At 38.1% G+C, this 121896-nt stretch overlaps 1 protein-coding gene across 9 annotated transcripts; it reads left to right on the forward strand.

The window, feature by feature from the left end:
* Positions 1–2646: 2646 nt before the first annotated feature.
* ATP2C1 (ATPase secretory pathway Ca2+ transporting 1) lies at positions 2647–119094 on the forward strand. 9 transcript variants are annotated; one of them, XM_033412229.2, is made up of 28 exons: positions 17921–18060; positions 18321–18502; positions 55215–55325; positions 56775–56891; positions 59698–59787; positions 61784–61819; positions 65037–65098; positions 65658–65766; positions 76926–77081; positions 77812–77880; positions 78865–78940; positions 81764–81830; positions 86114–86238; positions 87365–87462; positions 90559–90654; positions 90744–90833; positions 92644–92748; positions 97441–97597; positions 100579–100749; positions 101848–101945; positions 110578–110628; positions 111571–111737; positions 113033–113101; positions 113725–113841; positions 114652–114799; positions 115330–115425; positions 116902–117043; positions 118312–119094. In XM_033412229.2, the coding sequence occupies exons 2-28, from the start codon at positions 18497–18499 to the stop codon at positions 118440–118442; spliced, it is 2760 nt and encodes a 919-aa protein (XP_033268120.1). In that variant the 5' UTR covers positions 17921–18060; positions 18321–18496; the 3' UTR covers positions 118443–119094. The 9 variants fall into 9 exon arrangements, with proteins under 9 accessions (XP_012393570.1, XP_049566138.1, XP_033268122.1 ...); XM_033412230.2 differs by having other exon boundaries at positions 17957–18060; positions 18435–18502; XM_012538117.3 differs by lacking the exon at positions 17921–18060 and adding an exon at positions 18088–18211.
* Positions 119095–121896: the final 2802 nt, after the last annotated feature.

A 121896-nucleotide genomic window follows, 5' to 3' on the forward strand; every position in this document is an offset into this window, starting at 1 on the left:
GGGGCAGGATAAACCTCTTATTGCCTGAGGCAGCTACACTGAGCTCTTCTTGTCCTTGCAGACACACACTGCAGATACCAGTACTCTGGCCGACTGCCTTTTGCCAAGGCAGCTGAGTCACAGTGGCAATCAACACGGCGCCCCTCCAGGTGGAGGTGCAGAGGTGGCCACACTGTGAAGACAAAGGGATGATGACACTCGCCTGAGAAACCGGGTGTATAAAATCCCATATCATATTTGTGTTCAATATTGAGATAAATGGACCGCTGCAACCTATGTCAAACAGAAACTGAGATTACAGCAGTTTTCCAAATTTGGGAAGCAGAAAACCTACGTCTACGGATACAAACTCTTCAAGATCACTAGAATCATTTCATAAAGGAATCTTTAAGAGGTAAATAATGAGTATTAGCCTTATTTATAGAGAATCCAGGAGAGGAAGTTGCATGATTTTTTGTGAAGGTGCACCTGGCCTCTAACCTAATCATGTTGGTCTGTAAATTCCCATCATCAACATTTGTATTTTCTTTTAACAGGCCATATCCACACCTTTCCTTCTTCAGGTTAATCCATAGAGGGGTCCTCAGGAATCCATTTCTGGATGATGGCTGAGAGGCTGTGCATTGTACTGATCCAGAACCGAGACTCTGGGGTAGGGCTGTTTGTTTGGAATCCCTTCTCTGCTTTGTAGCTGTGTGACCTTGGCAAGTTGTTTACCCTCTCTGAGCCTCAGTTGCCCCAGAGGGTGCTATAGGATTACATGAGATAATACATGTAAGGAATCTAGCACAGTGCCTGGCGCAAAGGCCCAGTAAATATTAGACACGATTTGTATTTATTACCAACTAAACCCCTAAGGGAATTTTAGCTGCATTTGTTTTACCAATTTTTTTTTTTTATGCTTTTTATGCTAGTCAGGATAGAGTTTTGGGTTTAGGTTTTTTTTCCTCCCTCGTCATCTCTTTTCATCACTCTCCTCAACCCAGGAAAAGGTGACTGTGAAACAACGACTTGAAATGAGGTCTGCTTTGTGCTGCTCCACTGGGAAGAGGCTTTGATCACCAGCTGTGCTGTGAGGGTGTGGCTCTGCCCATGATAAGAGGCGGCTCTGAAGTTTTAGATATTTTCAAAAAGGGAATCAAAAGGGCAGCTTGTGGCTTCCTGGAGCATGTGTATAAATGGATCTCTGCCTGTTCCCAATGCCCTGAGGGCCACCCCTCTTCCCAGGCCAGAACTGGCAGGGAGGGCACAACACGTGCCCTTAGCATTCTGGTGGCTTGAAAGCACAGTGCTTCTCTGGGACCCTCATTAGAGCTGGCTGTCCTCAGCCTACGGAGGAGCAGGGCTGCCAGAGCCTCTGTCAGTCAGCATGTGGCTGTGTGCCTGGAGAGGGGGCAGGAGAGCAGGGCCTCCTCTGAGGAGCCGGCCCCAGCAGCATTATGCAGAGGACTTCTCGGAATTTCCAGCCTGGCCCTGATGAGACTGGAAGATCACCTTGCAAGTGGGCTGAGGCCAGCCTGACAGATGGCCTGGGCTACTCACAGCACAGCCCATGCTAGCTGATCAAGTGTGTTCCCTGAAGGCAAGTGGCCCAGCCAGGGTGTCAGGGAAGCTGTCCAGGGGGATGGCGCAGGCTGCAACATTGGTTCCCCAAGCTCTGCTTGTCCGCTACACCCAAGTCTGCAGTGCTACCTCTGAAGGGGAAAAGACCAGCTCTCTTTTTCCACTTGAAAGCAAATCTCTGGGCCTCATGATTTTTGGCTGATGTACACCTGGACTCTACATGACAGCCCCTCACAGAAGTGGCCAAATGTTTCATCAAATAAACCAGCTACTGCAAAGTTAAAAAGGGTAATAAAATAGCAAAGCCTACTTGGGGACTTTGTTCAGAAACCCTGTGACTTCTATGGAGTATTAAGAAAATATTGAACTTTCAAATTTTATGATTTCATGTCCTCTAAGACCACAGACCTCTTATCATGTTCTGTTTTTTAAAGCATGAATCCCTTTTATAACAGTTAGAAAGTACATGTATAACATTTTTTCTTCCTTAAACTCAGAATAAAGCCTGGGGAAATTTAATATTCCTGGATTCAGCCTGTGACTTTGCGATAAGGATTCTTGGAGAGAAGCCTTTTAACTCAGAACAGAATCTGTTTGCAGCTATTGTTCAATTGACGTAAAGTATCTGGTTACTGGGCATGTTGCATAATGCATGACAGTGTAAACCTACCGTTTTAAGTGCTGACATTGAACTCCTTGGTAACAATGAAGAGTGAAGTAATTTGTTAATTTTTTTTAGAAATCCCCTGAAACAATGGTTCTCAAGGCTGAATGATTCAACACTTTAGAGCTGAGATGCTGCTGAGGGTTGTCTGTGTGTGCTCATGCTGATAAGAATTCTGAAAGGAAACAGGAAAGAAATACATGTCATGTCCTCTTTAAGAGCTAGAAAAGCTGTCAGAAGAATTAAGATTAAACCTCATGAGAGTCTGTGGGTGTGGAAAGTCACCAGCTACCTAATATTAACATAGCTTGCAACAGAATGCTGTTGCTAGAAATAGGACAGTCGCACCACTACCACTAAGCAATTTGCATTCGGCAGACCAGCCCCTGGATTCCTCCTGGCTCCTGCTGCCCTCTGGGCATTGCATTTCTGGATGCTTTTAGGACGGCGTTGGGACGCGGCTGTCTGCTTTCACCAAGAACTCTACCCAAAAGAGGAAGCAGCGCGGAGAAGGTCTGCTTTGTTTGCAGCAAAGTGGTCAAGCTACAAGCAAATCTCTAGGCATCTGAGGAATTGTGCAGCTTCTAGATTTCATGTGGTTTCTGACAGGGAGGGGCAAATAAGGCTCTTCGTGCTTTCCTCACCATGGATAATCTGTTGCCTCAGTCAAGATTCTCTTATTTCAAAAAATATCCCCTCCACGCAATTAGAAAATATTTATCGATGCTGAGAAACCAAAAAGACGAAGAACAGGTACCATTTTGTTTACATTACCTTTAAGGTTAATGGGGGTTGGATTCTGGGTGTTGCCTTTATGTCTCTTGGTGATTTATTTTCTGCTAGTTTACCTGTTTGTAGGCACAAGTCGGCACTTGCTTTCAGCTGTTCAGATTTGGCAAAGGAGCAAGCCGGCATGTGGGGGATTTATTTGAACTTGGAACATTTGGATCCTGAGATTAAGCTCAAGTTCAGTTAAAAAAAAAAACAAACAAAAAAAATCAAAACAACAACCTCTTGCTTTCCTTTCCTCTGAATAGCTGGACTAAACTATCAGAGTTAAATTGTGTAGATTCCTTGAAAATTTTCTCAGGCATCAAATACAAATTTTTAAACTATTAATATCTCGACAAAGAATAATAGCAGGCCCTAGAAATACACTTGTCTTTTTGTATATATTTATGGCTATGTTAATATCACCAGGATTTGCCAAACAAAAAAACATTGTGTAGACTGTAAGTATGATAGCCTTAAACAGATCACTAATGAGCTGGGAAGATCTTTCAGAAGTAATTAGTCACTTTTTTCGTGGAAATTAGGGGATGGAGCACTGCTGATTTTAGTCTTTTTAGCCAATCAAAAGTTAGAATTTCTAGTAGTAGACTAGCAAGGGGGAGTTTAAATATTAAAAAACCTGCTAAAATGTTTGATCACTTCTTTTTAAAAACCATGCATTCATTTTATTGTTTTGAGATTTATATCATTCTATCCCTTACAATCTATGAAAAAAGCATTTCTAAAAACTGCTTTTCTGAATTGTACCAAATTGTAAGAAGAAGTAGCAGTATCTGATTCACTTAAATCTGGTGGTTCACTTAGGAAAAAGGATGGCTGTGGTAAAGGACAAATGTGTAGCCACATCGAAGACCCAAAGAGTCATAAATTGCGTGTGTATCATGCTTGTAACTAGAACTGCAAAACCGCATGGGAGACAGTAGCAGTGTCCTGTATTTGAACAAGATGCCCTACTTAATAAAACACTTCCAAGATGTGCAAGCAAAGGTCGGCAGACAGAAAATCCTCTAATGACAGGTTTCCCAAAAAGTTGATGCATAATTTGGAAAATGAGAATTATTATTACTGTTTGAGGGGAAACTGCTCTTAGTGCTTTAATAATTTTACAAGTGATGGAAATTCAGACTGTGCTCACTAAGGGAGCTAGGCTGGTCCAGATTATCTCTTATTTAGGCAAGGTGTCGAGATTACAAGGAGATCTCCTGGTTTCCAAGTCTTAGCGCGTGCTTGCTTTTGAGGTGGAAAGCCAGAGACCCAGGTGCTTGTTCTGGATTGGCCACGCTGGCACAGACTCCTTCAGGCCTCATGATGGGGGGAGGGGAGGGAGTAACAGGGAGGGGGAAGAGGCTAAAATGATGGGGCTGGAACTGTGGAATGTGGATTAAGTGATTTTCCCCCCTTTTCTCAGTATTGTAAATTTTCAGAGATGTGGCTACATTGCTTGTACAGTTTATTTTTATTTTTATTTTTTTTGCGGTACGCAGGCCTCTCAACCGTTGTGGCCTCTCCCGTTGCGGAGCACAGGCTCCGGATGCGCTGGCTCAGCGGCCATGGCTCACGGGCCCTGCCGCTCTGCGGCATGTGGGATCTTACCGGACCGGGGCACGAACCCGTGTCCCCTGCATCGGCAGGCGGACTCTCAACCACTGCGCCACCAGGGAAGCCCAAGTTTATTTTTTAAGCGTTACAAAATTCATACCAAAGACTATTAGAGTTTAACGGGATCCTCAGACTTGGACTGAATGGGTGGTCCCCTCCCCAGTTGACAACCATTTGGGATGATCTGGAACAGCTATGAGCATTGTGCTGATATCTTAACTTGCTATATAAACTAATGGACAAAATAAGAAAAATAACATATTCAATTCCTTTCTGAAACCAGTTAACAGCTCTGCAGCATAACGTCTCACAGAATTAGAGAAATGAGGTCAGAGTCAATCATGGCTAACCTTGTTGGAAAGTTAGAAAGGAGGTTAGTAATGCCTATAGTTTTAGGACCTGCACTGGCTGTCTCTAATCCTTACATTCCCGTGGGATGGATCCTCATTACAAAGGTATGGGAAGGCAGACTTTGAGACTGTAAGAGGCCTTGCCCAAGGCCACCCAGCCAGAAAGTACTGAAGGCAAATTTGAACTCCCGTCTGCCTGGCTTTAAACTGGACCCATTTTACCATGCTTGTCTCTTAACAATCTAGTGACAGCAACAGAGCTTATACTGCCCTGCTATGGCTTCATCAACTTAAATCTCTTCTGCCATGTGTCCCAGAGATGAGGGATCAGAAAGTACAAGATGACTAATTAATAGACAAGAACTTGGGATGATCTGGTGCCTTGCTCTCTCTTGAATAGAAAACTTCTTTCTGAACAAGAAATAAGATCTAAGACCTGACCTGGCCTGTCTTGCCTATTTAACGGTAAATCTGCTCAGAAGGAGGAGAGTGGCCTTGGGGGCCAGAGGGCACGTACAATAGCTATATATAAAGATATATTTTTGGAATTAGATCTTTGAACTAGTATAAGGTCATCTTCCAACAAAATTAATACACATAATTTTTTTTACTATCTCTCCATATTCTTATCTGAAAATGCAATCATGTTACCATTGATGTCCTTGTATATAAATATGGACACAAATGTTGACCTAGCCAGGACTGAATACTGCCCTAACAGAGCTCTGCTTTGTCATCTTGTTTTGTGAAATTCCTTTGATGATTAAGCAAGTTTTTTCGTATATATTGTGTGTGGAGCATTTTTATAGATGATGAAGATGTAAAAATGGATCAGGTGTAGTGTAACCCCTCTGTGATGCTTACAGTCTTATTAATTAGTAGAAAGAGCTGTACTCAAGTGTTTATAATATGAGGCAAAAACCATGCACTGCAGTCATAGTAGGTATTTCTGGCTCAAGACCTGTCCTGATAGTTTAAAATGAGGAGAGTGGTCTTTGGGGGTCAGGGGTTATGTTTAGTAGCTATACTTTAATTAAGGATTAGAACCAGATTTTGTTTTGGAGGCTGTTCTGAAGTTTCCCTTCAATGGCTTAAGAAGAGTTTTCCAGTTCAAACAGGATCAAGTTTTATTTCTTGCTTTGTTTCTTAATGAATGCTAACCTCAGTACTGGGTTGTTAAATACGTATTTGGATTTAATTTGAACCTTAGAAACTTAATTCTTCATTTTGGCTCTTATACCTGCTCTGAATAACAATATAAAAGTTAAGGACTTCCCTTACACACACCCAAAAAGCTATGTTGAGATTTGGAATACTGCATAGGGTGTTGGGTTGCTGATGCAGGCTTTCTTCTCTAGGTAAAATGATAGAAATTTACTACAGCTTGGTTTAAGAAATGTTGAGTTTTTAGCTCCTTAAAGTAAGTGTGTTGTTTATATCTTGAGAGTATACCAAAGTTATCCATTTTTAAAAGCCTCTAAAAAAAGTCATGAAATGCTCAAATGACATCTCAGGGGAAAACTAGAGGCATTTGCCCCATGTGCTTGGGTAGACAAAAAGCTTTATTTCTTTAGAAGCAGAAGGAAAATGATGATCCTTGTATAATTTAAGAGAGGGCAGAGATTCTACCCCATTTCTGTGGAGGAATTTGCATGATTATATATAGGTAACATTGACAGTTAAATTGCTGTGGTAACACAAAGCTGAAGCTTAATATTTGTGACTATTAAATATGATACAAAAGTTGAACTATTTTATCACGGTAAATGCAACAGTCTCCTCTATCTGAAGGGAGAAATTAAAAAAAAAAAAAGCTGTTTATTCACCAAAAAAGTCTCCAACAGTTTTCTTCATGACTGAGTCTGTTCGGGATGCTGTAACAAAAAATCATAGACTGGGTGGCTTATAAACAACAGAAATTTATTTCTCACAGTTCTGGAGGCTGAAAGCCCAAGATCAAGGTGCCGGCAGATTTGATGCCTGGTGAGACCCACTTCCCAGTTTCAGATGCTGACTTCCAGGCTGTGTCCTCACATGGCAGAAGGGGAGGAGGGAGCTCTTTGGCTTCTCATTTACAAGGTCACTAATGCCATTCATGAGGGCTCTGTCCTCATGACCTGTCACCTACCAAAGGCCCCTCTCCTAATACCATCACACCAGGGGTTAGGATTTCAACATAAGAACTTGGGGGACACAAACATTCAGTCTGCAGCACTCCATAGCCTGTAAATGTCCAAGGATTGTAACTGGTGGCTTTCGTGAAGATGAATGGCTTTCATGGCACCCACTCTTCATACTCATCCCCTCTCCCAAACCTCTTCTCTATCTGAGAAAATGCACCACCGTCCATCCTGTTACTCGGGCAGAGAGCTCAAGTCGTCTTTGGCACTTTCTGCTCCCTCGGTCAATATCTAATTTATCAGCAAATCCTTTCCATTTTATCCCCAAATATGCCTCCAGTCATTCAGTCTACTTCTCCCTCTTGCCACCCTAGCCCAATAGGCCATCTCCCTTCTTGTCTGAAGTACTGTGATAGCCTTCTCGTTGGTCTCTCTCCAGCCACTGCTGTCCTGTCTAATGGGTTCTTCACACTGCAGCTGGTGGTGGGGTGGTGTGGGGTGGGCGGGGGTCTTCTAGAGACAAACCTGACCATGAAGCTCCCCAGACCCATGCTTCTGATCTTTCACTGGCTTCTACTTGTTTTTAGGATAAAGACAGAGTTCCCCATCACAGAGCGCTGTGCAGTGTGCAGTCCAGCCCGATGTGCTCTCCTGCTGCACACTTGCCTGGCCTCCCTCTGTTCTCTGCACTCCAAATACAGTACCCTTCTCCTCTCCCTGCTTCCCTGCCGCATCCTGGTCAGGGCCTTTGTCCCACTGACCCCTCACTATCCTCCCCTCATTAATACCTACTCTTCCTTCTGATCTTAATTCAGTATGAGGTCCCTGAGGGCAGCCTTTTCTGACTTTCCCACCTTGGTCCTGTCTCTCAGTAGTACTTTGGAGGCACCTTATGCCTCTCTGTTGCTGTACTTATCCCAGTAGCAATTGTGCACCTATTTGTGGGACTATTTGATTCCCAGAATGTCCTGGAGGATAAGCAAAGTACCTGTTGGATGGAAGGCACTGAGAACAAGTTTGTGGAGTTAGCTCTCAGGGGCCGGGTGCTCTGGGTGGCAGTGGTGAGGGGACTAGGGGGTAATGAATGCTATTCTGAGACAGAGGTGTTTGAAGGAATCCTGAATGTTAGGCTCTGTGAGGAAGAAATTTAAGGGGTGATTTTTTTGTGTATGCATTTGTTTTTTGAGTGTTTCACAAGACACACAGGGCTAATTTGTAGAGAAAAATGGAGGTGCATTTGGGAGGTTCCAGAGGAAATAACCATAACTAATGGGCTGAACTGCAGGGGGAGGTTGTGATCCAATAATAAGGATGGACTTTCTAAAAAGGAGAGGTAAAGAGATGGGCCACCTTTTGCAGAGGGCGGGGTATGTGACCCTCCTCAGGGGATGTTGTAATGACAGTTTCTGCATTTTGAAAGAGAAGACTGGATGACTCACAAGACCCCTTTCAGCCCCAAGATTCTGGTGCAGTAAGCAATAGAAAGATGGACGATTCAGACACCTTAGGGAAAAGAGCGGGCACAGACGCAGCAGCTAGAGTTCACTTGTTTTATTCAGTTAGTGGTAAATACTCACAATCTGAGCATGTTGCTCTAGAATCTAAGGCCAAAGAAGACAGAATCAAATGTCTTTGGAGATTCAGGTAGCGTGTAATCCTCCATCAAGGAAGGGAAATATAGCTACATCCAGAAAACACCTCAGGTGAAAAGCTTATGCACCAATGACTAGCTTTTCTGCACCTGATCCACAACTGAACTACTTGTACCCATAGTTTTATAGGTTTTATAACCCTCTCCAGTATAAAGGTAAATAACTTAGTATACTTATGCAGTCATTGATGAACAGGTACACGGAGAAATTTCAGGTTATTTAAGTGGCATCTTAATCACTTTTTTTTCCTTAATATAAAAAACCTCTTTTACTTTCTTTTTTCCTGCATTTAGTGCTGACAACTAGTTGCTTATTACGGTCCCTTTTGAAGGTATCCCCCGCTTCTTGTCCATATTGTCACAGCTGTGAACTGTTAGACACGCCTGGGAGACACCTGGACCCTGAGTTAACTTCTGAGCTACCTCTAATCTTGTTATCTGCTTCTAAACTTTCCTAATCTACTGTGCTCAGATGTCTTTGAAACACAGGATGAATTGGATGAACATCAAAACCTTTGTCTTTGAAATAATTAACTACCTTAACTCAAATGTAAAACCTTTTTTTGTGAACCACGGCGTAGCTTTTCATGCATATTTCTAAATTTGCTATCCTATCCTATTTCTTACACAGTTTGTCTGTAATATTTTATTTGCTAACTTTTGTTCAGAATGGAAGATGACATATTTTCTCACCTCGTACAAATAGTTTCACGTCTTAACAGAAAAAGGAATGAACTTCCCACATATGTTGTGCTGCTCATAATTTGCTGTGAAGAGAGCAGGAAAGATGCTGGAATTATCTCTTTCCTATTCATCCTAAAGGCAGCATATTAGTAAGGTTATTTCAAGTAATACAACTTGGATTATATATTCAAGAATAAGGAATTTAAAATTTTTACTAAATGTCTTATATGTGCCAGGCACTTGGCAATGTCCTTTATATACATTGTCATTTAATCTTCATAATAACCTTACAAAATTGGTGGTATTATCTCCACTTCATGGATGAGAAAACTGAGGTTTCAAGATGTAAGGTAACTTGGTACATAGCTTATACATGATGGCAGTAAGATTTTAGCTCTAGGTTTGCCTGTCTGACTCTACAGCCTGATTCATTGCCTCATACTGAGATACCTCCCATAGGCAGGGTCCCTTTCTCCCCTTCTTTCCCTTGCCTCCTCCCTTCTTTTCCTCCCTTTTTCCTTGGTGTGTTCTCTCATTAATTAAGGAAAGGGGGTTTTAAAAATAAAACCACCATAACTACTGTGCAGGAAAGACACCTTAAATCCTTTTAGGTGGAGATCCACGTTTTTTTTTTTTTTTTTTTTTGAGATCCACGTTTTTGAAAGGTTTGAAGGTTATTCAATTTGGGGAAACTTCTTTTAAGAAAAAGAATACAAAATTATAAATATTAAATTGGATACAAAGTGAAGACTTAGAATGAAATCACAACAAATTACAAATTTGGGTGACAAATACAATAAATATCACAAAATCTAAAAAAAAATAAGCATTTTTACTAATTCAAGGATGCATCCTAAGGTGTCTTCTTCCTACATTTTTGGACTTCAGAGTCTTTAATCATCACTTTATGTGAAAATGACTTTCTAATATTTTCTAAAGCGATAATTGAAAGATAATTCAGATACTCCTAGAATAGTAAATTTATACTTGGTTTTTATTAGAGTCTAGAAGCTAGTCTAGAAGCTAGTCTAGAAGCTAGTCTAGAAGTCTAGTCTATAGACTAGCTTCTAGCTGTTTCTCCTTTACCAGCCATACACTTCAGGTGCTGGGCGCCACTGGACACATTTATATAAAGATTTTAGGCCTTGTGATTTAGTACAGTAGGTAGTGGGAATATTCCTGGATGTCCTTTCTCTACCAGGACAGCTAGCATTGACCTAACCATACACAGACATGACTACAAATCACCTTTATATATCACTAAATACAAATAAAATCTAAATATATCCCCATCTCAACTTCCTTTAAGCCAGATCCAGAATTTTGCTCTTGGCTGTTCCAGTGCTACATGATAGGAGAAGTGTGAAGGGGGAAAAGTCAGCAAAAAGAGTACTCTATAATCAATCAAGTTAAAATATCTTTTGCAAATGTTACCAAACGATGAGACCATTGCTAGAGTCCCTTTTAGGACCTTAAAAGGGGCATCTGCAAGTGAGGGGCCCTGAAACTTAATTTTCCTTGGTTTCCAAGAAAATCCAGCTCTGGAAGAATGGTATAACAAACAAACAAAAAACAAACAAAAAGGTGTTTTGCTACAATATGCAAGAGTCCATGCCATAGAGCGGCTTCCAAAGTAATGAATGAGATCCTGTTCTGAGCAGCTTGAGCTCCCAAACCCACTGAATGAAGCAGAGGATATTCTTTCAGTGTATTTTGTTCTATAGTAAATAGTACCATGGAGATGAAGATGTTCTGGTACTGCTAAAACTCAAAGGCCCGGGCTTCCCTGGTGGCGCAGTGGTTGAGAGTCTGCCTGCCGATGCAGGGGACACAGGTTCGTGCCCTGGTCCGGGAAGATCCCATATGCTGCGGAGCGGCTGGGCCCATGAGCCATGGCTGCTGAGCCTGCGCGTCCGGAGCCTGTGCTCCGCAACAGCAGAGGCCACAACAGTGAGAGGCCAGCGTACCGCAAAAAACAAACAAACAAAAAAACCCTCAGAGGTCCCCCACCCCCATTCCCATTTATATTTACAAAAGACATTATTTGTAATGGGATTATTTGCAAATACAATAGATCTCAAAACTCCTATATTGGTCTAATTAATATTAAATACACCATTTACTATCCTTCCAAGCAGGCCAGTTAACACACAGAGAGAAAGAGCATGTTAATGCTGTTAAAGACTACACAGTAGAAAAATTATAGCAGCACTAAAGACTTTAAGATTTCATTGAGATGTAATCAAGCTTTTGTAAACTCATCTGTTATTAGCAATTATAACATAAGTTACTATAACTTGTCTCTGGATAAAATCACCTTTATGTTGGATTTCTTTACTGAATTATTCTCACTGGTAATGTATTTGAATATCCAGATTTCTTGTGTACATTTTCCTTTTAGTGGAAACTTTTGATTCATCTTACTCTTCTTCCTTTGTTCTATGAGTAACTGTCCTTATAATTGTGTCCTGTACCATTTACCCTACTATAATATTTACCACTAAACTGGACTATGGCCTATATGTACATCTCAAAATAAGTAAAGCATATTATAGAAGTATTTTGGTCTTATATAATGAGTGCATAATCAAATTGTTTAAAGTGATTGATTAGTGTAAAATCCTATTTCCCTAATGTTGAAATACTACCCGCTGCCCGACATATAATTTTTTTTTTTTTTTTTTTTTTTTTTGCGGTACGCGATCCTCTCACTGTTGCGGCCTCTCCCATTGCGGAGCACAGGCTCCGGACGCACACGCTCAGTGGCCATGGCTCACTGGCCTAGCCGCTCCTAGCCGCTCCTAGCCGCTTCGCGGCATGTGGGATCTTCCCGGACTGGGGCACGAACCCGTGTCCCCTGCATCGGCAGGCAGACTCTCAACCACTGTGCCACCAGGGAAGCCCCCAACATACAATTTTTGTATAACGCACTTAAAATTTTTTTTTATGCCCTCTGAAATGTTACACAGCTTGTTTTGTTTTTGAGGGATGAAACTTTCTCTGAGGAATACACTGTTTCAAGAGAATGGCAGTTTTTATTTATGAAGCTTTTTTCCCCTCTTATTTCATCTAACTGGTGCTGCTAAAGCCTGATATACCTGGTCAAAGAAGCATTGTTCCAAAGGTCCTGAGCTGATATAGGAAAACAAAGGCTGACTTCATAGCTGGGAACATAACCATAGCTCCACTGCCACTGCACTGCACTTCTGTTCTCTTCTCTTCCAGCATGTCTATGTGGATGTGATGCTCTGAGCCACTTAAGAGGGGAGAAGTATGATCTCTTTATGGTCTTAATGCCCTTTCCCTGGGTCTTTTAAAATAACTGGTCTTAAGCCAACAGGTGATTACTCAAAGTTCAAAGCCCTTTATGATTTAAGAACGCTGGAGGAGGTTTAAAATTCTGATATACGCTCTCAATCAGTCTTCAGAATTGAGGACTATAAGCACAATCAAAATATTTTTACATGAAAGTTTTATGTTTCTTGTAAATCAGCACTTAAAGTTTAGCACCTGAGGTACGAAACTACAGAATGCAGGGCCCTACACGCAGAGTTGCTAATTCAGTAGGTCTGAGGTGGAGCCCCAAATCTGCATTTCTAAAAAGTACTAAGGTGGCAGGGATCATAGTTTGAGAACTACTGATGTAGATCATTTGATGACGTATATTTTCAAAATCAAAGCTTACAGGGTTTGCTGTACCTTCTCAAGAATAGCGCATGTGCCCTTCAGAAGATGGAGAGTCGTTGCTAAAGCCAGGGGGATAGTGATGATGACTTACAGCTTCACAGGTCCTTATTGACCATTTCCTGCCCACAGCTGCCCCAGCCCTAGTAGCATGACAGAATGCTTAGTAATGCAAGAAATCATTAAAGTGTCTTTGCTATAAGAATATAACTGAAAATGTTATCTTTTTAGTTCTTTTGTAGCTGTTTACTGATTAAACTGATGCAGCAACTGATAATTTTGTTGATTTAAATTATGGAATATAAAAAAGGTATAATAGTTGTTATGTCCTCCCTACTATCTAAAGCCATTATGAGGTCTTAACATTAAGACCTAAGTCGTCTTGTCTAAGAATTAAGAGTAGATGCCGTGGGAGGGAGGGAGACGCAAGAGGGAAGACATATGGGAACATATGTTTATGTATGACTGATTCACTTTGTTATAAAGCAGAAACTAACACACCATTGTAAAGCAATTATACCCCAATAAAGATGTTAAAAAAAAAAAAACTGTAAAAAAAAAAGAGATGTAAAAAAAAAAAAAAAAAAAAAAGAGTAGATGCCGTGGTCCCTAAGGAAATAACTCAAGACTGTGCTGGGAATTACAGTTTTTTGACTTTGTCAGACATTGATATGCATGCTATAAAAATCCAAAGTACAAGCTCAGCTGAAATTTCCTACTTGCATAGAAGCAGCCACCTCAACATTGTTATCTTTTAATTTCAAATGGTTACCTGAGTTCAAAATCCAAGTCTGAAATTTCATCTGTTCTGGGCAGTGCTCAATATTTAACACTTCTTGCAATGACTAGTACTTATTCCCGTTCAGATCAAGTTGTCCTAGCTAACCCTTTGGAGATGTGAGTTCATTTTTAAACCTTTGAAAATCCCTTAATTTTTCTTTGCTTTAAAGGAAAGTAGCAGCTCATGTTTTAGTTTGATCATAGAAAGCAAGAAGCAAAGTAAAGTTGGGATTACGTTTATTCATTCAACAACAGATTTTTTTTTTATGATGACCATTTTCTAGATTACACATTTATTCAATAGGTCTTATATATTTACTATAGACAAAATATTTTGGGACCAGAGATGAATTATGCCAATTTGGAAACTGGACAGAATAGCTTTTAAATGGGTTAATTTTTTTTTTTTTTTTTTTTTTTTTTTTTGCGGTATGTGGGCCTCTCACTGTTGTGGCCTCTCCCGTTGCGGAGCACAGGGTCCGGATGCGCAGGCTCAGTGGCCATGGCTCACGGTCCCAGCCGCTCCACAGCATGCGGGATCCTCCCGGACCGGGCACGAACCCGCGTACCCTGCATCGGCAGGTGGACTCTCAACCACTACGCCACCAGGGAAGCCCTAAATGGGTTCATTTTTATCTCAAATCTTGGGGTATATGTAATATGGAATAGTCTATGTCTATTTTCCATGGAAATAATGAAGTGCAGAGTTGGCTCTTGGACATGAACTCACACTCACTTTTCATCCTTCCCTTTCTTACCCTCACTCACCTGCACTCCTGACCTGCCCTCATCTCCAACCCAGAAGATTGGTAGTACTACATACCAAAGATCCTAAATATCACTGCATGCTCAGAACCCTTGAATGGGGAAACTGAGTCATACTTGGAATCAACTTCTTTAAAAATAAAAAGAATATACTTTAAATTTCCTGTTTTTTTCTGCTCATTTTTGAGCCCATTTTATTTTTATTCTTGCTTCCAGTTTTTACTCTTCCAATACTGCTAAGACATAGAACCAAGAAGATGTATAGCAGTTCTGGCAGGTGGTTGTTATGACACTCATTTCATAGGACACTTCTTGCAATAAGACTGTATTTCCCCAGACTTGACCTGTAGCAGGTCCCTTATAAGAAGAAAAATACTTCTGTTGTTCTGTTGGAGTAGGTTGACTTACAAAATGAAGAATTGTCTTTACATGCTCTTAGAATATTCCACTTAAAATATGACTTCTTAAAGAATATTCCACTTAAAATATGACAACTTTTTTTTTCTAGCAGCTATGTAAAATTCCTTAATTATTAACCTTTGGTACTTAAAACAATGTTAAAGGAGTCTTTAAGACATTGAGGAAAGATTTAAAATAACCTTTTCTAAGTCAATTTTTAAATCCTAAAGGCCACATATATCTTTATCATCCAGGTTTCTAAAAATGCCAGCTATCAAATTTGATATTAAGACAGGATGCCTCACAACCTTTGTGTAATAAGGCACAGTATAAATAAAATTAGAACATCACGTCTGTCCTTCCTCAATCTTCCCTATTTGTAATATTTCCCTAAGCAGAGATGCCTGACAAATTTCCCCTCTATTGCTCACATGTGTCCACTTTTTGCATCAGATCTATTTAATTTTGCAGGTTAAATATTCAGAACAAAATGGGAGTAAAGATTTTTAGAGCATTGATTTCTAAAGAATTGAGAGGAAACTTGAACATAATACATTTCGTTGCCATCAATCTCATTCTACCTCATAACAGTCCATACTTTTGCTTATTTCTCCGTATGATAATCTTAAACTTTTATAGAGCTTATAATTCACCACCTGTCTTCATTTTATCAGATCCTCACAACGATCTTTTGAGGGAGAAAGGGTAGTTGTTATGCCCAGATCTATATATATTCTCATAATATATATGTATGTATATATGTGAATGTGTGTACACACATATGTTTGTATGTGTATGTAATGCAGTGTACCTATATTTTAGTCCTCCTTCCCCGAGATGAGGAAGTGGAGATTGCTACACAAAAGTTTCATGGTGGGTCAGCTGGTCAGAGAAGGAAATGCTGGAAGAAGGAAGATTTCTGAAGCTTGTGGCCCTCACTGCTCTGGCTTGAATATTGTTAATAAATGCTGCCTTTCATATACACAGGAAGTCAAAGTTGGTGCTACTGATATTGGCTAGCTTGGTACAGGCATAGAACAGACCACTCTGCAGAGATATGTTGATGAAGCTTAGGGATCAGCTAAGTGGTTGAAAGCTATACTTTACGGGTTTTTGCTGTTCCAGTGCCTTGGAATTTGTGAGATGATGCATGAAGTAACAATTCTTCTGAACAAAGCTGGTGTTATCCAGTTTCTTTTTTGACTTGGCAATAGGAATAATGGCTTTCACAATTTAGGCAACCAAAGAGTAAAATTCCAGTGTAAGTTACTTTAGATGTAAGCAATGGAGTGATAAATCTTGGGGGGTGGGTAATTAGGAATTCAGTGTCAGTGCAGGAGTACTGCAGTTCACAACAGATAATTCTGAAAAGTTGCCGAAGATAAAATGTTTGAGCTCATTAAAGCAATCCAATAGAAAATCATCCTCTATTTTGTAAGATCATATGTTAATAACAAATAACGTCTATGTCTATACATTTCCTACTTTAGAGGCTTGCTTGTGTTTTTAATGTGATGCTGTGGTGGTGTCAAGGTCCAGTAAGTATAGTAATAATCATTACAAATTGATTACAGCACTGGGCAAGAGATAGCACATTCACTGTTGCACGAATCATAGCCTTATGTGTATCACCACTAAGTGGACAAAAATCATTAGGCATGCAAGCCAAAGGTGGTCATATACATAGTAACTCCGAGACTCGAAATGTTTCATCTTGATTTTTATGGTTTCACTTCTGAAATTTAAAAGTGACCTTGCCGAATAAAATCTCAATGTTTCTTCAATCAAGAAACCTGCCCAGGATTTTTGATCCTAGACTAGTTCCACTTAACCTGGGCCAAACAGAACAGGTAACCCGGTCCGTTTGTTATCCTGTCCCCTGAGTTCTTTGCAGGATGCGCTGGAACTCAGCAGGTGTAGACCTGCCCTCTAGTGGATCTGGGTGCGCGACGACTTAGGTTCAACGTCTGCTGTATCTGGCTTGACAAGGATTATTAAACTCAGTGGTCTATCAAAAGTGACCTGTTGGGGGCCTGGGTTAGGTGCTGAGCAAGTGAAAAATTCAAGAGGCAAAAGAGAACCTGCGGCTGAAGGTAATGCCCGTTCTTCAGCTTCCATCTGGGGACGCGAGGCTTTTAATTGTTCCAGCCCCTCTGGTTGCACACTTGAACGGATGCAAAGCCCTCCCCTGAGCTCTCCTTGCTCTTGGAGAGCTCTTGGAGAGCTCTTGGCTCTCCTTGCACGCGGGCGCTGAGGCAAACCCCCACCGGGATGGAACTTTGGGAAGTGGTCCCGCGGGGCCCCGCCCCGAGGTCAGCGCCTAGCAACCGTGACTGGCTTGCAAGTGAGGCAGCGGGGTCCCCGCGTCACCTGCCCAGATTGTGACGGCCGCCCAGCGGGAGCGGCTTCCCGCTGCATCGTCGGGTCGCTCAGACACCTCGTGGGCCCAGAACATGGCTGCGCCTGCCCGTTCGGTCCGGGCTAGCGGCTGCTTCCTGAGGACGCGCGGCCGGCGCGGGGAAGCTGGCAGCTCTCCCACGTTTGCGCCCGGCGGGAGCGTAGAAACGCCGGGCACGTCTCCGGGGTGGCCAAGGGGCCGCCGCAGGGCAGTTGGGGCCGGGACTGGCGCCCCCAGCCGAAGCCCCTCGGGGCGGGCGGTCGGGCTCTGCTCATTTCCGCCGTCCGTGCCCGGGCGTGCAAGTGCGCCTGCGCGCGCGCCCCTCGCGGCGGAAGTGGTGGCGACAAAGCTCGGTCCGCCTGGCCCCGGGAGTGCGGGGCGGGCCCGGGGTGCGGGGCGCGCCGGGGCGGCGGGCGGTGGGGAGGGCGGAGCCCAGGAGGTGGAGGCGGGAGCAGACTAGCACTGCCGCACCGAGCCGCCGGGCCGCCCGAGGCCAGTCCCCTCACCTGCTGCCCATCCCGCCCCGCCCGCCTTCCCGGTTGCCGCCCCCACGCCGGGAGAGGCGCCCGTTCGGCGCCGCCGCTTGGCGAGGCGCTCCCGCGAGAGCGCGGGTGAGTCCCCCGCAGTCCAGAAAAGGGGTCTGGGGCTTTGCGGGGCGCCCGGATTACCTCTTGTCCCCCGTTTCTAGAAACTTCCAGGTCCTGGGGGCGTCCGGGGTACCCGGCTGGGGGCGTCTCCGGGGCGCTGCCCCGCCCCGCCGGCGTGAGTGGGGGGATGCGGGCAGCCAGGGGGCGGGCGCGGGGCCTGGGGGGCGGTGGGCGGCCGTCCCTTCCCGCACCCGTCAGCGCCGCTTCTCCGGTTTCTCTTGCAGATGCTGCTGTTAGGGGTGGTGGGCGCAGCCGCGGGTCGCGTGGCCGGGAGCGGGGGTGACGGCCTGGGATTCCGGGGGCCTCTCTTCTTGTCCTCCTCTCCTCTCTCTTCCCAGTGTGGCCGTGGCTGACACTAAAGACTTTGTAGCCATCAACCCAAGTGCAGTTTCGATGGAAGATGAAGGTAAAGGCCCCCGGCAGGCGGGTTGCAGCGCGGAGTTGAGGGTGTGGTGGTTGGCTTTTAAGTTGTCTGTCTTTCGCCACCTTTTTAATTCTCTGATTTTATTTTTTCCTTTGATTGTGAAGTGTCCAAGGAATTGCTTTCCTAGGATATCTGGCTTTTATTTTGGTAACATAGGGCGTTTCGGAAATTAAGGTTCTGTAGGGTGACTGAGCTTGATTCTGCTTTTCCGAGGAACCTGCTTCTTTAGCTTAGGGGATGGAAAGGAAGTTTTCATTTCAGATGGCATCTGCATGTTTCCATAGTCTCTGAGAGACGAATCACTCCAGGGGAAGTGGAAATGGGGAGGGAAGGCTCTGCATTGCATCCCTGTGTATTTGCATATCAAGCCTTGATTTGGTGTAACTGGATTCGTTTATAAGAAAGAAAACGATTTTTTATTAAATGCAGCTTTGGGGAAAAATTCTTTGCTTTTCAGTTCACAAAAGTCAATTCTGATTTTAACGAAATATTATGAGGTGATTTCTTAAAGTTCCTCCTCATTTCAAAACATGCTTTGGGAGGTTGACAGTGGAACCTGTTTGTCCACTGTATGCTGCAAATGCACTGGATTATCATTCACATGTTACTTGATTCCTTTGGCCTTATAAAATATTTAATACTTTTCATACACTGATTATTTTCTAAAAGCATTGAACAACTCTGAATCAATGTTTTCCTCTCCTGAAACAAGCACACTTATTCTTTGGACTGACTTCTGTGTGATAATCTTTTTTCATTTATTCCTTTTTTTTTTTTTTTTTGAGTGGGGCTGTAAGTTGCTATGAAAGATATTTACAAATTACATTTTGTTTTCATGTATCTTTGGTTTTTAAAATCTATATCTGGTACAAAGGAGCTGCAGTTGGGCTTGCTGGCTGCTTTCTAATTTGTTTTTCTGTTGTTGAAAATGTAAGCTTGATCTAAGTAGGACTAGTCATTTTAAAATAGACTTTTCTTATATGCAATAATCTATTTTGCTATCTGAGACATCTGGGATATGAGGGAAATATGATGAAAGGCATGATTATCTTCCTTAATTTTATTCTCGATGGATAATTTGTGGAAGACATTTTCTGAAATACTCATGTATATAACTGCAGCGGACTTTTACTGTCTAACTGGATCTTTAGAAACAGCATTCGAAAGCAATAATTTTTGTCTGGTGGTATGGAAAATCAGTTTTCTGAGGTTTTTTCCATTTTGTCTTTTAGTTTATAGATTGAAGGAAGGCAGATCCTTTCTGTACAAGAGACAAAGAATATTAAATGCATTCATATACCTGTTTCTTGGTAGTTGAATCTTAAATAACATGTTAAACTTGAGCTTCTGCTTTTAGAATGTTACCAGATTTAAGAGTGTAGCCTAAAGTCAGTGGATTGTTAGATGTTGCTTTTCTGTTTCTTGATCTCTTAGGAAAAGGAGCATGACTAATAAAGCTGGCTCTCATTGTCTGTTCAGGTGGTAGGGAGTGGTTGTGAGATGGGAGCATGGTGCACGCTTGTGTCTGAGTCTCTGTACTCTATGGCCAAATAATGATTTGGCCTCATAGTAAAAGATTATACAATTCTTAAAAACTAGTGGAGGTTTTCCGCCTATTAATGATCGAGGCCATTTTGGTCAGTTTCTCATTACCATAACACCTCTTTTTCTTTTCTTAAACATTTTTAAGAACTTGTATATAGCCTAGAAATTTTCAAAACCAATTGGCCATTTTGAAATACATAGATTACTGTCGCTTTCCTTTTTACAGTTAGTATTCTCTTTTATATGAGATATAGTAACATCTTAGGGGTGTGAAACAAAAACAGACTGGAATTATACCTTAACACCAAAAGTTGTGTGATTTTAAGCAAATTAACCTTTCTAAGCCTCTGTTTCCTCATCTATAAATCGGGATTGGTAATACTTGGCTTACATAGTTAGGAGGGTTAAATGAGAAACTGTAAATTCTCTTGGAAGAGAGGATGGCTAGCATTTAAGAGCATGCACTGTGGAACCAGGCAACTTGATTTGAATGCTGGATCCCCACCTACCATCATTTGGCCTTGCGCACATTAGTAAGCATTTTGTCCTTCAATTTCTTTATCTGTGAAATAAAGATATTGATAGAACCTACCTTATTAGTAGCATTTAGGTTGTTAGCATTTGGAATAGTATCTGGCATATATAGTAATGCTCAATAAATGTTAATTGTAAATAGCCTAGCCCAGTGTTTGCATACTAATATGCCACCTGCCATTAATGTTGTTATGACATTGAATGATTTTTTGGTTAATAAAATTATTTATTTATTTATTTATTTATTTATTTATTTATTTAGGGCTGCATTGGGTCTTTGTTGCTGCGCGCGGGCTTTTCTCTAGTTGCAGTGAGCGGGGGCTCCTCTTCGTTGCAGTGGCTTCTCTTCGTTGTGGTGGCTTCTCTTGTTGCGGAGCGCGGGCTCTTGGCGCACGGGCTTCAGTAGCTGAGGCTCCTGGGCTCTAGAGCGCAGGCTCAGTAGTTGTGGTGCACGGGCTTAGTTGCTCCGTGGCGTGTGGGATCTTCCCGGACCAGGGCTTGAAGCCGTGTCTCCTGCATTGGGAGGCAGATTCTTAACCACTGCGCCACCAGGGAAGCCCATGACATTGAATGTTGAAAGGGGGTACAGTAGTGGCCAAAATGCTGTGTGTGAAGTTTTCATTGTTAGGGAGTGGGTGGATTTAAGTGCAGAATTTTCTATAGTGTAAGGCTTTAAGCCCGCAGAGATGTTGGGGCTCTACCAACAAACCAGAGGACAGTGTAGAAAGAGACAGGCTTGGATTTGAATCCGAACAGGTAATTTTTTTCCTCTCGTAAATATCTCATGAGTTACTGTGTTTCTCAGCTTTTTTAGCTGCTGAGTTTTCCCATCTGGAAATGGGATAATGACCTCTTTTGGAGGGTGGGTGTGAGGAAAGAATGAAGCCTGGTATGTAATAAAGTGCCTGAGAAGGATGGTTGATACACAGTTAGCCTGCTGAGTGACTGAGTGATTGCTGCTGTTCCCCAGAAACAGAGACTCCTTCAGTTGGTGTGTAGGTAAGTTCCGCCTACCTCTAGGTGTGCATAGGATGGAATTGCTAGTGGCCCTGGGAGCGGGAGCCTGGAGGTCCTTAGGGAGTGTGACGTGTCTGCAACTTCATCCATGTGGCTCCTTTCAGCCACGGTGCTTAATTTCTTTTGGTACTTCAGTTTCAGTTCTTCTGGACCTTTCTCCCATGGCCCATTTAAACTTTCTTGGCAAACCTTGATCAGTTTTTAGCCTTAGCCTCCAGGATGCATCATGAATACTTAGAGTCAGTCACTAGAAGTATCTGAAGTATTAGTTTCCTGGAATTTCAGGGACTGGTTCTAGACTTCCATTCATGGGTTAGGATTTTATCCACATCCTTTGGAACTCCTTTTTGCATGTTTATCACAGATCTAAACAGATACCATTTAGGAATTGGAGATGCACAAGTAAATGGCTCTTCATCTGATGTTTTAAAAATTAATCATTTGTATGTTTAAAGGGATGGCTTATTAGAAAAGATATTTCTAGCTGGAGAAATTTGCAAATAATTTCTCCTTCCCAGTAATGGACTTTTTTCTTTGGAATAAATTTGGTCTGTTTCATAGAAAAAACACTATAAATTTAATGCACATGAAACTATTTAACATAGCCTTAAATATAGAAATATAATGATCTTCAAGATTTTAGGACATGCTTAATTTAAGGTTAGAGGCATGGCTAATCCATCTAGAATAAATTCCCCTGATCATTTTGGATAGCATTTGAAAATGATAGTACGTTTCTTTACACTTTACTTTTTATTTATTTATTTATTTATTTATTTATTTATTTATTTTGCGGTACGCGGGCCTCTCACTGTTGTGGCCTCTCCCGTTGCGGAGCACAGGCTCCGGACACGCAGGCTCAGCAGCCATGGCTCACGGGCCCAGCCGCTCTGGGGCATGTGGGATCTTCCCGGACCAGGGCACGAACCTGTGTCCCCTGCATCGGCAGGCGGACTCTCAACCATTGCGCCACCAGGCAAGCCCCTACACTTTACTTTTTAAAATAGTTTATTACTCAAGTTCAAATTGTTAGTCACTAGAAATATGTTAAGAAAAGATTGTGTTAGGATAGTTGGAGGAACTGTAAGGAAAAAGGGATGAGAAACCATATTAATTGTATTTCTTTAACTAAAAATAAGAAACCAGGTTATAAAAATATTTTATATCTTTAGGTGTGGAAAATATAATTTATAATGTTTGCAGTTTTGTTGATAAAATAATATTCTTAATCAGTATTTCTAGAAAAGAGTTGAAACTAAAAGATTATATGATAGCATTTGATAAACTGTAGTAATCTAACCCAGAGGAAGGATGCTCTAGAGAATATTTGTAAGTAGTAGTCTCCTGACAGTTGAGTCCTAAATACGTGATTTGTCTTAATGTTTTTATTATTCATTTAATGTCATTAGAACTCAACTCTGTTAACTGAAGCAGTATCAATCAGAATAGTCTCCTAGGGAACATTCCCCTTGGAGCTCAAGGCTGATTTTCTTTTGAGATCTTGGTTAACCGTAATCTGTTTATTAACAAGGTCAATTTTTGTTTTAAAGCTGGAAAGAACACCTTAGCTTGATGGTAAAGTTAGCTGGGAAAATTTTAAATTACACCATTGTTACATGTAACCTCTTAAAGATCTCTTTGTATGTTCAAAAGTTCCTCCCATGTTTACTTTGTTAAATAACAGGTTCTTTTTATAGTGATTTCAGGCATCAGTTGTGACAAGATTATTTTTACAGTTTTCATATGGGCAAGTGTTAATAAAAGGCGGTAAAGTAAAAACTGGTTGGATGAACTCTAGGTTAATGCCATCATTTCATACAGGAAAGGATTTCTCAGAAAAAAAAAATGTCAGGCCGTCAATGCAATTTCCTTTATATGGCTGGTATTTATATGCATTGGTTAATATGTCTTCCGTCTTCAAGGTTTTAAGTTAATATTGACAAAGGTATACATCTTAGAATTACAGTCATTCCTTAGTATCAGGGGATTGGTTCCAGGAACCCCACGGATATCAAAATCTGAGGATGCTCAAGTCCCTTATACAGAATGGTGTAGTAATTTACGTATGGCCTGTGCACATCCTCCCTTACACTTTAAATCATCTCTAGATTACTTATAATACCTAATACACTCTAAATGCTATATGAATAGTTGTAAAAACCAATGTAAATAGTTGCTAGCATGCAACAAATTCAAGTTTTGCTTTTTGAAACTTTCTGGAATTTTTTTTAGTGTTTTTGATCTGCAGTTGGTTGAATCTGCCACAAGAACCTGTGGATAAGGAGGGCCGAGTTACTCAAATTGTGTTCAGTTAGATTAGTTTAGACTAAGCTTATTGGATACATTTAGAAAAAAATTGAATGAAATGTTACAAGGCTATCATAGGTTATGGACAGAGAAAGACAGTAATAGCAGGGGTCAGAAACATCATTTTAAGATGGTTGTAACTGGGCATCTAATTCAACTTCAATCTCTTTCTTCCTGCATCAGATGTTAGAGAATGTGTGAATTGGAATTATGTCTTTAATATTCCTGTTAATGATAATTTCTTGGTAAAGGGAGGTCTTTTGCCTTGACTTTTGATCATTTCATCAAGTTACTGACCTAAACTTGTGTCTCCCAAGAGGAAATAACAGAAATTTAGCACAACACATTCTTTATTCTTTCAGAAAACTCTGAGACGTTGAAGGATCCTTGTAGAAATTATTTTCATTTATTTATTTAGTTACATAAAATGAATAACCTGATAAAGTTGGAATAGCAATAGGACCCTGATACTGAATATATTTGCTACCCTGTACTGGTGTTTGATTTCAGTTCTTTACAGGAAAACTCAGAAATAATAAGGCAGAAGTATTTAGGATGTTACCCATAATACTTTTCTTGATCATTATTTTTTTGAAACTGTGAAGTATAAATTAAGACTTTTGATTAGGTTGTGAATTTCAGATACTGGATTTAAAGTTATTTTGATTGTGATGTCTTAAAGTCAAAAAGGACAAAGCACTCCTAAGAACCATTAATATAATGAAGTTCTGTTCTCTGCCTAGGAGAGAGATCAACTTTATTTTTTAAAAAAATATTTATTTATTTATTTGGCTGCGCTGGGACTTAGTTGCTGCACGTGTGATCTTCATTGCTGTGTGCGGGATCTTTAGTTGTGGTGTGTGGGATTTTAGTTGCAGCATGCGGGATCTAATTCCCTGACCAGGGATTGAACCCGGACCCCCTGCATTGGGAGTGTGGAGTCTTAACCTCTGGACCACCAGGGAAGTCCTGAGAGATAAGTTTTAAAACAGATCCTGGATTTTTTTCTCATCTTAAAGCCTTTCATTTACAGTATAAATAAATTAACGTTTTTGTGCTGTGTATTATGTTATGAATGTGTTGTATATATATATAAATATATATGTTTGTATGCAGTTATTTCACTAGACTTTGTTTGACTATCTGTTTTAGAGTTTCCCTAGTGGAATGTTTGCTGTACCTACCTCTGGGTTTAAACATTGGGAGGGGCAGAAATGCTAGTTGGTTCATGCTTTCTTTGGGAATCTTACCTTACTTCCTTCTTGAGTGTCAGTTCTCCGTTCCCTTGAGCAGGCAAAAGTGGTGCATGGCACAAGTGCCAGAAATAGCATGCGAGCCACTTTTTAATGGCACGTGAACTGATCTCTCCTGTGTCCTTTTCTTAATGCTTGTCAGGGCTGCTCTTTACTGCAAGTTAACATCTGAGTGAAAGTGTCTGTGATGGGATGGGAAATTTCAGTTTCCTTTCCCACTCCAGAAAAGGAGGATGTGGTCTTTGCCGACTACTGTTTGATATCTGCCAGCCCCCTACCCTAGAGGTTGGTAGTTCAGTTATGATATCTTGATGTATACCCTTAATTCATTTGAGGGACCAAGAGAGGTGAATTTCTTCTGATTTCTACTGGTAGTAGAAAAAAGGCAGGGAGTTGGCCTTGTGTCTACATTAGAATGATGGGAATGGAGGATAGGGATGGATGAGAGAGACATTTTACTCCTAGGCAAAACAAGCAGAGCTTGGGCAGTATCTTGATAACAGGGAATGAAGGGGAGGGTTGAGTCAGAAGTGACTACAAACTGTTGAGCCAGTGCAGGTGGGTGAGTGGAGGTGCTGCTGACTGGCTGAAGGAGTGAGCTCACGTGGGCACTGGCCAGAGGGAGGGTGTGGGAGGTCACACTGTCTGTGTGTGGAGAGAGGTTTGTTTTAAAATCAAACACCACTTGGGCTAGAAGACCAGGGTTCAAAGCAAGCTCTCGAGGGCAAAGACCCTCAGTTGTCCCTAATTCAGTTTGAACAGGGTCTGGCACGTAGCCCTTGTCTGTTGAATGAAAATACTGCCTTCTTCACTGTAACTCAGGGGTTCTCAGCTGGGGACAGTTTTGCCCTCCGTGGGACATTTCCAATGTCTAGAGAGGTTTTTGTTAATCACAACTGTGGGAGGATGCTTCTGCCATCCAGTGGGTAGGGGCCAGTGATTCTGGTAAACATCCTGTGATTGACAAGACAGTCCCCTGTCCTCACCAAAACAAAGAATTACCTGGCCAAATGTCAGTGGTGCTGAGATTGAGAAACATTGTTCTAGCCAAAGGCAAGGAAGTTAGCTCCTCTAAGCGCTGATTTCCTCACTTATAAATAGATAATAATGACTCTACTTCAGGCTTTTTGGGATCAAATAGGGCAAGATGTGTAAGTGCCTGGCATGAAAAAGCTGCTCAGGAAATACTAATTTCCTTTACCTTGTTTGATGAATAGATTTAAGGAAGTTATTTTTGTCATTGGTCTTTTAAACAACTTCTAATTTCAAGGCTTCACGTATTTTTCTGAGACGAGTGGGATGCCTAGCAAAACTATAGTTGCATTTATTATCTTAATGCTTTTCTCATGGTTTTATCAATTTATATTTTTGACTCTACTTTGGCTTGGGGTTTGAGTATTTCATGATTTGTTTCTATCAGTAGGCAAAAATGTTAAAATCTGGATTAAAAGTTTTTACCTAATCATGTAGGTTAAATTCATTATTTTACTTGCTTTCAGAACTTTTACTATTTGAAAGCAGTATTACTGTTCTTTGAAATTAAGACTGAAGTGTTCTGAGTTACTTGTTTTGGAAAATGCCAGACCTCATATGTCTGTGATGTCCTTTACCTTTTTATCCATTTACAGAATTTCAGGTAGGCTCCTCTCAGAAGTCAGCACTTTCCTTCAGATAGGTGGCTTTCTTTTGCTTGTCAAGTACCTTTTTATTCTGTAAAGTGTGGACATTACCACTGTCTGTTCCACTCATGTTAGGGACAGGACACATGTATTTTCAATTCTAATACAAGAGACCGTTCCCTTGAAAATGCATTCTAATCATAGCCTCACTGTGTTTAATGTTTATTTACATGTACATAGTTGTGTGGCATTCTCATTTTTGAGGAGTCCTTTGCTGGTACTTTGAGGAGTCTTTCCTTTAGGAAAAAAATCAGTTCTGTCTCCCTATGCATTAATTTTCCCATATATCACATGAGATTAATAAAGTAAAGCTGATTTTGTGGCAGCAAAGAAATTCTCATTCAACTTAAATCTATAGGATTCAAAGTTGGTAGCTTTTGATGCCATTAAGTTGTATCTGACCACAAATTGCTGGAAAGGCTTGCACAGCTCCCTGTTGTACCTATAGCCCTCTAGGTCAGGTAAGTACAGGGTGTGAAGAAGGCCACAGTCATGTTTTTGATTTCATAAGGGGTTGGTTTGCCATAGCCTGTAAAATTAAGTCCATCAATAAACTGCTGCCTGAAATGAATGCCATTGGCATAGGAGGTAGTAGGAGAAGGAATTAAGGAATCTATCATTTGTTTGTATGGTTGAATTACTGGCTAGTCCATAGATTTCAAGGACAGTGATTCCTTTAACAGAGGAGGACCACAGTCTTTTAAATTCTGATATTACTGGTAAAATAATTGGTGCTAGCTGAAGGCTTTAAAAAACAGTAGTTGTATGTTTAATAATAAATGTAATTTTTCACTTGTAATAATTCATTTGTAATTAATATCTTCCTCTTGTGAGGAGGTACTTTGAAACTGCAAACATCCTGCATCTCATCATACTTTTTAAAAAAATATAAATAAATAAATTTATTTATTTATCTTTGGTTGCGTTGGGTCCTTGTTGCTGTGCGTGCGCTTTCTCTAGTTGCGGCGAGTGGGGCTACTCTTCGTTGTGTTGTGAGGGCTTCCCATCTTGGTGGCTTCTCTTGTCGCAGAGCACGGGCTCTAGGGCGCGTGGACTTCAGTAGTTGTGGCACGCGGGCTTCAGTAGCTATGGCTCGCGGGCTCTAGAGTGCAGGCTCAGTAGTTGTGGTGCACAGTTAGTGGCTTAGTTGCTCTGCGGCATGTGGGATCTTCCTGGACCAGGGGTCAAACCCGTGTCACCTGCAGTGGCAGGTGGATTCCTAACCACTGCACCACCAGGGAAGTCCCTCTATTGCCTTTAGCTCAAAATAATCCACATGCCAAAGTGGCACATCTTGGGGAGACCTGTTAGAACTCCTACACCCTCATTACTTCTATGTTTATTAATTGCAGTTCTACTGTTAAGGAAGAATTGTCCTTTTTCCTCCATTTACCAATGGTCCAACTATTTATTTACATGGATCTGTGGATATTTATTTTACCATGTGGGTTAAAATCCAGTGTTTTGTTGCTCAAATTGTTCCAGCTTTGGTTATTGAGAACACATTCAAATTTGCCTGCTGTGTCCTTTTTACAGCATACCCATCATTTTGTGGGTACTAATTCACTTTCTGGTACCACAGTGTGTTCCCCATGCGTCTCATGTTTTTCCTGTTTGCGCCAGCCATGGAATCAACCGTTTTTCCAAAGGAGGCAGATTCATTTTATTGGAGAGTGGTATCTAGAAACCAAGATTTGGGTGCCAGGCGTGCTCAGTACTGTTGGGGTGTTACTGTTTCTAAGTCTTCTCAGTAGACAGAGCTAGCAAATACATGTATAGTAATACACATTTGTAATTTACATAAAATATATTTTTATTTCGTTATCTATCCATCTACATGTAGATTAAAAACCATGAGTTCATACTGATGCTGCCAGTTCCAATCCCATACCTCAGGGTTCATTCCACTCCCCACCCCCCCAGCTTTTTCCCTTTCCTTTTACTTCCTTCTCCAGAGGTAAGAAATCTGTTCTCATCCACAGTGTATTTACTTATTTGTTCAATCTTTGTGCACACACACAAAAGTAGTTTCAGAATTGCTAACCTTTTCCCCTGTGAGAAACACATTAAAAAAAATTTTTTTTCTAGTAAGATGAAGTAATTACCTATACAGTTTTCATCATTTTTTTATGTGTTTTTGTTGTCTCAAATTAATTTACCCTTTTTATGTTGAGTTTGTTACCAAATTGAAGTTGCTATAGTTATTTTTTCTACTTTTTTTTCTCCCTTTAACCTTTTTGCTATAATAAAGTGTTTAAGAACCTGTTCTGATAAAGAGTTGCAATTTTCTGAGTCTGTCACCTTACTGGAAGTTCTATGTACTTCTGCCTTTTTGTTTCTGGTAGATGGCAGGTCTAGTGTTGATTAACTCCCTCAGCTTTTGTTTGTCTGGGAAAGTATTTGTCCTTCATATGTGAGTGATAAATTTGCTGGCTAGAGTACTCTTGAGTGACAGTTTTTATCTTTCAGTGTTTTGAGAATGTCATTCCATTCCCTCCTGGTTGTAGCGTTTCTGCTGAGAAATCTGCTGGTAGCCTGAGTGGGGTTCCTTTGTAGGTTACCTTTAAAATTCTTTCTTTGTCATTGATTTTTGACAATTTTAATATAATATGTCTTGGAGAAGGTCTTTTTGCATTGAGGTAATTAGGTGTTCTCTTAGCTTCATGGGCTTGTATATCTGGTTCCTTTCCCCAGGTTTGGGAATTTCTCAGTTATTATTTCTTTAAATAAACTCTGTTTTCTTCTCCTTCTCTTCTCCTGGGATACCTATTACCCTAATGTTGCCCTTCCTAAAAGAGTCTGATAGCTCTTGTAGAGTTTCCTCATTTTTAAAGTATCTTATTTCTTTCCTCTTCTAGTTGTATCATTTCTAGATTTCTGTTTTTGAGACAGAAATTCTCTCTTCTAGATGGTCTGCTCTTTTTCCAGTGCTTTATAATTCATTCTTCATCTTGTTTATTGAGTTCTTCGGCTCCAGAATATCTGTTTGGTTCCTTTTTAGAGTTTCAGTCTCTTTGGTAAAGTGTTCCTTCTGTTCGTTAATTTTATTCCTGAGCTCATTGAAGTGCTTTCCGTTTTCCTGTAGCTCATTGAGTTTCTTCATGACAGCTGTTTGGAATTCTCTACCAGATTGCAATATTCTGTGACTTTAATTTTGGTTTCTAGAGAATTGTCCTTTTCTTTTTTGTGGTACAGTGTTACTGTGGTTATTCACGGTGCTTGATGAGTTGTTCCTCTGCCAGTGCATTTGAAGTGGTGACCGCCTTTCTGCTGGATCCTGAGCACTTTCCATCCTCCACCACCTCTGTCGGAGGTGTGGCTTCAGTGCTGTCATTATTTCCTCTTGTGCCTCCAGAGTTGTTGGTACCTTGCTTCTGCTAGTGTCACTGGTGTTATGGTGTCGCTACCTGGTGGTGCGCCCCAATGGTGGGCTCGTCGCTTGCGTCCGGGATCCCCTGAGTTGCAGGCTCCGCTGCTGTGGGAGGGGAAAGGAAGTGGGTGGGGGGAGTTGAGGTTGCACAGATGCCTCTGCTGTGTCGGGTGTTGTAAGGTGTGAGAGCTCAGCTACTGCAGGTAGGGTGTGGGGCGTGGAGATATGGGTGCTTCAGTGGCTGGAGGGGTGTCATCTCAGGCCCCACAGCTGCTGCTGCCCAGTTAATCTGGGGACTGCTGAGGCCGGGAGGCTGGAATCGCATTCTGTGTACTGCCTCCCCTGCTATTACTGGCTTCTCTGGGGCTGAGGGCTCAGCTGCTGAGGTGGTAGGGTGGGCACTGCAGGCAGCACCTCCCCTGTGTGTTCCAGTCCACTCACCTTTATGTGTACTAATGTGTGGAATTCTCCGGCGTCCTGGTGTGTTGGGCAGAGGCACTTTTTGTTGCTTTGTGGCTGTTTTACTGGTTGTAGATTGAAAGGGAGAGACAAAGGGAGCTTTTCACTCTGCCATGTTGCTGATGACTGAGAAACACGTTTTTAAACTAGAGTACAGTATTTGTCTTCAGCTTTACAGTACAGTCTAAATCTGTTTTCCAAAGTTACTTAGGCTAGTTCTTTTCTTCCCGACCTACTTCTGTAAGGTTGTTACTCATTTGTAATAAAATTGTGTTTATTAACTGTTTGTATTCTCTTTTAGTTTCTTTCCACATCCTGTTTGATTTTTAATTTTTTAAATCTTTTGAAGTAAATGGTGATCATATCCCTCCTCCATATCTGTAATGAATATACCTTCATAAGAGGGCTGGATTTGATTAAAGTTAGGTAGAGCTGTATTGTGCTTTGGCTCATAGTAGTTTACTTGAAAGGAACTGTACTCTGGAGATCATTCTTTTGGGCTTGCTCATCTGGTTCCTTAGTTACAGCTCTCATTTCTACATCTGCATTTGGAAGGTTGTTCTATGTATGGTCCCATGACTATAAGTGCTTGAAATCAGTCCCCCAATTAATCTTCTTTATTCTGGATGCATAGTTTTAGACCCAAAGTCACCTACAGACTGAATACTAATTCTTTTATTCCTGGGGTAAATCATGACTTAAATTATTTTGTGGATCCTGTCCTTTACTGTTTTTCTTTTCTAAGATATAATTCATGTACTGTAAAATCTGCATTTTAAAGTACACAGTTCATTGTTTTTTAGTATATTCACAAGATTATGTATTCATCTAATTGCAGAACATTGCTGTTACCCCCGAAAGAAACCCCTTACCCATTAGCAATCACTTCCTGTTCTCTCCTTTCCCCAACCCTGGCAGCTACTAATCCACTTTTTGTTTCTGGATTTGCCTATTCTGAATATTTCATGTAAATGGATTCATACAATATGTGACCTTTTGTGTCTGACTCTTTTCATTTTAGCATGTTTCCAATATTCAGCCATGTTATAGCATATATCATTTCTTTTTTTTTTTTTTTGGTTAAATAATACTCTATTGTATGGATATGCCACATTTTGTTTATACATTTATCAGTTGATGGACATTTGGGTTGTTTCTACTTTTTTGGCTAATATGAATAATAATGCTGTGAACATTCGTGTACAGGTTTTTGTGTGAATATGTTTTCAGTTCTTTTGGGTGTATACTTGGGAGTGGAAGTGCTGGCTTATATGGTAATTCTATGTTTAATTTATCGAGGAACCCCTACAGAGGTTGTATCATTTTTTCATTCCCACCAGCAGTGTGTTGAGTGCTCTGATTAATTTCTCCACATCCTCTCCAACACTTGTTATTTTCTTTCTTTTTTAAAAAATTTGCCATTGCGTGGGGTATGAAATGGTATCATATTGTGGTTTTGATTTGTATTTCCCTAATGACTAATGGTATCAAGCATCCTTTCATGTGCTTTTTTTGCTATTTGCATATCTTTGGGGAAATGTTTATTTAAATCCTTTGCCCCTTTGATTTTGTTATTTGGTTTTTTATTGTTGAGTTGTAAAGATTCTCTTTGTATTCTGGATCCTGCGTAACAGTATGTACTATACCTGGACTTGCACAGGCATACAAACAGGTTTGTGCAGAGGTGTTTACTGCAGCACTTATAAGACCCTTATCAGACATAGGATTTGCAAATATTTCTCTCATTTTATGGGTTTTATTTTTGTTTGTTTTTGCTTTTACATCTCACAAATTCCTGTCTTTACTAATGTAATCTGGGGTCATAAAACTCAATTATTATGCTATATTTATTATATAAATGTTCTTTCTCAAGATTTGGCTTTGGATTTTTGCATTCAATTTAGTAACCATACTTACAACAATTATTTTCATTTAACTAAATATTTAATTGACTTTCAAGTTCCTGCCAATCTTTTTAGGGTGTGGTACAATTTCCTCCACTAGAGCACGCAAATGAGAATCACCGGAGAGTTTTTTGGTAAATTCACATTCCCTGGCTCTACATCCCACGTAGGAATTCTATGTGTCTAGGACAGCCTTTGCATGACTCCTCCTCTGGCTTCAGCCTTATTGTACCGAGAGTTGTAGCCAGAATGGCTGCAGGGGGAATTGTGGGAGAAAGGGTGGGGGAGGAGGTAAAGGGAGGGCTTTAGGAAAGGGCTTCCTGAGAGTAGGAAGAGTTCCTGGTTTTCCAGTAGGTCCGGGTGATGCGGAAAGCTTCTCTAGACTGCTGCCCCTGCCACCCTTATCTCCAATCTCCAGTTGAGCTATTTCTCTCATTTTAGATTGTCTTTTCACTTTCTTTCGTGTCTTGCAGCACAAACTTTTAAAATTTTGATGAAGTCCAATTTATCTATTTTTTTCTTTTGCTGTTTGTGCTTTAGATGTTATAGCTAAGAAACCACTGCCTGCTTCAAGGTGATAAAGATCTGTGTTTTCTTCTAGGAATTTTATAGTTTATAGCTTTCACTTGATTCATTTTGAGTTAATTTTCATATTTGGTGTTAGGTGAGGGTCCTACTTCATTCTTTTGCATGGAATATCCAATTATCCCTGCACTAAGAAGACTGTTTTTTTCTCCATTGAATTGTCTTGGCACCCTTGTTAAAAATCAATTGAGGGCTTCCCTGGTGGCGCAGTGGTTGAGAATCTGCCTGCCAATGCAGGGGACACAGGTTCAAGCCCTGGTCTGGGAGGATCCCACATGCCACGGAGCAACTAGCCCCGTGAGCCACAATTACTGAGCCTGCACGTCTGGAGCCTGTGCTCTGCAACAAGAGAGGCCGCGATAGTGAGAGGTCGGCGCACCGCGATGAAGAGTGGCCCCCGCCTGTCGCAACTAGAGAAAGCCCTGGCACAGAAATGAAGAGGCAACACAGCCGTAAATAAATAAATAAATAAAATTAAAAAAAAAATAAAAAAGGCAAAATTCCTTTAAAAAAAAAAAATCAATTGACCATGAATGTATGGATCTATTTCTAGACTCTCAATCCTGTTGCATTGACCTGTGTCTGTTTTGTGCCTGTACCACACTGTTTGGATTAGTGTAGCTTTTGTAGTAAGTTTTGAATGTAGGGATTATGAGTCTGCCAACTTTGTTCTTTTTTAAAGATTGTTTTGTCTATTCTGAGCCCCTTGTATTTCCACATCAGTCGGCTTGTCCATTTCTATAAAAAAGGCAGTTGGAATTTTCATAGGCATTGAGCTGACTTGCCCTTTAAGGATGTAATGTTCTTACATAGGTACAAACATAAGATCTTCTTGAACATTTGGGTATCATTTTATTCTAGGTAACTGTACAAAATGGCTTTAAAAGTTTGAGTTAGTAATATTTTATTCCTCCCTTCTTTGCCCTTTTCTCCAGAGAATAACTTACTTAGTGGTTAGCGGGCAGGGTTGGGGTGAGCTGTATCAATCATTCAACAAATGGTGGAGGGACAGTTAGCTAACTTCTGGTTAAAAAAAAAAAAAAGTAAAGCTGGAATGAGAAAGGCTTTTTATAAAAACTAAGCATGAGATGAAACCCCAAAACCATAATGCAAAACATTGATCATATAAAATTTTAAAAAGAAAGAAAAAAAAGTAAGTAGCTAAACTGTAAACCAATGATTAAAAACACTTGAAACAAATGACAAAAATCTACTTCATACAGAATGCTTTTTATATCTATAAGAAATAGCCAGTAACTTGTAGGGACAAATGGCCAAAGGACATGAACAAATGTTTCACTGAAAAAGGTTGCAGAGGCCAAAAGATACGAATAGGTCACCAACTTCAGTAATGAAGAAATGAAAATTAAAATAACATTTTCCATTCATCAGACTGGCAAAGATGAAAAAATGTGGTTATGCTTAATCTTGGCTGTATTGCAGGGAAAATAGAAGCTCCTGACAGATATTGGGAGTTCATTTGACACAATTCTTTTGAAGAGCATCTTAGTGATAGCTGTCAGAACAAAAAATAACACCCAACAATTCCACATTCAGGAATGTATCTTGTATCTGTACTTGAATAAGCATATAAAGAGATTTGTATAAAGATATAGTATATTTATAACATAAATATAATAGCATTTATAGTAGCAAAAATGGGAATAACCCCAATGTCTGTCATCAGGAGGACTAGTTAAACTGGAGCTGTACTGTATAATGAAATGCTTTGTGAGCCATTAAACAAAATTGGGGCAGATCAGTATGTGTGGTGAAATAGAAAGAGGTCCAAGATGTACTGAGTGAAAAAAGCAAGTTGTGGTTATGTGATTCCATTTGTAATGAAAGCAAAACAAACAGAACTCGTAACATATTGGCATAGAAATGTCTGGCAGTATACACAGAGTTAACAGTTAACTTCTGGGCAGTAGGACTCGGGAGATGCACTTGTTATTTTAAACCCTTTCTTATTACTTGACTCTAAAAAAGAATGAGCGGGTTTTTATTTTTTTTAAAAAATCATTAAAAATGACTTAGTAATATAATTAAGAACTTTTACTAGTTTAGGAGTAAAAGATTTGTCTTTTTCTCTCAAGTTGATTATTTTGTGTATGATCCCTGTTGGTCTGCAGAGGTAAATGGATTTTTTTTTGGTGTGTCATTTGTATTGCTTTACTGAAAATGGATTAGAATTAGCTCTTGGATACAAATATTTAATAGCATTTAGAACCTACTGTATCATTCCCAAATATTCTAAGTGTGGGAGAAAAATAGGATTTGCGATTGTGCTAGCTTTTATTTTGTCAAATGAGGAATATGTAAGTGTTGGTCTGCGTTGGAGCTTGATTGTGCCACTGTTCTTTGGGTCCATGTTCTGGAACTTAAAGTTCAGTGTGGAAGGTAGCTATTTCACAGTATCTTCCTTAACCGAGGTAGTAACCTCGGTTCATTGTCGGAAACCTTAGTACCACGGGCGATAGGAGGCAGTGGTATCTCCCTGCACTTTTCCAAATTGTCGAATTTTAGAGTTCGGGGGACCAACTTCCTACCCCATATAAAAATCACCAGTATTCTCTCCTAGAAAGTTTTTGGTGATTGGAAACTCTACACTTTTGTCTGTTGACACTAGTTCTTTCCTTAATTTCAGCAGAATGTTGTATTTCATTTAACAGCCTTAAAATATTTGAAGGTGCCTGTCATATCCTTTATTTATTTAGAAACTTTTAGTGAAGTTTAATTAATGGTCATGCACTGCCCTTCATAATTCTCTTCTCTAGGCCAAATATTCCTAACTTATTCCACCAGTTTTCTTAAGACCTCATTTCCATAGTATGTCATCATAGTGTGCCACACTTTGGGGCAGACCCTAATGTTGCTCTATACTGAATATAGAATCCTCAGGGTGTGGTTGGATTGGATAGTACTCTGGGGCTGTTACTCCCTTGGCTTAAAAGTTGTACTTCTCATAATGCAGTTTAAGATGTTATTTACCTTTTCAGCAGTATGGAGCCTTAGCATCTGGTGCTGTAGTAGTTGGTTTTTGAGTTTTAGTTTTTACATTTATCTCTAATAAAGTATATGTATGCTTTTGTAAATGTGAAGATAGTGGTATATGGTCTATACCCATTGGTTTAGCCTGATAAGCTTGTTTGAGTTATGAGGCAAGGTGGCTGCCCCTCTCTGGCTTTTGAGTTGATGTCGTCTTGGATAGGCATGTTATTTAGATATTTGAGTTGTTGATAGACTATTAAACAGATAGAGCCTAGTGGCACACCTAGTGGCACTGAGTTATTAATACTTTTGGCCCACCTAGCCGGAAATCTACCCAGGTTTAGCCCATGTGTTTTCTGTTTTTGGCACGTGACAGAATTTAAATCATGTTTTTGGCATCAGGAGACTGTACAATCTTAGTATTCTACCCTTGTGAGAAATTCTCAGATACACACTGCTTTTCATTTTTTTCTCTTTTCCACAATTAAAAAAAAATTATCTCTGTATCTGTTCAAGATTTTTTGGGTGTGTATTGGGAGGGGGAGGATGAGAAGCTTTTTTGCACCAAGGTTGTTTTCAGTTATAAAGAAGCTTTGTTCTTAGATTTTTAATTTTTTTAATTCACTTTTTACTTTATTTTATTTTTTTAAAGTTTTGGCTGCGTTGGGTCTTCGTTGCTGCCTGTGGGCATTCTCTAGTTGTGGCGAGCGGGGGGCTACTCTTCATTTCTGTTCTCGGGCTTCTCATTGTGGTGGCTTCTCTTGCGGAGCATGGGCTCTAGGCACGCGGGCTTCAGTAGTTGTGGCCCATGGGCCTAGTTGCTCCGTGGCATGTGGGATCTTCCCAGACCAGGGATCGAGCCCCTGTCCCTGCATTGGCAGGCTGATTCTTAACCACTGCGCCACCAGGGAAGTCCTAGATTTTTTTAAAAACAGCTTTATTGAGCTGTAAATTCAGATACAAATTCACCCACTTGAAATATACAAGTCGGGCTTCCCTGGTGGCACAGTGGTTGAGAATCCGCCTGCCAATGCAGGGGACACGGGTTCGATCCTTGGTTTGGGAAGCTCCCACATGCAGCAGAGCAACTAAGTCCCGTGCTCTACAACTACTGAGCCTGTGCTCTGGAGCCCGTGACCCACAACTACTGAGTCCACGTGTTGCAACTACTGGAGCCCGTGTGCCTAGAGCCTGTGCTCCGCGACAAGAGAAGCCACCACCATGAGAAGCCCGCGCACTGCAATGAAGAGTAGCCCCCATTCGCGGCAACTAGAGAAAGCCCGCGCGCAGCAATGAAGACCCAACACAGCCAAAAATAAATAAATAAAATAAATAAATGTATAAAAAGAAAATGTACAAGTCAATGGTTTTTGGTATTATTACATTATTTCTTTTAAATTGTAAGGTAAGTAATAACAAAATTTGCTATTTTAACCATTTTAAATGTGCAGTTCAGTGGCATTAAGTACATTCACAATGTTGTGCAGCCATCACCACTATTTCCAAAACTTTTTCATCACCCCAGCCTGAAACTCTGTACCCTTTAAATAGTAACTCCCTATTGCCCCCTCCTTCCAGCCCCTGGTAACTTCTACTTTTTGTCACTATTAATTTGTTTATTTTAGGTACATCATATAAGTGGAGTCATTTATTGTGACTGGCTTACCCCACTTAACATAACATTCTCAGTTTGTCTGTATTGTAACATAGTTCAGAACTTCCTTCCTTTTTAAGGCAGACTGATGAGGGACTTCTGTTATTTTCCTATTTGTTTTCTGTATGCCATATAGCTTTTCTGTCCCTTATTTCCTGCACTACTGCCTGTGTTTAGTTGATTTTTTTGTAGTGAAACATTGAAATTCCTATCTTACTGACTTTTGTATATATTTTTTAGCTATTTTCTTTGTGGTTATCGTGTTGCATAATTGTAAAGTTACAACACTGTAATTTGGATTTATACCAGTGTAATTTCAATAACATACAAACTCTGCTCCTCTACATCTCCACCCTCACTCCTTTCAGTTGTTGATGTACCCAAATTACATTTTTATACATCGTGTGTCCAAAAACCTAATGAAAAAATACGTTAGTGTCTTAAATCATGTAGAAAACAAAATGTGGAGTTACAAACCAAAGTTTCAACAATACTAGGTTTTATAATTTTCTGTGTATTTACCTTTACTGAAATCTTTATTTCTTCATATGACTTCAAGTTACTGTCAAGTGTCGTTTTATTTCAATCTGCAGGACTCTCTTTAGCATTTCTTGTAGGGCAAGTAATGAACTCCCTCAACTTTGGTTTATCTAGGAGTGTCTTAATTTCTTCCTCACTTTGAAGGACAGTTTTTCCAGATACAGGATTCTTAGTTTAGTTTTTTTCTTTAACACTTTAAATACATCAGTCTGCCTTCTTCTGGTCTCCATAGTTTGTGATGAGAAATCTGTTTATATTATTAATGATCCCTTGTATGTAATGAATCACTTCTGTCTTGCTGCTTTCAAGATTCTTTGTCTTATCTTTTGATTATAATGTGTCTTGGTGTGTGTCCCTTTGAGTTTATTCTACTTGGAGGTTGTTGAGCTTCTTGGATGTTTATATTGACGTGTTTCATCAAATTTGGGAAGTTTTTGACCATTATATCTTCAGATATTTTCTCTGCTCTTTCTGTCTTTTCCTTCTTATTGGTGTCCTACAGGTCCTTAATGCTCTGTTCACTTAGATCTTTTTTCTTTCTGTTCCTCAAATTCTAAATTTCCATTGTCATATCTTCAAGTTTGCTGGTTCCTTCTGCCAGTTCAAATCAGCTTTTGAGTCCCCTTAATGAATTTTTAATTTCAATTGTTGTACTTTTGAGCTCCAGGATTACCTTTTGGTTTCTTTCAATGTTTTGTATCGCCTTACCCTTACTACTACTAGTTCTTTTTCTGTTATATCTCTTCCAACTACTACTGTGATAACATTTATAAACTATTATACTGAATAAGGAATTTTAGGCTTTTTTTAAACTCGAAGCTTCAAAGTAATAAAAACACCATATTTCTTGTGGATCTTTTAAGGACAAATAATTCATCTTTTAACTTGCAAGTGCACTGCGAAAGTCTCGTAACTGGAAATTTTTGTCCTTTTTAATTTAGGGCTAAAGCCATTAGGTTTACAACTAAAAATTCATTCAAATTACTTTTTGAAGTTACTTTCTGCCACTTTGGGTTCAGTGGTATCATTTTGGAGTGTCTTTGTTTATACCTTAATAAAAGAATTGAAAATTGAAGCAAGGAATTAAAAACATACATGTGAGTTACTGATGAAGTTATAAAAGGTTTATGCAAGGAGATGCTGAGGAACTTAAGAGGATTTTGATTCTTCTTTTATTTTTCACCTTTCTTCTCCAGGGCATATTTTTAGCATGGGAACATGAATTTCAATAGAAGGAAGCCCAGTTATTCATAAACAAATGTAAAAACCATCTGAATATTCTGCAGCTATTTATAATACGGAGCAAATAGAGCATTGACATTTTAGTGAAAGCAGTTAGATCACTTAATCTTTCTTTGACTCATTAGTTACTTTGGATGACAAGAGGGTTTCCCCCCAGTATAGATCAGGAAAGAGAAAGTTTAAGTATGAACTTAAAGGGATTAATTAATTCTTAATTACAGGAGTGTCCAGTTTTTGTTTAGGGGCATAGTGTTAGTTGAAATGGTTAGGAAAGAAGTCTGTTAATTTTTCATTTATCCTTTTAACAGTTACTGAGAACCAGGTATGTGCCAGGCATGGCCAACACTGGTTTGTGTGGCCTGCAGTTCTTGAAGCCATTGAATTTACATTGTAGTGGAGGGATAAAGACATTTGGAGGAGCTGTAGGATACTAGGGGGTGAGTAATTTAGTTCAGTGTTATGAGGAGTTGTCACAAAAAGTCTCATGGAATGAATGGGGTCTGAAGCTTAGTGGGGTGTCAAGCATGCAGGCTGGACCTGGTTCCTCTTGTCTGTAGAGATATGCTGCAGGCATTTCAGGCAGGGGGACTAAGTGGTAGACTTCTTGGCCTAGGTGGGCCACTTACAGACATGTGGGTTTGGACTTTTTATTTAGCCATCTCTGAGGCTTTCTGAGTCAGTCCAAATTCAGTTGTCACTAAATGTATCAGTTATATATGTTACTAATAATAGAGGATACACCATTCTTGTATCCTCTGTTAGGCAGCATTATTAGGACATGTAAAGCAAACTAAATTGTGCTAATAGAATTCTTATGGTCTCCTATTGGGTAACATTCCTTTTAGAGATACTCATGGGTTGTGAGTGTTTAAAGTGAGGTAGGAACTATGATTTCCTTGGGGGTTGGGCTTAGAATGTGATTGTTTAATGGAGTTAGTCAAAACTTAGCTTGTATTATTATTATTATTTTGCTTTTCAAAACTACTGTACATTACTGCAGTACCAGTTTCTTTTGGCTTGGAAAAGAAATAGCTGATACCAGTGCAGAAATCAAGTTGTCTGCTACCAAACGTAAAATAGCTAGCTAGTGGGAAGCAGCCGCATAGCACGGGGAGATCAGCTCGGTGCTTTGTGACCGCCTAGAGGGGCGGGATAGGGAGGGTGGGAGGGAGACGCAGGAGGGAGGAGATATGGGAACATATGTGTGTGTGTGACTGATTCACTTTGTTATGAAGCAGAAACTAGCACACCATTGTAAATAAAGATGTAAAAACAAAGAAAGAAATCAAGTTGTCTGGCTAATGAAGTGGGAGACTGAATCTATGATGTCTTAGCTTTTCTGTGTAACTTGATCCCCCAGTTTTCTTTATCTTTTTATTATCCATATACAAAAGTGGTGTTTTCTTGCCTGCTCTTCTCGTTCATGTTGGGGATTGGTTTTTCAAAACATGGCTTTTGTTAGCGTGTACTGATTAGGAATTCATTCCCCTAATTGTGTCCTTGGAAGCAGCTACTGTCGTGGTTAGCAGAAGCAAAGTATTGAGTAGTGGATTTTACAAAACCAAAAAAACCTAACTAGGTAAGAGGGCTTTTTTTTTTTTCTTTGAGACAGCATATTAAAAATGTGAGCTCTTTTTTTGGATTGGTTCATTTTATGTAAGACTTTAGTCTCTGTTGGATTACAGATGGTTTACAACAGTATTCAACAGACAACTGCTGGGAATGAATGCCAGAGTCTATTTCTGAATCTTGCTTAAAGAGTTCTGTGTGCTGACAGGGAGAGCAGCTCAGTGCTTTGCGACCACCTAGAAGGGTGGGATAAGGAGGGTGGGAGGGAGACGCAAGATGGAGGGGATATGGGGATATACATATGCATATAGCTGATTCACTTTGTTATACAGCAGAAACTAAGACAACACTGTAAACCAATTATGCTCCAATAAAGATGTTAAAAAACAACAGAACTTTTATGGCGTGGGAAACAACTGCATATTTATAAGGCGTGCATGCATTATTTTACTGCTGAAATTTTTATTATGAATATGAAAAATATTTTTTAAAATAATGATCCAATGTTAAATCTTAAGAGAACTAAATAGCCTACCTAAGTGGTGAAAAAGCAGTGGAAAGGGGAGTGTATCTACCTACACCTTCTGAAAGAGCTTTGAATCCTTTATCCTGTTTTTTGTTTTTTCCTTTTTGCTTCTTTTTTGAGAAGGGTCTGAGAATTAGATAACTGAGATGGAAACAGGCGAGTATATGGCTCTAAGGTGAATTAGTTCTCAGTAGCAAGACAAAAGCTTGAGTCTTCTCACTTCCCTTTTGCTATCTAAAATCTATATATACCACATAGTTGGTTTTTTTTTCTTGAATTCACGTTCCTTTTAATTTTTTTAAATTAATTTTTATTGGAGTATAGTTGCTTTTATACCACATAGTTTTGAAGGCAAAAATTTTTGATTATTAAATGGACAGGGCCAGAAAAATATTTCTGTGTATATTGAACCCAGTTTGAACTTATAAACAGTGAATTATTTCTATAGTCTCTCTCCTACAACAGGATAACTTTGTTATATAGAATAGTACAACATATTCATTGTTGTTTATTTGTATTATGATTATGCCAAATACTAAAGATACTAAAGAAAAAAAAAGTTCTGTGTGCTGAAAATTAAAATGAAACACTTATTTTACTTGGACACTTAAAAAAAAGTCTACTAAAACTTGGGATCAGGTGGATGAAAGTTGGCAGGAGAATCTGTAAGATTGATTTGATTTTTTTTTTTAACGGCATTGTTGTAGGAAAAAAGCTACAAATATGCGTTATAAAGCACTTTTAAGAAGCACTTTTGTTCAAAGAAGTGTACATTTTGGAGGTTTTTTTTAAGTTGGAGGTAATATGGCTAATATAGGTAAACTTGAAAAGGGTCAGTGATCCTGTTCTTTACCGCTGTTACCTGGTTACCACTAATCTACTTCCTGCCTCTATGAATTTGCCTATTCTAGATATTTCACATAAGTGGACTCATACAGTATTTGTGCTTTTGTTTCTGGCTTATTTCACTTAGCATATTTTCAAGGTTTATCCATGTTGTATATGTATCAGAAGTTCATTTCTTTTTGTGGCTGAATAGTAATCCATTGTATGTATATACCTCATTTTGTTTATCTGTTTATCTGTGGATGGATACTTGGGTTGTTTCCACCTTTTGGCTGTTGTGAATAATATTGCGTTAGACATTGGTCTACAAATATCTGAGGCTCTGTTTTTAATTATATATTGGGTTTATACCTGAGAGTAGAAATGCTGGGTCATATGATTTTTCTATGTTTAGCTTTTTGAGGAACCATCAAACTGTTTTGCACAGTAACTGCACCATTTTCCAGTCCCATCAGCAATAAACAAGAGTTTCAGTTTCTCTGCATCCTCACCAGCACTTCTCATTTTCCTTTTTTTTTTTTAATTAAGGAAAAAATTCTGGCCATCATAGTATATATGAAGTAGTATGTCATTATGATTTTGATTTGCATTCCATTATGACTAATGATGTTGAACATCTTTTCATGTGCTTATTGGCCATTTATACATACACAAATGGAGAAATGTCTATTCAGGTCCTTTGACCATTTTCTAATGGGGTTTTTTGTATTTTTGTTGTTTAGTTTTAGGAGTTCTTTATATATTCTGGATATTAAACCCTTATTGATAAATAATCTATAATAACTTCCCCTATTCTATAGGTTGTCTTTTCATTTTTTTGATAATGTCTTGATACACAAAAGTTTTAAAATTTGATGAAGTCCAGTTTATCTATTTTTTCTCTTTTTGTTACTTGTGCTTTTGGTGTCTTATTTAAGAGTCCATTGTCAAGAATCCAAGGTCATGAAGATTGATCCTCTTTTTTTTTCTGAGAGTTTTATGGCTTTTAGTACTTACATTTAGGTAGCTGCTCCATTTTGATCTAATATTTGTATATTGTGTGAGGTAGATCATTGAATTCTGTGATTATGACCAAGACATACTGTTTTTTTTTTTTTTTCTTTAAAGATTCTGTATTGTTAAGTTTGGCAGTTACTTTCTAAGTTCTACCTCGTGTAATATTTAGTCATTATACCCTTAGTTATTGAGTACCAGATAGTTCATGGAACTGGGCATTTTAGCTCTTAAAATATGTTCTTAATATTGAGTCTTCAAGAATGACTCAAAATAGAAAGTAAGAGACAGGATTCATAAATTTTATTACATTAAAATGAAATTTTTTTTTGCATGGCAAAAAACATATAGTGAAGACAGTTGATAGATTAGAAGAAAATATCTGCAATATATCAAGATAAAGGGCTGAGATCTCTAATATATAAATAACTCTTAAAATTTGAGAGAATATATATATATAAAATTTGAGAGAATCTACTACAGTAACCTGATAGAAAAATGATCAAAATACATTAAGGATAATCACCCGCCCCAGCATATGAAAATGGCCCCTAACATATGAAATGTTTTTAAATTCATAATTCGAGAAATGCAAATTTAAGTGCACTGAGATACCATGTTTTAGCTGTCAGATTGACAAAAATTAAAGTATAACCGTCCATCCTATTGGCAGGGGTATGAGGAAACAGACACATATTATACATTCCTGATAAGGCAAACTGGTACAACTTTTTTTGAGAATTTGGCAATATGCAACAAAGCCCTACATATGCATTTGCCTTTTGAGCTATCAGTTTCAACTGTAGGAATTTTCCCTGAAGGTACAACTCCAAAGATATGAAATTCCATATGCAGGGTTATTTATGGGTCATTGTGTGCAATCTCCTTTGTAGGAGAGTGGCTGAATAAACTATGGTGTATGGAGAGAGAGAGAGAGAGTGTGTGTGTGTGTGTGTGTGTGTGTGTGTGTATAAAACAGTGGTATGCAGCTATAGGAAGAAAGAGGAAGATATCTGAACTGAACTCTGACTGATAAATTGATCTCCAGGATATACTGTTAAGTGAAAAAGAGAATATCTATACAGGTTATGTTACTCTAAGCAAAAGAAGAGGAAATAAGAAAATAAACACACATATGCTCATTTGAACAGAAGGAAACATAGGAAAGTTAAACTAGAAACAAGATTGGTTATATAAAGAGGGTGGGGTACAGAGAGATTGAAAGGATGGAGAGGGCTTGACACTTCTCTGATTTTACCTATTTTGAGTAGTTTTAACTGTTAGAACTAAATTAATGTTTTATATACTCAAATAAACACGATTAACAAGGATGGGGGAGAGTATGGGAAAAAATATGCCCCAAATCCCAAATGGAATAATACAAACAGAAACAAATGAACCTAACTATATTTCAAATGAATAACATAACCACACTGAAGGGTGGGCATGGGAAGAACTAACCTAAGTAATTTAGGAATACAGGGTTTTGACTATATAAGGCTGTTGACAAAAGAACTATAAACAAACTTGAGACTAAAGACAGAACTGTACACAAATACCGTACTCGAGTTAGATTTTTTTTTTACAGTGATATGGTTAGAACTCCAAAACTACTCTGTGTATTCTAGATTAGAGCAAATAAATATATATAATGGTGATAATGAAAGTCAGGTTTTTCACTGTAAGAGAAAAGTGTTCCAGATAAGGAAAGGGAAAATGCTGTAATGAACTTCTGTAGAGTTAGATTGGCATTGGCAGCTTCAGTATGGACTCATGGTTTTTAACATATTTACAGATAAATATAAAAATAGATATAGCTATGTGTTTGTGCATATATGTATATATTCCTTAACTCAGCCTGTGGTGAAGGCCTTAAAGCCATGACACTTCCGAATAATGTTTGTCAATGAAAGGAACTAAGGCTCCCTGGAGAAGGGGCTGATTCTAATGTAGGGGCAAGGAAGATGCAGAGATAAGCTTGAATATCTTTTGGTGCCAGAAAGTTAGGAAGTACTCAAAAATACCACAGACTAGGTGGCTTAACAGAAATTCATTTTCTCACAGTTCTGGAGACTGGAGGTCTAAAATCAAGGTGTTGGCAGGCTTAGTTTCTGGTGAGGCCTCCTGGCGGCAGGCAGCTGCCTTCTCACCTCGTGTGGCCCTTCCTCTGTGTGTGCCTGCTTCTGGTCTTCCTTTTCTTGCAAAGACACCAGTCCTCTTGGATTAGGGCCCCACTCTTACCACTTTACTTACCTTAATTACCTCCTTAAAGGCCCTGTCTCAAATATAGTCACATCGTCGGGGTTAGGGCTTCAACATATGAATTCTGGGGAGACAAATCTATAATAAATGTCAACTAAAAATTATTCACAACCTAAAAGTTGAGAGTTATGTTTTATTCAGTGGGAATTTTTAGGACTTCAAGCCCGGGAGGCAGCATCTCAAGTAACCCTTAGAGAACTGCTCCGAGGAGGCAGAGGGGGGATCCAGGATATATAGGAGTTTTGCAACAAAGGGCAGGTATTCTGAACATCAAAAGATTATTATTAATTAAAGAAAACCAGATATCCCAAATTAAGGAATTTAGCGCCTTTCTTTGTATGGGAAGATGTAAGAGTCTGGGCACACTGAAATCATTCCTTTGATACGTACCTCAGCTATCTGGGGCCAGTATCTTGTGCTTCCATATCCGGAGTTTCCTCAGGGCTCACCAGCTCACCGTAGGTTGGTGGCTGCAATCAATGATGACTGTGAAATCCTTTGTTTACTGATATGGCAGACAGTATTCCATTTCTCATAAACATCATATGCCTCTTGATAATGATGTTTTGAGGAGGATACAACATTACTTCTGTGGTGTTTCCCTTTCCCCCAAAATGCATCACTTGCATCCATTTAGAAAAATCAAACCGAAGTTGTAGTTTGTAGGAGATCACTATAGTACTCCCTGCTTGTACTTTTCCAAAGTGTCAAGGTCATGAAAGACAAAAAGAGTGAGGAACTGTTCCAGATTTAAGGAAAGAGATAAAACAGTTAAATGCAACTGTGATCTCAGATTGATTTTTTTCCCCCAAGTTTATTTATTCGAATCAAGATTGAAATACAGCCCACACGCCGTAATTGGGCCGTAAATATCTCTTAAATATCTCTTAGTCTAAAAATGTTCCTTCTTTTCTTTTCCTTGTAGTTTGTTTACAAAATCAGGTTGTTTGTTCTGTAGAATTTCCCACAGCCTGGAATTTGCTGAGTACATTCTTTTGAGGTAATTTAATGTGCTTCTTTATCTCCTGTATTTCTTGTAAATTGATGGATGGGTTAATAAGAGCACTGACTGTATGTTATCACTTCGGGAGTTTTTTAAAAAAGAACTATCCCTGGTACCCACCCATCCTTGGGACCATTCCTGTGGATTCTTATTTAATTGGTCTGGAGTTCTGGCTGTTGTAGGAATTTTTAAAAGCTCCCCAGGTGATTTTAACATACAGTTGGGGTTGAGAACCATTGTTCTAGACCTAGTTACCACTGGTCACGGTGCAGCTTTAATTTTTTTGCCAAGAATACTTCTAGAACCTGTATTCTTGATAAACACCTCACTTATTAATAAGACTTGCCCACAAGGAGACACTTGCCAGCTTCTGCTCTGCTCCATGCCAGCAGTCTGATCCTTGGAGAGCTTCATCAGGGACAGGCTGACTTTTCCTGCTTTCATGGCTGCTACATTTGCCAGTAAAATACAGTGTCTGGCAATTGGAAACCTTGATCTCAACACTTTCAAAGGTGAAATACATGGACTTGCCTAGTCCTTGTAGAAGATAGTAGTCTAAATTTGTGGATGATTACATACACTCTTTCTGATCAGTCCTGTCACCTTTTTGTATTTTCAGTGAAACATCGTTTAAGAGGCATAGGTATGTCTCAGGATAATACTATTCTATTGCTGTGTAATTGTCCATTAAGAAAAATCCCAGTATTTTCTTTTTTTCAAATAGTACTTCTGATGCTGGATATTGTTAAGAGCTTCGCAGAGGGTACCAAGATGACAAAAACCATGTCATACTCATGTGAAGATCTAGAGTGGGGGCGAGACAGATGCATAAATGTTATATCACTAGTGTTAACCTTAGGGGAAGGGAACCACATGCTAGGCACCATGCTACACACTTCTATAAATGGTGTTTCTTTTAGCTCTTGTTGAAATGAAAATAGGTAATATTTCAATTTCCCACTGAGAAAAAAAGACACAGAGAAGTTAGTAACTTGTTCTGGGACACAGAGATGGCAAGACATAAATTGGGATCTAGTCAAGTCTGACCTTGACCAGAGCAGTGGTCCCTGGACCAGCATCATCAACATTCCCTGAGAACTTGTTAGAAATGTAATTTCTGGACCTACCCAAGACCAGCTGATTCAGAAACTCAGGCTGGGGCCCAGTCACCTGTGTTTTAACAAGCCCTCCAGGTGATTCTGAGGTTCACTAGTAATCTCTCTGATTATTAGTGTCTTTCTGTTTACTTGCAAGTGAACCTTGGAAAATTTTTATTGTCAAGAGTTGACCTGAAACTAGTAAGTTTGAAAAATCACTATACTAGAGTGTTTCACCCCCTTCCCCAACACCCCCCCCCTTTAAAGCTGTAAAACTCTTTGTTTAAATACTATTTTTCCCCCAAAGCTAAAACATAGAATACATAAAAACAAAACTATTGTTTGAAGTTGGAGTGGGCATGGGACCTTGTCCTGTCTTCCCATTCTGAAGGGGATGTTTGGTTTGATACCTGCTGTACTCTACTGTTATCCCCCTCCCACCCCCACCCCCCGCCTGCTGAGTGTGGTGTGGTGTGGTGTGGTGTGGTGTGGATATAAACACTTATACAGGGTTACAGAAAAATACTGGCTGCCTTGTTCTCAACCAGAAGGTCAGTTAAAGAAACTAGGAGTCATTTGGTCAATACCTTTGGGACCAAAATTCACTAGTATTTCTAATGATAGTGTCATGGGCCTTTCTTACAATTATGACTTGCTCGTACCAAAAGTGCGAATTCTCCCTTCTACCTGGAGTGTGTTTTATGCACGTAAGCTTCTCTGTGTTAGTAATTACAACCACATCTAGGTGAGATTGTTTAGTGTCATTCGCTTTTAGCTTTAATCAACAAGCAATTGAGCAGGTCTTCTTGATTTCTGTAAATCACTGTGAACCTGCAGTTCTTGGAACTGCTGTCCTCAGTCTTGTTGGAACTGCTTTGTCACTGTTTTCTTCTGCCTGTGTATGCCTTCTTCACATTTTTATAATAGCATTGTATGGTTTGGCCTTTAGAGTTCCCAGGATAGCCCTGCTTTCCCATGCTATAGTTACTAAACTGTGGAGAGGTGCCTGGTTCGTTCAAGTTCACTGCCTGGCAGACTTGGTTTTCTTGGGCATTATAGGTCTTTCTGATTACTTGCAAGTGAAACTTGGAAAACTTACTGCCAAAGAGTTGACCTGAAAACTTTTAATAACTCTGTTTAATAACTCCCCAACTTTGCAGGGATGAAGTATTTTCAGTTTTCCCCCATGGCTTGACTTCTTTTGGGTAATTTGGGCTACCTTTGCTGACTTTCTTTTAAAAATCAGATTACTGCTCATGTGCTGAATGAAGTAACAGAATTTGTAAAATTAATTTTTCCCCAGGGAGAGTGTATAAACTTCTGGTGGTAGCTCATTTTAGAAGGTATTTACCTTTTAAAAATAAAATATTATAATGTTCATATTTAATCTAACTGTGCCTTTCAGCCCCATTCTCTAGGCCAGTGATTATCAACATTGGCTGCACATTAGACCTGCCCTGGGGAGCTTTTAAAAATAAATGTCTTGGCTTCACCCTAGACCTAATAATTCACACTGTATAGGATGGGGCCTGGACACTTGGATTAAAACAGAAACAGAAGACCCCTGTCTTAGTCTGCTCTGACTGCTATCATAGACTGAGTGGCTTAAACAACAGACATTTATTGCTCATTGTTCTGGAGCCTGGGGAGTCGAAGATCAGGGTGCTGGTGAGGGTCCTCTCCTGGCTTGCAGCTGGTCATCTTTTTGTTATGTCCTCACATGGTGGGAGCGGGGCAGGGTGGGGGTGGGGGGAGAGCCTGCCTGCCTGCCCCGCTCATGCACATGCAGGCTCTCTCTGGTGTTTGTTTTAAGGGCCCTGGTCCTATCATGAGGGTTCCACCCTTATAACCTAATTACCTCCCTTAGGCCCCATGTCTGAATACCATTACATTGGGGGGTTAGGATTTCAACTTATGAATAGAGAGGAACACAGTTCAAGTCTGTAGCAACCCCCATATAATTCTGATTTGTATGAGAATTGGAAACTGATGGATAATGGTGCTTAGACTCAAAAATATGAGTGAAACACCTGGGAATCCTGGTAAAATGGAAATATACGTTCAGTAGGTCTGTTATGGGGCCTATGTATATAGGACCCATATTTGACTGAATTATAACATACTAAAGATCTGAAAGTTTCTGCAGTTTTTAAATGCATCCAATTAAAGACTTTTAGCTTGTCTTACTGTCTGAGTAGATCTGACTCATTTAGTAGAGGTAGAGGTACATAATAAAACAGTTCTTTCATTTTAGCCAGATTGGCTTACTTACATACAAATTAAATTTCTATTGCTGTGACTTTTAGTAGTGTTCATCTCTTGTTTGGAATACTTCCTTGGCATATCTTAGCTATTCTCTGCTGTCCGTTCTTCATGGCTTAGCTCAGGGAAGTTTTCCCTGAAACCTGAATCTGTAGACAGTGAACTTCTAAATAACATGTGGAAGACATATTATCTCTTAAAATGGTTTATTTCAGGTGGTTAAGATGGTTACCTTCAAATTCTGTGAACTTACTTGTACTTTATAAGTCTCAAAATTGAAGCATTACTAAATCACTCAAAGATTGTTTTTAAGCTGAAATGTTTGCATAATAGCACAATAATACGTAATAGCTGCCAAACTTTTCCATAGTGGTTGCACCTTTTAACAGTTCACCAACAGCATATGAGCGTTCCAGTTTCTCTGCATTCTCTCCAACACGTCTTATTGGCAGTCTTTTTAAGTTTAGCTATCCTAGTGGGTGTGAGGTATTATCTCATTGTGGTTTTAATATGTATTTGCCTCATGACTAATGATGTTGAGGAGCTTCTCTTGTGCTTATTGCTCATTTGTATATCTTCTTTGTAGGAATGTATGTTCAAATCTTTTACTCATTTTTAATTGGGTTATTGGTCCTTTTTTCTTGTTGAATTGTAGGAGTTTATATATTGTAGATATAAGCCCCTTATCAGACAAATGACTTGCAGATATTTTTTTCCCATTCCGTGGGTTATCTTTTTAACTTTCTTCATGGTGTCCTTTGCAGCACAAAATTTTAAAATTTTGAGGATGTGCAATCTTTTTCTTTTGTTTCCTGTACTTTTGGCATTATGTCTAGGATGCCATAGTCAAAAAGATTTAAGCCCATGTCTTCTAAGAGTTTTATAGTTTCAGCTCTTACATTTAGGTTTTTGATCCATTTTGAATTAATATATATAAATTATATGGTGTGAGGGAGGGGTATAGCTTTAATCTTTTTTGTGTGGTTATCCAGTTGTCCCAGCACCATTTGTTGAAAAGAGTCTCCAAGTATTCTTTACCAGGGTGAATAGTGTTACTATTTAGCATATAAGACAAGTTAGAAATCTAGTTCATCATCATGTCCTGTCATTTTTACCTCTACTTCTACTATTTCTGCACCTCATCACCCTGTCCAAGCTACATTAGGCTGTTGTTTAGACTTATGTAATAGGTTCCAGACTGGTCATATTCTCACCACTTTTACTCTCCACTCCTTTTATTTTCCAACTTGTGGCCTTTATTTATTATTATTATTTTTCATACCACAGTTCAGGGTCTTCCTTTTGCTCTTAAGATCAATATAGAAATTCTACAGTATGGCCCATAGGACCCTGTAGGATCCCCACCCACTTCTTTAGCCTGTTTTTGCTTTGTATGTTGTGTTGATTTCTTCAATCCAGATATTTCTCAGAGGAGTGTTTCAATATGCTCCCTCCACCATAGCTACCAACGTGCCTGCATCCTACTTGTGTTACTCTGCCTTCCCATCTGTAACTGAATGAACTGTTATCTAAGGCCAGCCCTATTCGAAATTGGCCAGATTCCACCCCTCTCATTTAGTCCAGAACATCGCTTTATCAGTTGTCCTGTCTCTCTTCTGTGTTGTTAGTTATCATTCTAATCAACATACAAACATGATGTTATTTCTTCTATCTTAAAAAAAAAAAACCCAACTCTTGACCCTACATTTCATTCTGTCTATGATCCCATTTCCCTGCTCCTCTTTTGCATCAGAATGGGAATTACTTATACTTGGCTGTCTCTTAACTTCTCTCCTGCTGTTTCTGCTGAACCCACTCCTGATTTTTGGGTCCCACTATACTACACTGAGCTCATTTATTTATCTCCTTGTCACCAAGTCCTGTGGTCAGTTCTCAGTTCTTATCTTAATTTTTCAGTAACATTTGGCCCAGCCCATTACACTCTCCTTGAAATACTTGCTTCTGTCTTGGTTCTTCTTTTACCTCACTGGTTGCTCCTTCTTGGTCTTTTCTCTTGGTCACTGCTCATCTTGGATTTCTGTCTGTTGGGAGGATGCCCTAGGGTCAGCCTGCAGAGCTCTTCCCTTTCTTCTGTGCTGGTGTGTATGTTTATCCTCAGATTTAATACCATTTATATGCTCATGATGACATGTGCTTGCTTCAGCCTGGACCTCTCCTAGGTGCACATGTACCCACCTTCCTCCTGGACATTTCTACCTAGATGTCTAATAGCTGGTTCCCTTGCTTCTTTCAGGTCTCTGCCCAAATGTCACCTTACTGGAGAGGTCTTCCTTGTGGTGCCCACCAGCCCCCACCATATAAAATGAAGTAACTCCTCCTTTGCTTATCCTTCTTTTCTTAATTGTTTTCTAGAACATTTATCATGTATTATTTATGGTCTTTTGCTTCCTATTGGTATGTAGCTCCATGAGGATAGAGTTCTTACCTGTTTGGTCACTTTTGTGTCCCCAGTACCAAGAATAATAAGCATCGATTATGTGTCAAAGGACTGAGTGAGTGAGTGGATGAATGTTGGCCATCTTTAGTGCTTCACTCTCGCCGTGCTCCCCCTTCCTCACACGTTCAGTTCCTTCTGTTATTCCATCCCCTCCCTCAGGCAGCTTCTTGCCTCTCACTTCCATAAGCATCACTTCCTCATCAGACCTTTCCTGTCCTGATTGTAGTCTCTGATTGCAAGCGCCCTTAGCCGTGGACTCCTTCATAGTAGTGATCATATCAGTTTCCATTCATTTTTGCTATTCTTTGTTAATACCTGTCTTCTGTTTCCCTCCAGTTGCACTCCTTATTTTGCTCTCTGTTAAATTCTAAGGGCCTAGCACAGAGTCAGATTCTCAAGAAATGGCAGGTGTTTGTTAAAAGAGTAAATGAATGAACAAATTAAAATATTCTTATGATTTATATAACTAACGACCCATCTGAGTTGGTAAATTTCTGTAACATTTGCTTAAAAAGAAAATAGGATTAAAATTTAATGATTTCATAATTTTAAGTTGATATAGAGGCTAGTAAGCATAAATACAGTTAACATCACTGCTTTTGGCCAAGAATTTACTGGGCTGTGGCCTCCCTCTGTTGTGGAAACCGGTCCTTACCATGGCTGGCCATCCAGCCTCTGCCACCACCCACAGCATCTGGCACTCTTCATTCTAAGTCCTGAAGTTGGTCTGCTGTAAACTCACCCTTTGGGTTTGGGGTTGCCCTCTTGCCCTTCATATATGTAGAGAGTTATCTTATCCTTTATTAAATGAAATATAGTCTCACTTCCTTCTGTTGAGATTTTTGAGCTCTTTTGGGCCCATGTAATGCTCCTGAGGGATTTTATGTAAAGTGTGTTCCAACATAGACTCTATTTATATACCAACTACCAAAGGGTAACTTTTAAAAAAGACTTTTATTAGTAAGGCTCTTGAACTGGAGGTGGCAGTTTCCAATATATTAATGATATGTTTAATAGAAGTATGTCTAATAGAAGAATTACTAGCCTTAATAATTTATTGAGCTCATTATATTATTGAGTACGTGCGTATAAATATTAAATAGTTTTGGGAGAAAATAGCTATTTCAGTATTTATTACTAGTGGGTCAAATTATGTATTAATGGATGTAATCCTCAAACAACTTTAGGCACTATCCTCATATTATATATGAAGAAATTAATGTACGTGAATCTTAGAAATAAAAGATTTTCTTAATCTCATTGTCACTGCAGGCAGTGTAAACATATTTGATCCTTCTTAATGATTTCAGAAGATAAAATAACCATGTCAAGAAAGGTAATCTGTTTCCAATTTCCTCAGAATTTTTGGTCACTAGTATCTTCTCATTAAAAGAAAAATACTTTATGCTCTTTTCTTTAAAATACTTAAATATTTAACAATGCCTTTGTAATAGATGAGATTAGAAAATGTGTATATGATTGTTCCAGAACTTGGATGCATTGGGAAACACTTTTTTTTTTTCCATAGCTATTTACTGTTTTTTTTGGAGTAAGTACAAAGTTTTTTTTTTTTTTAAATGGATACAGGTCTCTATAATAATACTTTAATAATAATAGAAACTTAAATTATTATTTTTTTGACCTTATTTGTTGTCTTAAAGAAGTGCTGTCTCAAAAACAATTTTTAGGGAAATATTTTATCCTAAATATGTTGATTATCCAAGGTTGAAAACATTTCACCTGAAAGCTTAAAGATTTGTATCTTGGCAATAAGATGATCACTTCACTTTCAGTATTGTTTAAATCAGTGCATGTGTGGCAGCTGAAATGTTTTCTTCTCTAAAGTTTCAGCGTGGAGCTTTTTCTCCCTTTCTCATACTTTTTCAAAACTTCCTGTCTATAAAGATTCAAGTCTGGATTGGGGATTTATTTCTAGAAATGTGTTAAACACTTTTCTGTAGACATTTGCTTATGAAGCTGCATCAAGTAGGTGCCATGGTTACTATCATCTCTGTGACTCACTCTGCTTCTTCACAACCCCTTCACTCACCTGTGTGTCCTCTGCTTGTCTGGTTTCTCTGCTTTCTGTTTCCCCTCGTTTGAGAATGGGTTTGTAATTCTGATGTTCTGTCATGGTGCTTCGGTAGAGTAGCCTGGTGTCCTTTCTGGATAGTTAAGAAATGAGCTGGTCAACAGGAGTAGTTAAAATGGAGCAAGCTTAGCTGTTCCTTGTCCCTTGCATTAAACATAATGAGTTTAGAGGATTATGACTCCATGTAATCATTGGGATCTGCTAGACAAGACATCTGTTTTACTTTTTACTCATTACACTGGTGTAGAAATAGCATTTTTTTTTAATGTGAAAATTATTTTGTGTTCTAGCTAGCACTGGTGACTTAATTTTTGAAATGTGCTTTCTGGAATAGCACTTACTATAAAATTATCTTAATAGGACTGGATACTCATTATTAGTCTGAAAATATTTGTTTTCTAACTGTGAAAAAAGGTTTCTGGGAACGTTTGAATTTTCATTTATTCTAGACCGCATTAGAATTGTTTAGTATATTCAAATATTTTTCCTTTGGTTTTATTTCCTAGGTTGCACGTTTTCAAAAAATTCCTAATGCTGAAAATGAGACAATGATTCCTGTATTGACATCAAAAAAAGCAAGTGAATTACCAGTCAGTGAAGTTGCAAGCATTCTCCAAGTAAGTGCTTGGTGGGGAGGAAGGGAGTGGATAGTAGAATGAGTCACTTAGACCCTATAGATAAGTGCTATCTGGTAGAATTTTCTGTGATGACAGAAATATTCTGTTCTGCACTGTCCAGTGCAGTAGCCACTAGTTAAACATGACAGTTGAGGATTTAAAGTACAGATAGTTTAAGGGAGGAACTGAAATTAATTTAATTTAGTTTTTATTCATTGAAATTTAAATAGGTGCATGAGGCTAGTGGTTACCTGATTGGACAGTGCAACTCTAGATCATTAGTATTGCTAGGGACTATTTGTGCTTTGTGAGGATTAGTTGGATTAGGAAAATAATTTAATTATTAACATAAGTAGAGTTAGGAGTTTATCTTTTTTTATGTGTTTTCTAATGTAAAAGCTAAGTGCAAGTTCAGAACTGCAAATAAACTTTGCTTATGTAATTTAATCTCTTCCTAGTTTTAAAAATCACAATCTAATGAAACATGAGGAAAAGAATATTTAAAATTCTTCCTTCAGAATTTACATATTTTAAGAATGGCATTAAAAACATCGGTTATCCTTTTCTTGAGGTTTTTTTTGGGAGGCGAGTTGTATTTATACTCTGTTTTAAAACCACTTACTCTAAATATATTTGTGTCACAAGACTATTAGTGAACTCTGTTATAAAGCTTTTGGCCAGAGAAACTTAATTATTTTAGAGATGCAAATAATTTATTCTTTAATGATAGTTAAAATAATAAATCACGAGAGGCAGTGACTGAAGAATGTAGGTGGTGTTCATAGGGCATAAAATGTCCCAAGAACCAGTTAATGTTAACTTCATTATTTTGAGTAATTTAGGAACCACAGATTTTCTGCTTGGAATAAATATACAGTCCAAGAACAAAAGGTAACACCAATCTCAGAATTTTGATAGGCTCAGAGAGCAAGAAACATGCATGATCTTTTGGAGAAACTAATTTTAGAAAACAACAAGACAACAGTGAAAATGAAGAAAACTAGTTAAAATGTACTGGTATTTTGTTTTCTGTACATCCTGACTGGTTTGTGTTATTTCTGTTTCTGCAAAGAGAATCATAATTTTTTTGTTTGTTAAACTCTATCTTGTTGCTTACATTAAAATTTTTTTTATTGAGGTATAATTTATATAAAATACAGTGTACTCATATTAAATGTACAGTTTGCATTTTGACAGATGTAACCACCACCACAATTAAGATGTAGAAAATTTTCATCACTCCGAAAAGCTTCCACATGTTTTTTGCAGCTAATCCCTCCTACTGCTCTGGCCCCAGGCAACCACTGATATGCTTTCTGTCCCCATAGATTAGTTTTGACTGTCATAGAAGTTCCTGTAAGTGTGATCATACGTATGTACTTTTTTTGTGTTTTCTTTTTTTTTCCTCTGCTAATATTCTCAATGACTTTTATGGGTAAAATCTCATAGGCTGATCTTCAGAATGGTCTAAACAAATGTGAAGTAAGTCATCGGAGAGCTTTCCATGGCTGGAATGAGTTTGATATCAGTGAAGATGAGCCACTATGGAAGAAGTATATTTCTCAGGTGAGATATTTTTATTTTCTCCTGCTGTGTAACTTACATGTATTTTTGTAAATGTAGTTGTTTACTTTTGTGAAGTTATTTATGGAGAAAGGAAATAATTTTTTAAAATGTTTTTTACCTAAATTTTTTCATTTGTTAGAGTTTATTGTTACATTGGAATTTCTATGATTTTAGTGTACAAATCTTTAAGGACATATTACATGGAGGTGATACTATTAACAGTAGTTTCCTTTGCAGGTGTCTTAAATATTTTTTATTATAGAAATGCTAACTTTTTTAAAAGTAATATGGCTAGCTTAGAAAATTAGTAAAAGTTAGGTCATTTGACTGCCTGGGTACAAGTTCCACCTTTATTTCTTACTAGCTCTGTGCTCTTTATTATCCTCTGAGCCTTATCTATAAAATGGGGATAATAATCTTAGGAGATAGTAAGCTATCAGTAGATTATAGCTATTTTTAATTATATTTTATTAATGTCCTAATCTTTTCAGAAAGATTTACTTTAGGATTTTTCTTATCTTTATGACAAGTATATTAGTGAAAAGCTAAAAAACTCCTATGGGGCTTCCCTGGTGGCACAGTGGTTTAGAGTCCGCCTGCCGATGCAGGGGACACGGGTTCGTGCCCTGGTCCGGGAAGATCCCACATGCCGCGGAGTGGCTGGGCCCCTGAGCCATGGCCGCTGAGCCTGTGCGTCTGGAGCCTGTGCTCCGCAACCGGAAGAGGCCACAACAGTGAGAGGCCTGCGTACCAAAAAAAAAAAAAAAAAACCTCCTATGGCCAGTTTTCAAGTAGTAAGATTAGTTTGCCATACAAATAAATTCTTTTTTTTGGGGGGGGGTACGCGGGCCTATCACTGTTGTGGCCTCTTCCCGTTGCCGAGCACAGGCTCTGGACGCGCAGGCTCAGCGGCCATGGCTCACGGGCCCAGCCACTCCGCGGCATGTGGGATCTTCCCGGACCGGGGCACGAACCCGTGTCCCCTGCATCGGCAGGCGGACTCTCTAAACCACTGTGCCACCAGGGAAGCCCCAAATAAATTCTTTTTAGTGAAGAAACTTTCTAATGCCTTCTAAGCTACAGGTTCTTTTTTAAAAATATCATCGTTTAACTTTTCTAAAGGGCCTTGCTTGTTAATGAACCAAAATTTATCATTTTTAACTTATTTAAATGAATTTGTCTAAAGTAGAAAAGCTGAATTTTTAGAGAAGAACCTTGTATCTGTCTTGTTTTTATTGGAATATTTTTTATATGTATATTTGTATTCTCACATTTACCACATTTCCACATTACGTAAAACTTCAGAAGTTTACTCTGGATTTATAAATTACAGTGATTTGACTTATCATTAGGCAATATGATTTTTAATGTTTTGCTTTCTTGATCCTGTTTCAAAGCTAGAGTTACCTGCATCATGAGATTGCTGTGAGAATGAAATGAAATAGTGCCTGTAATGTAGTTAAGTGCAAGCAGTAATTAACAGTAAATATCAGTTGTTAATCATAAAGCACTGGACCACTCCTCACTCCTCTACAGAGAACACTGAATTTGTTGTTCTGCAAACATTTGGAGCCTGCCATCTATCAGGTGGTTTCCTTAGTACCACGGCACAGCTGGTTTAGGGTGAAATAAAATGATCATGGGCCTTGCTCTCAAAGTGTGGTGATAGCAGCTAATGTTTGAGGGGTTTGTAGTTTACACAGTGATTTAATATACATTCTTGGTTAATGCTTACCACAGTTTTTGGTACAAGGTAGGGAAGCACCCCCAGGGCTTAAAAAATTAAGGTCACACAAAATTGGAGCTGGATTCAGACCCAGGTACTCTGGCTCAGTTTGTGTGTAGTTTGTCAACCCTGAACCACATTGCAGTTGTACTTTTATTTTGCTGGATCAGTGATTTTCAATCCTCTGTGCATTAGAATCACTTGGGGAGTGCTTTAAAAATGCTGAAGCCTGGGCCCTGTGCCCAGAGATTCTGATTTGATTGCTCTGGTGTGAACCTGGGCATTTGTTGGAAACTCTTCACGTGATTCTGATGTGAAGCAGGGTTGCAACAGCTGTGCCAAGGAATGGAGCCATAAAGGGAGTGGGAGGTGGTGGCGTCTAACTTCACAGTTATGATATCCAGGGGCTGAGGCTCTCTGCTGGGATGGATTCTTCGCAAAGTTACTTTGCAACTTTGACGGCGATTGGCACCGTTTCATCAGAGGAAGGCACTCTGGCAGCAGAGCTCTGACGTTTAACTAGGATGTCCAACTAGAAGAATTTGGGGTGGCTCTGGTGCTTGGTCATTTAAGAGCTGCCTGATTGAGTTGGTGCTGTGGTTTGTTTCTTTAGATACTTTTGTCTCTGCTAGCTAGATGTCAGGAAAACCAGTGTTGGGGAAATCTTCAGCTTCTTCTGTGGTGAGGATCTTACTGTCTGCTCTTAGCTGCCCCGCCCCTCCCCTGGTGGGGGGTGGTTATTCCTGTGGTGGGTGGGTCAACCACAGAATTGTAATCTACACCCATTTACTTATAGTATAGGAATGCTGAGGAATGTTTGGAATTTATAATTTAGGTGTTCTACCCAGTGCTTAATGTAAACCTTTAGCTTCAAAGTTATTTTCCATTTATTCTAGCCTGGGTAGAAATTCAGAACAGCTTATAGTATACTAAAAATACATGTGTACTATAAGGAATTGGTAAATTCTTAGTTTTAAGTAATAATGCCCTGATAGTTGTTTTTTTTAGGCTTTTGCTGTGCTGGTGCACAACTGTCTTTCATACAAAACTGTTGAATTGCTGTTTTTTTTTCACTTTCAGTTTAAAAATCCCCTTATTATGCTGCTTCTGGCTTCTGCAGTCATCAGTGTTTTAATGCATCAGTTTGATGATGCTGTCAGTATCACTGTGGTAAGAAAAAATATATATTTTTAGAAATTGTTAATCATATAAATTAGGATTGGCTTTTATTTTAGAAAATGAATTGAGACATGCCTTAATGCTTCTTCAGGTTTTTTTGTTAAAATCCAAATTCTGGTTTTAGTTGCAGTGATCTCATGTAATGTTCAAGGGTCTGTGATTGGCACCCTAGAATTATTTAACAATCCGATAATTTCACAGATATGAAATATTTTATAATAATTTTCCAGTTAAATATTTATTTTACTTTCCAATTGAGAATACGTTTGAGTAATCGTGAACTGAAGCCTGACATTTAAAAAATTAAAAGTATTATTTAACAGTGTACTCTGTATTTTATTCTTTCCAGTTAGGTTATTCTGGCTTTCATCTTTTTTTTTTTCCTTGCCCTTCTGTTTCATTGTAGTATAAAAATTTATAGTAAGTATAAGCATTGATTAAAGCAAGTGTGTTAGGCTTAAGAACACAGTAGAAATGAACGTAGAGCTGTGATTCACCAGCTCTTGCTTGTGGACTCCCAGGAGTCTCTGAGATTCTTTTAAGGCAGCATATGAGGTCAAAACTACTTTCATAAAACTAAAAACATTGTCTTTTTGCTATAGACATTTGCATCAGTGGCGCAAAAGTGATGGCGGGTAAAACTGTTAGAGCTTCGGTTTGAATCAAAATAATGGCAACAAACTAGTAGTCATTGTTTTCTTTCACTGTTTGTTTCTCTTAGCAGTGTTTTTGATAAAACAGTAAAAATTAATTTTATTAAGTCTTGATCCTTAAATATATACCTTTTTAATGTTCTGTGTGATGAAATGGGAAGTACGCATTGAAGTATGATGGTTGTTTCAAGGAAAGGCTGTGTGCTGAGCTGAACTAGCCTTTTACTCGAAAGAATGACTGATAGACAAACTATGGTTATTAAGACTTGGATAACTGGCATACTTTTTTTGAAAGTGAGTGGCATGAGCCTATCACTACAAGAAAAACAACTGACAGAATTTGTTGCCAATGGTAAAATTCAAGCTTTCAGTGATAATTAGAATTTTGCAAAAATTTTATGCATTATTTTATGCTGGACAGCTTCCCAGTATTTAAGACCTTATTCTAATAAGATCAGTAGTGATTTTAGTGAATGTGATTTTTTTTTTAACTATTATGAAATGTGTCAACACTTGAAAGATTTGAATAACCAAGTGAATCAATCTTTTCTAAATGACCAGTGCATGATGATACAAAATGTTCGGTGACAAAAGAGCCATGAAACATGCAAAAGAGATCAGTAGATTTTAATATAACAGATTATGAAAAGTTCATTGATATAGTTTTAGGTTCTATATTGCAAATTACTTTTGAAGTAACAGTTGTCTAATTTTGGTATAGCTAAGAATAATATCCACAATCATCTGAAAAGGCTTTTAAAATACTCCTCCCTTTTTCAACAATATCTGAATGAGGCTGAATTTTGTTCATATACTTCAGCCTAATCAACATATCAATAGATTGAATGCAGAAGCAGATACGAGAATCTGGCTTTGTATTAAAGCAGACATTAAAGATAGAAAAATTGAAAACACTGCCACTTTTCCCACAATTTTTTGGGGGGAATATTTTTCATAAAAAATGTTGTATGTTAACATGTAATGGGCTTACTTTTTTTTAGATAATAAGTAGAAATTAAAACTGAGTGATTGAAAACGTATTTAATATGGTAAATATCAATAGCTGGAAGTCACATAAACAAAAGCTGGTCCTCTGTTTGTAAGAGCATAAAGGGATCCTGAGATCAAAGAGTTTGAGAAGCCTTCCTGGGGAGGCAGGTCCCTGTCACCTGTCCGTTTTTCCCCACAGGCCTCAAGGCGGAGTTGTGATTCCTTCCCTGGATGTTTTGTGCTTAGTGTCTGGTGTCTTGGGGCTGCAGATAGAGTCAGAAAAATAAGATATGATTAACAGTTATTACAATGTCTTATTTAAAAAGGTTGTTTGTTTTGTTTAGGCAATACTTATCGTCGTTACGGTCGCCTTTGTTCAGGTGAGTAAGTAGCCTATTTTGATGACATAAAAATGGTATTTTAGTTAATTGCTTAAAAAATCAAGGTGGCTTATGTTAGTTAAAATGTATAGTTAATGGGTATGTTGGTCAGAACAATTTATTCTTTGTTTTTGAAATAATTTCAAAAACAATAACTCTGCAAGGAAGTTTGTGGAACCAACTTGACTGCTTTGGTTTAGGCAGTGGCATGAAGAAATCTAGTTTTTTTTTTGATGATGTTAAAGATAACTGAAGCAGATGGAAGCAAAAAGTACAGTAATAGAAATAAAATCCAGCAGTAGGCTTTTAAATTTTTTCCAGTTAACAAATTGGGCCAGAGTTCAAATTCCTCATTCCTCAATGGAAGGGATGTTCTGATCTGGATTGAACTCCCTGTTCAGCATAGACATTGGAACAGTAAAGAAGATATATGAAAAGGAACCCCCTTTAAAAAATTAATGTGAATAATGTGGAGATAATGTCTGGATTTCTGTTGACCAGTATAGATATAAATAAAAACATGGGCTTAGTTTTATGTTTATTTAAATATCTGATAACTTCTTTAGGTTTTAGAACAGTGTTGGCAGGTGTCATTTGATTAGCTAAAAGTTTTAAAGCATGGTTAATAAGACTAGAAGAATTATTCTAGTTTAGGGAAAAATTTATATGGCATTTGAAATTCATGTTAATTTGAATCTTAAGACTATATTTTAAGTGGCTGTGGTTATTTCCACATCTATGATTTATTCCTTGGGTATTTCCTGTCATCATCCAGTTTTCCTGTGGTAATCTCTAATTTAGTAATTTGTTTTATAGTCACCCAGTGTAGAAAAGCCGGTTTTAATCAGGTTGTCTGCAGCAAGTTTGTGAGTTGCATTAGTACACCATCAGGGATCCTGTATCTAGGGAATACTTTTGCTTAGAACAGATAAAAGTTGCCTTAGGGCAGGTGGCGGGTTAGTTTAGTAGAGGTTATTCCAGGCTGAGCCTCATTGGACACAGCTATTCATTTGGTCATGTGGGTGGTACGCCGCACTGGACCAGTAACTGGAACCCTTTTGCATCTTTAATAATGCTACAGATGTATGGAGTGGCTTGCTTCAGAAGTATTCTTACAGTATTATCACTTTGTATGGAAGACATTAGTAGCTTGGTAATAGCCCCTACTCTCAGAAAAAAATCCCACAAAATTTCTATTTTAACGTACTCAGTGTGGACTTTTACACAAAGATAGTGTGTTACACACCTTAAATGTAGTGGCTGAAACCATCTGCCAGATATCTTTATGATAGGTTCATTTGATAGGTTCATTATTTATATGTGTTTTTACCTGTGTTTTAGGAGGAGAATGCTTTTTATTATTTACATCTGCCTTCCCTCCTTTCTAATCTCAATTTCCCATCCTCATTGTACACCCTTGCAGTCATAAAAATAGCTAATTGTTTCGTATAGTCATATATTGATGCCACCTTACAATAAATTTAAAATTTAACTTTTAGGTGTTCATTTGAGATGGCTGTCAAGTTTGTGTTGAAGGATCATTTTGATATAGAGGTATCTTTGTAGTTGTAGTTGAGTAAAGGCTAAGAAGTCTGAGGAGAGAGGTAAAGATTGGGCAGCTTCTATGTCATTTATTAGGATCTAGGAGTAGTGAGTGTTTTCTAGCCTTTTATGGAATTTTTGGTTAAAACTTCCAAATTCCTTAATATCCTTGGTATGATTGGGGGAGGGGTGTCTTTGTAATTTTTTTTTAAAATTGAAGTATAGTTGAGATGCAGTATTGTTTCAGGTGCAGTATACAGTGATTTGATATTTGCATGCATTATGAAATGATCACCATAAGCCTAGTAACCGTCTGTCCCCATACAGAATTATTGTAATGTTCCTTATGCTGTATATTACCCTGGGTGTCTTGTGATTTTTATATTTACAGATTTACCTTACTCTCACATTTGTTCCTCTTGCTTAATTAGTAAAGACAGATTTAGTTCTAAGTTATTCATATACAGCTTTGTGTTTTCTATTTGAAAACGTTTGTGATAGGTGTGCAGTTTTGATTAGTGCTAGCACTGCAGTCATTTCAAAACACCCCCCGACTTTCACTCCCACTACTCTCCCTACCCCTTCTTCTCCCTTTTTTTTTTTTTTTTTTTTTGAGGTACGTGGGCCTCTCACTGTTGTGGCCTCTCCTGTTGTGGAGCGCAGGCTCAGCGGCCACGGCTCACGGACCCAGCCGCTCCGCGGCATGTGGGATCTTCCCGGACCGGGGCACGAACCTGTGTCCCCTGCATCGGCAGGCGGACCCTCAACCACTGTGCCACCAGGGAAGCCCTCTTCTCCCTTTTTAACCTTAGATCAAAAGATTGGTGTACTTAGTGCAGACATGAGACAAAAATAGCAGTGATGTTGTGTGAAGCAAGACAGCCCACATTACTGAGGTGAAGGTTGTCTCTGACTCTCAGCTGTGATTGTATGGTTGGAGGAAGGCTGGAGCCTCACAGTTAGGGCCCCTGAGAATTTCCCCTTTCTAGGTAATTCAGTCATGGGAAAGGGTAGGGCAGCCACATCTCTCTCCTTGTTTAACTTACGTTCTTCCCACGAAGATTTGTTTCACAAACCTTGCCTTGGGCTTGAATCCTCAACACCAGTGTTGTTTGCAGTTAATTGTCTTTGACTTCCTTGGTCATTAAACACTAAAAGTAAAGTTATCTTAATTATGAGGCTCAATGATCTTAACTTTTAATGACTGAAAACTACTTTTTGGACACACTAATCAGTTTTCTTCACTTTCTTATAAGTAACTTGACCTTAGGTTTGCACACTGAATATTGAAATAGAAAATTGAGGGACTTCCCTGGTGGCCCAGTGGTTAAGACTCGCACTTGCAATGCAGGGGACGTGGGTTCGATCCCTGGTTGGGGAACTAAGATCCCACATACTGCACTGGTGTGCCAGCACCCCCCCCCCAAAAATATATATATATAAAAAATTGAGAATACTTAATTATCAAAAATTGGTTACTATATACTTAACATAAAGGACAAGCTTTTATGGGTAGGAATATAAATGCAAGTAAAGAAAAAGATAAAAATTGGGAGAAATGTTAAAATAATGATTGGGGTCAATATTTAGTTAAGTCTAACATAGTATATGTTCTTAAGAATGTACATATTTGCATTTCTTTATAAATATTTTTTCTTAATTTTTTTTTTAATAGGAATATCGTTCAGAAAAATCTCTTGAAGAACTGAATAAACTTATGCCACCAGAATGCCATTGGTATGATCCTTGTTTCTGATACGGATTTCTACTCTTAAAAGTAGAAATTAAATGTGACTATTACAGTGTACATTGTGGCCCAATATTTGTTTAAACATAAGGTAGAAACCATTAATCTGACATGAAAAATTCATGCCCTATTCAGTATAGCAAGTTGTACTATTAAAACTTTTGTTACTTCTAATTTTGAGATTCTTGAGACATGGATTTATTCAACAGATACTTTCTGTGTGTGACTATGTGCCAAGCACTGTTGTGGGTGCAGTGATGTATAATCAGACCCTGGTGATTGAGAAGGTTGCTACAGTTTTCGCATTTTACATTTGAGTACCTGGATAGCTTTTCCAGTGCTTTGTTTTTTTTTTAATTCATCTGAGCATCTTAATTATCAAGAGCACAAGAGTAAGTCTTTTCTTGGTTTCTGTATTTGACTTATCTCCTTAGAAGTGGTGATAATGCAATATATTTTCCCTCAAGCAAGCCTACTGGAAGGAATTTCTTCAAATAAGTAGCCTGGCTTGCTTTCTTCCTCTGTGGTGGTTTCTGTTTCATGTTACAGTGTGCGTGAAGGAAAATTGGAACATACACTTGCACGAGACTTGGTTCCAGGTGATACAGTTTGCCTTTCTGTTGGGGACAGAGTTCCTGCTGACTTGCGCTTGTTTGAGGTGAGTTTGATGTCTTAGTCTGTTTGAGCAGCTGTAACAAAATAACACATAAATGTATTTCTCACAGTCCCGGTGGCTGGAAGTCCAGGATCAAGGCACCAGCATGGTCGCATCCTGGGGAGGACCCTTTTTCTGGTTCATAGCTGGTGCCTTCTTGCTATGTCCTCACGTGGTAGAAGGGGCTAGAGAATATATCCAGACAAAACTCTTAATTCAAAAAGTTACATGCACCTCTATGTTCATAGTAGCACTATTTACAATAGCCAAGACATAGAAACAACCTAAATGTCCACTGACAGAGGAATGGCTAAAGAAGATGTGGTACATATATACAATGGAATATTACTCAGCCATAAGGAGAATGAAATAATGCCATTTGCAGCAATGGACCTAGAGATTATCATGCTAAGTGAGTAAGTCAGAAAGAAAAAGACAAGTATCATATGATATCACTTATATGTGGGATCTAAAATAGGACACAAATGAACTTATCTACAAAACAGAAACAGACTCACAGACATAGAGAAAAGGCTTGTGGTTGCCAAGGTGGGGGTGGGGGGTAGGGGAGGGATGGACTGGGAGTTTGGGGTTAGAAGACACAAACTATTATATATAGAATGGATAAACAACAGGGTCCTGTATAGCACAGAGAACTATATTCAGTATCCTGTAATAAACTATAATGGAAAACAATATGGAAAAATAATGTATATATATGTATAACTGAATCGCTTTGTTGTACAGCAGAAATTAACACAGCATTGTAAATCAACTATACTTCAATAAAAATAAAAAAATTAAAGAATAGTAACAGATGTATAAGTAATTTAATAAAGAAAGGAAACAACTTTTCTAATCTAAAAGAAGGCAAACAATAAGAAAGGAACAGAAATAGGAACATAGAATAAATAGATGGGTCAAATAGAGAACAAATAGTAGGAAGAGCTATAGAACCGCACTGTATTAGTGCTTATTTTAATTGTAAATGGATTAAATATTCACTTAAAACACTGAGATTATCAAAGTGATATAAAAAGCAAATGCAATTTAAAACAGTGACATATCTAAACATTTTTTTTTCCCTTAAAATATATCTGTTTTTCCCATAGAGTCTTTTGAGGTATCCATGTAGTAAATCAGCAGATCTTTATGGAAATGAGTGTTAGGCATTGTGGGAGACACAAAGATGGTGTGATAGAGCTCTTGCCCTCAGAGAGCAGACTGTTGGTATACACAAATCACCATAAGATAAGATAGAACTGCGTAAGTGAACGAGAACTACAAAGAATGGAGTAGAAAATTTAGAGAAGGGAGAGGTTACTTCTGATTTGAGTGAAATGAGCATGCCTCAGACAACATTGCTCTGGTGGTCATAAACGAAGGGTAGTACTGAACAAAGATGCAGCAGCAGCTGTATGTAGATCCCTGTGAGTGTTCTGGTATGTGATTAGAGCTGCACTATGTTAAAGATAGAAAACATATGGTAGAATCAGGGGGCCTTGGATATGAAGCTCCACTGCAGATTTTATTGGTTGGGATTTAGCTTTGAAGGTTATACCTAGCTGGCAATGATGTTACGTTTAATCCTGCCACCGTGTGTAGAATATGTTGAAGGGATGGAGTAAGGCACCTAGTATAAGAAGCCCTCATAGCCCATGAGAATGCCAGTCTCATCTGTTATTGGAATTGACATGTACAGAGCTGTCATTCTTTGAATACCTAGTGTGTCCCAAAACATGAGCATTCTCATGTGGAGGTTATGGAAAGCCTGAAGAACATTTGGAGTTATAAGTACAAGCTTCATTTAATCTTGAAATAAAGAAAGGTCTTTCTTCCAAATACTTAAAATTTATCCTTAGAAAGATATCAGATTGCTTTAATTGTTGAGTGCAAATAACACAATACAGCAAGTATTGGGAATGTTAATTTTACTTTATTACCTTCTTTCTCCCCTTAGTAGGTCTTTTTGTATCTTTTTTACTCACTTCTTGTCCCTTCCTCCTATCCCTAATATTTGGTTAATGATAAGACCTTGAATTATTCTTCCTTAGAGATGTAGTAGGCCTGTCACTTGATATAAATCATCTTCCCCTCCCCCAAAGAACCCTAACTTGAATCCATGAAGTTTTTGTCACCATTTGTTATGGAGTGCTTCTCTTCTAATTCAGAAGCAGACCTCCTCAGTGGGATAGTTAGAAGATGATTTTCCCATTGTTTGAACAATTTGAGCAGTATAACGGCACAGAAGCTTTAAAACACCATTTGACTTAGTAAAGTACTTAAGGGTTTCATTTAAACAAGGGTTAATTGAGAATTATCTCAGATAATTGAAATTAATTTCTCATATAGAAAAATACTTGTCAGAATATGGATTAGTACATATTTTATCCATTCAGCAAATATATATCGAAGACTTACTGTGAGTTTAATAAGAGGGATTTTTGACATTTTAAAGCTTGATGATGTAAAAATTAGAAGTGTATGCTTTGTGGAGTAATTGATTAGTTTTGATTGTTTTCCCCCTACTTGTTAACTTTTCAGACACTTCATCAGCACGTTTTATTTGGCAGTGCTGTGCTTAGGTTGATTTTGTTCCAGTTAATCCACTTTACATATATAGTTGAACATCTTTAATTTCTTCTGTCACTTCTCTCCCCTACCTGGTACCAGAGGCATGTTTTTGCAACTACTTTGATAGTAGATTGAGACAACATTCCTAAAAGAATTGAGCCTTTCCTGCCGCTTCTAGATTTAAATGTACTGACCGAAGACATAAGAAAGCTGATAAGGTGAAATTCTCTTTTGGACACAGGTTACTAACTTTTTGTAATTAAATTGGCTTATTGGAGTGTTGTTTGCTGAATTTGGTTGTGGTGAATGATTATGTAAGGCTAGCTGGTTATTTGATGTTCCTACATGAAACAAACTCTTTGTTAGAGTATAAAGGAAACAGAAGACTCCTCAGTTATCCTTGGGCTATTATTAATTTTTCACAGATAAAGCACATGGATTTCACTTTGGAAAAAGTAAGCGTAGGACTTTTGCAGTATAGTTCTTTTCGTGTGGACATGGCCCATGGCCAAGGTTGTCACTTCAGCATTGTCATTGCTGCAACTCCAGGGTTCCTGTCATAATTTCAGTGGTTCAGACTTTGGCTGTAATTCTTGCGTGGGCCTGTAGTAGCATCTTGTCAGCAAGTTCAGTGACTCACTGCTATATAACTTTTATCTGGTATTTTCTGGCTGTGTCTTAAGTCAATTCAGGCTGCTGTAATAAAATACAATAGACTGGGTGGCTTAAACAATAGATGTTTATATCTTATGGTTCTGGGTGCTGGGAAGTCCACCGTCAGGGTCTGGCAGAATTGGGTTGTTGGTGAGGGCGCTCTTTTGTCTTGCAGTCTTTTTGCTATGTCTTCGTATGGTAGAGAGAGTGATCCCTCTTCCTCTTACAAAGCCACTGATCCCATTATGTGGGCCTCATCCACATTACCTTCTTTAACTCTGATTACCTCCCAAGACCCTATCTCCAGTTATCATCACATTACATTGGAGTTTAGGGCTTCAGCATGAATTTTGGGGGGACAGAATTCAGTCCATAGCAGGTTGAGCCTATCTTTTGTAAAACCCTTTTTAAAGAAGATTAATATTGATAACTTAAGGATTTCTGTATTTGGTTTTCTTGCCTGAGTCAGTTTTCCATGGCCAAGGAATGAGCGAATATGTGTTGGTGGCAGTAAGCTTACCAGCATAGGAACCTTAGAATTATTTGTGGAGCTGGGATAGTAAAACTTAGAGGAATTGAGCTATGGGCATGTTCTCCAGTTTTTTCCCTTAGGATTTTTATTTTAATTTTTTAGTAGTAGTTCAGAAGAGAGACCTCTGGCTAGTTAATTGGGGGCAGCCAAGGGATTGGTCAGACAGTGACTTTAGATGAAGCAATCTTATAGACTATACATACCTACATAACAGTACATTTTGCCTTTTTGGAAACATAACATATTTTCCATAATGTTCCAGGTAAAGTCTATATCAAAATTTGAACAAAGAATTCTTTGTAAGAGAAAACAATGTAAGAGTCAGAGGAAAAGAGGATTTCTTTTGGCTGTTGAAAATATTTTACCTCTTAGCTACAAGTTTTTAACTAAACACAAAATATTGCCTGAAATGTACCAAGATTTTCCTTCACTTGGAGTACTGAATGATTAATTCTGTTGATACTTTCTTTTGTGGCTCATGTGTTAGTGTTATTAGCCCATATCATTCTTTGAAACTGTCTTCAAGATCTACACACAGGGTACAGTTGCCACTTTTTTTTTCAAACCCAATTTTTGTTTAAATGGGAATGTCTTAATTTTTCATTTTTGAAAGATAGTTTTGCTGGATATAGAATTCTCTTTGTTTTTTTTTAAGCACTTTAAATATGTTATTCTACTGCTTCTAGCTGCCATGGTTTCTGATAAGAAATGGGATGCTAATCTTATTGAGAATCCCTTGTACATGATAAGTTGCTTTGCTCTTGCTGTTTTCAAGATTCTGTCTTTGTCTTTCAGCAGTTTGGTTATAATATCTCTCAGTGTAGACGTTTATGAGTTTATCCTGTTTGGAGTGTATTTGTCTTCTTTGATGTATAGATTCCTGTCTTTCATTAAATTTGGGAAGTTTTCATCCAATATTTCTTCAGATATTCTTTCTGCCCATTTCTAGTTTTTTTTGTTCTAGGACTCTTATAATGCTTAAATTGGTATGCATTTTACACTTTGTCTTCCCTGGTATATGTGGTAGCCCTTCCAAGCCATTATTTCTTCAAAGAACTTCCACCTTAGTCTCTTCCTTTTCAGTCTTTTGGTTGTGTCTGCTGCTTGCCCTGTTCTGTGCTTTGCCTGCTAGTATATGTCTTTAATCTTTTGGCAGATACCTGGAAAGCTACTCTAGCTGGAGTCAGGATGTGAATTAAAGGTCAGCCTCTGCACCAGTCCTTCAGAGAACTGCCAGACAGGTCAAAACACACAACTATAGTATTTTAGGAGCAGGGTCCAGGAACAGAAGCTTCCATCCCCACAGCTATTGCTGCTTCTCTTGGGAATGGGGCGTAGCAGACAGGCAAATAAAAATGCCTTTTTCTTCTCAAGCATTTCTCTGTTTGCTTTTTTATTCCAGAGTTTATTCTGTTAGTTTTTGCCAGCTTATGAGTTTTTAGTGGAGGGACCAGTTGTTTGAGTGCCGTGCTCCACTATTTTCTGTGATGTTACTCCTGAGTTGTAAGTTTTTATATTGACTTCAGTGTATTTTTTTGGCAGGTAAATTTGATAAATTGATTTACAGTATGTTGCTCCCTCCTTATTGTGATTTATCACTGAAACTTCACTTTTAAATTTCTGAATTATTAAACATATACATACTTGTAAAAAAGCAATTTACAAACATCTTAGGAAGTAGAGATTTTAAATTAGCTGTTGAAAGAAATTGACTAGAATGTTGGAAAAGGTGTATGATGTATTTGTGGGATGTGGAAACATTCATATTCACTAAAAACTATTTGATATAATCACTTGTGTTTGACTTTGGAAAAGATGTATTTTTCTTTAATAGTATCATACAGCTGAGAAAACCATTCCATACTTAGAGCAATAGGAGTGCTGGTTCTCTAAGATTGTATAAGTGGAGCTCTGCTTAGTGTTTTGTTGTCTGATTTTTATAGTTCAGTGGTTAAAAACTATTGTGAGCTGAGCAACGCTATTCATTTTAAAATGCTGATGAGAAAGAACTCTTTTTTTCCTCAGTCACTAGAATTTAAAAAGACAATATGGGTGGGTTAGAAGTGAGACTTAGTGTCTTTGTTTTAAGAGTATCATTTTACATTAGTAGGAAAGGACTGTTGCAAAAATAGGTCCCCTTTTGAAATTTTGTTCCTTTTAATAGTCTTACTGAAATATCCTATAAATCATTGTTAACCAAATTTAAATATTTGCCTTTAAATTATTGACAACTTGATCAAGTTCAATCTGTACTTTTTTTTTTTTTAAGTAAGAAGCACTGAATGTACACTTTGTGTTGCTGCACGTGGGCTTTCTCTAGTTGCGGTGGGCGGGGGGCTACTCTTTGTTGCGGTGCATGGGCTTCTCATTGCAATGGCTTCTCTTGTGGAGCATGGGCTCTAGGCGTGCGGGCTTCAGTAGTTGTGGCACACGGGCTCAGTAGTTGTGGCTCGGGGGCAGCTCTAGAGTGCAGGCTCAGTAATTGTGGCACATGGGCTTAGTTGCTCCGCGGCATGTGGGATCTTCTTGGACCAGGGATCGAATCTGTGTCCCCTGCATTGGCAGGCGGATTCTTAACCCCTGCACCACCAGGGAAGTCCCTGAATCCATACTCTTAAGTCAAGTTTGCAAGCATTTACCATGGGATAAAATTGATTTCATGTAACACTTGGTCAGTTGACCTTTGATTAATAAGCTAGAGCTCATGAAGAATTTTTAATTATATTTTCCTTCATTTGAATAAACAGTAAGAGGAATCTTAATTTTTGAGAGCATAAGTAAGAAATTTTATCATGATCAGGCAGTTGCAGATGAATATTTTGGAAGATTCATTTCTGGGGAAAGAAATCCATTTCTGATTTGCTTTTAATTCTGGACTAGAGGTGATTAACCTAGCAGCATACAGGATACTAAGATGTTCTTTAGTTTATGAACTTATTTGTAGTTACCAATTGTACCATATTAACTGTAATTTTTTTAAGCAGTCACTTTTTGCTTTCCAGGAAACCTTTGTGACTTTGGCATTTACCTTATTTCTGCCTAATGTTTTATAGGAATAATCCTGTGAGTTATTTTCAACCATTTAAATTCTGTAGGTGTTAAATATTCAGATTGTGGGATTATGTATGCATCTTGATTCTTATTTACATTCTGCTTTTTGAACTGTGTTGTGTATTATTTACACCTCCACCATTGTGCCTGAGGAAGAATGAAGAGAAACATAATCAGTTTCCTTATTAACAGCTTTTCTGAAGGTTTTATGTTTAAACTTGGATGGAAGGCATGGAGCTGGCTGATTCTTTGACTTAATTTTATCCTAACCTTTCTCTCATGAATGCAATGGATAAATGACTCTAATGTCTTTCTTCTCAGGTGAATTAAATTGTGACTTGTTAAAGTGTAATAATTAGGCTTGCCTACTTTATTAAGGTACCACCCTTCCTAGAAATGACTTCCTTCCCCTTACTCTCTCAAAACTGCTTCCTGCGAAAACTTGCAGTCACTATTAGGAGAAACTAACTTGTCACTTAGAAAATAGTCTTGTTCAAGGGACAGTTGAGAGCTATGCTACAATGTATGATTTAGACAAATTTCATTAATAATGTGTTGTTAATTTTAACAGATTTATAATTATATAGGAAAAAAAGATAAGGACCCAAACAAAGCTCCCTTTCGTTCCACATTAGTTTGTATACTAACACAGGGCTGATTGTTGTTGTACAAAAAATTACATGCCTGTTTTCTGTAGAAAAACCTGATTTGAACAAAAATTCTTACTCTTAAATGGTTGTTGCCCTGCTGAGGCTGACAGTGAAGAGCTGGGTCCCTGACAGAGTCAATAAAAGCCATGCTTCCCCCCTCTTTTTAAAAAGTCAGATTATATTTGTATTCCTTGACAACCACCTAATGTTAGTATTTATCCTTGTTTAAGATTTACATTTGAAGTAAAAATTCTTCAGTGGGAAAACATAAATTTCAACTTTCTCACAGAGAAAGGAGTTCTATAGCTTGTATACAAGTATTTGTTTTTAAATATTAGCAGGTTTTTCTTACTAAGAGCTTAGAAAATTACAAGCAGTTCTGATTTTTGTAACAAGCATTAAAGAGGAACTTGCTAAACAAAATAAACTATTTGTTGACTTTTGTAATTTAGAAGAATAGGAGTTAATTTGTTAACGTTTGGGTTTCGTCTCCATAGTTTATAAGCTGTGTGATGTTGGGTGAGGCACTTAATCCTTCAGTATGTCTGTAAAATAGGGATAATACTACTAGTGCTTGCCTCATTGGAGTTGCTAGTAGCTAAGTAGCTGTTAGTAGATAACTTAGTATAGGTGTGTAGCATGGTGCCTAGCAGATAGTGAGCAAGGAAGTGTCAACTGACTGCTTTTAGTATTAGCATCATCTTTGAAGAAAGATCTAACTTTTTTCTTACTTGGTAATAAATGTGTTAGTGTGAAAAATTATATAGACCTAAGATTAATTTGGGAAGAAGAGTCAAATAACTGTGTTCTTTTAATAAAAAAAATTCATTGCTTTTGAACATGGCAGGTGTTCTTTTTTTGAATCTGTAGTTGTGGTGAAGTAATGAACACAAATTTACCTGGCTTATCTTTGCATACATAATTATATAAAATGGGAAGCCTTCTAAAGACTTCTAAAGACTGTCAGATCTGTGTTTTAAGGAATACTTTTTATAAGCCTATTTTGATACTAAAATCTATCACATTTACATGGTATTAAACTTTCAGGAAATGCTAACACAGTTTGGTCTCTCTGGAGTTGTATGATATAATTTATTTTTATCCTGAACATTCTTAAACTTTATGATCTAATGTTATAAACTTGATTATATTTGCAGTGTCATATGCCTGCCTAGCACAGGAACGCACCTAGCATGTTCCTGCCCCTACAGGCTTTGTACTTTGTGCTCCTTTTGCCTAGAATCCGTCCTCCCTGATTATGGCCCAACCGTGGGGCCCTCACGCCAGTCAGGGCTCTGCAAAAGGGTCATCTGCTTTTGAGAGATGTTCTCTTTCTATCTAAATGTCACTCTCCATTCTTACCATGTTTTTTTCCTCACTATCAAGCATTATATTATCCACTCTTGTTTATTTTTTCAAATCAATTTCCCATTAGAATAAAAGTTGAGGGCAGCAGTAAACTTTGTTTACTGCTGATTCTCACTCTGGATGATATAGTACAGAACCTGGCATATTATAAGTATTAATAAATACTTTTTAAGTGAATGAATCAATGACATTGATCAAATCAAAAGTTTTATTATGTAGATGGGGAGAAAGAATTCATGAACTCAATTTTTAATAATTATTTTCTGTGAGATTTTTTAAGGTATTTATGGTCATAACAAAATAACCATTTAAATAGATGAGATTTATTCCCCTTCCCCACCCCACAAAAAAGAAAAAACAGGATTTAAATTTAGAGTACTTGGTACATAGTAGGAATTGTCAATCAGGAGGCCCAATTCAGAACACCAGCTCAGTTTATAATAGCAGTGAAACTGCACATTAAACTGCTCTGGGTTCATTTTCTTATCTTGTTTTCTTTCTAGGATCTAACCCAGTGCCTGGTACATAGTTAAGGTAGTCAGTAAATGTTGCTTAGGTGAGTGAATGAACCTATAAAATGAGTAAAATCATGAACTAGTTTCTAGTTTCCCAAAGAGCCTCCTAATGATCCTTGAACTAGAGCTTCTGGAATAAAATGGATCAAAGATGTTTGGAAAACACTCTTCTGTTGATTCTGAAACCTGAGTGCAACATCAGAATTACTTGGAGGGCTTGTAAATTGCAGTCTGTTAGGTTCACTCTCCCCACCTCCTTGTTTGCGGTAGGGCAGTGAATTTCTTAACAAGCTCTGAGGTGTTAGAGGTGATGCTGGTTCTGCTAAGACCACACTTCCACAACCCCTGCTGTATCTGTAATCCTGTTGAGGTGCCTCACGCTGGTGCATTGTAAGTTTTGAGAAGCACTATGGTAGGGGGAGCTGTTTAATTCTTAACACAGTGTTTCTAAAACTTCCTTGACCAGAGTACTCCTCCCTTGTATGTATGTGTATATATGTGTGTGTTGGTTTATCGATGATCGTCCATCTATAACACTATACACAATGCCTGTTAACATCCTTGGAACTGTTGTTCTGTGGGCCATACTTAGAAACAGAGCCAGGTCACATCTGCAGTATTTTCCACATATAAAATGATGGGTAGGTGAATTCTTAATTGTGTTAGGAGTGCAGCCTTCAGTATTGAACCCATTGCAGAGTTGGATGGTGATATGATATTCATGATCTGCATGGAAACATTTATATACATTTTTGATTCTTGCTGACATAAATTTAGAATAAATGTAGGGATGTATAGCAAGAACAATTTCATGAAAATTAAACCCAAAATGATGAAATTATTTATTTCTCAGTACCTTTTATATCTTTCAGTCGTATTTCTCTTCTGTTATAGTTGGTTTAAATCTGTCAAACCCATTTTCAGGACTTCAGGATATGGCAAAGTTAGGAAATAATTTTAGAAAACTCATGAGAGTCGAGTTTTCTCTAAATAAAGATTGTCTCAGCTAGTGTCTCCTTTTCCCTAGTTGTATTTGGAAGTTTAGGCTAATTTTGTCCCATGGTTCTGTCTACTTTGTAGTAGATTTTGTTGATTTAGCTTCTTTTTTTTTTTGGCTGCATCGGGTCTTCGTTGCTGTGTGCGGGCCTTCTCTAGTTGCTGCGAGGGGGAGGGGTTACTCTTCTTGCGGTGCACAGGCTTCTCATTGAGGTGGCTTCTCTTGTTGCGGAGCACAGGCTCTAGGCGCATGGGCTTCAGTAGTTGTGGCTCACGGGCTCTAGAGCACAGCCTCAGTAGTTGTGGTACACTGGCCTAGTTGCTCCGTGGCATATGAGATCTTCCCGGACCAGGGCTTGAACCCATGTCCCTTGCATTGTCAGACAGATTCTTAACCACTGCGCCACCAGGGAAGTCCCTAGCTTCTTTTTCTTTCTTTTTTTTTGCGGTACGCGGGCCTCTCACTGCTGTGGCCTCTCCCATTGCGGAGCAGCAGGCTCAGTGGCCATGGCTCATGGGCCTAGCTGCTCTGCGGCATGTGGGATCTTCCCGGACCGGGGCACGAACCCGTGTCCCCTGCATCGGCAAGCGGACTCTCAACCACTGCGCCACCAGGGAAGCCCCCCCTAGCTTCGTTTTTAAATATGGTTGTACCTATTCCAGTCTACTGTCTTAAAGTAATGGATGTGATAAAAGATTTGGTTAATTTATAGAAGGGAGGATATTTGTGGAAGGAGTGATGGTTACAGACTCCTTAGATGTTAAGTTTAGCAGAGAGAGTCTTCAAACTTGAACTTACTGGAGTGCTTTATGTTCCCCAAGGCTGTGGATCTTTCCATTGATGAGTCCAGCTTGACAGGAGAGACAACACCTTGTTCTAAGGTGACAGCTCCTCAGCCGGCTGCCACTAATGGAGATCTTGCATCAAGAAGTAACATTGCCTTCATGGGAACACTGGTCAGATGTGGCAAAGCAAAGGTAAATTTTCTTTCTCATTTTCAAGATAGCAGTTCCTTTGTTTTCAACCATTTCCTCAGTTCTTTTTTGGCTAGTTTTATGTGGAGCTTTTAAAAATATATGGCGAAGAAATGGCAGAATTGAACCTAATCCTTGGCAGATATTTGTGAGGCTAAGGAGAAGCCGTGTCCCTGAGTTATAATACATCCATAGTTCTGCCATTTACCAGGTAATGGATCCTGTAAAAGCATAGTCCTCAGTACCTGTTCTTTTCTTTTTTTTTGGCTTGTGGATATGTTCACCATTGGTTAAATAAAATTTCAATTTAGTTGATATGATACTGGCTATAATATTCAGACTACATATCACTCTCCTACTGATTGATTTCAAATATTTTATTTCCTGGATTTTAATATTACACAAATGTAAAAGGCATCATTCAGTAGCATTTGAGAGGGAAACTACATTAAATGTCTCTACTGAGTATAAGAAAGGTTCAAATTTCAGAAATATTAACATAGACAAAAAAATGGGCCACAGAATTGAGTCAGTAATAAGTTTAATGAGATGTTTGTTTTCAAGGATCTGTAGTAACATCAAAAGTAAATTTGCTGAGGGAACCTTGGATACGTATGTCAGACATCTTGACTGTGGGTGGCTTTGGAGAAAGGGAATGAAGGGGTTTTGTTCTTTGGTTGAGAGAGGTTGATTCCATCTGAATGTAAATATGTTTTCTTGTTTTTCCCTTTAGGGTATTGTCATTGGAACAGGAGAAAATTCTGAATTTGGAGAGGTTTTTAAAATGATGCAGGCAGAGGAAGTAAGTAACAAACTTAGTTTGTTAATGATGTTTGAGTTTCAAATCCGAAATATTTTCCATTGTAAGTAGAGGAAAAGAGAATATTGGAGGATTATTTTGTTAATTTTGGAAGTAATATTTTATTCAGAATATTACTCAGTTGTCTGTGCTTAAAATCATAAGTGGAAAGCCTGTAATTGGAAGGGTTTGAATTAACACTTTAATATTTGAAATATTCTGATGTTTATTCATTGTTCATAGGAGAAGGTTTAGCCAGTTATTTATAAGGCTTATTATTTTTAGAAATTAGCTTTATCATATTAAATTTAAAGATTACTAAATAGTATATTTGTACTTTAGAACATGTCTTCTACCAAAATTCCCAACTTCACATAATTCCAAGTATCTGGAGAAAAAAAGATTGCAAAGTGAAATAACTTGGAAGATACCCTTGTTGAAGGATATTGAAGATTAGTTCTCTCATTTAAAATATCTTCTTATATTTAAAAAATAAGTTGCATTCTACAAATATCATTTTCTTCTCAAATTATCTGGATTTCTCAGGTAGCCTGCTAAGACTCCCATATGTGATGCAGTGTGTAAAACCGTCCCAAGCTTGGGGGTGAAGGGATCGCCAGAGATCAGGGAGCCAACAGGGTAAAAAGACTTGGGTTACAAGCATCTTTGTAAGGAGAAAGAGTAGAAAAATGAGGGGCAGCTGATGATAATGAAGTCCTGGGGAAACTGCTAGGGAGAATAGATTTTTCCTCAAAGAGGCATAGAGAGCACAGACCTTTTCAAATAAACGGGTTTTTAACAGTCTAGGCCTCACAGTTTTCTCAGTGAAGGAGCTAAAACTTACCTCAAGGGAGAGTTGTGTATGTCATGGGTGTGTTAAGCACGAGCATGTGTGTGTCAAACACTTAGAGTCCCTGGCACCTAGTAAAGCTCACTAAATTTAGGTAATTGGGTAATTGTGGTGACACTCTTCTCCAATTTGTCAAGGCACCAAAAACCCCTCTGCAGAAGAGCATGGACCTCTTAGGAAAACAACTTTCCTTTTACTCCTTTGGTATAATAGGTAAGAGAACAGTGAGTATGTATATCTCCTATATTTACTTAGGTTTATTTTTTGAGTGGGAAGGGGGAGTTAGATCCATACATAGAAAAATTCCATTCATTCATTCATTTATTCAGCTACTATTACTTTTTTTAAACTATAAAACTAATCCCCAGCTGTTGTCCTTTGCTACAAAGATAAAATAGAACTCTGTAATTCCTGTAATCAAAGAGCATTTCTATAAACATTTTAGTATTTGTCTTTCTAGTCTTCAATAAAATATGATAGTATTGTGTTATGACTACTCTTCTAAAACAAATTTAAAGGTTGTATAGTATTCCATTGTGTGAATATGTGTGTGTATACATATATAAAAAGCCAGTGCTCTTTTAGACATTTGTGTAGGTTTTTAAAGTTTTAAAAAATTGTGTAAGTGATTCTTCAGTGCAGGTATCTTATTATAAACACCTCTCATTTCCTTAGGATAAATTCCTGAAAGTGAAATTATTGGGTCAAAGAGTATCTGTGTGATTTAAAAATTTTTGGCATGTTTTTAAAGGCTTTTGTTTCATATTGCCAAATAATATCCTCCATCAACAAGATAAAAGTCTCTCTTCCAGCATCCTTGCCAGCTTTTTTGTCACTAACTTAATAGGTGAAGAAAAGTCTTCTCATTATTTTATTTCAAAATTCATTATTCAAGAACAGAACACTTTGTCGTATGTATGTTAGTCCTTTTTATTTTATGAACTGCTGGTTTATTTCTTTTGTCCCTCTTCTTTTGTGGTATAAGTCTTAGATTGGTCACAGCTCTTTGTATAATTAGGATATTAATCCTTTTGTTGTTTAAGTTACAAGTATTTTTTTCTCCTGATTTTTAAATTGCTTTTGAGGGCTGTATAATAAACTTGGTAGGGAGGGGAGAGATGTGTGTAATGAAACAATCTCTTGCCTGAGATTCTTATCACCCTCCTGTTGATGATTAGTGCAGTTAAGTTTCTGTCTGTGTTCTATTCATAAAGGCTCCCCCAACCCCATATGGGAGAATGTTTTTTTGTTTATAGTTATTTAAACATCACTATACTACTTTAGTTTTTACTTTTGACACTTAATTTTTCTATTTTATTTAGAATTTATTTTAGTATAAGACTTAAGGTAGAGTTATTACTTTGTTACTCAAAAGTTAATTATCCTAGTACCATCAATTCCATAGTCCATTCTTAATTCACTGAGTTGACACAACATCTTTATCATAACATTAAACACATCAATTTTGGAGTCTTTTCTCTGTTTCTTTCTTTCTTTTTTTTTTAAAGAGAAAAGTAAAATGTTTTTTGGAAAAGCAGAGCACATGCGGAAAGATGCATGGATGAACTCTGTGAGAGAGTCCTTCTCTGTTTAATTCTTCCATATGTTATTTTAATTTTTCTTGCTAGCTTTTAAGATAACAATGCAATTTTAAGACAACATTTCTGCTGTACAGTTTCAGCGAAATAACTTCTTAAATATTAATCCTCTTGATCCATTTCTCATTATCATAAACATAAAGTAGAAGCTGGGAAGGTATTTCATTCTTTTTGTTTAAATGGTGTGTATGTTCTCATAGCTCCCTTCATTTGGTTATTGCTGTTTATTTTTTAGAATTTGTAGTGAATTTGGTAAATTGAAGGGCAATTTAACCAATTAAATCTTTCCAGTTTATATTAACATTGTATCATTAAACCACGTCAAATTTAGTGATAAAAATTTTTCAACTTTATGGTTACCTGGTTTTAAATGCATTGGACATAATTTTTCTTGTTAGGATAGTATATGGAATAGGAGAAGGATCAAGATCAAAATCAAGGGTCAGCAGACTTTTTGGTAAAGCACCAGATAGTAAATGTTTCAGCCTTTGGTTCATACGTTCTGTGTTGGAAATACTCAACTTTGCCATCAGCACAAAAGCAACCACAGACAATTTACAAACAATGGGTGTGGCTGTGTTCCAACAAACTATTTACAAAAACACGTAAGAGGGCCATAGACTGTATAGTTTGCTGGACTCTGGTATAATTCACTGGACAGATTTCTTTTATCGGGATAGTATTTGGGGTGGGATCCGGATCATTATTTTGTAGTTGCAGAAAGATGAAGAAAACCTTGTTTTCAATATCCATATTGATCTAGAATACAGTCTCGAAGTTATTTTATTAAAACTCTGATACAGTGTTTTTCCTCACAAAACCAGTGGTACATCCCTTGCGCCCCCCCTTCTTTTCAAAGATAAAGATTAAAGAAGAGAGTAAAGAATCAGCTGTTTGGTTTATGTTAATTCATTTTTAACTTTTAAACACTGTAAAGGTCGTAATTTTTAAATGTTAATTGCAGTTTTGACTGTCTTATAATGTCTTATATCATTCGTTGAGCCAAGTCCTAAGTACTCCTTGGTTTGTAGTACAAACTTAATGTGCAGTGTCTGGATATTGAGTTATGAGAAATAAAGTTCCAGGGTTTATTTTTGCGAACCTCATAGTTAAGAGAAAACCTATATGTATATGCTGCCTTCTTTTTTTCCCCCTCTTATATTGGGAACTCTCAGATATTATTACTTTAAGGGATGGGTGGCAGCAGTGGCAACAAAAGGTAAAACTGTAGGTGTGTGCATGCATACACAGTTTTAACCTTAAGCTTAATTTAATCTCACCTGCTTAATGGATTCTTGTAAAATCTTATAATTGTGATCTGATAAACTTTCCCTTTTATATCAAGGGACTTTTGCTGCCCTCAGCTTTCTGTTCTATCCCTTCTATGCCCAGGTGATTTTATATAAAAGGGAAAAATAGCTGTTTGATTCTGTTACAGGTATCATCATGTTGGTTGGCTGGTTACTAGGAAAAGATATCCTGGAAATGTTTACTATTAGTGTAAGGTAAGTTCTGATAGTTTGTTTATAATTTGAAGTCTCTTTTGCCGCTCTTATTTCTTTGTTAGTCATAGCTTATGTTCCATTATGGAGGTATTATACGAGCACATAAGGTATTATACGAGCACATAAGGTATTATACGAGCACATAACATAAGCACATAGCTTATGTTCCATTATGGAGGTATTATACGAGCACATATATTAACTCTACTTAAATAGTTCAGAATTCATATGTTGAAATGAGCTCCAGGAAAATGAAAACCTATGTATATGCAGTGGAGAAACCCCACACTACATGTCTGGTATTATCAATCCAATATTGCTTTTTTATACTTATATAGACAATTAAGGATTGCCAAACTGAAAACTAGGAGCATGAGAGAGAAAGACCACAATATAGAAATTGAATAATCCATCTCAGAGGAAAACCAAATATGCAAGAATTGATGAAAAATTAAAAATAAACAGAAAGCCTTCATATTTTCAGAGATTTGTGAAGAAACTGCATTCATGATAGACAGATTGCTGTAGAAAAGGATCACAGAACCAAAATATATTTTTTTAAGATATTAAGGTTATGATTGCTGAAATTAAAGATTCAGTTTAAAGGCTATGATATAAAGTCGAAGTGGTCTCCCCAAAAATAGAATAAAAAGTCTAAAACAGAGAATGAGATAAAAGTGACAAAGAATAATTCAGTAAATGCCATATCTAAGTAATAGAAGATTTAAAAAGAGGTAAGAAGAAATTATATAAGAAATGAAGCGAGACATGAATCTTTATAGATTGAAAGGACTCTCCAAATGCCAAGCAGGACAAAAAAAACTCCAACCCAGATACATCATTGTGAGACTAAAGAAAACAGGTCAGGTCATCTGTACAGGAAGGAAAATTAGACTGGTATCATACTTCTCATTAGCAACTACAGTTTCCACCACAGGGTCTTTTTAGGCTCTACTAAGATTTTCAACTCACGAGACTTTCTTAGGTCATACTCGGTACCTGTGTCCTGAGCACCACAGGGCAACGTCCTCTTCTGAGAGAGTTGCTACAGCAGTCCCTGTAGCAGTTCAGCTTAGGTACAAGCAGATGAGGTGACCATGTAAGGGCAGGAGCTGTCCTGGGTTAAAATACCTCATAATCCACAGGAGCCAGCATCTCTGGAAACGTACACTTTCCAGGATGCCTGCAAGAAACGTGCCCAGTTATGAGAGTCACCACACTCAGGAAACCCAAAGCTGTAGCTTCCTGTAAGATAATTATAATTCTCCCAGTCCATGGATAATTTATCGGTCAGGAGATCCTTTTATCATAGGCAGTGTTGCCTAGCAACATAGTTGCTATACTGTCGTCACTAAGGGAGCAGAGCTAGAGATTTATTTAACCAAATACAGAAGGGAAAAAGGATTTTATTAAACCTTCATCCACAGCAACATTGGATTAAATTAGAAGACAATGGGGCAGTACAATTAAAGTATGGGGGGAAATGATTTTAAATCTATAAATCTAGGTCTAGCCAAAGTATCAATTTAGGTAATTACAAATGGATAAGCAAGTAATCAAAAAATTTATCCCTTACCTATTCTTGTATGAATTCCAGCAAAACAAGGGTGAAAGAAAGGAAGATGATGTTGTGTAGGGTGTAAGAAAAAGTGGAACTCACCTAGTCCTCTAACGAAAAGAAATCCTGGATGACAGCTCTGTAATAGGCCTAGCAAGTAATAGTTCAAGTTTCAGAATAAAAACCAGTGGATTAAAAAAAAAGTCAAGTGGAGTACAAGGAATAAGTAGGATGAATAAGAAGTTAAAAGATATTTGTGATACAGTGAAGGACTATAGTTTTTCCTTGGAGGAGCAAAAATACAACTTGAAACTCTTGGCTTAAATATGTGTAAAGGAGCCTTGGGTTAAATATGAAATGAATTTAAAATGGGGCATGAATTTTATTAACCATTGGCATATTATTATCTATTGGACTCACGTTTTTGAGTATTTTTTTTTGGAGCAGTTCTGACTATTTGTGAAGATTAATACCTCATGACTTTTATTCCTACCTCAGGATCTTCCAAAGGACCAAACATTTAGGAATTTTTAAATAAAATAAAACTCATTCTATTTTGCAATAACCATATGGGTCTACTGTACATTTATATGTGCTAAAATACATGTGGGATCTTTAGTGAACTTATTTTTCCTGCGTGTTGAAACATCTTGGCTGTTTTATTCCCCTAGCAAGTATTTTAACAATTATTTCCAACTGTGCTAAAAATGAGTAAAACAATGAGAAAGCAGAAGGATAAGTAGCTTATAAGGCTACTCTAATAATAAATAAATCATTATTATTCTGTTATCCTTTAATTTTCTTATTATGTTGCCCAAAGCATTACATTATCATTTTAAAAGGTATAAGAAAAGTCTGGAGACAAAATCTTGGTAGTTTTTTTTTTTGTTTATTTTTTTGCATTCATTAAACAAAATTGAGAAATTCAGAATTTTTAATTTTTTTACCATAATGGCAAAGAAGAATTGACAGAAGAATTTTCATAATTATTAGACAAACCAGAAGATGACTGCAAAGAGACAACCACTGTAGGCTCTAATGATGAAGGTGAAATTGAATCATATAAGTGTAATCTCAACACTGAATGCTTGGATGATGGTACTCTAGATTTTCTCAAACTCCTGAATTTTAATGAGTGAACTGGGTTTTTATTTTTATTTTTTTGCCTGTGCTATATGGCTTGTGGGATCTTAGTTCCCTGACCAGGGACTGAACCCTGGCCTTTGGCAGTGAAAGCGCTGAGTCCTAACCAGTGGACTGCCAGGGAATTCCCTGAACTGTTTATTTTTAAGGATGAAAGGGGAAGGACAGGCATTCTCTTATAGTTAGTCATTCTACAGCAAGGAATTTGTCATGCAGTATTGTATTACTGAGAAGATGACTGTCCTAAAAGTTATGGACCATTAACATTTCCAGAAGTGTTGCATTTTGAAGAGACAAATGCAAAAAGAAGAACCAGAATTGATAAAGCTAAAACTTGTTAGAAATGGTTTTTGAATTTGAAATCACTGTTTTAAAAGGTGAATATGTTCCACGTTTATTCATGACAGTTGAGCAGTTGCCTTCAAAGGGCGTTGTCCATTCAGATATATATACTTTCAAATCCAGGAATATAGTTTGGGGTTAAAATTCAAATGAAAATTTCTATTGAAGTTTTTCACAATCCATTTTATTCCTCTGTAAATCATTTGTAAAATGATTTAAATGTAAAGGTCCATTGGATCTAGATTATATTGTAGAAACTGGGCAGTAGAGGGAGTTCAGGGAGCATTGTTAGAATGAAGGATAGGCATGCACCTGTCCTTATCTGTAGCAGAATCAGGAGATATGGAATGGGACAAAAGTAGAGATTTAATTTGAGGTGGTTTTTCTTTTTTAGTATTACGAAGGGAAATAGTGAAGTAATTAATTTTTTTGTTGTGATAAAATGCACATACCATAAAATTTTCCATTTTAAAGTATACAGTTCAGTGAAGTTAAATACATTCATAATGTTACCACCATCACCACCATCTAGTGTCAGAACTTTCTCATCACCCCCAAAAGAAAACCCTGGGCCCATTTTCAGTCATTCCCCATTCTTCCCTCTCCCTACCAGCTGGCGACCACTAAACTGCTTTTTGTCTCTTTGGATCTGCTTATTCTTGATATCTCATATAAGTGAAATCATGCAACATGTGTCCTGCTGCTTTCAGTTAGCATGATGTTTTCAAGGTTTTTCCATTCATAGCATGAATCAGTACTTCATTCTTTTTTATGGCTGAATAGTACTCCCTTGTATGGGCACACCACAGTTTCCCATTCATCAGTTGATGAAAATTTGGGCTCTTTCCATCTTTTGGCTATTGTGAATAATGCTGCTATGAACATTCATGTACAAGTTTTTGTCTGAACACCTGTTATTATCTATATTTATAGATGAGAAACTAAACTACAGAGGTGGAGGCATAATAGCTTGAGGTCACACAGGTGAAAATTGAAGCTGGGGGTACAAATCTAGGCACTCTGATGTCAGAACCTATATTCTTTAACCACTGTGCTTAACCTGGTAGCTAGTAGGTGTCCAATAAATGTTAATCAGTTTTCCCTCATTTTGAGACCTTTTTTGGATTTGACAACAACAATTTTACATTTTTAACCTCTGCTTTAAGTAACAGCCAATTGAAATTATTGCTATGGGTACTACTGAATTTATACTTCAATGCTATATCTTTACTGGTTACAGTTTGGCTGTAGCAGCAATTCCTGAAGGTCTTCCCATTGTGGTCACAGTGACTCTAGCCCTTGGTGTTATGAGAATGGTGAAGAAAAGGGCCATTGTGAAAAAACTACCTATTGTTGAAACTCTGGGTAAGTCTCTGGTTAGAGCATGCTTATTCATTGACATGATAGTTTACATCAACAGGGGTCTTTGGGTTTTACAGCTTTTGTCTTAGAGCAGTCCCCAGCCTTTTTGGCACCAGGGACCAGTTTCACGAAAGACAGTTTTTCCACAGACGGGGGGAGGTTGGTGGTGGTTCAGGCGGTAACGCAAGCGATGGGAAGTGATGAAGAGCAGCAGATGAAGCTTCGCTCGTTCACCCACTGCTCACCTCCTGCTGTGCGGCCCCGTTCTTAACAGGCCCTGGGCCAGTACTGGTCTGTGGCCTAGGGGTTGGGGACCCCTGTCTCAGAGGTTTACATGGTGGTGTCTGGCTTGTCGCAATGTTGACTATGGTTTTAACAACCAAAAAAGGTCATTAAAAATTCATATTACTCGGGTCGGGGAGCTTTAAATCTTTCTGCATCATGGACTGTTCTAATGCTTAAATCATGTAAAAAAAAAAAAAGTAACAAATGAAACCATAGAGTGACAGAGAAATGTTTTCTTTTGACATCTCAAGGAAGATAATTGATAATTATAGATCCTAAAATGTCATTCTTGAGTTGCATTTATTAAGAACAGTAAGCATACAGTAATTATATTGCTGTAACAATTTTATGTGTGATATGAAAATTGTGGTAACTTTATGTATGTTATGAAACTTCTTTTTATTTAGGAATTCAGAAATGTTGAATTTAACTTCTAGTTCGCATTTTAATATTGAGAAGGCAAAAATTCCTTAAAATAATGGCTGAAAAAATTATATGGGTTTATAGTATATGGGTTTATATTAAGGTAACCTTGAAACTTTCTAGAAAATGTCACTACTTTTCACTACATGAAAAGTCACTACATAAAGCTATTATCAAGTAGCTTTGTAGAAATTCAACTGGAAATAAAGAAAAAGTCAGCATTTATCAGTATCTAATTAAAACTGTTCATACCTCATGATGAAGTAAGCACAGGAGAGAAAACAACCTAAAATTATCCATGAGCTTGATTTGTACAAAATTTCATAGAAGCAGGGCAGGCTTCCAGAGTCTTTGATTTGTTTTTAATGTGAACTTGCATTTTTCCCTGACTCTTGGTGACTTGTAGTGATTTATTCTTTAGGCTGCTGTAATGTGATTTGTTCAGATAAAACTGGGACCCTGACGAAGAATGAAATGACTGTTACCCACGTATTTACTTCGGATGGCCTGCGTGCTGAGGTACTCTATAGACTTTTTTTTTTTAACAGCAGATTTCCCTTTCAGAAGTTTTGGTGTTTAGCGTTCCTAACCATTCTAGTGTCTTTAGAAGGGCTGCAAGTTAGCAGCTGAACATTTTCTGTCCCGTGTGATTCTCCCAAGTCTTGATCCCGCTCCAGTTGTGCAGTCCAGAAACATTGATCCCCCTCGACACCTCTCCGTCTGTCTCCCCTACATCCATCTATTACCAGACTCTGGATGCCTAAATGAAGATGTTTCAGTGGCTTCGCATTGTGACCAGGGTCCTGAAATGGGGCTGCTCACAGCCCTACGTGTTCTGTCGCTTGTTTCCTTCCTCAGCCTGTATCTCTCCTTTGCTCGCCATACACCAAATACATTGACTTTATGGTTCTTTCAGTGTGACAGAATTCCTCCTACTGAAGGACCTTTGCTGCTGTTGTCACTACTTAGGACAGTCTAATGCCTCTTCAACCTTTGCACCTCATTTCCAACCCATTTCTTCAGAAAAGCTTTGCTGACCACCCAGAACTCACCCTGTGTTACACCTTTTCATAGTTCCATACCTCTTAGTTCAGGTGAAATCCTCTGTCCCTCTTCCCATGTAAGTATTGGGTTGGCCAAAAAGTGCCTTTGGTTATTAAGTAAAAATAAAAGACACATTTTTCATTTTCACCAAGAACTTTATTGAACAACGTATTCACCCTTTGGCTCCACTACCTTCTGCCATTTTTCAGGCAACTTCATAATTCCATCTTCCCAAAACTTTTTATCTTTTTGAGCAAAGAACTGTCCCATGTGCCTTTTACAGTCTTCCAGGGAATTGAGATTTTTTCCATTAATATAATTTTGTAAAGACCTTAATAAATGGAAATCCGAAGGTGCAATGTCTGGTGAATATGGCAGATGAATCAGAACTTCCCAGCCAAGCTGTAACAGTTTTTGCCTGGTCATCAAAGAAACATGAGGTCTTGCATTATCCTGATGGAAGATTATGCGTTTTCTGTTGACTAATTCTGGATACTTTTCGTCAAGTGCTGCTTTCAGTTGGTCTAATTGGGAGCAGTACTTGTTGGAATTAATCGTTTGGTTTTCCGGAAGGAGCTCATGGTAGAGGACTCCCTTCCAATCCCACCATATATACAACATCACTTCCTTTGGATGAAGTGGCCTTTGGTGTGGTTGGTGGTGGTTCATTTCACTTGCCCCACAATCTCTTCCATTCCACCCTGTTGTACAGTATCCACTTTTTGTTGCCTGTCACAATTTGTTTTAAAAACGAAACATTTTCATTATAAGTAGAGAATCACCTGTGAAAATACGGTCAAGAAGATTTTTTTCGCTTAACCTGTGTGGAACCCAAACATCAAAGCAATCAACATAACCAGGCTGGTGCAAATGATTTTCAACGCTTGACTTGGATGTTTTGAGTATGTCGGCTATCTCTCGCGTGGTATAATGTTGATTGTTCTCAATTAATGTCTCGACTTGATCACTATCAACTTCAACTGGTCTACCCGACCGTGGAGCATCGTCCAGCGAAAAATCTCCAGCACGAAATTTTGCAAACCACTTTTGACACATTCGATCAGTCACAGCACCTTCTCCATACACTGCACAATTTTTTTTTTTCATTTCGGTTGCGTTTTTACCTTTCTTGAAATAATAAGGCATGATATACTGAAAATGTTGCTTTTTTCCTTCAATCTTCAGTATTAAAATGGCTACACAAAAATTCACCAATTTTAATAAGCCTTATTTTAAATGCACACTGGTATAACAGCTGTCACATACAATCTAACAAAATTGTATTGAATGAAGTTAAAGACAACTAAGTGCTCCTAGAGCCATCTTAGGGAAAAAACTGAACCTTTCGGCCAACCCAATATAATAGAGCAGGATCTCTGTTGCCCAGCACAGGGTCTGCCTCATACTAGTAAATACTTTCTGAAAGAATAAATGAATGGATGAATTAATCTACTTTAAAAATTATACACTGGCAGCCCTGAAGTGCATGTCAGTGTATGTGCACACGTTCCAATCTCTGGATTGGTATTGGACCTTGTGGGATTTCTGGCTGGAATTTTCATTAACACTATTGATGATGGGAACAGTATTTTAAAATGTATTTATAGCCAATTGTCTGAGCAAAGGAAGCATTTCACAAATTGACAGAAGTTGTACTTAAGTCTATTTAATTCCATTTTACTAGGTCTTAAAATGAGACTGTTGATATTTACGGTGTTAGATTTGGTTAAGGATACCCAGTGCTATGTTGAATGTGCCTTTTCTGGACGACTCAGAAGGGTCATTGGGGTTACATGTGCTTATATTATATGGTCCAGGTATGAAAGGTAAGATATAGGTTTCTCTTTTGTTTTAAGCCCATAATTTTATATGTCAAACATTAACTGTTTGTTAATTCCTCTAAACTGTCCTATTTTTATTGTGATATTTAACTTTTCTTTGGCTTGGTTTGTTCTAGCTGTATAGGATAAGTATCTGACTTGTCTCTGATTTTAAAAATTTGCATGTAATATATACTATGTTAAAGTAGTTTGTAAGTGCTAGGGTAAATCACTTGTCTATGAGCCTGCATATTTGCAAAAAGAATTCTACTTTTGTCTAGGTCACAGGTTTGTCATGAATGTTAGATGTGGTAATAGATTTGAATTCTTTGCAAATTGTAGTGTTACATAAATGTAATGTTATATAAATTTAAGCTCACTCTTTATATATAGAGATTTTCATGGTTTATTTATCCTTTCTATAGTATATTGTAAGTAGAGGAAATATAAAGTTATATTAATTATATTAACAATTAACGTGTTTCTATTTACAATATACTATGCATTATAATGATTAATTAGCATAATTAGTAGTTAATTATTAGTATAATTAACTGTAGGTTTACCATTGTGGTGAAAATTACTATCTATATTCTTTTATTAATGTTGTTTCAGACAAATTTAAATGCTTTTCTAGGTGTACACACTAACAGTGTCATGATGTATAAAATGAAATGAACGCAACTCATAGCTTTTGGTTTTCATAAGTATTGTCACTGTCTGCTGGTATTATTGACTCTACATTCCTTAGGTTACTGGAGTTGGCTACAATCCATTTGGGGAAGTGATTGTTGATGGTGATGTTGTTCATGGATTCTATAACCCATCTGTTAGCAGAATTGTCGAGGTAAATATTGCATTCTCTAAGAAAGTGGCTCTCTTCATAATGACTTAGGATGCAGTGATGGGTTCATAGTTTATGTGTATTTCTCTTAGGCGGGCTGTGTGTGCAATGATGCTGTAATTAGAAACAACACTCTAATGGGGAAACCAACAGAAGGAGCCTTAATTGCTCTTGCAATGAAGGTATGTGCCTGGTCTCTCTTCTTTGACATGTGAAAATATCACCCTCACAAGAGAATGTGAAGCCATAAATTTCAGTATTACTGGCTTTTAGGTGTAGAGTGAAGAAGATTCACATTATTTCATAGTTTTTATTGCCTTTTGGGAACCAATTTTATTCTTCCTGGAAATACAGAGCATAGAGGTTTTTCACTATAACTTTATATCTCCTACATGCAGCATACAAACTAATGACCAGTGACAGTTTTGTTCTTATGAAGTAATATTCTTGTCTTCCATAATATTCAGAGTGTAGTGTGAAAAGCTGTATAAATGTGTGTAATTGCTGATAAATGCCTATTTTCAAATGCGTAAGAGGCAGCATTCTTTAGTATTTCCACATGAAGGTATTAAGGCCAGCATGAGAAGTCAGCTTTACTTTTTCCAGTCTTCCATTTCCTTTCCTTCCCCTTCCTCATTATCAATTTCTTACAGTGAGTGTAGAGTTAGCGTTTGTGTTGGGGAGAAGGGGTGCTGCCCTCAGTGACCCTTTTATCTGTCCCAATTGATCTCCTCTTCTAAGTCCTACAGTTGATTAAATGAGAAACCTAAAAGTCTAACCTGGCATTCCCATAACAAAAATAAAACTACTTTTAAGAGCCGTCTTAGGAAACTTTGAGACTTATATAAAACAGGATGCCTCTAAATGAGGTTGCTTGAATTGAGATTCAATATAGAAAGGTAGGTTGTTGTAACATTTAACTTGATAAAGTAAAATTGGTATTTCTATAATATATACATTATTTCTGTTTCCTTAACAGAAAGTCTCATTCCTTTATCATTTGTTCTCCTTGTAACTAAAACAGCATAGTATAGCTTTTTAAAAGATGTCCGAAGTTAAATAACAAGTATTTATTGTGTTATATTTAACTTTCTCTCTTTGAGAAACAAAGTGTGTGAAACCGCCTCTTTATGGGTGGGGACCTCACAATTTAGGTAGGGAGTCGAGCCGTATGTAAGAAGAGTGCACATTTGGACTTGGGACATGGACTTTGAAGGGGAGGAAGGATTTAGATGGGGGTGGGGGGATAAGCTAGGGAAAGAGCAAGAATAAAAGCACAGAGAAATAAAAAAGCATGGACTGGATTATGGCTTATGAATTTGGTTAACCCGGATGAAATGAACAGTTTGAGTGGCTCCGAGAGTGGTTAAGTAGGCTGTGTAGTGGGTTACTGGAGGATTTTTGAAAGCTAGGAAGGAGAGTCTGAACATGTTTCAGTAGACAGTAAAAAGCAATAAGCCAGGTTTTTGAATAGTTTAAAGAATATTTTTGAATATTTGGTGGGAAATGCAAAGGGTAAGGAAAGAGAAGAGCTACATGGCATTGGTAGTAGTTGGCATGTCAAGGGGTGGGGCGAAAGGGAGTAGCATGGCAGCAGCTGGCAGGGTAAATTCGAATCCCAGAGAAGCGAGGAGTTGAATCTGAAGCTTCTGTTGATTATAAAGTATGTATTGGCTGGGCACCTTTATTTGTTATCCTGCTTCCTTCCAGAGTTTGAGCCAGTTGAGATTTTAATATAGTCAGTGTTAAAGTTTTGCTCTGTATGTAGTTCAATAGCATGCCCTAGACTTTATCAAACACCTAGGCTTTCATGTTGAACATGTGTGCTGCTGTTCAGAGAAATATGGGAGGTATAGATGGAACACAGCTGTTTGAAAAATAATCCAGGTATCTCTAGCCAGCCTCCCTACAAAGTTGTGACCCTTGTTTCTTTGTTAAAGGAAAAAGTAGTCACGTGTTGGTGAGAATTAACTTTCCTTTTGTGCCATGTAGATGGGTCTTGATGGACTTCAACAGGATTATATCAGAAAAGCTGAATACCCTTTTAGCTCTGAGCAGAAGTGGATGGCTGTTAAGTGTGTGCACCGAACACAGCAGGTATCCTTCCATTTATAGAAAACTTACTCTGTGTTGTTTAACTAGATTACTGTTTTTCATTTATTATCCACCTTTAGATTTAAGCAGTCATTGAGCATAACACAGACCAGCTCTGAAGTGTGTGTGATTCATAGTACACTCATCCCTGGTTGTTTTCATGTTCTCTTTGAATTTATGCATAGACATGTCAGTTTTGCTGCGTGAGCAAACAGCTCAAATGAGCTGGAGCCTGGTCTCAGTCTCCTGGAGATTGTGACATAAGCCTTTCGACATCTTTTTTGTTCTTGATGACAGGTTTCTGCTGTCTGTGTTTTTCCACTGAAGAATGTCTTGTCTTCAGGCTGAACAAAAACTACATTATTTTGTGGAAACATGGTTACCAAATGTGTATAATTCATGTTAGTTGATCCAGCTTACAAACTGACAAAACGAAATGCACTGATATTTCAAGCTACTACCTTATCTCTGGGTGCTTTAGAAATTTTTACACAGTGCAGTAAGAGTTATGTACAATAGTTATCTACAGTGTATAATCATATCACTCATAGTTGCTATTACCAGCTTGATGCTTACACTTACTTTGGCCTTAAAAATATATAGCTGTTTTTACATTTTCTTTATTAGGAATTAATAAACGGTTATGTGTTTTTACCTGTGAGCAAACATTAGAAACCAGTTACATCTCTGTAGATGGGAAGTAGTGAGAGGATTCTCCCTTGCCCATAATAAGTAGGAAACATTGGTTTTAAATTGTTCAACATTGAACTTGTGCCAGGAACTCTGATGATGAGGGGAAAAAAGATTTCTGTTTAGTCTTTAAAGGAACTTTTATAAACTTCAGGGAAGGGATACAGTTGGAAACAAAACTATAAAAATAAAATGCCTGTTACTTTAAACCTTGTAATGTAAAGCTTTCAAAAATTGCATCAGAGTTAGGTAATTTTTAGCTGATGTCCCTTGTCTATATAGTTACATAGCAAGAATATGTATATGAGTTTATTTGCAAGGTGTATTTCTTTACATTTTATATATGATCACACACTACTTCAAGATAATGTGGCTCATGTAAAGTTCGAAGATTTGACTTCAGCAATTTTGAATCTAACCTCACCAAAGTTGTACATTGACTCTTTTCAGTTGGGGGTAGGGGTAGGGAGTGGCGGGATATAAGTATAGAAAGGGTGTGATTATTCTTTCCATTTGCTGACTTGAAGAGTTTCTCTTAGAAAACAGAATCAACAGATTTAACTAACAAAACCCAAACCTGCTGACCTGACTCAGGATCTAGAAGAGGTCAGCCTGGCACAGATATGAAAAATGTACCAGTTTAAAAACAGCCCCACGGGACTTCCCTGGTGGCACAGTGGTTAAGAATCCGCCTGCTAATGCAGGGGACAGGGGTTTGAGCCCTGGTCTGGGAAGATCCGACATGCTGCGGAATAGCTAAGCCTGTGTGCCACAACTGCTGAGCCTGCATGCTGCAACTGCTGAAGCCCGCGTGCCTAGAGCCCTGCTCTGCAACGGGAAGCCACCACAACGAGAAGCTGCACACTGCAAAGAAGAGTAGCCCCTGCTCACCGCAACTAGAGAAAGCCCACGGGCAGCAATGAAGACCCAATGTAGCCAGAAACAAACAAACAAACAAAAAACAGCCCCAGGCTCAAATAGTTTGTCTTTAGAGGACTTTCATTTGAACACGACAGTCTGCATTTATCTCTGCTCTCTCCCTGGAACCTACCAAAATGACAACCAACGAATAAAAGATGAACTAAAAAAGAGGAAGTATGGGAAAGACTTAGGGGGACAGGTATCTTTGAAGGTGGGGCCTAAGGCATGTGGCTAAAAAGAGGAGAGCAGGTTAAAATTCTAATAAGGAACCAGTAGAACTCCCCCACTTACCTTTCTGTTTCTTGAGGCCAGACCAGAAATGTCATCTTGGGGACAAGAGTGGAAGGCAGAATTAAGGTTTAAGACTAAACACAGGGTGATTAAGGGCAAGCCGTTGTCCTAGGTCCTAACTCCACTTTCTCAGAATGCTTGCAGGTAGGTATCCCCATATCCTCATTCTCCAAGTCAGAAGATCGAAGAGTTTTAGAGAAGCTGACTGGTCCTGGGGAGATCCCTACAGTATGGAGTAGTCCTAAATAAGCTCTTTGTTCATTGGTAGAGTTTACCTGCTCCTGGTCTTCGTCTTGTCACTCTACTGTGAGGGCTACCAGTTGATAAACCCTGCAGTGCCCATGGAGTTTCTAGACCTTTATTTGCTTTGGTCTTGAATGTAAATGGACAGACAGGGATTGCGAGATACTTGGGGAAAGCCTTCAGTATGAAAGACACAGACCAAGCCAACAGAGAAAAGGGTCTCAGAAACAAAGATAGTGCTGGATGCTGAAGAAAATTTCCAAAGACCATAAAAAATGACAAGATACTTTAAATAGAATGTTTTTCAAATAAAGTCAAGAAATCTGTCAGAAAGTAGAAAAGTCAGAGGTGGACAATACAAAAGGTAAGGTGTAAAAATCAGAGAATTGATGTAGGAGATCCAATATCCACCTAATAGTGGTGACAGAAAATGGAAAGATTTTAGCAAATAACATCAGGAAAATTTCTAGAGGAAGAACTTCAGCTTCTAGAATAAAATTGCCCACCAGCTGCTCGGCACAATGTGTATGTTACAGAGGGGTGGGAGTGAGAGAATAAACACACCAAGGCCGACGATCAAGTAATTTGAGGGCACTTAGCATTCTAAAAGCTTCCAGAGATTGTGGGGTGGGAGGAAGGGCAAGGGGGAGGAGGTCCTACACCAAAGTTTAGGACTTTCCAAATGCAGCACTGCACACTGGAGGCTGGAAGGTGATGGAGGAAAGCCTTCAACTGAGAGGCGATCTCTTCCCAGCTGAGCTTACATATGTGGGGGTAAAATAAAAATGTTTCCAAACAAGCCTCAAAGTGTATAGCCCACACAGCTTTTCTTAGATACTGATGGATGTGTTATTCCAAGGTAAGAGTATAAATCAAGGAACAGGGAGACTTAAAACCTCGTGAGTTCTAACCAGCAGAGGGGTGAAGGGAAGCTCCTGGATGCCAGTCATGCAGCAAGCCTGGAAATGAGCCAACTCACACTGGAAAAGGAAGGGAGAGCACAGCCCGAGGAGGGAGTTCTCAGTCATAATATGGGAGTAATGGCTCACCTACTTATTGGATTATGTGAAAAATACATTGAGAAGGGCTTTATATGACATGGAGGAGCTTGGGAATAATGAGTAATAGGTGTAAAGAAAACTAAGCAAATAAAAAAAGAGACAATTATTAACTTTATGAAAGGTAAAACTTGAACAGGAAGAAATATATTGGGCTTCTGTAGGTCATGGAAACAACATCGTACCTTTCTGCTCCCTGTTTCCCCGTAACATCTGGTTACTGCTCACTTGGGGACCACAGAGATGGATGCTCCTCTCAGTGTGAGCTCACACTGTCGTACCAAGGCAGAGGAGGACCACGTTATGCACTGGTTCCTAAATTACCATTTGGAAGTGACACAAGTACTGCTCATGTTTATTGGCCAAAGCAAATCACATCTGACTTCAGAGTGGTAAGAGGTGCAGGGAAATACATTTCTACCGTGTGCCTCCAAGGAGAGCTGGGAAGTTTGTGAACTGCTCTGGTGGCCACTTGGCTCAGCAGTGAGGAATTAGAAAGTGAGCAGAATACTGGTGAGTTTTGCTCTGCATGTATTATAACAGTGAGGAGAAGGAGTAGATAGTGGGGGTGGCCAGACGATCACCTGTCACAGTAGACAGAGTATAAAATTGTTTAGTGAACAAGTAGCAATAAAAACATAATTAAGGGCTTCCCTGGTGACGCAGTGGTTAAGAATCCGCCTGCCAATGCAGGGGACATGGGTTCAAGCCCCGGTCAGGGAAGATCCCACATGTCGTGGAGCAGCTAAGCCCGTGTGCCACAACTACTGAGCCTGCGTGCCACAACTACTGAAGCCCGCGCGCCTAGAGCCCGTGCTCCACAACAAGAGAAGCCACCGCAATGAGAAGCAGGCGCACCGCAACGAAGAGTAGCCCCCGCTCGCCGCAACTAGAGAAAGCCCATGCGCAGCAACGAAGACCCAACCCAGCCAAAAAATAAATTAAAAATAAATAAATTTATAAAGAAATAAAATAAAATTGGTTTGCCTCTGTGGAGCAGGACTGGAGGTGAGGAGGTTTTAGGCAGGGGACTGGGTTTTCATTGTAAGTTTTTGTTTATTACTTTGCTAGGGTAAAAAATAAAATGTCTGATAATACCCATAATTACAAGGTGGTTGTGAGAATTAAATGGGGTCACGTGTATACATATAATAGCAGTAGTAGAAAGCCTAAACCATTGCTTGTGGGCTGACGTTAGATCTTTTCCCTTTCCTGTTACATCGTGAGCTGAGAGTGCCTAGTGTGGAGCTGAGTGTAGCCTTGCCTTCACTGTGGCGCTGAGGGTGTGGAGTAGATGCTGTGTTCTAAAGAGGATGCAGAAAACTCCCATGTGAGCTTTTAATCTTCAGAGTTCAAGTGCTGTTCAAAGCCTTAGGCTTGAGTAACTTCCCTGGGGATTATGGGAATGCATGCCGCTTGTTTTTGATTCCAATGGCAGATATATACAAATTGAAATTAACTTGAATTTATTTGCTGTGTTTTTTCTTCTTAGGACAGACCAGAGATTTGTTTTATGAAGGGTGCTTATGAACAGGTGATTAAGTATTGTACTACATATCACAGCAAAGGGCAGACCTTGACACTCACCCAGCAGCAGAGAGATCTGTACCAACAAGAGAAGGCCCAGATGGGCTCTGCAGGGCTCAGAGGTAAGGCCATTTCAGCACCGTCCCCTAGGTGAAGAGGTAATGCCTTCTTTTAATTGCAGATGAATTCGTGCTTCACTTCTGAGCTGCACAGCTCTATTCCAGGGTTCGTAGAAGCCTGCCATTTCTGAAGTGTTAGGTTTTAGTTGGCTAATTGTTTCTATGTTCCCAAAACATAAAAAGTTGGGAATGTAGCAAAATATGAAATCTCTGGTTCTTACAGACCTGCAGTGGTCTCTGAGCAGGTGATAGAAATTTTATTTTAGACAAGTTTATCTTGTGAGAACAGGGATAGATAGAAGTAAGGTGGTACTCCTTCCTTATGTTATCACTGGCTCTTGTTTGTTAATCTAAAATACTTTCCTAAATACTAAAAGACTTAAGCCTCTAATTCTTTAAACTGAGGTGGTTACTTACTTGTTCCTCATCTGCTGACTCCTTCCCTTGCCGATCACCAGAGAGGAAAGAGGTGCCCAGACTCTGCCTTGTGAAATGCTGCTGACTGGACAGTGACAGGGAAAGGGGGTCTGCTGTGCACACACACATCGGCCGCTTCTTCTAGGGACATTGTGTGTAAGTAGGGTTGAAGAGCAGGGCTTGGGGCCGTACCTGGTTTTTACCTTCTGGCTTGTGGGGAATACACACACACATACACACACCCACACCCATGCACTTATGTAGTCTTTCTCAAGGAAATTGGAAGAGTTGGCTTCCTTAATTTTATTGTTATTTACAAAATGGAAGTCAAGCACCACAGTTCCTGGGAGCAGGAAACAAGTATAATTTACAAGACTTCTGCTCTTATAATAAGATAGGTTTAGAAAGGTATTCTTGTGGCTTCATTTGAGGGCAGTGTTTTGTTATTCTTAGCAGCTCACAGCAAAAGGGTTTCAAAGTTGGGTTGCATTTAGACAGTCTTAAAGGTCTGGTATGTGCTCCCTGTTTTCCTCAATTTTTGTAACAGACGTTTCACACTTTTTTTTGACTAATTCTCTTCATCTGAAAGATTGTGGAGCTTTGTGTATGTGTGGTTTGGTGTGGTAACATTGTGAAATAGACAAGACTTGGTGGAGGAGAACGTCTTTGTTTCACAGGGCTTTGGGAAACATTCTGGGCATTTGTCCCTTGCTTCACATCTTTTCCTCTTCTCTGCTTATGCTCCATTTTCCTCTTCCCGCTGAAGTTACCGTAATGAAGAGTAAAGAATAAATGAATAAAGATTTTAAGTTTAACTTGATATGAACTTATTTTATACTTTATAAAACTTAAGTTTCTTAAAATACATGTCGTTAATTTAAAAATTGGAGTACGTTTCGTTTTTATGTTTTAAATATAAAGGAGGAAGTTGGGGGCCCTCCACACAGAAAAGGTCTACATATCTTTGTCCCAAACAGTAACAATAGATCTTCATTTGTGCTAAAGAAGCAAACAAATAAATACAGGATACTGACCTCTGGGCTAATACCACCCCTTCACCGAGAGTGCCAGGAGCTGGTGTCCCTTTCTTAAGATTTGCTGACACACAGATTGATACTCAGTGCCCCCCTTCTGTTGCCATCTGCCTCTGTTCCAACACTAGGGACTGTCAAGTGGCTCATTCTCTCCAGAGTGAAAGCGTTTGGGGCTCACATCTACGTAAATAGTTAGGTATGACTCGTACACTGGAAAAACAGAAGTCATTTGCCTCTAACCATGGTTTTCCAAATGTATTTCATCCTTCATACCTTCTGCTTGAATAAGAATGGATACTTCCCGTGATCTCTCTGGGACTTTTCAGTTTCCCTGTAAGATACATGTTTAGTTTGTGTGCTTTTTTTGGTGTGTTTTCTTTGGTAAGTTGTTCAGTCTTATAATATTCCAGATGGAGACACATCCCTCTGGCTCATAAGGTAGCTACCAGAGGTTCCAGAATTCTGAGAAAAAGCTAAATGGTATTTGGAAATGAACGGTACTTTGTGCTATATCTTAAGTTCCCGAGGACGACAGGAAACTAACTATAAATGATGGTATGGTGGTATTATTTATATAGTTTTAAGAGAACCAAAGTAACAAATAAGAAAATCCTATTAATGTTACAGAAAGAGTGAAAGAATAGAAACTATTGTTGGTATTAGTGGTTTTACAATCACTTTACAAATTAACTTTACCTCCCAGGGTTTGTTGTGTACAAAATTATTACATGTTGTATATAATTAATACAGCCTTCTCTTCAAGCTATTGAATTGTTCTGGAGGCCTATAAGATGGAAAGATGAAGATATATTAGGAGAAGCCACCTTCAAAGGTGACTGTTTAAAATTGACTTTAAAGCTCAACAAACTGGGGCTTCCCTGGTGGGACAGTGGTTAAGAATCTGCCTGCCAATGCAGGGAACACAGGTTCGAGCCCTGGTCTGGGAAGATCCCACATGCCGCGGAGCAGCTAAGCCCGTGCGCCACAACTACTGAAGCCCGTGCGCGTGGAGCCTGTGTGTTCCGCAACAAGAGAAGCCACCGCAGTGAGAAGCCCTCGGCAACATGAGAAAGCCCGTGCACAGCCACGGAAGACCCAACGCAGCCAATAAATAAATAAAACAAATCTATTAAAAAATTTTTTTTTTTTAAAAAAAGCTCAACAAACCTATAGTTTTCCAAATAATTAATTGTATTTTTCTTAAGAGTCAGTAGTTTCTGCTGAAAGGAGCTGCATGTTTGCTATGTGAAAACATTTATTTGCTCCTCACTTGCCTTCTCTGCTTAACAGTTCTTTAGTCTTATTCTTTTTAATTTTTAATAAGTTAAAGCAACCCCATATTGAGAACCATTAAACTAGAATATCTTTGCATGTAATAATTCTGATTTTTAGAGTTTTTGTAATTACCACAATGACATTGTCGTCTTAAGTCATTTATCTGAGAAGTGTTATGGTCTCCAGCTTTTGTAAAGTAAATTCTAATGGTTTTGTGATTCACATTTTCTTTTTCGGATTTTATTATTATTTCCCAAGTTCTTGCTTTGGCTTCTGGTCCTGAATTGGGGCAACTGACGTTCCTTGGCCTGGTGGGAATCATTGATCCTCCTAGAACTGGTGTGAAGGAAGCTGTTACAACACTCATTGCCTCGGGAGTGTCAATAAAAATGATTACTGGGGACTCACAGGAGACTGCAATTGCAATCGGTATAACTAGGCTGCTTCCTTTGTTTTCCATAGTTTTTCTTAAATTACTGCAGTGCATAGTTTTGTGAATCATTTGACATGAAGTGTGTTTACATAATACTGAGTTATACAGTTAAAATTGATGCTTTTGTTTGCTCATACTCTATAAAATTGTGGACCAAATTTTATTTTAGTTAAAAAAATAATACTATTAGTTGAAAATAACTAAAGCATTGTGAAATCACATTATTTTATTTACAAAAGAATAGTTGATTATTTTTAACCTCATAGTCCACTATGCTGACGGATAAAAGCGCTAGATCATGAATGTGAAAGAAAATATGAAATTTAGTTTTTTCTTTCAACTTGAGTATAATTTTTTAAAAGCAGACTTTGTACCTAATTTGAAAGAAAATAACTTGTGTCTGTATTTCTGTTGTCTAATACATATATGCCTATGTTGTTTGAATGCAGCTTAAGATTACTTAACAAGTATAAGGAAATAAAATGGACATGGAAGTTAATCTCCCAGAACCTGTAAACTATAATTCATACTGATAAATTTTAAATTTGCTAAAGTTCATTAATTCTTATCTTATTAATATGGAAAGAGACTGAGACAGGAATTTCACACTTTATGTGATCTAAGAAAAATATGTCACTGGAAACATAATATTGTTGGGAAGATTGTTCCTAGAGAAACTTCTCAACATTTATTTTCATTTACATAACAACTACATGATACCACAGATGAGCCACCATTTTGCCTGGCTTTGTTTACTTTATTTAAAATGCACTCTGATCTTCATTAAAATTGAGCTCCCAAGCAGAACCTGCTTGGCCTTGTTTCAGTTCTTAGGTGTGGTGGGTTAAATTGTGAAAACTCTTTATTCTTAAATTTAAACAAAAATAAAGTAGTCAAACAGAAAACCCCACAGTTTTTACTAATTCAGTTGTGTTTGTCTTACTGTAGTCTGTCTTGTGATCCCTTCATATAAAGACATTTTATACTTAAAGGGAAAGTGAGTTGATAAATCATATTAAGTGAGCATTATGTTGACTAGCCTATCAAGCAAAACCAATTTGGTTAATTATGTTTTCTTTCCCATTTCACTTCAGCTAGTCGTCTGGGATTATATTCCAAAACCTCCCAGTCAGTCTCAGGAGAAGAAATAGATGCAATGGATGTCCAGCAGCTTTCACAGATGGTGCCAAAGGTAGGCCTAAACCAGAGCCTTTCAGACTGAAAGGCCTTATTCTAGGTGTTAGACAACTTCTCCTGTTTGAAACATTTGAAAACAGTCGGGACATGACCACCAGATTCTTTAGTCCAAATCATGAGATGAAATCAGTCTTATCATTGAGAGTATTTATGATGTGATTGTTAGGAATATCAGTACTTTAGCAAGAGCCAAGTTTCCTCTGAGGAAGGTACTGTGGAAATTAACAGTGGTGTTTTGTATTTATAAAGTACAGAGTGGAGAGAGACCATCACTTCATACTTCTTACCCTTGTGTTCTATTTTAATTGAATGCATGTATAATGCTTTTAAAAAAATTGAGGTATCATTTGCAAACAGTAAACTTCTTCCTTTCTAATGTACAGCCGTAAGTTTTGACAAATGTGTGTGGTCCTTGTAACCATCACACAATCGGGTACAGGTTCCTCCCACCCCAGATCCTCTTCTTGTGGTCAGCTCCTCCCTCTTTTTCCACTGCTTGGCAACCATCGATTTGTTTTCTGTCCCTATAGTTTTGCCTTTTCCAGAATGCTCTAAAAATGGAGGCATATAGTATGAGGGCTTTGAATCTGCTTTTTTGACTTAGCATAATGCATTTTTAATTGCTGAGTAGTATTCCACTGTATTGGGTTTGTGTTACCTATGCACTAGTTTAAAGGCATTTGGACTATTTTCAGTTATTGCTGATTATGATTACAACTACTCTAAACATTTGTATATAGTTTTTATATGAAAATAAATATTCATTTCTCTTAGATAAATACCTAAGAGTAATTGCTGAGTCTCATATGGTTATGTATGTTTAACTTTGTAAGAAAGTGCCAAATTGTTTTACAGGGTGGTTTTATTGTTTTGCATTCCCACCAGCAATGTTTGAAAGGTCTAATTGCTAATATCCTCACCAGCACATGGCATTGTCAGTTTCCCCACTCTCATTCTAATAGGTGTATCATGGTATCTTATTGTGGTTTTAATTTGCATTTCCCTCAGAACTAATGATTTTGTGTATCCTTTTCATGTGCTTATTTGCCATTCATATATTTTCTTTAGTGAACAGTCTACCCTGCCTATTTTTAAAAAAATGTTTTATTTTTGAATTTTGAAAGTTACTTATATATTATGGATAAAAGTCCTTTATCAGATATTTGATTGGAAAATACTTTTTCCCAGTCTGGTTTTATTTTTTTATTCTATTAACATTGTCTTTTAAAGAACAGAAGTTTTAAATTTTGGTGAAGTCCAGTTTATAATTTTTTTCTTTTATGGATCATGCTTTTGATATGTTATCTAAGGACTCTTTGCCTAACCCAAGGTCCAAAGATTTTTTTCCTGTTTTTTTTTTTAATAGAAGTCTCATACTTTTAGGTTTCACACTAACATCTGTGATCCATTTTGAATTATTTTTGTCTATGTGTGAGAAGTGGGTTAAGGTTCATTTGTTTTATGTATGGGTGTTCAATTGTTCCAGTACCTTTTGTTGAAAAGACTGTCCTTTCTTTTTCATTGAAATGCCTTTTCAGAGCATCTGGGAGCAGTGTGGGTGTCTGATTTGTTTTAGATTTAGTGGGGTAGGTGTTTCCATATTTGAACAGGACTCTGTGTATGTATGTGTGTGTATGTGTCCTATCCTGTTAGTTTCTTCCTGACATTTATTTCTGAAAGAATAAATCCTGTATTAAGTTCCCTGGGGGTATTGAGACAAAATGTACGTTTAGTAAGTATATGTGAAATCTGCAGTTAATAAAACATTTTCCCATTAATCTTTGTTCAGCCTTTTCTTCCAAACCTTTTCCCAGAGATGCTAACAAGTAGTGACATAGGACAGATTTGAAATTTCATTTTATTTGCTTTCTTCAGTTCACTCTCTCTGGCTCTCTGATAAAAATGCTAATGAACTCTGAAAACCAATGTAAAGGCAGTTAGGGAAGGAAGAAGTAAGTTACAAATTGCATCATCAGCCTGGACAAATTACATCATTGGTCATTTTCAAATAAGAGTTTTTGTGCATCAATTATGGCAATTGCTCTGATGCTATTCAAAGAGAAAAGCTCATTGAATTGCTTGGAGTCATCCTGCTCTGTGGAGGAATTCCAAAAATACCAGGGCTTTTTTCAGGTTTATCATGTCTTTTGAAAACCCAAGTCTTTTCTTTCCTTTAGGTCCTTTTAGTCCCCCCCAACCCCTACTTTGTCTTTTTTCCCATTTTTATCTTGTGTTCATGTAACTCTTAAACCTTGGTCTTATGCTTTTACTTCAGATCATTTTGAAAAGTTTTTCGTTTATTAGTGTTAGAACAAAACAAAACTTTTCTTCTAAATTGCCAGCTCACTGAGGTTTTCCCACATGTATTAAAAATCATATTAATGAATTCTGTTCCTCATTAAAACGTTTTATGGCTTCCCTGTTTCCATAATTCTGTCACACATTCCAAATCCCTTAACATTTCTCTGTCCTTTTGACCTAGAGCCAGTTAGAAAGTAGTATGGAAACTGAATTTTGCTTAATTATTTATAAAGCCCATCTGGGAATTCTCAGTGTTTTTTGTTTATGATTTCTTGAGTGTGTTCTGCATTTCCTGTTGATAAAAATGGACATTCTCTTTTCTTGCTTTTTTTTTTTTTTTTTTTTTTGGCGGTACATGGGCCTCTCACTGTTGTGGCCTCTCCCATTGTGGAGCACAGGCTCCGTATGCGCAGGGTCAGCGGCCACGGCTTACGGGCCCAGGCGCTCCGCGGCATGCGGGATCTTCTCGGACCAGGGCACGAACCCGCGTCCCCTGCATCGGCAGGCGGACTCTCAACCACTGTGCCACCAGGGAAGCCCTTCTTGTTTGTTTTTTATAGCACTGCCTCCATTTTTGTTTTTACCAAACCTATTAACCAAGTCCCTATAATAAAATCCCAGTTTGTGTGCTGTTTAATTTTTGGTATGTCATCAATACTTATTTCAATGCATCAGGTATCTTTTAATCTGTTCTGGAAGATATGGGGACCTTTGGGAGGTTATTTTAATGCCAGGAATAATTTTTTTCTATTAGCCTCTCCTTTTCATATTTACCTACTTTCTTCTCTTCATAATTTACTTTCTGTTAATGTTGATCAAAAGAACTGTGAGTGCTGACCACAAATATGACACTGAAAAGATGGACCCATGAGAAGAGAAAAATCGTCTTGCAGGTTCCTTCTGAAAATACACAGCCTTTCACCCTTTCCCTCCGTAATATTCCCTGAACTCTCTTTGCTGACACAGTTCTACTTCTTTCCCATTGTCCTTTTACCATCCTGTTGTCCTCATTCTGTCTTCTCCCCTCCTGCTCCCATACTACAGTGATTATATTGTGTGCTTATCTTAAATCAGTATATCCCCCCCTTTTAGGTAGAGAAACAGACATAAAAGTGAGAAGATCATTAATAGAGGAATTTCAGTTACCCCCAAGTTTAATCCTAGCTCTGTGATAAAATGATATAGTTCAGTTTTTAGTCACTTCTCTGTGTGTGTGTGTGTTTTTAATACCTTATTTCTTCAGGCCATAATTTTATGTCACTAAATTTCAATATTTTTTCTCAACCAGAAAGATTGACCTGCTAGTCCTGATGCTCTAAGAATTTTTACTCTGTGCAGTATTATATTCCACATGATTCTTCAGCTTTGAATTGAGATCTGCTTAGTCTCAAAGAAACTGCTTTTATTTTTGAGTTGCCGTCAAAGCTTTGAAATGCTGAAATCTATATCAAGTAATAGGTATACTGGATGCATGCCAAAGTAATTTGTTACTATACAAAAGAAGTATGTTTTCAGCCCAACAATTGGTTTGTTATCCTTATTGCCATTGTCAGTGATAAGCTGCATTGGCTGTAAAGGAGTGATTTGCAGTGGTTTGAATGATTTGTAGTGGAACAAAGGCAAAATTTTACTCTGTACAACCTGAGTATTTGTAATTAGTAATTAGCCTTTTATTTAAAAGTTCTGTAAAATCGGGCTTCCCTGGTGGTGCAGTGGTTGAGAGTCCTCCTGCCAATGCAGGGGACACGGGTTCGTGTCCTGGTCCGGGAAGATCCCACATGCCTCACAGCGGCTGGGCCCGTGAGCCATGGCTGCTGAGCCTGCGCGTCCAGAGCCTGTGCTCCGCAACGGGAGAGGCCAACAACAGTGAGAGGCCCACGTACCGCAAAAAAAAAAAAAAAAAAAAAAAAAAATTCTGTAAAATCCACAGTCTTTGCTAGATGCTCAGTGCTGTGTGCTACATGATTAATTTCTGCAGTGATGTAGAATTTTCACTTAGACGGTAACCAGTACATTTAAAATATGTATGCAGCTCAGTCCTTTTTATTTTATTAAAAAATTTTTTTAATTGAAGTGTAGTTGATTTACAATGTTGTGCTTGTTTCAGGTGTATAGCAAAGTGATTCATTTATACATACATATATATCTTTTTTTTTTAAGTGAACACTTTTTAATTAATTAATTTATTTTTGGCTGTGTCAGGTCTTAGTTGCAGCCCATGGGATCTTTCGTTGAGGCACGTGAGCTCTTTGTTGCAGTGTGCAGGCTTCTCTCTAGTTGTAGCACATGGGCTCCAGAGCGCGTGGGCTCTGTAGTTGCAGCATGTAGGCTTAGTTGCCCCGCGGCATGTGGGATCTTAGTTCCCTGACCAGGGATCAAACCTGCGTCCCCTGCATTGGAAGGTGGATTCTTAACCACTGGACCACCAGGGAAGTTCCTATGTATCTTTTTTTTTTCAGATTATTTTCCCTTATAGGTTATTACAAAATATTGAGTATAGTTACCTGTGTTATCAGTATATAGTAGGTCCTTGTTGCTTATCTGTTTTATATATAGTAGTGTGTATTTGTTAATCCCAAACTCCCAATTTACCCTCCCCGTCTTTCCCCTTTGGTAACCATAAGTTTGGTTTTTATGTCAGTGGGTCTATTTCTGTTTTGTATATAAGTTCTTTTGTATATAAGTTCATTTGTATCACTTTGATGGTTTTTTTTGTTTGTTGTTTAGATTCCACATATAAGCAATATCATGTGATATTTGTCTTCCTCTGCCTGACTTCACTTAGTACGAAAATCTCTGGGTCCATCCATGTGGCTGCAAATGGCATGATTTCATTCTTTCTTATGGTTGATAATGTTCCATTATATATATATACCACATCTTCTTTATCCATTCATTTGTCTGGACATTTAGATTGCTTCCATGCCTTGGCTATTAAGAATAGTGCTGCAGTGAACATTAGGGTACATGTATCTTTTCGAATTACAGTTTTCTCTGGATATATGCCCAGGAGTGGGATTACAGGATCATATGGTAGCTCTGTTTTTAGTTTTTTAAGGAATCTCCATACTGTTCTCCATAGTGGCTACACCAATTTACATTCCCCCCAACAGTGTAGGAGGGTTCCTTTCTCTCCACACCCTCTCTGGCGTTTATTATTTGTAGACTTCCTAATGATGGCCATCCTGACTGGTGTGAGGTGATGCCTCATTGTAGTTTTGATTTGCATTTCTCTGATAATTAGCAATGTTGAGCATCTTTTCATGTGCCTTTTGACCATCTGTATGTTTAGTACTTTTTAAAGACATGGTAAAGAGTTTCCAAATGGATTTTGAACCTTTTTAAAGGAAGAATGCTTTCCACATATGAGTTATGTGATTCATGGTACCTAGAGGAACTAAGGGTAATCAGTAATGTGATAGTACAGTTAAACTGAATTTTTTTGCCTAAGAAAATAATCCTCTTTTGTTTTAGACCTTTATTAAAATTGGGAGAGAACCTGGGAATAGTCTTTATGATGGTCCTAAGATTTAGTCATTCATTCATTCATCTTACATGTGTTTATAGAGCACTGGAGGTACTGGGCCAAAATCTCTGCCTCATGGAGCTTATAGTCTAAGATAAAACTCATGTGGAGTATAGCACTGCGCAGAGTAAAAATTCTCCTTAAAGCACCAGGATTAGCAGGTCATTCTTTTTGGTTGAGTAAAAATATTGAAATTTAGTGACACAAAATTATGTCTTGAAGAAATTAGGTATTAAAAAAAAACACAGAAGTGTCTAAAAATTGAACTGTATCATTTTATCACAGAGCTGGGACTAAACTTGGGGGTAACTGAAAATTCCTCTGTTAATAATCTTTTCATCTTTATGTCTTTCTCCAGCTAAAAAGGGGGGAATATACTGGTTTAAGATAAGCACACAATACAATCACTGTCGTATGGGAGCAGGAGGGGAGAGCACTGACAAAAGCAGGGAAGAGAGAGGATGAGATCTTTAGACAGCATGCCTAGGAAAGGCATCGTTGAGAAGGTCCTGTGTGATGAAAGGGGCAGGCTGTGTAATATCCGAGGGAACACAAGGGCAGAGGCCTCAAGGGAAGTGCGCTTGGCATGTTTCAGGAACTATGAGGCGGCCAGTGTAGTGCAGGGTTGGGGGAGAAGACTAACCGGGGAGCATGCACTTCATGTGGGGCTTGGTGGACAGTAAAAGACTTGGGCACCATTCGCTTGTCCTGAGAGGGATGGGAGGTTTCTGGAGGGTTTTCAGCAGAGGACAGTGTGGTTTGACTTGCGTTTTTAACCCAGTGTGTTGGCAGTGGGTTTCGATGTTTGAGTGAGGAGGTTAAGTGTGGATATATTTGAGGATGGGACCAAACTGTGTGTGGCATGTGGGAGAAGAGGAGGAATGAGGGTGACTCCCCAGATTTAGAGCCTGAGCCATTGCAAGAGTGCACTTGCCATTGGCAGAGGATGTGAGGGAGCATGTGTTTGGGGAAGTAACAGGGGTTCTGTGTGGCATGTTTAAGTCTGAGATGGGATGTCCAAGAGCAAATATGGAGTAGGTAGGTGGATTAGTTTTATCAGTCTGGATTTCAGAAGAGACAAAAAGGCATATAAATAAAAGCCAGATTTCTAAGGTGGGGTGAGATCCCCTAGGGAGAGACCTCTTATATTATAAAGAGCCCAAGAACTGAGTTCTAGAACACTCCAGAGTGTAGACTTCAGGGAGGCCTGGGGGACCCTGCACAAGAGGAGCAGCTGGAGAGGCAGGAGGGGGAGCAGGAGAGTGTAGGGTGGTCCTGAGGCCAGGAGAAGAGGGCGCCTCAGGAGGAGGGAGCGGTTGGCTGTGTGCGGGGTTAAGTCACGGGAGAAGTGGCACTGGTGTCAGCAATGCAGAGTCTTTGGTGCTCTTGATGAGAGGTTTCAGGGCAGGGGTGGGGTTAGCAGCCTAATCAGGAGGGATTCAGGAGAGAGTGGAAGAGAGAAATGGGAGACAGCAGTACAGGCAGCTCCCTAGAGGAGTTTCGCTTATAAAGAGAAGGGGAAAGGAGGGTAGCAGCTGAGATAGGAAGGGAAGTTTTTGGTTTTGTTTTTCTTTAAATGGAAGGAATAACATGTTTGTACAATGATGGTAAAGGTGCAGCAGCAAGGGAAAATTTTTGATACAAGGGAGGGAGAATTTCTGATTGGTAAGAAGGTGGGATATTTGACCTGCACTAGAAACATATTCATGTTCATTTTTAGTAAAAGGAGAGAAGGAGGGATACTGTCTGGATACAGCTATTGGATGGTGGGAGTTGTGGAAGTTTTCTCCTGACTGTTTTCTTTGAAGTAGGAAACAAGGTTGTCAGCTGAGAGTGAGGCTGGGGAAGGGGATAAATTGGAAGCATAAGGAGAGAAAACTAGTGTGGACCTATCCTCTAGGAGAGTAGGAAAGAGAACGGTGGGTTACGTGGGTATTAAGGTCACCTGGCTCGGGGGTGTTGGAAAGACTGATGGAAGGCAGTGGTTACAAATTCCTGTGGAACATGGAGGGTGGCCTCGGGAGCAGTGACTGGCCACAGGTAGTGAAGTACAGTCTTCTGTGACGTTCAGAACCGAGGATCTGTGACTGAAGAAAGGAATGGAGGGCACCTGCCCCCTCTGTGCTCTCCTGGTGGTGCTATTGGAGAGGACTGTGGGAACAGCAGTGTGGGTAAGACTGGAGGGCCAGGGGATTTGTCGATGACTGGGGCACTGGGAGGGTTTCAGGAGACCAGAAAATGGGATCAGGAAAAGGGATTAAATATATTCTTTGGAGAGAGAAGATGGTATAAGCAGGTGGAGACACAGTGGAAGAGAGAGCGCCTAATGAATTAAGCTGAGTAGAAGAGCATGAGTAGACACTTCATAGTGCTTAACAACAAAAAAAGGCTCGAGGGATGTTGAGAAGCAGCTGTTCTTTAAATCTCCTGAAGACAGGACAAAGGGAAAAGGCCATTTTAGTTGTGGAAGTGTCGAGGAAGCCGATGCAGGAGAGTTTTTCCTTTGTCTGTCTCTGAACGTTTCAAGAATAAGGCTGTTTTCTCTTCAGAGCTTAAACATAATGGGATAAACTGGGTAAATTGTTTAGATTGTGCATTTCTTATAGTACCTAAAAATTTGAAATGACCCTGTCAAATGAGTGTCCTAACAAATGTATGGCATATTCTTAAGTTTGATCTCTGTGGCAAAATACAGACAGTTTAAATTGATAATTTAAAAAATATTCTTAGTTATAAGTACATAGGTTATTCTGATATTTCTTAATGTTGAAGATTTTTAGTGTATCCCGTGTTTTAACAGGTTGCGGTATTTTACAGAGCTAGTCCAAGGCACAAGATGAAAATTATTAAGGTGGGTGTCTAAGAATCACACTGTTTTATCTCTGTATCCAAAATGCTACTGCTTGTCTTTCATTATGTTTGCTTTACTACTGGGAATATTGATAGAGCATTAAAGTCAGAAGTATTGTGAAGCAAAACAGGTGGTTTTTTAAAGCCTGAGGTGGAAACATTAATAGAGAATTTAGTTTGCAAAGGAAGATGTAGAAGAAAACTTTAAGGAAATATCTGCAAATACAACCTTCTTTAAACATTTGAATAATGTAGAAATATGTTCTGACAGGAGGCTATAGCCAAATCATCCCAGTGTGAATAGGAATAATTACTTAGAAACTGAATAAACGCAGCAAGAAAAAAATGTTTTGAGAGTGTGAACAATGTTTAAAGGGCTATGATTGTTTATACTAGTCAAATATATACAAAGCAGCTGACATGGTACCATCAGTTCATGGACTTATTAATCACAGTAGTGCTCCATTGTACTGAGGTCACGGTTTCTCGGCCTTGGCACTTTGACACTGTGGGCTGGATAATTCTTCATTGTGAGGGGCTGTCCTGTGTGTTGTAAGTTTAGCAGCATCCCCGGCTCCTATCCTTTAGATGCCAGTAGCGTCCCTGAAGTCATGACAATCAGAAATGTCTCCAGACATTGCCAGATGTCCCCTGGGAGACAAAGTTGCCCTGTGAACAACTGTGTAATTGACTCTTCATCAGGCTCTACACATAGAATCCATAGAATTTTCACACATGGAAATATTAATGGCAGCTTTTTCTAAGCTTTATCTTAAGACCTCCATATATTTATTGAAGTTTTATTGAAAAAGTGATTGTTTTATTTCCAGTCTTTAATTATGTGGGAAAGAAAAAGAGAGAGGATTTGTTTATCCCCTTATCTGTGTGGAAGCAACACTTTAATCAGAACTCCTCCCTCCCGCTTCTCCCCTCTCGCCCCCAGTCTCTGCAGAAGAACGGGTCGGTTGTGGCCATGACAGGAGATGGAGTAAATGATGCAGTCGCTCTGAAGGCTGCAGACATTGGAGTTGCAATGGGTCAGACTGGCACAGATGTTTGCAAAGAGGCAGCAGACATGATCCTGGTGGATGATGATTTCCAAACCATCATGTAAGTTTTCCTTCAATGAATGCACATCAGAGAGTCTCCTCCCATCCTTTCTTGCACCCCATTCATAGAAAATACTTTAGCAGTTTTAGACATTGGATAAACTAAACTTTTTTACTAGATTAATTAATCTTATTTTGTGTACTAGTGTGTAGTTTGGGGGAAAATTATTTGTATGGAATGGACATAATAAATGGCAGGGCTATTCATTTAAGAAATATTACTGAGTACCAGCCAAGTGTCACATTTCCTGGCCACTAGTGTTGTGATACAGCAGTGAACCTTCATGTGGCCTTTATTCTAGTTAAATTCAGGCTCACAGGAATAAGCATGTGCCTGGCCTTACAGTAAGTATTATAAATAAAGATCCCATCCATATCTGTTTCCTTCTGTCAGGAATTGTTCATGTTACTAATGATGCAGTTTATCATTTGAATAGATTTGTTTCATCCACAGTTTCTAATTGCTTTAAGATTCTGCAATACCTGCTGGTTGTTTCACAGTGTTCAGGTGGAGGTCACTTGATAATCATCTCTTGAATGATCTAAGTCTTAGTTCAGTGATGCCCTGTGTGCCTCATTAACCCATTGTGGCCTCAAGTGGAGCATGTGGGCCCTCAGGACCCAGAATTGCTAGGCTCTTAAAAAGATATAAGATATTTAATTTCCATTCTTAGAATTGTATAAAAATCTTGGAAGATAGGGCAATATGTTTATAAAACACATATTTTCCTAGGTTGAGCAAAATGAATGAGAGAATTTACATGGATCTTTGTAAACCATATTCTTTTTATAATTCTGGTACAACATATACCTAATTGTGTGTAGGAGCAACAGATGGCTTAAGTTCTATAAGTTTTATATGTCTCATTGCCATTTAATTTCTGACCTACATTAAATTAACCCCTTACCATGCATGCCTCTTGTATCTTGAAGTAAAATAAACTTGGAGGGGTAAAGAAGATCATTATTTTAGTATTATAAATGTGTATTATTGTCTCTTGTGTAGAAACACAAGATGTGATTTTAATGTTGAAATGTCTTTTTAAGAATAAAAATTACTGTGTTGTGAAATTAGTTCGGGTAGAGTGTAGCAGGCCAGACTTCAATTCCTTGCCACAGTAGTGTTTCCTTTTTTTTTTTCTAGTTTTAATTATGTGAAGAAAATAATAGATTTTCTTATTGATGTGTGTGTTTTATCAGTTGGAAATTTGTTTTCAAAATTAGTTCCACAGTATTGATATATCCTTATTTTTCTGTGATAATATTTTCTCACCTAATTTTATTTTTAACTTTCAGGTCTGCAATTGAGGAGGGTAAAGGAATTTATAATAACATTAAAAATTTTGTTAGATTCCAGCTGAGCACGTAAGTTTGTAAGAAGTTGTGACAAACTTATGGGTCTTACAGATAAATTATTTGCAAAGTAGAATTCAAGCAGAATGCCTACAAGCTTCTGGGCTCTATTTCTGAGGGTTGTCCATATGTAAAAGTTTTCCAGTGTGAAAATTGAATCCTGTCCTAAATCTAAAAATGGCATGATAAAGAGGTTCTAAGTGTGATAATTATTTGTCTGTATCATCATCAAAATATATAAACCTTTGTGGCTTATTTAATAGCTCCTGAAATAACTAAGAAAAGGGCGTCAAATTTTAATGTTTCTTCTTGGTATATTTTTCCAAAAGTAGAAGGGCTTTTCTGTAGTCCAAAAACAATTATGAAAATATCATTGAAACTGTTATCTGAACTCAATTTAAAAAAATCTTCCTCTATTTGAAGGTCCTTTATTAAAATGCTGTGGATCATAAGGGTTAACTCTTAGCTTCAAAATGTTCACACTAATGAAGCAGTAGGTTACTTGGAAATATGGGCTTCCTTTAAAAGAACAGTAGTAACATGAGAGTTTTAAATGCTAAGAAAGTGATTTCATAAAATTAGCAAGAATTATACTATGCTGACACATTTTTTAAAATGACTCTTTCTTTCGATAGGAGTATAGCAGCATTAACTTTAATCTCACTGGCTACATTAATGAACTTTCCCAATCCTCTCAATGCCATGCAGATTTTGTGGATCAATATTATTATGGACGGACCTCCAGCTCAGAGGTGAGAGTTTTCTCATGTAAATTTGAAAGACAAAGATGGCATGCTATCCTGATAATTAAGCTCTAAGACTTCATCACGGATAGCGTTGGAAATCTCTGCAGCATCGTGTTTGTTATAAATTGTGTGATGTGAGCATATCATTTATTCTCTTGGAGTGCTCATTCATGCATTATGATCTGAGCTTTTAGGCTGTTAGATGCCCAGCCTTAAGTTGAGAACCCAGGAGGGAACAGTTGCAGTCCCTGTCCTCGAAGTAAGCTTTTTGTTTCTTAGAATAGGTTGTAATGGAGAAATCTCTGGCTTTAGTGCTATTACCAAAGTTCTGTTGCCAGTCTTAGAGACTTTGGGAAAGTATTGAAGGACCTAAGCATCTAAGTATCTTCTTTTATAATAATGGGGCCCTAGATGTTGCTTTCCTAACACAGAGTGATACATGTCAGTGACCGTTACAACAAATTATCCTAGTTGAAACTTCCTTGCATGAAAGATGGTTCAAAGTCCAGTTGGTAGGTCATATATTTCAGGCCATATTTGGAATAAGTAAAGCTATATGTAAATAAAATTTGGGCAGTTTTTTGAATTTGATTATCAGTCCCCTCCCAAACTGTGCCAAATAAACAAAAAAGGAAAGAGTGATAAAATCTTTGGTTATTTTCAAGTGATCATAGCCAAGGTTTTCTTCATGATTCAACATTTTGTTTCCAAAAGAAGACATTTAGTTTCCAGGATAATTGAGGTCAATGAAGTTGTGAAAGTAATAAATCCAAATCTTACTTAAAACTTTAATTCACTTTTCTGTTTGTTTTGAAGCCTTGGAGTAGAACCAGTGGATAAAGATGTCATTCGTAAACCTCCACGCAACTGGAAGGACAGCATTTTGACCAAAAACCTGATACTTAAAATACTTGTTTCCTCAATAATCATTGTTTGTGGGACTTTGTTTGTCTTCTGGCGGGAGGTATACTCACTGGATAAGCTGCTTTATTAATATTCATTCTGCAAAGTAGGATTCGGTTATTTTTGTGTATTAAGCAGAAGGCTGGAAGTTACAAGAGCTCTTTCAAAAATAGAATAAAAATATTTAAACATAGTTTGATTTCAGTATTTATGGGTTAATAGAATTCCTGATTTATATATTAGAGTTATTTAAATCTGCAGAGAAGTATCAGATACAATAAAAATTAACATGAAAACTTGGGAAGAAGGTAGAAAATCTGAGTCTTTAATATAGCTACTTTCATGTCATCAAAAAAGTTCTTTTAGTATCCAGTTTATGGTTTGGGAAAAGACTTTTTACTTTATGTAGACTACAGCTATTCATTAGGTGACTTATTTAAATGGCGTATGGGAAATTTAGGTTGCTTATATGTTTTATATCTTAAACTAAAGCTATTTCATTCTGAGAGGAATAAAATATTAACCCTTTAAAAGCATGTAGTATTTGTTCATTAAATTCAGCCAGCTAAAAATCTTTTTTCCTCTCGACAGCTGCGAGACAATGTGATAACACCTCGGGATACAACAATGACCTTCACATGCTTTGTGTTTTTTGACATGTTCAATGCACTAAGTTCCAGATCCCAGGTATGCTTAGGTGATCTTAGCTGACTAATTCAATTGGGTTAGGGTACTCTCTAATTGTAAGTGGGCAGGGTTTTTAGCTTTGCTTGCTTTTGTAGCCATGGTTATAGCTCCGGATATAGCCTTCCTACAAACATGGGCCTCCAGAATGTGTCCTAAGAGGGATGGGGCATTTGGGGAGATAAGCCTTAACTTTGGCTAGGAGATCAAAGTAAATCACAGGTGTCATCACCTGATTTTTCTTCTTTTCATTTTCTTATTATCTGTAGCTATATGATAGGTTCAAGTTAACATTATCTGAGGATAGGACAAAGCTCATGGCTTGTGCTAAGATGGTATTAGCCTCATTATAGAAGCAAGTGTTGTTAGAAGTCCAGGAACAGCTTTGTGCATATTAACTTTTTCTCATTATTTCTATCAGTGTGTCAAAGCTTAGGACATTTAAAATTTTCTTTTCTTCCCATGCTTTATCTTAAGGTGGATTGCCTTCTCTCTCTCTTTTTTTGAAAATTTATTTATTTATTTATACTTGGCTGAGTTGGGTCCCCGTTGCTGTGCGTGGGCTTTCCCTACTTGCAGCAAGTGAGGGCTACTCTCCGTTGTGGTGCGCAGGCTCCTCACCGTGGTGGCTTCTCCCGTTGCGGAACACAGGCTCTAGGCATGCAGGCTCAGTAGTTGTGGCTTGTGGGCTCTAGAGCGCAGGCTCAGTAGTTGTGGCACACGGGCCTAGTTGCTCTGCGGCATGTGGGAACCTCCTAGACCAGGGCTTGAACCCGTGTCCCCTGTGTTGGCAGGCGGATTCTTAACCACTGTGCCACCAGGGAAGCCCTGGATTTGCCTTCTCTTGATTGAAGTGCTTTGTTAGAAAATAATGGGCTAGAACCTAATGGTACTTTTTCAGAGCATGTTGTTCTTAGAAACTAGCTACATTTGAGGCCTGACTGTTCATTTCAATTTAAGAGCACCATATAAATCCTTAACTATATCTATTACCATTCACCATGCTAGAACTTTCCAAGTACAGTGAATTGCCATTAATTTAGACTAATTTTTGAAGAAGCTTTAGTATTTGGTTTTTGTTTTATGAAAGGCATTTTTACTTTTTCACTACACATGTAACTAAGTCCATTCTTCGAGAAAGGTTTTTAGATTATGTACCTTAATGAGTGATAGAAATGATTTAGCAAAATTATCATATACAAATAAAGTTTCTTATGCTTTGGAGGACTAAAAGAAGTTTCTGTGGTCTTTATGTTTTTAATAGCATCACTCTTAAAGCCCTTGATGAAGAGAAGCTGCTTTAAAATTTACCCTATTCCATTTATATTATTCCAAAATAAGAGTTAAAATTTAGAGATTTCATGGTACTACTACTGTAGAATTCAGTCCAGGTTACTAAAAATTGGAGGTGAGTGTAATAATAAAGACGTTGTTTCTGTGACCAAGGAGTAATAACTGAACTCTCTGCTCTGCCAACAGACCAAATCTGTGTTTGAGATTGGACTCTGCAGTAATAAAATGTTTTGCTACGCAGTTCTTGGATCCATCATGGGACAGTTACTAGTTATTTACTTTCCTCCACTTCAGAAAGTTTTTCAGACCGAGAGCCTAAGTATACTGGGTAAAGGAAATGTTATCTTTATAATTTATATATTATAAATGAGCTGTATTTGCTAATGCATTTGTTCTAAGAAAAATTTTCTTCTAAAAAGTGAAATAAGTGGCTTGCTTTGAAAAATGTATGTGCTCTGTTTTCTCATTTGGAAATGTTTAGGGGAGTCACTCTCCCAACTCTAGGTTTTAAACTTCTTTTGTAATTTTTTTCTTGTTAATTTTTTATAGGTTGTCACTTGTCAAAATCATATTTGGTGATTCTGAAAGATAGCAAATCAAAACGTGTTACAGAGTAATTGTAGTTTATAACTTTTTAATCTTGTATGAAGAAGAAATTAGACTTAAGCTCACTGAAAACCAAATGGCTCTTCTTTAAAATTACCATTTTGATTGTTAAACGAATATTTTCCTATTCTTACTTGCTAATTTGCACATTCTTATTTTATGAAATAACAGCACTAATAGCAGAGAGTTTTATTAAGCTGATGTGAAGACAGTCATTATTATTTCACAGACTGTGCATTAAATGCATCACCATACAGTACATTTAAAAGTTAATCTTCCTATGTAAGTGTGAGAACGGACGCATTTTATGATAATGCTAGTTCTAATTCTTGGGTTTTTAAAGGTAATTTGGATATTTATGAATCACTGTAGTTTTTGCTGTAAGTTAAAGTTTACCTTAGAGTTGAACTAGTTTAATTTCAAGATTTTAATTTCATATTCATATTCCTTCCTCTTTAAAAAAAAATGGAGTTTTAAGGAGACTGGTGCAGTTGTTTGAAGCAGTAAATAAGAACGAGATAGTGTGGATACCATTGTAAAGATATGGTCTTTAAACAGTGACTTTCAAGTGGAATAAGATGCAGATTTCTAAGTAATCTTCAGATAGACATTTAAAAAATCAAATTAGTCACCACTGCTTGAAGAGCCTTTAAAAAAGGCTGTGTGATCTATTAAATAGAAAACTCCTCTAGTGTTGCTGCTGTTAAAGGTTGTGGTTCTCGGTTATGGTTCAGGGGAAGCAGTCAGAGGACTTGAGTTCTACTTCTCTGGCTGCTGCCTGTCCTAGCTGTGTGACTTAGATAAGTCATTTAGTACCTTTGAGCCTTACTTCCCTTATTTTTAAACTGAGGCCGATGTGGCTACTTTGTGGAATGGTTGAGAAATAATGTATTTTAAAGGCTGTGGTAAAATGCTAGAAAAACATAAGTTATTAAGCTCTGCAACTGTAAGTTTAAAGAATTGTAAAACCCAACTTACTTTCTCTTGCAGATTTGCTCTTTCTTCTGGGTCTCACCTCGTCAGTGTGCATAGTGTCAGAAATTATCAAGAAGGTTGAAAGGAGCAGGGAGAAGATCCAGAAGCCTGTTAGCTCGACATCGTCGTCTTTTCTTGAAGTATGATGCATATTGCATTCTTTTATTTGCAAACTAGGAATTGCAGTCTGAGGATCATTTAGAAGGGCAAGTTCAAGAGGATAATGAAGATTTGAGAACTTTTGAACTTTTTATTGACTAAAAATGAGTGTTGAAGACTTGATTTGAGACTTTAACCTGCTGACAGTCCCAAATGAAATTATGCAACTTTGATAACATATTCCTTGATTTAAATTGGCTTTTGCGATTGAGTGGAACTTCGTAAAGTGTATGGGCAGTTATTTAATTTAAAAAACAGGCAAAACCTGAACCAACTTCTGCACTTAAAGAGGTCTAACAGTTCAAATACACAATCTATCCTAGATAAATATGATTTTTTTTTAATTTTTAAATATTGTACTATTTATGGTGGTGGGGCTTTCTTACTAATACACAAATAAATTTAATCATTTCAAAGGCATTCTGTTTGGTTTAGAAGTTGATTCACAGGAGTGCCATATTTCAGCTACTGTATTTCCTTTTCCTGCAGTGTAAGCAGCTCAGCTACCTTGTATTACCATTTTTGTTATCTCAAGTTTTTTTGCACAGGATGTGACCACTGTCAGATCACTGTTCTTTTCTTTCTTTTTGTGATTGAAAAGCTTATACTGCAATTTGAAGTAAATGTTTGCTTTTCTTAGTAAGTGTAAATGGTTGCCTTTTCTTTTTCTTCTTTTGGTTTTTGGTATGAGTCTTTGGTCTAGCACAGTTAATACAGGGCTGTGGAGTGGCATTCTAGGTAGGGTAGCCATGTCTGTAATTAACACGTAGTCATGGAGTCAAAAAAATTTAAGACTGGTTGGGCTGATATTTATAGCAGGTGATGTTAATGTGTTATGCCTTCTTTTAGAGTTAAATATCAATACATACTTTGTCAAGCAGCACCTTGACAAAGTCATCTCCTAAATATAAATCTAAGTACCTCACCTGAATATCTGAATTTTATTACTTTTTAATATCTTTTTATGTGTACTTAAAAAAATCTTTCTTATGAAGTATAGAGTGGTAAACTTAAAGAATAAAAAAGCCCCAAACCTAAACAGATGGTTTATGAAGCAGAGTTTAAGTGGAAGATTCTGTGCTGACCTTTACTCTTTGTGTATCTGCAGCTTTTGGGCTTAGGTTGCAGCACAGCCTGGAGCCTGCCCCTCTCCTGCTTCCACCATTGTCCTCTGCCTTGTTCTGCTTCACTGGGCGTGCTAGAGAAATAGATAGATTTGCTCTTGGAATGCCATCAGTTTTTGTAATAGCTGGATGAGGTATAGATAATTTGTTTTGAGTGTGTGGCAAATTTGGGCCAGAAATTCAAAATTAGAAATACATTTTCCTGTTGAATATTTCTCTCTGAAACAGAAACGGGTCTCAAATTCTTAACATGTTTAATTCTTCCTGAAGTTACTGAATTTTGCATTTTATAATTAATTTTTTAAACTGTCAGGATAAATCGCTCTCTAGTTTTTACCACCAATATTAAACTGCACTGTTAGCACTGAAGTACTGTTGTTAACGATAGGAAAGATACCTATTCTTTGAGTCTTGTTACTGAAACAGTTTAATATAAGGACCTGAGATATCTGCAGTTTATTCTGCTTTACTCTTTAAGGCTAGATAGTCAAATGTACATGGAAACCATTGTCTAATCAACTTTATCTTTAATGATGGTGATGTATCATATCTAAGTTTTGTAATGAGTTTTCTTCTCTGTTACAAGGACTTGAAATATGAAGTGCACGTCAATCTTTTGCTTTGCATTTTAGGTTCAGAGTATGACTCATATGAAATAAATGTGCCTATCGTATTGTTCAGATTTTAAACCTTCCCCCAGAATGATTTATTTTCATAAGTTAATGTTCTTCCAGTTGGGACTGTTCACATTAAAATCATATGGATGTTGAAGATACAGAAATTAGGCAGTATTCACAGTACATTGAATCTGTGATTTAAAAAGAAGTGAAATGTACGGTTCAGATATACTACATCTGTATAACAGATTTCCCATAGTAAAATGACAAATTAGGGTCTGTGTGTGTAGTTTACATAGCATATTATCAGAATTAGCATGGATAAATCAAATGCACTGGTATCTAAATTTAAAATTTTTCCCCATTTCCTGGCCCTAGGGCTTGCTAGAGTCCCTAACAATACTAACTTATGTGATTTTTCCCTGTTAGACTACCTCATGAAGTTTTTTGACTTCAAAGTGATTAAATATCAGGGAAGAAAAGGAGCTTTAATTCACCAACTAGGTAGATAATCCTCAAATGATTCATACTGGCAGCAGAGGAACAAGGCTTAGCATGTTCTCTCAGATTTTTGCTGGGCATTTCATGACCCAGAAATGGAACAGCCTGAAACCAGGCAACCTAAAAAACCTACCCCCTCAGGACACAGACTTCATTTAATAGCTGTAACCACACCCACAAGGATAAAACACATTTTTTACCTTTCATACCCATGCAAGGTACATCTTTTACATTGGTAATCTTTGTGAAGTCATTTCAAGTTTTGATCTCTTTCATATAGTACCTAAGTAAAGTGAGCACTGGCCGTATAACAGCTTCTCAGTGAAATGAATTGGTGGCAAACAATATAAGATCTAAGAACCTTAATTAACTTTACCTTGCTTTCTGACTCTGTCACTTGGCAATTCATGCATTTTACTTCTATGTTTGACTCACTCAATTTAAATGGATGAATTAATTATCATTTCAGTAAACTTTTCTTTAGTACCTAGAATGTACTAGGAATAGAAAGGTGGTGGCATCCCTGCCCTTCAAGAGCTCATGGACTGTGTGTTAGCTGAGGATGTAACTGTTAACAGGCTGTCTGTTGAAAGTTAGTAGTGGTCTTTGCACATTTATTTTAAAAATACACATACAGTAAAATGAGTCCAGCACACATTTTACTGGAAGTTTCCCTTAAGATTGGCATTTGGAAATCTTTGAAATGCCTTTTTAGAGTAAGCTGCAATCCAAACAGTAGCTGATTTGCATACTATAACACGGTGTGGATAAATGTTAATCCTAACTGGTATGTGACTAGACAGATTATCCTGATAATTAAGCTTCCTTGAGATCAGTTAGCACTTGGTATGACTTAACTTTTGTTGGGTTTGGGGGTTTGGTTTTCAGAGTTAGTTATTGTTAATAATGGATAATGGTTAACCAGTCCTTGATATTAATGTAGGTATAATAGTCTGCAAATATTTTGGTAGGTTTAGATTTGGGAAGTTCTCAGTCTTAACTCTGGAAACCAAAGTGAAATATATGTGGTACAGTGGTAAGTGCTGCCCCAAGTGCTGCAGTAGCCAAAGGAGAGAAATAACTTCATAGGAGGAGGTTGTCAAATTTCCTAGAACTAGTGGCATCCGAATCAAGCCTTAAGTTGAGAATCTCCAGCCGAGAACAGCAGGATATTGTAACCAAATGGCATAGCCTCTGCA

The sequence above is a fragment of the Orcinus orca genome, chromosome 5 (assembly GCF_937001465.1).
Source record: "Orcinus orca chromosome 5, mOrcOrc1.1, whole genome shotgun sequence".
In the NCBI taxonomy this organism is placed as follows: domain Eukaryota; kingdom Metazoa; phylum Chordata; class Mammalia; order Artiodactyla; family Delphinidae; genus Orcinus; species Orcinus orca.

Coding starts and splice junctions, on each gene's coding strand:
- ATP2C1 (XM_012538116.3), top strand. CDS start 2,873: ATGGATAATCTGTTGCCTCAGTCAAGATTCTCTTATTTCAAAAAATAT. Junction 65,099..65,657: donor ATGCCACCAGAATGCCATTG/GTATGATCCTTG, acceptor TTCATGTTACAG/TGTGCGTGAAGGAAAATTGG. Junction 101,946..110,577: donor TTTCACAGATGGTGCCAAAG/GTAGGCCTAAAC, acceptor GTGTTTTAACAG/GTTGCGGTATTTTACAGAGC.